General features: G+C 36.3%; 2 protein-coding genes across 4 annotated transcripts; one reads left to right on the top strand and one right to left on the bottom strand.

The window, feature by feature from the left end:
- Positions 1-31,189: 31,189 nt before the first annotated feature.
- On the bottom strand, positions 31,190-115,382 carry agtpbp1 (ATP/GTP binding carboxypeptidase 1). Its single transcript, XM_088911273.1, has 26 exons — positions 115,307-115,382; positions 112,700-112,763; positions 97,722-97,852; positions 89,251-89,318; positions 87,213-87,276; positions 86,319-86,465; positions 85,219-85,350; positions 85,002-85,095; positions 84,797-84,834; positions 83,868-84,076; positions 80,025-80,202; positions 79,285-79,385; positions 77,571-77,687; positions 75,443-76,158; positions 74,981-75,064; positions 73,501-73,587; positions 69,171-69,319; positions 68,065-68,152; positions 63,223-63,367; positions 62,710-62,860; positions 60,609-60,789; positions 59,072-59,201; positions 56,253-56,384; positions 53,836-54,012; positions 50,262-50,422; positions 31,190-32,448 (listed from the first exon to the last, which is right to left on the bottom strand). Exons 2-26 carry the CDS (start codon positions 112,729-112,731, stop codon positions 32,268-32,270), a joined length of 3,693 nt encoding a protein of 1,230 aa, XP_088767399.1. The 5' UTR covers positions 112,732-112,763; positions 115,307-115,382; the 3' UTR covers positions 31,190-32,267.
- A 213-nt stretch (positions 115,383-115,595) lies between these two features.
- naa35 (N-alpha-acetyltransferase 35, NatC auxiliary subunit) lies at positions 115,596-142,535 on the top strand. Of its 3 annotated transcripts, none has more exons than XM_088910277.1 (23): positions 115,596-115,688; positions 119,052-119,180; positions 119,673-119,706; positions 120,455-120,569; positions 123,462-123,536; positions 124,917-125,084; positions 126,362-126,428; positions 126,700-126,743; positions 127,416-127,466; positions 128,924-129,007; positions 129,458-129,572; positions 129,819-129,997; positions 130,838-130,897; positions 131,881-131,987; positions 132,073-132,139; positions 132,903-133,001; positions 134,665-134,843; positions 135,367-135,503; positions 138,617-138,684; positions 139,258-139,398; positions 139,776-139,898; positions 140,668-140,748; positions 141,947-142,535. In XM_088910277.1, the coding sequence occupies exons 2-23, from the start codon at positions 119,060-119,062 to the stop codon at positions 142,004-142,006; spliced, it is 2,175 nt and encodes a 724-aa protein (XP_088766403.1). In that variant the 5' UTR covers positions 115,596-115,688; positions 119,052-119,059; the 3' UTR covers positions 142,007-142,535. The 3 variants fall into 3 exon arrangements, with proteins under 3 accessions (XP_088766403.1, XP_088766404.1, XP_088766405.1); XM_088910278.1 differs by lacking the exon at positions 115,596-115,688 and adding an exon at positions 117,932-118,038; XM_088910279.1 differs by lacking the exons at positions 115,596-115,688; positions 119,052-119,180; positions 119,673-119,706; positions 120,455-120,569 and adding an exon at positions 122,900-123,017.
- The last annotated feature ends 1,644 nt before the right edge of the window (positions 142,536-144,179 follow it).

The following is a 144,179-nucleotide window of genomic DNA, read 5'->3' as shown; positions in this document are numbered from 1 at the left end:
AAACAGAATCATGGGCACCATGTCAAGACATGGACTATACCTTTTGTGAGAGCAGGAGGTACAGTTTTGAGTGCTTAACACCAAGGGGATGTATGATAAACAGGCTTTTATCTCACCATTTCTACTCTTCTTATCTGTGACCCTTACACTGGTTTTCTCTAATGAACAATAAGAGGTGCGTCAGCATTGAGCTGTCTGACCTTACAACTGAATAATAATCTGAAGTCTTTTTGTCTCCGCAGCAACTGTTCATGTAGACAGGTCAGGCAGCCCTTGTTGTGTATGGAGGGCAATATATGATAAATCAATAAAGTGCACGGGAAAATGTTTTTCTAGGTCAGTGGTCAAATCTGTGGAAGCCGTTTTTAAACAAAAGACAGGAGTAGGTGCTGCCTTGAGAGCCTGGCTCACGTTTAAAGTGATAAAAATGCAGCTGACAAGCTGTACAGCTAATTTTGATGGATCTGGAAATGAACCGTCCGTCTGTTTCTTTTGGCGCCTTACAATCTTTGCCAAACTTGGAGCAGCATTTATTTCTTTTAAGTGGGACCTGACACATTGACAGTTCCTGTCAACTAACAGGGGTGAATGCTTGTGCAAGAAAATCTTTACAAAATAACTTTATTTTTCTTTTTTTCCCCACTTTAGGTTGAGAGTTTACATTTGTGCAAAGCCCATAATCCCCTAGATGAAGCTTAAACAGGAAAACCAAAAATACCCTATATCTTTTAAGAGGTGAATAATTAGAAAGAGCAGAGTCTGCCTAAGGAATTTCCTGAGAGTGTAGGCATTCTGTGGTCAGTCATAAATGCAAACAAATATTGCTGTGACTTGTAATGGAAATTTATGGAAATCTGAAACTGAACAATAACAGTAAAAAGAAATTCTAAAATTGTAAATGTACTATGTCCATATTGTCTCTAGATTGAAGTTAGTTTTTATTTCTTTCAGTATTGCAAAAGTTAGATGGATTTATAAATGATTTTGATTATCCAAAAAATTGTGTGTGCATAATGCAAACAAGAATGAATGGGAGCATTCCTGAAAATGTCAAACCAGTTTAATTATAAATGCTGTACATGCAAGCAGTGTGTTTAGAATGGGTGCTGTTGCTTTAATATCATGAAACCTAGTAATAAAATAACTGATTAAATTGAAATGCTCTTTTTCTGGTTAAGTTAATAAGTTGTTTACTACTGATACATCCCAAGGCTATCATGGTTCTACAGACCATGAAATCCAAGGTTTTCTTCTCTGGTAATCAGTAAAGAAATGTCCATATTAAAGCTACAGGTATGGTCACATTTTAAGAAGATTATATCAAGGCTTCTGGATAGTCTTACCGGAACTTTTAATTTTGAGAAATTGTCCATTTCAGATTCTACTAATTGCTTTTGCCAAAAAATAGATGGGGAGATTAATGATTTTTTAGATCTACTACAGTATAAAAAATGCAATTTCAGCACAGTTCAAAGTTCACCATAAAACACATCCATGATTTATTTGTCTCTTCTGAGGTATGTCTTAGTACCTACAGTAATTGAATATACTGTATATAGCACAAAGAACACCTCAGCAGTTCTTTAGATCCATTGACTTCTAGAAATAAAAAAAATGTTTATTTCAAGTTTTGGACATAATACCTTTACCAAATATTGATATGAGCTCCCTGTCAGTTGAGGAATAGTTTTCTTGTGTCTGTTGCTTAGTTTAGATGATCTGGAAATTCTTAGCTACACAGACAGCCAGTCTGTCCTAGAACCAGATAATCTATGCTTGATCCCCACTCACTCACCTCAATATAAAGCTAGATGTGTTTATGTTTCTTTCCAGTGTCTTTTAACGGATCAATGCCCTAACAAGTAGGATTCAACATGTCTTTGGAATGGCTGAAAGATCTTTAACTCAGTATCTAAAAAAAATCGGTGATAAAAATATTTCATTTGTTGGCTGTGATTGAATGTATTGTACACTATGTAACATTAAAAAAGAAAGTAATTGTTACATTATATGTTTTGCTGATACAAATAGGAAAACCCAGCTTTTCTGCCTTTAGAGATCTAAAGTAGGGTCTGCATCCCTGTAAATCGACTGCATGCATATTCTCAGTGATGATCAGTATAGTTCAAAAACTTTTGGTCAAGTCTTTTCTTTCCACTAATCCTCACCAATAGCTAGACTTCTGTTGTGAGTCTACACAGGTTAAAGATAACATCTGACCTCCCACTCATACAATTCCCTGTTGACATTGCCTGTTGGCTGGCTTGTTCTATGTTTTTCTTCTTGCACACTTTTAAGTAATGTTAGGTCAATTGTTGCATTCCTCCCTCTGGGGTATCTTTTCCAAAGACATGCATTATTTTCTGTCAAACAGTCTATGTAGCATGATACTCTTAATGCACCACTAAGTTTACCAGTGACATGAAGTCCCTAAGAGAGACGTTTTTTACAAGCACACACAGACTTTAACTTTTTTAGAATCTGACAAACACAAACTCTGCTACTGTAAAACAAAATTATTATAAAGTGTGATTTTTTTCCCAACAAAAGCTCAGCAAATGCTTCAACTAAAAAATCTGAATCTAACATGAAATGACTCATACTTTCTTATTTTCTGCTCTCTACTCCCTCCTGCGGATAGAAAACCTTATGTAAGAAAGTAGGTGAATACAGGTATGTTTGGGGAGGAGGCTCTAGTTGAATTGATTTCACTGTTTTTTCTAATGATTCTAAAGACACACTTCATTTCCTAAAATACGAGCTAAACTTTCATCTCTTTTCTGATTCCACAGAATCGGAAAGGACCATTGCAATGATGGGCTAATTGCTCCAAATAAAACAAAAACAGAACATTCAGGCCATACTGTATAACTCAAGTATATAAATTATGAACATTATAATACAATTTGGGAAATTGATAACACTCTGTATGTAATACACATTTTTAGGAGGGAGGCTCATTCAATAATTGTTACAGATACATGATAGAAGCAGACTGAATTCCAAGAACTTTTTTTCAATGGCTTTGATTGTTTTAGACTCATATTTGTTTGGTTTGAAGAACAGTTTCAAATATGATCATTGGAGGGCTTCAGACACACGTTATAAAATTGCTCTGTTGACACCCCAGCTAGGGTTAGGGTTAGCATTCCCATTCTGTGCCGCATTTTAGTTCCCAAGTGAACTGAAGGACAAGTGGTAGTTTGCTCCTATCTTCAACTTTGTTTTCAAAGACTTTTGGCTGCTTATATTGTATATTGCACCATTCAGTAGTTGCATTCCAAAACTGAGTCAGATGAAAAGGCGGTTGAAAACCTGTTGTACTGGGTAAAACCTTTTAATTTTGCCATTTTGCATGCATCTAGATGTTCAACAGGAGTCAACATGTAATGTTTCTTCCTACACAGGCCTTGAATGCATGCTCATGTAAATATCATTTTTTCAGTATTTTTCAGCAGTTTGAAATGTTTTCTTAAGAAGATACATGATAGAAGCAGATACAATTCCAAGAGGTTTTGTCAATGGTTTTGATGGTTTTAGACTCATATTTTTAGTTTGAGGAGCATTTTCAAATCTTACAGTAGGACTGGAGGGCTTCAGAGACACATTGCATAATTGACACCGCAGCTAGGGTTCGGGTTAGCATTCCCACATTACTTAGACACTTTTTACACTCAGTGCTGGATTTTTGGTCCCCAGTTATCTTTAGGATGAGTGATAATTTGCTCCTATCTGCGCTTTTCATTTTCGGACTGTTTTGGCCACCTTTTTGGATATTGCCCCATTCATTGATTTTATCCCAAAACTGAGCCACATGAAAAGTGTGAAGAATACCTGTTCTAATGGTTAAACTCTCTTCATTTTGTCATTTAAAGTGCAGCTAGAACTGTAACTGCGGGCAAAATTCTATGGCTCTTGTAACCCTAACCCTAGCCAGGCATTAAAAGCATGCCAATTTATTTACCATTTGACAGCATTTTTCACCTGAATGAAAATTTGCCTAAAGAAGATGGATTATTAAAGAAGATACATTTCCAAGATGTTTTAAAAAACGTTTTGATTGTTTGAGACTCATATTTTTTTGGTTTGAGGAAAAAAATCAAATCTGATGATTGGAGATGATTGAGACACCCTGCAGGACTGCACATTTGAAACCCTAGCTAGGGTTAGGGTTAGCATTCCCACATTACTTAGACACTTTTTACATTCTGTGTCGCATTTTAGTTCCCAACTGAACTTTAGGACAAGTGGTAGTTTGCCATCTTCAACTTTTTTTCCCCAAGGACTTTGGCTGTTTACATTGTATATTGCAACGTTCAGTAGTTATATTCCAACACTGAGTCATAAGGAAAGTTGGAAGAAAACCTGTATTTGTGTAATAATTTTTGTGTCTAACCAGCTGCAATCACTGTGCAGGGAGGCAGTTTAGTTGCCAGTTTCCCCAGTCAGACAGCCAAAAATACAGGTAGCAGCTAGGAACAAGATTAATGTACTGAAAGACATGACTGTACCTTTTGAAATCCATTCCTTACTGTATATTGTGATATGTTTTGAAACTTGTTAAAATGTTATAAAATCTGATAGCAGTGTAAAGCATGATGTAATTCAAAGCGAAATGTTAATGTATTTAATGGTTTTAAGTGACTCCCTTAGCCTAAAACATCTCTGTGCTTGACTCATTAAAAATAAAGAATGAATTTCAGCTCTGCTGTGGATCAGCCCCCCCACATTATGTATGAAGGAGCATCAGTACTTTTATAGAGCAAAGCATTATCAGGATTCTACCAGATACAGTAAACGAGTGAAGAAACGGCATTAAGACAGAAGTGGGGGGTTGTAGCGAAGCTGCGGTTGGGAGCACAGGTGAGTCATCAAGTGGCAGAGTCAGTTTTATCAGGAGAGCCACATTCTTCGGTTTCTCACAGGGAAATCATGGAATTGGCTGCACCTGGTAACTTTAGCTTCCTATATAAGTGGTTCCTGAGGCAGTCAAGGTTGCCTTTCTTCAGAGCCTTTCTGCAACCCCTCAAGGTTATGAATCACTGAGCATAGCGGAATAATATTGATAGCAGCCTCGGTTGTTTTCCTGGTTGGGACGCCGGTAAGTAAGAAGATGGTTAATGGCTGTACCTGGCCAACCGGAATCGACAGGGAGAGGTTATTGCCACTGCTAAGAAATGGTTACCGGTTATGGAAAGATAAGGTTGCGGTTCATGTGGTGACCCCTGGTCACGCTACTCAATAAAAGGGGGCTCTTCCACGGGGTTGTTCAATTGAAAAACTGAACAACCTGATAAATGACTTGCTATAAATAGAGGGTTTCAGAGAATGTTCTGACAAAATGAAGATCAATTTCTGAATGCTATAGAGGAGTAAACCACTACCCTCAGTCACCTGACCAGTTGAAACAAAACAATTGTTTCAGGAAAAAATTCAAAAAACAATAAGCAGAGCCTTCTTGGGTAGGTTTAATCTGCTTGTTTGGGACAGAGGGCACATTCTATGTGGAAAAGAGGCCATTAAGCATCTTAGCTGCCGATTAACATTGATATTAAGAGACTTTGGAATGAAGTCAGTAGCAGTTAGTAGCTCAATTAATATCTTGGGCTTTTCTTTTGAATTATTTTCACTGCACTGTAAATAAGTACTAGTTTGGATATAATGGCTGCATTTGTGTCTTTTATCCTGGTCTTGTCAATTTCAAACTTCCCATTTTAGCAGACTATCCTTCAGATTTCCAGTGTCACAGTGTCTATGTTAAAGTGATACTCAAATTAACACTTCTAGTCTCCAATTATTGTTTAATTTAAAGAAAAAAATAAATTTAGTGCAAAAGTTCTTGCTAAAGTAAGAAGGATAACAATATCCTCCAAATAAAGTCAATACAGTATAATCAAAAGCTACAGGTAATTCAATTGTGAAATATAATTATAAAGACAGTAACCTACAGTAATGGCAAAATCCCAAATCACTGTATTAAAGTTGATGTTAGATAAAGTACAGTACAAAATCTAAATATATAAAGTAGCATTTTAATTAGGCACACAACTAATTAAATCACATTTGCCACATTTTCAAAAGAAAGTATGCAGTTATGACAAAATGTTTGCAAAGCCCCTTAGTTTGTTCTGTATCCTTGTATATTTTAGTCCACAAAACCATAAACAGATCTTCATGAAAATCTTGATTAAAAAATGAAGGCAACGCAATATAAACATATTCTATGAAACTATTTATCAGTCTCTTGTCTCTTGCATTATTTTGTTTAAGTACTTCCTTTACAGAACTGCTCCTGTACCTAAAGCCCCTCTCACTAGAATTTCCCACTGCAAAACCTAAATAGAATTTCATTAAACAAGCATCAGCATTTCATTTTAACAATATGAAATAAGTATTGTTTATATTACAAAATATTAATTAAGATTCATATATTATACATATACATTTAAAAATAAATATTAACGTTTAGTTGTATAAATATATAAACTATAAATATTAACTAAACACAACCTCAACAGCATGTTCTTCGCAGTTCATAGAGACCTACGGGTGCAGCAGCCCAAAAAGCGCTTTGAGAAGCCACCTTTAAAGGTGCTATATAAAATAAAGTTTATTATTATTAAAAACACAGGCAACAGGCTAAGCCAGCCCTTGTTGTTATGTGATGGTTTGAGTCTTTCTACCAATACGAAAGAAAGACATAATCGCACAAGTACTTACAACAAAATGCTCAGAATAGACCGGTAATATTAATAAATTGAAATATTTAAGCCAATCCTTTGTTGTGTCACTTTTCTTGCCAAATGGAGTTTATTATAAATTAGTTGAAGTAGGTAGCTCCGTCAGCATTCATAGGCTGCAAAGGAACAAGTATAGGTTTATTCCATACTGGAAGGAGAAGAAAGGAACACAACACTTTGTGTCTCCTTTCTTCCCTTTTCAGCATGAAATAAACCTGTACTTGTTCCTTTATTATAAATTGTCTTAGGAAAATTGGTTTTTCACTTTTAGATTACCAGAAGTTAACCTATTATCTGAAATTCAGAGGAAAGCCTGCCCCCACTTGCAGGGCCTTACACATCCTTAAATACAAATATAATGTGTTAGGGCAGCTACAGTTAAAATTATAGATTGTAAATTTAATGACTGCATACAAAATTTTATAGACTACAATATTTCGGTGCTGGAACAGAACCAAACTGTCAATTTTACCTTTTTAGATTTTATTATATGAATTTAAAGTCTTCACTCTGCTCTATCTAGTTAGAATGATTAATGAACCTATTATTAGTACATTCTTGTAAAACATCATGATACTTATATTTATGTGATTGCCATTGTAATACTCAGCCATGTGTTTAAAAACCCCATAGTTCCACAAAAATCCCTGGCTGTGTAGCAACCTCTTATGTCAATTTCAGCTGTGTATTTTTAATAATTAAAAGGCTTGAGAGGTGGCATGAGTGTTGAGCCTTTGCAGCCTTGCACTGCTGGGGCCGGGGCTTCAGTTCCAGACATGGGGACCTGTCTGTGTGGACTTTGTATGTTCTCCCTGTGTTTGTGTGGGTTTCCTCTAGGCGTTACATTTCCTCCCACACTCCAAAAACATATTAGTAGGTTAATTGGCTTCCGGGGAAATTGGACCTAGGTGTGAGTGTGTGCTTCTCTCTTTGTGTCTGGGTTGCGCTGGACTGGCGTCCCGTCCAGGGTGTACCCTGCTTTTTGTCCACTGCTTGACAAGACAGACTCCGGTTCCCTAGTGCCCCTGAATGACCTTGTTCAGAAATGAATGGATGAAAAAATAAAGTTTTGTTCCGACACAGATTTTATGCAACTGTAGTCTTCCACAATACATACAGTAACAGTATGTGTTTTTTTCCCCACAGGTGTTTCTTAGAGCCTGGTAAATTTAATTATATTTACTGTACAGTTGCCCTTGCAGTAACTAACTGCACTTGCATTTGAGGTTACATGGACACTTAGATTGCAGATCACAGAGAAGTGACCTTTTTAGGGCTCACCATCTCTTCCTCTGGGCTCAAAATGAATCCGGAGATTGGTCAGAGATTGGCCACCCCCTGCCTCCTTGAAACGAACGCAATGCTTTCTTGGGTTTGCAAGTTACTATAGAAGATTTATCTGCAACTTCAGCATCCTAGTTGCCCCTATTACCAACTCACAAAGAAAGGTTCTAGTGGATCCCGGGGGCACAGCGGGCTTTTAAGGAGCTAAAGAGATGGTTCATTTCAGCACTCATTCTACATCATCCAGATCTGTCCTTGCCATTCAAGGTTGAGATTGATGCATCTGATGTGGGGGAGCTATTTCATCCCAAAGGTCAAGTAATCCTCCTAAATTGTTACGAAGCATTTTTTAGGACCCTATGCGGACAGCACAATCCGGAAGGCTGTGAACAGACACAGGGAGGAGACGAGGAACTGGGCTGGTAGACGAACAGGGGGGCGTGACGAAGGTGCGCAGGTGCTCGAGGGGGCGTGGTCCAGGCAAACAGTCCAAGGGGAGTCTTAAGGGAAATCCAGAGCAGGCAAAAGTCCAGAGCCGGGTGATCCAATCCAAGAGACATGACAAAGTTAAAAACCAGAGCGGGATCCGGCAAAGGGTCAGAGAGATAAAAGGGGTGACGGGACCAGGCACTCCAGGTCCCGGACTCGGGTGGTTCAGGACGCCGACAGGAATCCTATGCCCTCGAGCCGCGGACATAGGGTGACTCAGTGGTAGGCGGGCCTCCAGGCATCCGTGTTCCAGTGCAGAGCCAGGAACAGAGTGAGCGTCTGGCTTTTAAGGTGGGCTGGAACAGGGAGCAGTTGCACAAAATCAACTTAAATGTGAAAGAGCTGGAGAGCCCTTAAGGGGGAGGGACTACAATTGTGACATAAACTGTATCTATGTGCCTTTTTCTCCTGTAAACATTCTCCCGCAGAACATAATTACAATGCATTGGATAGGGAAATACTAGTGGTCAACATAGCTCTCGAAGAGTAGAGACATCTCCTGGAGGGAGACTCACAGCCCTTCCTGGTGTTCATTGCAACAGAAGAAGGGAAGTGTAATGACAATGAATTTTTTGTTAAAGAAATTGACTAATTATTTTAGGACTGCAGTGGTAATAAAGTTTAATGAATTTCTGATGGCAAAAATAGTGTAACTGAAAATTACGAAAAGCAACAGCACCTCCTGTTAAGGTACTGTACATGAATATAGTTTGGACTTGACCTTGGGGGGTTCCTGTAATATTATCTTCAAACCTTGAAGAGTATGATAGTTTGAGACATATTCCTTCATTGATTAAGTTGGAGGATAAAAGGGTTTTACATTTTATAATGTTTAGCCCATATGTTTTCAGATGTACTGTATAGAGCCCTGGCATGTACTGTAAAAACGTGTTTGTGGGAAATGTAAAGGGTTAAGCCATTTGGACTGTAGGAAGAAGAGTAATTTTTAGGGAAAGTCTTCTCGTTTGTTTACACTATACAGTCTTTTGCCAACTGTCTACAAGCTAGTGGTAGGGTTGTCCTAGGGGACAACAGAGGGGGTATAGAGATAAAAAACTTCAGGGAAATGATTCTGTGGCAGTTCAAGACACAGTTGTGTCTTATGATATGGGTGTGGAGTTGTCCTATTCACATTTCCCTCCAATTGAACTGGTTAGGTCTGAATGAAGTGATTGGTGCTCTGAAACCCCCAAGCAAGCTAGGGGGAGTTACCTCAAGGGGATGAGGCACAAGTTAAGTGATCTGAGGAGTTAACGGATTACAGCTCTGCTCATGGATCTAGTGAAATGAGACTTCAATTTCTCTTGTTGGAGGAGAGAATGTTGCATGTCTAACCATTGAGAGAAGAATAAGAAAAGTGAAGCAAAAAAGTGAAGGTCTGTGAATCTTACCTAAGTCATTAGCTCCACCTGCTTTGATTTCTCCCTTTGGTTCAAAGGAGTCTTGGGAGTTTCTCCAATCAGACTCAATGAGATTGAGTATTTGCCTGAGCCTTTAATTCTTGAGAACGAAAGGGATAAGAGGGTAATATGGGTTTAAGTTAATGGATTCTTTCAGCTTCCTTTCATTAGTAAAAAATGCACTTTCCTTCATCTCCAGATCCCCATTTCCATGCACATGGTTGTGTACTATTTTGGCTTTTTTGAAGGAAACCTTTTAGAAGTCACAAAATGTGTTTGATTTTAAGGAAGAGTTTTATCATTTACACAGATACTCCACATGCTATGAGGAATGTTAAAAAACTAAGTTCACAGAGACTGTTTGAGGGCAGGTCTCAAAGGTGTGAAGATTGGAAGGCTGGTCTAGTGAGTTTTGTGGTTTTGAGCTTTGATGGGGACATGCTGTCCTCCGAGACAGTAGTGAGATCTGTTTCTAAGAGGGATATACTGTATGTCAGTATTTAGATGACTACTGCAGATCTCACAATAAGATGTTCTAGCTGTTTATGTTGTGACTGAAGGGCACTCACTGGGCTTTACTATCTGAAAAGGCTGTGCCTAACTGAAGATTTGAATAAAAGTAAGGTTATAAATGAGAGGCCATTTTCAGCTCTTTGAGTCAGAAGAGCTTATTAAAGGACAGAATGGTGGCACTGTGGCTAGAGATCTGCGCTTGTGGCTAGAAGGTTGCCGGTTCAAATCCCATGGCAGCAGAATCCTACTCTGTTGGGCCCCTGAGCAAGGCCCTTAACCCCAGCTACTCCAGGGGTGCCATATAAATGACTGACCCTGTGCTCTGACCTCAAGCTTCTCTCATGGAGAACAAGCTGGGGTAAGCAAAAAGATAAATTCCTAATGCAAAAAATTGTATATGGCTAACAAAGTGATCTTATCTTAATATTTTATCTGCACCTTTATCTGCACCTTTAAAAAAAACACACTAAGGCCTTCAGTCCAGGGGTTTTTCATAAACCTTTAAAAACAAAAAAATAAGGAAAACTAATACCACTTCTGAATTTATAAGAATAAAATAATAAATCATTTGTTTTTAGGTTATTTGGATGTCTCATTCTCCTTATATATTTTTTTAAAATGAACATCAAGTAACCAAGAGTGAGTAGTCAACAAATGTGGAATTCTTCAAATGTTTAAGCTTAGGATCTATTGTAAACAGAAAATAAAAGAATTGATAAAAAGATATCAAAGATAAAAGACAAATATAAAACTCAGAAGTAGAGTCAAAGCTGTGCAAGGTGGCAAGGGATATAAAAAATGTTTGTAACTTATATAGCTGGATTTACTGTACCTCATTTCTGGTTGAAGAAATCTTGTCATAAAAAGTATTTAAACTACCTCTTCCAACACAGGGTTATGAGGTGTAAATCATGTGCTTGTTGCTTCTTGAAAGAAAACAAAGCAAAAGTGTTAGGTAGTGATAATGAAAGATCCAAAATAGAAAACAAAATTACTGATCTCTGTTGGCAGCCTCCTTAATAACAGCAGCCTGCCACTTTTACGCAAAGCAGCAAAAATAGACCTGCCTACTTGCTTTCTTGCTTTAGCTCCAACGTCAACTGTGTCATGACAACGAATGGTAAAAATGCTCTAATATAGGCTTTCACTACCATTAAACTATCATTAAATGACATTAAAGAGAATACTTATTTAGTGATGCATATTCAATATGTTTTGTCCACATTTGTTTTAAAGACTTATACGACAGACAAAACAATGTTTTTATATCATACACAAGGTTTAAATTATTGAAAAAAATCATGTTTTAGTATGTTTCAGACCAAAGTTCGTCTTCTGCTCTTAAGAAAAAGATTGACTAAAATGTATTAGTCATTAAAATTCCGTTTCATATTAATTTAAGATTCCCCCAAAATATTCTTTCTAAATAGCTGAAGCCAGATTTTTGTCTGAAATAGTGTGAAACAGATTATTTCTTAATCTTTTAAACCTTGTGTACGGCATTAAAAACTTTGACCTATTCATAGTTTATGCTTTAATCCACTCGTATTTCATTTTGTATTTTTTAATTAAAATATTCAAAATATATTATTTTAATTTCCTTTTCTCTCTTTCTGTCAATCTCTTCTGCCCTGTTTTAAATAGCAAAATTTCCCTGGCCTTTAGAAAATAATAGCCTGTAAGTTACCATGGTAACATGTACTAGAAGTCAGTACTGTACCTTCCACGTAATTGTGAGAGATTTGTTGAAAACAGGTTTTATTTTATTTTGTGCTTGTGGGTAGAAGACCCTCTACTTTAAAGACTATTATTAATGGCCATCTGTTGAAAAGGGAGTGCAGCTGTAGTAAGAGGGTGTTTATTTTTCCTTTTTTCCCTGAAAGCTGTGCGGATATGTTCAGAATGTTAATAAGTGTTTATCAATTGAAGCACACTAGTGGAACACCTACTTTTCTGAACCAATGACATGTTGCCATTAGGGAGAATTTGAAAGAAGGCAGTGTTCTCTGTTTTCAGGAATGTGAAGTCCAAAATCTTGGTAAGAGTCTCATAGTAACTTTTAAAAGATATTCTGTGGTGTTTTTTCCACCAGAAACACATTTGATCATGACCTCTAAGCCTAGGACCTCTTGTAAAGATAAGATAAAATAATGAACAGAAAAAAGACAGTCCCAGCCTATATATTACTTCAGATGTGTGAGATTTACTTGGGATGTAGAGTTGTAGTGACCAATGGTTCATGGTTCTAATTTAATGAGCAACTGGACTTTTTCAAGGACAATTGGGCAAGATCAAAAGCTAGAGAGTGAAAACAGAATGTTTCTGACCTCCTTCGTCTTCCACATACTTTTGTTTTCATCTAAGTGTACATTTGTCACTTTCTAGGACATTAAGAAAAAACTGACATTGCTAGAAGCATCATTCTTTGAATTGGAACACCTTCTAAATGTTGTTGTTTTTTTATTGGGCACATAGTCCCAGTCTACTAGTCTTTTTGTGGAAGAGTAGGAAATTGAACAGTCTTTAAGCACAACTCCCTCCGTCTTAAAATATAATTTGTAATAGTTCTCTACTCTGTGTAAAAGTACTCATATAAGTTGGATCAGTGAAAAAACTGTCTTCCTTTTGTACCTTTTGAAACAATTGTCATAAAATTACAAGATCCCCCAAACATTTTTAGTTCATTATTTTAACATAATTTAAATTTCGTGCCTTTGGCACTGTTCAGCCATGTCTTTAGACATCCCCACATTAACATCACATTTGCAAAGTAGTTTAAGATGAAAAGGTGAGTTATAAAATAATGAATGATTTCTGTATTGAGTCATTTAAATATGATTTGTATTCAAATGTTTATACAAGGCATGAAATGAAAGGAATTAAACATTGTCTATAATAATTAACAGCTCAAAGGCAGACATTGGCAGGTCTTTAAACTATCTTGCCATTACATGTTCCATGTTCCACAGGCAACAGGGTCAAAAGGTAAGGGCATTTTTTCTTAAATAGCAAAGCCATAATAGATTTAATGTTCATGACATGAATATTGCTGAACTTATGTCCCTGTTTCATATACCACAAACCTCTTTTTTAGTATGGGGTAATGGTTTACGTTTCAATGACTCACATGGTACAGATGCCAGGAATATTAAGCTAAGTCAAATGAATTAGCTTAACTACGAGACAAGGGAATGTTTTCAAATACAGAATAATTTTGTTAAAGCTCATCGTGGTCTTCTGGGTGGAAGTATTTTTAAGAGCAGCCTTCATAAATTTTAGGATGTGAAGTGCATGCCTGTTTTTCTGCTGGGTTAAAGGGGACCTGCTAGTCTTCTTAATGCATGTTTCAAATGGTGAATGACTGCAAAACATTTCTTGCCAGTTGTTATTCTGTAGTCACATATTTCTTTCCTTATGAACCTAATCTAAAAATGCATTTGGAAAGTTGATATCTGCAATTTTTCAGTTGATCATTTCCTCTCTAAAATTCCAAGTTAAAAAAGTAGATTTAGTTCTACATAATACACAAAATGGCTATCAACAAACTTGCTTATAGAAATTCTCTTGCACACAAATAGTGCCCAGGTCTCATTTTATATTGTATATTGTTTAGAAATTCCTACTATGACTTCTTATTGCTAAGCTCAGACAAGTACTATACAAACAATGAGTATTGAAATAAATAAAACTAATGGAAAGAATCTCATCTCTCATATAAAGATGTAATAAATCTAATACAATTATGTGTTGATGTACAGTCGAGTACCGTGATAAGCTTGCAAGCAGCTTCCACACATGCAGAAGGATTCTAAAGTATAGATGGTCATGCCTTCAATGCTGATACTGATGCTTCTTTAAAGAGGCTCACTGAATGAGGACCTCCAATAAATTAACAGCAAATTAATCAAATGAGTAAAATGAGCTGAATGACCTCCAATCATTTTTAACCTTACTCAAGGTGCTGGGTTCCCAGCCAGATATTCTCCCATCTGGACCAGTCAAGAGCCATAATCTCCCAGGAGGTAATATAAATGTTGCATTTTTTCCATAGTTGCTTTTTAATGGTCCTTCTGACCTCCTCTGATGCAACTGCCTTGGGGAAGATAACCTTGGAGTCTAGAGTGAAAATGACCAAATGATTTTGCAAGTCTGGTCCATTCATTTTTTTTAATATAATTCAGACAGAAGTACCTTTACCTTATTCAATTTTAAAATTATAGATATTTTTTGTGAATATAAAACAATATCATAAATATAATTTATTACAGGTTTAGAAAAATGAAAAATACCAATAATCTAACATCAACTCATATAATGGGCCATGGTACGTTGCAAAGAAATGAGTGACATGTGTTGATATGCAAGTAGAGTGAATACAGAAATGTACTGCATGACAATGCTTAAAGAGCAAAGTGATGGATGAATGGCCAGACTGTTAACTGACTGTGAGCCGAGGTTTCTCAGAATTAAATGCTTGTATTTGCCAAACAGAAAGAGCGGACTAGTAAATGTCCATCATGTTTGCAGGTACTGTGCCTTGGTTTACTGATGACTATGTAAAGTTGAAATCCAAGAACAAAGGTCACTAGCAGAGTACAGCAGGGTTTTTCCACCTGACCTGATGTTTTTGTATCAGAATGTGGTCTGTTTTGGGGACATTTGTAGCTAGCACCACTAGTTACTAACCCACTGTATGTACAGTAGCATGTTTTTTTGTATTCGTACAAAACGTGTATCTCAGTCCCCAAAAGCTAAGATTTGATAACAAAGGTTAATTTGGAAGAGACTGGATCTATACATTTAATCTTACGTAGCACAAGAATATTCACCACAGAGCCTACACCTATCCAGTCCATGATAGAAATCTGGCCCAAATAGCACCTTAATTATTTGATTGCCGTTTTGCAGTATGGAAGGGGACTGCATTACAGCAGATTGGACCACAAGACCACATCTTGAATAGTCCTGATGTAGCATATTCATGTATTAACAAGTAGTTAAGTGATTCATTCCTGTGCAACTATAGTTGATGAGTAAGAGGAACAATAATCCAGCATCTGTCTCCTTATTAAGATTTTGGACAATTTGTAACCCTAACAAATAGTAAATCCACATTATACAGTATTTATCAACTAGTGTTATGATTTACTGATAACTCTTCTAATGAAGGTTCTCAATCCTCTGCTCCCATTTAAAGGGTAATTGCCTCAGTTAATTATCAGTTCCCGGATACTTAAACCCTACCCTGCCTACAGTCAGCTGCTCTGTCATTGAGCTTACTACTTGTGAATGAAAGTGCTTCTCGCACTAACCAGCCTGCCAGTACAGCTCAGTTCCTTGCCTGAATCAGTGTGACACCTGTCTGCCTGCTAGCTGCACCCTGCATACCCTGTTCTGTCCTGTCTTGTCCGGCTGTGTTGTGCAGCCACCCTGTTCAGTTCTGCCTAACTGCACCGTCCGCCTCCGGTCTGCCTGCCCAGCTCATCCCCTTCGCTGCTAGTCATCCTAGCACATCTCTCGCTCTTGCCTGCCAGCCTGCCTTCACCGGAACTAGCAAGAGGATTCCTTAGCCTGTCAAACTTGCATGGCTTTCTCCAATAAAAAAATCCAAGAAAATCTTTATTTTAGTTTCAAAAAGAAGCCGTCAGTCATACACACTAAGAAGGAAACACACCTTGAATTTTACATGAATCCTTAAGTAAAAATATATACTGTAGCTACAGTATTCCAATTTTGATTGCATGAGGTCATTTAAACTGAATATATATAAATACATAAATATGGTATACAATTCAGGGCTTAGCATCCCTGTGTTTTTTTATATAGTGACACCTTGTGGGTTGAATGTAGACCAAGTTTCATTATATGACTGGGTATTCTTATTTAAACATATGAACATGCTATTGTTCAAATGTATGTTTTTTTTAAACATTACCCAATGGTAATGTGGTTGTTAGCGTTGCTACCTACGTTTTTTTGTCAGGTTGGAACATTAGAAAATAGATATACAGTAGACTCGCGTTTTACACAACTATTTTTTCACACAACAAATAAATTAATGAAAAATAATGCGGAAAAGTTCACAGATTCAGATATGGCGCGGCAAGCACCTAAACTACGTTTCGGGAACTCGTGTAATCTTACGCACTGCATTATTGTTGTTTTATTGTAGTTACGTTTACGTTAAAAAAAAAACGTCCTTGTTTGCTGATAGGTCACACTAAATAATGTGACAAGGAAAAAGGGTGATACCAGGAAGAGAGAGGAGAACGAGGCAGTTGGAAATGCGACTGTTAAAATACGTTTTAAGAGATAAGAGAATATCAGTCTCCATCCCAGATACTGTATCCCAACTTTGAAAAACTGAGTTCAGCGGAGGGGAGGGATGTCGTCCCTCCCGCGAAAAGTTGCGGACCGGAGGGGGGGTTGGTCCTCCTTGAAAAACAATCACAGCTATATAATTTAATTATTCGCTGATATATATGCAAACACTATAAATACTATAACTCACCTGTCCAGCTGAATAATCGCACTTTCTTTGCAAACTTTCATTGTGCAGAGATGCGGCTTGTTTAGCAGATTTGGGAAAATTTGAGAGCGGGAGGCAATTTCCGGGAGATTATGGATCACCTGCGGGAGTCAGGGAGGAGACGCTTATTTCCGGGAGACCTGGAATGACTGCCATCCCATTTTTAACCTTGAGAATGTTTAACCACCCCTTCACAAACCCTACAGTTACACTAGTTACAGAGCCTAAGTACTAAAAGGAAAGGAACAAGTACAAATGGGAAAAGCAAGTCCAGAACAACCTGATTTGGAGGTAAAAATCGAAATTTTGAGCAAGTTAGTAGGTAGGATGACGGTGACCACTTGGTTTACATGTTTCTGCCGACTAAAATATCCCTCCTGAAATTGGAACTTTGATTCAGTGATTATAATATGAAGAAACTATTTCCTCAATCTAAAAATAGAGCACAGTCTCTTGGCTAACAAGAACATACCAAAGGTTACAAAGCTGCAAGGCCACTCAGCCTGTCTTAACCAATAGTTTGCTCATACTGTAGCTAATTGATTTGAAGATCTCATCCAGTCGTTTCTTGAAAGAAGACAGACTGCTTCAACAGTATTGCAAGGCACCTTGTTCCAGACCTTGTTTTAAAATACAGCAACTCATAAATAATTTTTAATTCCTTTAGTATTGTTGTATCTTTTTTTGTATTACACTACTCAGTTGGGGGAATTCACAAAGCACAATCAGTGTGATGTAATGGAAGGCTATAAAACTGTGACAACTGGACATCTGTCACCCCTCCACATTATCATTAGAATAAAAACCTGTTCCTAGTAAGTCAGTTCTTTTAGAGCAATTTGAAATAGAAAGTAATTTTAAATGCAAAGCTTTCAGACTTCAATGAAGAATTGATGGACCAGTCATGATTAGATTTTTTTGTATGTTGTACTTGTGTTTTTAAGAATTTGTTTTGAAAAATCATGATCAATTTCATTATAGATCAGTGTATGAAGTGTATTTTAATGTTCTCTGTACATTTGCTTTCACTGGATTCAGAAATGAATGTTATTAAAAAAATTATCAGTATAGCCTTTTGTGTTTCAATTGAAAGTCTAAAAAAAAGTGAAAGTGAAATGTCTTTAAATTGCTATCAATCAATAATCCAATCAATAAATAACAGGGAGTAATTCGATTTCTGTATCTGCAGCTTATTGTATCGTCATATGTCTGGAAATCGCCCACTTTTGAGTTTCAGCCATTTATTTACTGAAATCCATTTTCACGTTTTGTAAAGAATAACAGCATATACAGTACAATGCTATATACAGTATAGTGATGCTTTTTTATTCTTTTCACACCAAAATGAATATTGTAAGAACAGAAACAGCTATCATGTTCTTGTGTTTTCATTATTTTTCTCTCTAGGATCAATTGAATATACATTTCCCCCTTAAAATCTTATATCTATAAAAACATGTATTATCCTTATGCTTTAGGTTTCTGTGTTCATTCTTTTGAAAGAGTCCTAAAAAGCAAGCAAGAATGTTGTAATATTACAGTATTGTATCTAAACTTTAATAATTCAGATATTACAGCCATTGTTGTTTTTTCAGCATTATAATTATTATTTGTGTTGGTTCCTGTCACAGGGTTTGGTGGGTATGCTTTGAAGAATATATAGCAAATCTGGATATACCGCACATTTTACAGCTTTAATCTCAATTGTCAAGCAGAGGTTAAGTTTGCTGATTATTATTAAGGGGTGACCTGGCAATTAAGAGAACATTTAAACACATTTCCTTTTCTTATAGACTCGGATATTGAGGTCTGAGGAAGAAGAAGTGGTCAGAAATGTCCTTGTCTGATGAACTTGCCGAGCAATGGAACGGAAGAGCTCAAAGGAAACCAGGTCGCTGCTGTACGTGGTGCAGATGGACCACTAGGTGGCACTGTCTCAGGAACAGAATTTCCAAGTCACTGCCTCAGGGGACACCGTTCTGTTGGAGATGCTGTCCTCCTTGGGATTAGTTGTTAATATGAGGTCCTGACTACTTGGCCTTTAAAGACTGTGTTGCACTGTTTGTAAGAGTAGGGGTGCTAATCTGTCCTGGCTAAATTCGGCTCACAGTTTATGTCATCCAGGTTTGTCCTGTACTTCCTTGGTAGATGAAATGGGTTCCCTCTTGTACAGCATGTAAAGTACTTTGGGACCCTTTGGGATAATGGTACTACGTAATTGTATTTAAGTATTAACTATTATTTTTTAATGGATTTATTAAACAAAGATTTATAGGAGCCATCATCCTACCATTCACCTGTTTAATAGAAGTCAGACTTTCTTAGCTGTAATGACTGCTCAAAGAGCTGCTGCCTAGACTGCTCTTGAATGCTCTCTACCTGCCTTGCTTTCTCTCTTTCTGATCCTGCTTCTTATCCTGTTCTCTGTTCTTTGATCTACTGTTGGTCCATTTTGCCATCCTTTTTCAGTAGCCCTGTCGCTTTGTTGAAAATTGTTCTCCACCACAGATGTCTCTGATCTTAGATCCAGCAGACCTCATGATTAATGCTACTACTGTATGCTTGAGATTGGAGCTCTTCTTCGTAGTGGGACTGCTATCAGGTAATACACGTTACGAAAAGCAGAAGCATTTAATTATTTGAAGTAAAAAAAAATCCGTACCCCTCATCCACAGTTTGGTAATTGGGTAATTGGGATTATATACGGCTATTTAAAAGTATTTACACGCAATGACCTAATAACCTTGTGTACCTCATCAATAATGTCTGATAAATCATTCTGATAGCACAGCTGTATACATCAGGTATTCAATGAAAGATGATAATGACATGCTGAAATCAAATCAATTTCAAATAAAATAATTTCATTTAAACCGGAATCACACAACCTTTCACCAAAAAAGCCCACAAAGATCATATAAATATACAGTAATTGCTTATAGCATTTTATTCACCCAAATCATCTGACCCTAATTTAGCCTTTTTCATAATCATAATATTTCTGTGTCAATCGTATCATAATATTTTTGTGTTTAATGCTAATCTCAATCCAGGTGTAAACTTCAGCTTTACTGAAGGATGTGAATGTCATTTTGCCATTCAAATGGAAGTCTGGGTGATCTCCAAAGGCTCAGAAATGCCATATACAGTGGACTCTGGGATTATTGGCACCCCTTGATAAATATGAAGAAAAAATAAGTATAAAACAAATAATACATTCATTAAGCACTGAAATTTATTTCCAACATAAGAAATTAATTATCTTGAATTAATGATAAAAGGGAATCAACCAAGACAAAAAACTGTTACATTATAAATTATTTTCACCAAAATTTAAGAAACACAACTATTGACACCCCTGTTTTTAGTATTTGGAGGAGCCTCCCTTGGCAAGGATAATGGCAGTAAGTCTTTTCCTGTAATACTTTATCAGGTTGGTGAACACACGGACCATTTCTCCAAGCAGAACCTTTCCAGATCCTTGAGGTTTTGTACTGTAGGTGTGCGTTTATGGACAGCCCTCTTCAGCTCAGGCCACAGGTTTTCAACAGGGCTCAAGTCAGGGGACTGAGATGGCCATGGCAAAACACTGATTTTCTTTTCTGTCAACCAATTCTTTTTTTATTTTGAAGTGTGTTTTGGATCATTGTCACGTTGAAAGATCCATCTTCGGCCAAGACGCAGCCTCCTGGCAGAGGCAACCAGGTTTGTGGCCAAAATCCTGGTACTTTTGAGAATTCATGAAGCCATCGATCTTAACAAGGGCTCCAGAACCACTGGCAGCAAATTAGTCCCAGAGCATCAAGGATCCCCCACCATATTTGACAGTAGGTATGATACTCTTTTCGCTATATGTATCCCTCTCCTTACGCCAAACATACCTGTGATGTTTGTGGCCAAAAGGTTCACTCCCAGTCCAAGTGCCAATAGCGTTGGGCACACTCCAGGTGCTTCAGTTTGTTCCTCCACAACAGCAGGGGCTTTCTTCTGGCAACCTTTGTTGAGGTGCCAGAAGAATAGCTTGTTGGCATGGAGGTGTCAATCTAATAGTCATTTTTGAGACGAGATGTCCCCACGATGAAACCAGTCCTTGTATTTCTTTAACTGAACCCTTTGGATTTTTCTTTGCCACCCTCACCATCCTTCTCACTGTGCCTGGGGACAAGATAGGCTTGCTTCCCCTTCCTGGCTTTGTTGTTCCAGTGGTGTTGAATTTTGTAATTATAGCTCTGTCGATATTCGTATTTTTAAGGCTTTACTTTTTTTTGTACCCCTTTGCTTTGTGAAGATCAGCAATGATTTGCTTCATTTCTGTTGTTAGTTCTTTGACCTTTCCCCAAGCTGATGGATGACAAAATATTTTTCTGTGCATGTTTTGTCATTGTAATACCCTAGGGAAACAGGAAGTCACTAAAGTACACACATTAGTTCCTTAAGACAAAATTGAACTCAAACAAGATAAATATATTATTTTTTCAGATGTGTTTGATTGTATTTGAAGGGATCTTGAAGGGTGCCTATAATTTTGGTTTTCAGGTAATACAGCATTACGTGTTTACAGTTAAACCTTGAAATGAAAAAAAATGTTTTAGAAAAAAAGGACAAGTATTCACATAACATCATAATTAAAAATCTGTCATTACCTACAGTATGTAGTTTGTTTTATTATTACTTTTTTCTTCATGTTTATCAAGAGGTACCAATAATTCCAGAGACCACTGAATCTGGAGTACTTGAAATAACACGTATTTATGCAGGAATCGTGATAAAAGGGCATGTGCTGTCCTACTAGGATGTTGTTTTGTAGTCTTTCCTTTGATCAGAAATTCCTGAGACCTGGCTTGTCTACTTTTACAAGATGTAGTGATTAGCACTGAAAAAACAAAGCAGACTGCAGAAAGAGCCAAGAGTATCAGTGACCCACAATCATGAAGCCCTCACTCTTGAATAATTTCCTGTTGACTCCACAGATGCATGGTTAAAAACTTTGAAGGGATGAACTTCTCAGGAGCAGCTTCACAAAAGAAAGCTGAATACAGCTGCGGGTTATTTAAGCAATCAACACCAAATACAACTAACAGAAACATTTTACACATGGCTTAACATGCACAGAGGGTTAGGTAATCATGGTTAATTCGTCAGTCTAATAAGTCAATCACTTTCTGCCCAGTTTCATATAAACTGAAATAAGGAAACAAAGATAATAGTTGTATCAAAAGGTCTACAGTATATGGAGTAAACATTCCTTTGCAGCACAATGGATATAAAAGCCTTTGCAATAGAAAAAAAAATACAATTATGCATACTTTATATAAAGCATCTTACAAAAGTATTCAGACCCTTCCTATGATTTCCCATTTTGTGAAATTACAAAATGATGCATAGACATATTTTTAAATGTAGTATTTTTTTAAACCCGAGTGCTTACACTGAAGACTTCCAAGTGTAAGATATGGTACAGTAAATGTTTGCAAAAACTAAAGAAAAAAATGTTAATTGTATATAAGCATGGAAGGTTTCAGACCTGTGAAGTTTCTCCCAACTTTCTGCACTGGCTAGGTGCACGTTTTACTTTTTCTTCTTGGCAGATTTTCTCGAGCTTCCTCAAGTTGCTTGGAGGTTTCAAGTTTTCTCATAGATTCTCAGTAGGATTGAGAACCTTGAGGACTGAAGACTTTGAATGGGCCACTCAAGGACATTCACTTTCCTTCTGAAGCTACTCCTCTGTGGTTCTGGCCTTGTGCTTTGGACAACTGTCCTGCTGGAAGGTGAGCTTTTGTCCCAGTTTTAGGTCTGAAGCAGGTTTTCTTTAGTCTTAAAAGTTTTACAATTTTAAACACTTTGCAACACTGGGATGCTGCCACCATCATGCTTGACATTAGGATGGTTTTGACTGAGTGAGGTATTATATTGGGGTTGTGTCAGGTGTACTGTAAGACTTTGTATTTAGACCACAAATGTCCAATTGCTTGTCATGACTGCAAGCTTTAAAGCTATAAAATATGAAAACTGTGCAAGGGTCTGATACTCTTCTAAGGCATCGCATGCAGTATATCCCTGCATACATACAGTAAATCATTAATGTATCTAAAAAAATTAGACATTTTAATTTACCAGATTATCAAGATGGGTCAGATGTCCTCTTCTTGTTTATACCCCTTCTTATGTTGTTTTTAAAAACATTGTTAATTCAACTATAAACTATGTATTAATTTTCAAATTATTTTTAAATGTAAGCTATTCATTCATTTAAACCGGGGGTCTCAAACACGTGGTCTGCAACGACTCACATGGACTAACAAAAAGTAAAAATAAACTTTGGTCGTTTTGGTCATTCGATACATTTTTTGTTCTATAGATTCATTTTCTCTTTCAATAATCGCCATGGAAATATTGTAGCGCCCCCGCCGGGTGATGAAGCAGAGACGCACCCGGCTGATGCATGCGCTGCGGTGCAGGCTGGGAACTGTAGCCAGGAGATGGTCTGAGGGTCCACAGAGTGACCACTAGGCCACCCTGCCTATGTAAATAGCGACTATAAAACCTAATGTAAATAGCAGTTAATTGTTTACTCCCGTTTTGTCTTGTAACCACCCTAAACCTGCATATGTGTCCTATTCACAGCCCTTGTGAGTGTGTTAACCCAGAGAGTTGGTGTATACAGTATGTTTCTGTCGCCTGATTGCTGGTTGATAGAATGCTGTCAATAAAGAAAGTAGACAGAAAGAAGTAGAAAAAAAGTTTTTCAGGTTAGTCTCTAGAATCATTGCAATGTTTGGCAGTACGTACATATGTGAACAGTTTTTTCATTGATGAAAAGTCAAGACTCACCGATGAACGTTTACAAGTACCATTGCGATTGGCTACTTCACGTTATATCAGGCCTAATGTTGAGGTTCTGGTCTCTGCAAAACGCTGTCACAAAGCAGCCAGAATGAAGAACTTCAGAAATAACCTCACATGATGTGGAGTACATTGAGTAAACTTAACCAACATATCTCAAATAAAAATTTCAGTTTCAATTAATTTTTTAATATTTGATGCAATTTGTACAGTATGTGTATGAATGTGGCATACCAATTTGAGCATTTTATCTAATGCAGCCCCCATATTCATATGAGACCCCTGATTTATACTATAAATTGTAACATTTTTACTAGTATAGTATATTGTAAAAAGGTTCAAGTCCTACTTTCTTATTATTTATATAAAAGAAAATTAAAAATGTTGACCTACGGCTTTACTGTGACACATATGTCACCCATAGAAGCTTGTACACAGAAGAAGAGGAAGACACAATGTACTGTATATGTACAATGTATGCTGTAAAAAACAAGAAACAATATACTCTACCCTATAGCGCAAATGCTACCATGCTACTTGATGCAAACCCAGTTCCCATTATTTCTGTTTTGTATATATGTTTCAGTGTTTTATGTCTTCATGTACTGTTAATGTACTGTTGATTGTGTGACTGTGTAACATTGATTGGGATCTATTGTTGTGTTCTGTATCTGATTTGTTTATTTGTTGCTTTGGGTACTTTCATAATGACATGTGGGAAGAGTGCTATTAAGAGAGGAAATGGATGATATTAAGAGGGGTTGGATGTCTTTGACTGGAATAACTGTGGTGAAGTTTATTTGTAATGTTAAAGCTGTTGTGACAACAATGTTTACACCAACAATTATGAATTATGACATTGGCTTTCTTAATGCATGCACATGTGCACAAACACATACTGTACACAGGCATATGCTGTATAACAGGCATTTTAACAGACTCAAGAATTGCAAAAAATGTAATAATGCTCTCACTTAATTTGTAACTTGGAATATTTGTGGCATTGGTATGCAAGCAATTTTCAATCACTTAATTAAATTACAGACTGACATATCACTTAGCAAAATCAGAGCATCAGAAATTAATAACCTTTCATTCAATCAAACAATTTTAGTGACTATTCTAAGAAAAGAGGTGTCTCCATTTTGATCAATAAAAGAATACCACTAAGCCATAAAATTTCCATTGTAGACCCTAATGGGCGGTGTGTGTGTGGGGGGGGAGGCATATTATAATTAGTGATGCCATTAACAACAATAACCTTATCATTGTAAACAATGATGACCATTCTTTTTCACACATTTTTCTTATCATTACCCAAATTTGCAAATTCAACAATTATAATAGGTGACACATTTAATTCTGTTATCAACCCAGCACTGGACAGAAAAAGAGATATTGGTTGGTGATCGAAGAACACTTCATCAAGGAAATATTCTTAATTTTTACCCCTTTATTAGTCATTTTCCTATATCGATTTCTTTCTCACTAGTAACTCAGTTGTTACCATACCAGCATCCTGCCACCAGAGGGCACCCAAACCGATAGTACGTACCTCATCCACTCTGGGGAAGCGTAGGTTAATCAGGCCTCGTTAACCCATCATCATGCGTCCCCTTCCAGGTTTCAGTCTCACTCAGTATTAGGTTTTCATCTTGAGAGCTACATATCCTGTTTTCCACGAGATAATCTCTGCTTTCCCTTTTTGGCCCACGGACTTTTACCTTGTGTTTTGACCATGATTTCTGGATTCTCCCTCGGATACTTATTGCTCCAAGACCTTTTGGCTTTATGACCTTCTGTTTGTTTGGACTTTGACCTTGGATCTCCCTGTTTATTCTGTTCACAGCTCTTCGAGTTCCCTGTAACCACATAGGGTTCATCCCTTACCATCAGCTACTCTCAGCGTAACATCAGTTAGATCTGACATCTCAGATAACAAATTACTGATTGTGCCCCTGTTTCCTTCAATTTAAATAGTGAACAATTTAAACAACCCACTTCCAAATGGTTTTTACATTGCTGCTTGAAAATGGGGACTTCAACGCGTTTTTCAGCAATAAAGGGCATCTTTCATGGAAACAAGTGATTCTCCAGAAAAAAAAAGTGTAACAGATTTTGACCACTATCTAAACACTTTTATAATATTTAAAGACCCGGTCCAGAAGTATGACTTGGGGAGAGCAGAATTTCTTCCATACCATTAGTTAAAATGGTGATTAAATTCACAATTAATATAATGTACAATATAATTTTAATAATATAACTTAACTTGGAAAAGTAGATTTTTGGTTCTAATAAGGGGTTCATGAAATGCAACCAAACCATAGTGTCCCTCTGTGAAGTTCTTGACAGACTGTACTTGTTGAAACTGCTTGCTCACGCCTTAGATTGACATTTGCAGTCAAGTGATTCAGAGTTGCTCATCTGTCTTGCTTTGCTTCTCTAATTAATGCACAGACATTACAGTCAAGGAGTGTGCCCTTTTGTCCACAGTTTCCCCTAGTTGATGTCTTTCCCTCAGACTTCCATGCAAACATCACTTTCGCCCATTCCTCATTAAAAAATCATCAGCAAGCTGAGCAGTCTTCATCACTGAAGCTCCTGCCAAACGAGCCCCAACAATCACCCGTCTCTCAAAGTCACTGAGATCTCTTCTTCTAACCATGGTAGCCAAAATAATGGGCAAGTGGGCATGCCCAACTTTTTATACATGACCCTGAGCATGATAATTGCTTAATCAAGTCAGGAACCATAACTGTGTGGAAGTACAGTATTTCAGTATTTCAAAATACTGTAGTTTACTCATTTACTCAAGTATTTCCTTTATTTTGGCACCTGTACATACACATACTTGCAAAGCATGTAACATGCATCACTACCATGTCTCACATTCCCCTTTTTTTAAAGGGCTGTTATGATTTATGTCTTCTAGTTAGATTTATTAACAATCCTTCTCACTTTTGTTGTGGTGATAATTGTTCCACTTGTTTATGTAATAAGTAAACTGTACTGAATTTAGCAATAAAGTTTCTCTTTTAAGTCTCACACCTATGCCCTGTCCTGTCTCCTGGAGTTTTTTACATTGCCATTGAATTTGCATTATGAAAACAGTTTTTTTAAAAAGAAAATATTACAAATAAAAAAATAAAACAATGCATTCTAAGCCTATTATGCCAAACGATACAATAAGTAGAGTCGACACCTTCAACCCCCTTTAACCCCCCTTTCCTATTTACAAGAAACAGCTGTACTGCTTGGATTCAGTAAAAGGAATGACTTTAAAATCCTCCAATTTATGTCAAGTCATATCCCCCCAAATGAATGACTTGACATAAATGATGTTTCAGTTTCCTTCTATGCTGTCTTCTCTCTCTCTATTTCCTATTCCAGTTCATTAGCTGATTACCTGCCACACAGACTGTGGTCAATGACTGTTAACGTTGTTTAGTAAAAAAAAACAACAAAATTCTATAAGCAGAGTTGAGAAAAAGGCCATGGCTACACTTCCTCTTGGATTAAGACTGACCTTACTTGAACCTGTCTTATCTGAACTTGTGAAGCATGAATCTTTCTCTTTAAGCCCTTTGCTATACCAGCTGAAACACCAGTTTTCAAGAATTGCATATTTACTGTTGTATGTATACGATTCAAGTTAATTGAAAAAATATTTACTTCAGCATAATTGTAAAACAGAACAGAGCTTTCTCTACGGGCAGTCAGGAAACACATGGGGGGTTTCTAAAAGAAACCCTTAAAGAAAGATATGGCAAGATTTCTTGTATGTTCTTCCCAGGTTCTCAAGTTTTCTCCAACATGGCTTCATTGTTTGGCTTCCAAGATTTATGACCAATAATTATATAACCAGTACCTTTCTGGGAAGTGAAAACATAACCCTGTGTCTCTCCTTTGTATCTTAACCTTTAACCAATAATACTTCAACCTGTTACCAATAGTAAACTGAAAAACAGGACTGAGTGTTAGTTGTTTTTTCTAATGGTTAATAACTTGTAAAATGGTCCGAAATCATATTTTCAGGACTATTTCAGCTGCAAGAGATGTTTTCTTAAGGATCAAATACAGTATGTACTGTAAGAAAGATTACAAATCAACTGGAGAAAAACAAGCATATAGAAACGTCACTACCAAAGAAATACTGGAAATTCCATAGCTTGGAAGATACTGCCACTGCACAAGAATTAGTGGGATCAAATGTCCAGCAAATGTTTTGGCCCTTTTAATGTGACAGTTTTAAAGACATGCTTGCCAAGCTTAAAAACACAAAGAACAAACAAAAGGATTAGTATAATCCCCCCTGACACATCAGAGCTACAGGCTCTGTTAGAAGCTGAAATAGAACACCACCTCCTATATCACTATATACCACACTGCCTACATCTAAAACCTCCTGCATCACTAAGTAACTCTCTGTATACTCCTCAAACCATCTATATTGCCACAAACCACTATGTGAACAATTCATCCATCATGTTCAGGATGTACAGATGTAAATGTTTCCATTGAATTTCAGAATATGGTTCTAGTGTACTGTCTGAATTGATGTTCAAGAAAAAGTCATAGAGGTTTTAAAAGTGTTTAATGGTGCAATAAAGAAAATGCACATGGGCAGAAAGTAAAAAAAACTATCATTTTGTAGTCTAGAGTGTGATTTCGAGTAAGAATGGTCTAACCATGCTTAAACATTTAACTGTGACTCTCAGCTATGTTTAACAACATTAAGTAAAACACCTATTATACTCTGTTTTTTGGGGGAATGCTGACTTCATAGAAAATCTTGTAGGGTTTAGTGCATTTTTAGGGCACATCTCTTGCACTGTATATCACACCATGATTTCTGCTATTGTAACTAATGTTTAATCTTCCAGACTTGTATACAAGAAAACATTAGTTGTAGACACTTCTACTCATTTCCATTTCTATAGCAGTCTTTTTATTTTAATGTATATTCTGCATCAAAATAAATCTATCACTTACATCTGCAACCTTCATTGAATTCAAATTATCAGAACAATAAAATATTTTTTGTATCTTTGCACTGAAATTTAATGAACAGATAGGGCATAGGTAAATTCATAATGCTGCTAAATATGGTTAATTTGTCATCAGAACAAATCATCCGTGCTTAGCACTAGTTTAATACTGTACATAATGTGGGTTACCATGCTAGGACACGCATCTGCCTATTCACAGGTCTCTGAATCCTAGATAACACAAGTAGTCTCAAGATTATCCCACATATGTCCAATAGGACCCAAGTCTGGCAAGCAAGTTGTCTGCAGTATACTGTTCCTGTCACATTCTAATCTTGTAAGCCACTTTTACATGAGCAGCAAAAGGGTCTGTGCTGTCCTGCTGGAATGTTGTCATGTTAAGTCCTAATGAATGAAAGTCTGAGTACCTACTGAGAAATTTAAAATTACCTAAAGAATCTTCAGGGTTGCAGATCCCAAGAAACAGGAATATCACTGATTCACATCTTTCTTGTTTGCATTAAACATTGGTAATTAAGTACTAAGATATTATTCAAATAAATCATTCACAGATCTCTGTTGATTATATGAAATGGGTAAATAAATATATGTTAACCCACACCTTAGTGCAGGGCTGCTAGAGCACTGCTGTCTCACATCGCTACTGGTCCTGGGTTCGATTCTGACAGAGGCAACTGTGTGGAGTTTGCATGCTCTCCCCTAGTCCATATGTGCTATCTCTGGGTTTTGCTTTCTACAGTCCAAAGGGGAACTCTGTCCAGGTTAACTAGTATCTCTACATTTGCCCTACATACTGTATGCATGGGATTGAGACTGACTGGTGTCCTATCCAGGCTGTATCACTGCCAATTGCCCTGTTTCTTTCAGGATGCTCTCTGGTTTGTTACAACTTACGAGTCTCGAAGAGTAAAAAAAAAAAGGTCAAAAGGAATAGACAGATACCTCAGAATATTTTTAGAAAATCAAATTCAATTAATGTTTGTTTTAGAAAATGGTATTTTTATACTGCAAAATAAACTTATTTTAAATTAGATTTTACTCATGTATTTTTCTCAATTCTAACCGACATATAATGTACGTGGGTCTTCTGCTGCCATTTTTCCGAATCAAAAAAAAGAAAAGACAATTGAATTTGTAAACACAGAAATACATAGTTTTTAATTGTACTGCTACAGACCGATCTTAAGTCTATTTAACCATTTGGATTTTATCTTGACTTTTTTTTGGCTTCTTTCTGTAGAAGTTTTTCTAGAAAGAAAATTAGATGCAAGTAGCTTATCTGTATGCTTTTCAAATAAACACAGAGATGTATGGGAGGAAAATTAAAATGAAGTGAGGTACAACAAGCACTACCAATATGTAGTCTGATTTCATCAGTGCTCAGATTTTGAGCAAGGCTGGACCTGGTCAGTAATGGGGTGGGAGACCTCCAAGGTAAATAAGGTTGCTGTTGTAAGCAATATTAGAGAACCTGTTGGTGACATTCTCCCCTCTGCACCAGTGTTTCCAAGTATGGTGACCGAGGATGCTGTATTATAGGAGGTGCTGTCCTATAAGATGTCAAACTGATGTACTAATGATTAATAGTCATTAAAAAGATACCATGACACTGTTAAAAAACTCTGGTCTTAAACAATCTCATCTACCTAAAGATCCTCCTTAATTAATTGGTGCAGTGAAGTGATTTTTCACTTCTCCACCTGATACACTGTGTTGTACTGTACTTCAGTGGTAGATGGCAAACTCTAAATGAGATATGTGATTTATTATACAATTCCTTAACTTCATCCTGTACTTGTCCCTAAACAAAGGAATCATGATTTCTTTGGAGTTACTTTATTTAGATGGGACACATTTGCACAAAGAATTCTTACTTGCATCTCTTGTTAAAGTGCATATTTTGAAATCAATGAAGTGACTGATTGTATAAATATTCCTCATAACTATGCACAAACACTGGCCTCTTTATTCTAAGACATAAGGGAAGAAATTATATATATATATATTTAAGCATAGGTGAACTAAAACAACGAGGGCTAATGGCTAAATATTAAACATTTATTGGGGGTAAATTAATATACATATATGATTATTGTCATATACTGTAATAAGTACAGTAGTAGCTAGGTTACCAAGTGATCTCCCATATACTGTACATCATGATCATCCTACTGTAACTGTCACTGCTGACCCTTTAAGCCCTCTTAAAAGCTGCATGAGCTTCTCTTCTAATTTCCCTTTTTTCTCAGGTATAGAACTTCCTTGACTTCTGATTTTTTAAACTCGGGATTTGTTCAACTGTAATGAAAAAACACTTCAAATGTAACATGAAAGTTAATTTGGTCATTTGTCATCATACAGATCAAAGCATGCAAACTGAGGCATTTTAAATTTATTTTTCATGATTTCATAGCAAGCATCCCACTATTCTCATCTCAATCAAGTTTAACATTTTACCTTTTCAAGATCTGCAAACAGAATTCAATACTACAGCAAAACGCTGTGAAGATCAGACCTGTGTTTTCACAATACACACACAGCACGACATGGAGATAACCACACAGATTTCTTTAAAACAACACATAGTAGACAAATAAAAATAAATTAAAACTTTGACTTAACTCATGCAATATATGCACAAAAAGAAACAAAATTTTATACAGCGCCTACAGTTAACCATACAGGTAGTTTACTGGTTCTTTTGTTAGCCAATTAGCCTTAATATGGAAAATGTAAGATTTAAGTACAAGTTAGAATCCAGTTACTAATGAATCCAGTTGTACATTAAGTTCTTGGTACAGATGCCCTTCTTGATGTGATCAAAGTCACTACATTAAGATACATGTTTTAGTGATATATAGTTCAGTGATAAATATATGCAATAGTGGTGGCTAACGTACAGCATACACTGTAATAGCTACATGTGGCTCTTGAAGAAATAAAAATGTTCCACCAAGGAATTATGTTGACAAATGTTAAATAGATCTTTTTTTCATAAAAGTTTATCCTTATGACGGTTTAATCTTACTGAAAATGAACTTTTATGGTTCTATTATTTCTTAATTCTGTAGTTGGTCCTCTACAGTTTCTAGGTTGCTAACCAGTGATCTGCAGGAAGGAGAAAACATACAGTACCAAGGCAAAAAAAAGTGAAAATAGATGTAGGTTACATTCTTTGCTCTTAGACTCTATTTTCTTCCTACAAACCCAGGTTTTAGTTTGTACCATGTATTTAATATCTTGCTGCCTAAGTCCTCTAAAATAAAGAAAAGTGTTCTCCGAGTCTGCCAGTCACAAGCCCACTTGATACGCCAGGAATGAGGCCCTGAGTTACAAATGGATTCATATCTTTTTAAATAAAAACTATGGTTCTAATTTCCCAATTGTCTATTAAATATTTTGTGTTCATAACCTTGAAATATTTTTCGGCTCATTCCAGGTTATTAGTGTACTGTAATCAGTTAAAGGAGTATCTCCTGGTTTTCTCTGAATCTGAGAGACCCTCTTCAGGGGGGCAGGGGTCCAGGTCTCCAGTACACTCATTCAGGTCGGGCTCATTCTCCTCGTTGCTGTCTGCACTGTAGTCCACTTCCTCCAGGAAACGCGGCTCATCCTCATCAAGCACATAGGTGGTAGTGCTGCACAGAAAAAAAAACGTTTCACATGATGTATCACTATCACAGAAAAAAGTATTTAAGACAGACCTTCCCTAGGAATAAGTGGAAAATAACCATTTGTTCAGCAGTGTTTATTCATCAGAACAAAATAATATATTCAGTGGACACTATATGTTTTAACTTGTCTGGCATGTTTTCCTAGTGTCAATACCATCACACAAAAGTTTAAAAAATATCCATTCATAGCAACAGGAAACAGCCGCCAAAGCTAAGCAGTCCCTGTGTGCAATAATAAAAATCTTGTTGTTATATGGTAACAATGGTTTACCTGAATCAAACCACAATACAATTTATAACAACATTTTAAGCAAGAATTTGCTTTCAGCCACAAATATGCAGAACACAAAATAAGAAAGACAATAGCCGTGGCTTGAAGTAATGTTACTACCATACAGCATTACCCCTGATACATAAAATGATACATTGCATCTCAGTAATGATATAATAGCGCTGCAAATTCAGAAACATAATCTTGGCAGCTTCACGGAGGGCACTGACATCTAATGACTGGAGCTCCTGAAGAGAAGACCTCCACTTCTTCCAGAGAACAAACTCAATTTTCCTCAGGGCATCAGGTAATTTCAGTTATGTGTAATGACCATGAGACGCATCTAATTGGTTTCTTTGGTAATGTGTTAAAATACTTCTTCGAAAGAGCTAAAGCGATTATCGGCCATTAGAGGAAAATGTGAGAGGTTGTAAACAAGAGTTGTCAAGCCTCTCTGGAGCCCTGAAGGAATGGTAAGGGAGAGGAGGGGGAGGAGAGTAAGTAACACATACTCAGTTTCATTAGTCTCCCAGGGGAATAGATAAAGATATTTGCTCAGAAGCTCTAAGTGCTTCTTAATATTTCATTAGATAAGTACTTCAAAATTCAGATGAGGTCCCCCTTTAGGGTCTGTAACCTTTTTTTTATTTTTAAATCAAATTTTCCAGTCTCCCATTCATTAAAAATACAAAATCCTTTGAATTGGGTGTGGAGGGAATGTATATTGGATGCAAAGGTAAAGAAGACAGATTCAAGGGTAAATCCTGCTTAATGCTATCGGAGTTTAACAGACCAAAACACACTTACTCAACTCAGTTTAAGAAAATAAATGTATTTTGTTCTTTAACCTTGTAAATTTAGCTTAGCAACAAAAAACAACAAAACAAATCTCTTTAAAAATAACATGGCAAAATCAGAAACTGTAACAAAGACATTTCTTCTCCATATCTGAACTATCACTAAAAACCCTGAATCAGCTCATTCTTTCAGTTTTGGCAGCAAATATCATGAATTTGTTTCTTGTATTCACTGTGATAGATTGCTCTGTATAATGAAATTATCAGACATCTGTTTTTTGGGGTCAGAACATGTACATCCTTATTAAACTGAAGTCAAGGTACAGGGGATTAATACAGTATATTGCTTGAACCTTTTGCAATGTCTGGTTGTACAATACTGTTTTATGAACAGCTTGGAATTGATTCAGTCTAGGTCAAGCAGTTAATTCATCTCCTACTCCACTGAGCCCATTCAGAGCGAATATTTAACAAAGGCGTGGATCAGAATTATCAAAATGATTACAAAATACAGTAAATACTGTATATAATATGGTGCCCTTAGAGCATCAGGGTACAGAAAAAAATATATGTCCAGTCACAGAACCTAACGTCTTTTAACTAATATCTTACACAATAAAACTTATGTTATTATTGGATTTGTTCCCAGATACTTGGAGAATGTTTATTTTAAAACAGCTATGGGACAGGATTATTTTACCCTGCAAGACTGACATTCCCTAGAACCTAATGCTAATGATGCTATAGCTGTTCAGGCCCTTCCTTCACTTTTGGTAACCTGGCAAGGTCAGCTTGGTATCCCTTAAAAAAATCAATACAATTTATAACAACATTTTTAAGCAAGAATTTGCTTTCAGCCACAAATATGCAGAACACAAAATAAGAAATACAATAACCACGACTTGAAGTAATGTCACTACCATACAGAATTACCCCTGGTACACAAACATTCCCCTATGCCTAAGCATTCTTTTCTATTGTTAATAGCTCTTCACTGTTTAATCAAGTTACTATTCAATCTGTTATGACAAGAGGACAATGGCCAACTGCTTCATCTCCAAATCACCTGCCTGGAAGCAAAAGCAAAAAGTATTTTCAAACTTTTTTTCCCACAGCTTCTTCACAGATGGATGCTACAGAACCCAGGTGTTGCAGGCCCACTATTGTGATCAAACTGGAATAAAAGCCCACAGCCACACTGCAAAACAGGAGCAAGCCCCATAAGCTCTAATGGAGGCAATGCCAAATATTAAAGGATAACTTATTACTTTTTTATTGAGCCAATAAATACATTAAAGATGAAAAGGATATCGCCACTTGTTTGTTTGTTCATTATTGATAGATTTTATTAAGTTTAATAAATTAGGATTTTTGATGATAAAATGCCAGAAGTCTGTGGAGAGATGTCTGAAGATGGAAGAACATAGTGAAACAACTGTGATTTCTAAAAATATAATATGTATTAGCTGTACAAATGGTTGAGGATCTCAATTTCACAGTGTTGCTGTAATTACCAAATGTTTACATGTAATATATACTTAAATGTATTAGAAACTGAACAACTATGTACCGGCCCCAATAGCATTTCTTTCATTGTAATGCTCTCTTGGTATACTATTTACAATTTTTACATAATCAGGTAAATATTTGACAGAACAAAATTAATCTTTCAACTTCTGCAAAATTGAATAGAAACCAGAATAATCACAATAGAAAAGCTTTTTCCAAAATAGGGGTCACGGCAACCTGGAGCCCATCTGGCTAAGTATGCCTACATCCTGGATGGCCAGGATGTGATAGGACAATACGTGAAGACACAGAGACTCCAATGAGGCAGCAAGCTTGTGGAAAGTGTGAGAAAGCCAGAGCACCCAGATAAAATCCATGCAAACATGAGGGAGAGCATTCAAAGCATTTGGTGGGGGTCTGGAACAAATTACTAAGCCATTAATATTAGCAATATACCGGTATCTAAATAGTTTGACAAGCACAAAGGTAATAATATCATTAATGGAATAGGCTGACACTCCCCAAGCACAGCCTGAGCTCTATCACTCAGGGTTCAAGCCTGGAGCATGATGCTAACCAACTGTGAATGGGATTTTCCCCTATTTGCTTGTGTGCCATTGATGGTGGGGTGGGAGAAGTCAGCCAAGGATCTCTCGCCTCTAGATTCACTCTTCACTCTTCTGGATTTCACTCTTTACTTAATATTGAACGTTTTGTGTTTCAAAGTTTTGTACCTCGGGATCAGAGTAATGGTGGATGACTTTTCAATTTTATTTGCATTTGAAATAACTTTAATTCAAATGGGAACAACAGATTTTTGACGAACACAACAATGAAAAATGATATGAATCAAATGTACAGGGGCTACATATAGCACAGAACCACTTTTGCAGTTTGCAAGAATAGCAAGGCAACAAAGATATTTGGCAAACGCATCAGAAATGAATGCTGAGAGCTCTTGCATGGGGTGAAATCTCCACCAACGCAGTAATGGAAATACTGAGAAACCTGACACTCCCTTGGGGACAAAGAGCATTGGTTCTGATCCAAAGAACCACTGAAGACAAAGGATTGGATTACTTGAAGGGCAAGTAATTCAGATGAATCCCAGCAAGACTCTACACGTCGTCCACAATTTGAAACACTTATTCAACACGTATTCTCTGCCTCTCCCCAAAAAACCTCTTGCTTTTTTGTAGAATTTTTTAGCAAACATTGCAACTAACATATTCCAACAGTAAAGGTGATGTGAGACTGATAAACTCTTACATGACTGTTTACTTCAAATTATTGCTGCTAAACGTGGTTCTACATGTTACTGAATTATGGGGTGCACTATTTAATCATAAGAGAGTGTACTTTCTTTTTCAAATCAAAACCAGTCTGATGGATGTGCTATTAAATTAAATATCAAAATCTTTTAAATTTTATATCTACTGTATATTAGATACATTTTGCCATATTTTGTCTTTGTTTTTCTTAATTACATCTTTCACAGGCTGCTACGCACCATTCATTGAGGAGATTGAACTTGTTCATGAACAAGAACAATTTTTACTGAACTATCAATAAATATTGTCCTTGGATAGTAAAAATTCAATTTATTTGTTTTTACCACTTTTTGTTTCTGGATACAAGCGGCATTCCATGTAGTAAATACTTTTAGTTTCTATTGCCCAATATCATTCACTGATAAGGTTTAATTCCTTGACTATTAATTGTAAAGAAAAAAGTAAGTGACATTCGCCTGTCACGGGCATTTTACATGTTGGTATGTTATTTAATACACTGCATATAATCATCAAGTACTTGGGCAATTAAAAAAAGGAAACAGAAAACATGAAAACACAAGGGAGGTGTTTCTTTAATGTCTAATCGACAACTGGTAGTTTTCAATTGCACGTCAAAGAAGAGTAAAGTATTTTGGTTATTCAAACACTTTCGTCTAAATATGGAATTCATTCTTAAAATCTTACAATAGAGCACAGGGATCACGAGTGTTAGTTTCTCCAGACTGCAGAGGCATAAAGAAATACTTAACATTCCTCACAAGGTTGTTAGAGAACCTATCTGATTTCTCTCTATAAAAGACAGAAACTGTCCAGTGCACTTTGGGAGTCTCCACAAGACAAAGAAATGGCATTATGATGCAAGACTGAACAAGACTCAAAAGTCACATACAGGCAGGTTACACATAGATTACACAATAGTGAAATATTGTAATTTCCGACAGTTGCTGTGTCAGGGGCAACATGATGTATGTCCTTGACCAAACAGGATCAGCCAGTTAATAAAGAGTTTAACATGTGGGAAAGTGAAACAGGGTTAAGGACCAAACCAAGAAGGAAAGGTTTGAACAACATGGCTGTTTGTTATTAAGCAGAATCTCCATGCCTTTTATATTACAATAGCACAAATAAGACAACCATGTCTTCGTTTTTAACTAACTGAATATATATATGCATGCAACAGTAAATGTATTTTATGCAGGAACAGAAGTTGTAAGAATCAGACTATAGTTTTATTAAAAGCACAAATGCAAAAATGTTGAAATGCACATGTTCACAAGATTTTTTCAGTATACTAACAAAGCATGAATATATATACGAAGGCATGCAAACTAAATAAAAAAATAGAAAAGTCTGCTCATTCCACAAAGGAAATATAAGTCTCCATTTAGCTATATCATTTAACAATTAAGAAATGATGAATACTCTTCCCCTGCATCAATCTTTCTGCAATGTGACATTCAGGTCAATTAATCCGTTTTCTCCTGACCTCTTACCCCAAATGCTTTTTGCCGAGTTCATTTGTCTTAAGTGTTTGAATGTGACACACAAACTAATATGTTATCTGCCTAAGGTGTTTTTAATTCTTTTTGAGAAATTCATTTTTTTTATTTGACTGCCATTTTAAGCTTTTTATCTTATAGAAATTAGAGAGTAAATCAGAGAGGTTGTATGCTTTCAATTTAGGTATAACTTAGCTAAAACAAGACTCATTCTACAGAGCACAATGAAGTGAAACAAACCCTAGGGGCATCCATTAATCTTTTTAAAATACAATTTGGTTGGAATTAGTGTACTATCTTTTATTAGAAATGGAATCCATTATTTAAACTGGTGATTTGCTCCAGATGATGGAGGTCAGGAATATGAATGGTTTGCATCTTGGTGATAAGATACACTACATGTCAAAATTAATGTCATTTGACATTCTAGCGTCTACATTTACAGACAGTATACCGAACACTAAAACCTCAACAGTAACTGCTGGAGCAGCCGAAGAAAGTTAAAAACAGTGAAGTGTAACTGTATCCTCTGAGACTTACTTCTTCAACCACTTGCCATAAGGCTCCGTGTTGCTTGGAGGGCATACAAAGTTTCAACTGATAAATGCCACAAACGTGGTATGGGATTTCTGACAGGTCCACTGACTAGTCCACTCCATCTTAAACAGCCCAAAGATTCCTCAACCAATCCTGTCCCAAGCATGACCAACGTCTCGTACATTTCTGACTCACGTCTTGCACACAAATTGTATTGATTTTAATTTTGAATTAAAAAAGGCAAAATTGCACACATGTACGGGAATGTGGTAAAAGTAGAACAAAAAAACAAAACCTAATTAAATGTGTTTCAATTCCAATTGTTCTGATTGGCTAAACAGAAAATAAGAGTAAAGAGAAGACAGAAAATCAATTAGCAAAGTACACAAAAAACGAATATGTTTAAAAAATTACGTCCTGATTGAATAAACTGAAAAAAGAACATAATATTGATCAGCATTACGTCTTATAATTGTGATTCCTTGCTCTAATGTCAGCAGTTTTACACTTAGTGAAGCTTTTTATTCTATATCTCATTTCTTTACAACCAATGAACAGCCACTGGATAGTTCTTGAAAATGAGCTGAACCCTGGCCTGTTGGGTTAAAGGGCAGTGACTAATGTGTATCCCAGTCCAGATGCCCCTATTCTTCTCTAAGTGTAAATGATTTGTAATGAGAATTTCCACATAAACATTGTTGATAACAGGGTTTTACTAACAGGAAAATTCAAAGTAATGAAAATGCCATTGCCCTTAGGTGTGCATATGATCAGTATCACCTGAAGTGTCTTGCCAAATTATTTACTACTATGGTGTCCTATTTTTATTGATACATATGCTTTGTTTTGAAACTTAATGTTTTATTGAAAACATGAAAGACTCAAACTGAAGATTTCTTAGTGTGATATAAGATACAGTAAATGTCAATAAAAACTAGAGAGAAAATACAAAAATATGTTGATTGGGTAAGTATTCTGACAAAGTGAAGCACCTTTGGCAGAAATAAGAGATACAAGTCTTTCTGGACAGGCTTTGCACACCTGTGTGGTGCAATTTTTGCCCACTGATTTTCGATTCAGATTTGCTCAAGCTCTCTCTAGTTGTATAGAGAGCTGGATTTCAGCATTAATTACTCATACAAATGTCTGATCTTCAACTAAGTCACAATAACAGAAACACAATCTACAGTACTTAAACTAATAACACACAAACAATTGTACATCTTCTTGACAATATTGAACACATCATTTAAACATTCGCAGCTTAAGTTGGAAAAGGTACGTGAACCCTTGTATTTAGTAACTGGTAGAACCTCCTTTAGCAGCAATAACCTCAAACTAAAACTTTTAAGTCTTAAACATGTTTTCTCTAAGATGTGCAAAGTACACTGATACATCTAATTCCCCATCACTCTAGTCCCTGCTTATGAGAAGCAGAACTATAACATAATTCTGCCACCACCATGCTTGAGAATAGGATGGTTCCGACTGAGTGAAGCTCTATGTTGTTTTTGTACCTTATATTTTGCCTCTAAATTTGTTTTAGTTTCAGATTAGATATAGTTTTTTTAGGTTTCATACATGCTTCCTTTGTGGAATGACATGGATATTAGCGACCCATGGACACTGTATCCGATCTCAGCCCCTGAACTCTGTTACTCTTTCAGTTGCAATTGGACTCAAGGTGGCACCCCTAACCAGTTACTTCTTTGCTGGACACTCAGTATGGAGGACAGCCTGTCTAGGACGTATGTGGGTCAATTACAATTCTTAACATCACCATGCTCAAAGAGATACTGTCTTTAGAACCCTTCTCCTGATGAGTGCCTTATTCATCTCTATCCCTGTATAGCTTCGATAGTTCTTGATATTCACTACCTGACTGAAGGACCTGACTGACTGACTGACTGAATGAAGATACAGATGCAGCCATTCAAAGTGCGCGTTACAGACACGTACCGCAGGTGGCGTCGCTCAGTGTGACGCAAGATGACGCGTGGCACCGTAGTACGTGATTGGTTGACCAACAGGGGCACTCGTGGTCCGTTGGTCTGTCGTAGAAAGACTTACAGTACAGTAAACGTCTTTGCTGTGCCCGTTGTAGATATTGAATTTTACCACTGAAGGGAAATCTTAGTAGCTGAGCATAAAAAGAATAGGAGCATACTGTAACGCGTGTGAAGGCCATAAACGATATTAATTTTGGAACATAAACATACAGTATATAGCTGGTCTTGGTACTTTAAAGAAAAAAATACACACCAGTATTCCATTTCTCCCTAACGATTTTAAGCATCGAAGTATTTAACTAGCATGTGAAATAGCGTGTGAAAAAGTGGTAGTTTTAAGCTTTTCTGCTAATATAATATGGAATCGCGTATCTAAAGAATTTAATAACGGTATTCGTGTGCTGCGACAGGGCTGTGTAGGGCTGTTTCACCTGCCTGTTCATGCGAGCTGTCTTATAGCCGACTGGTCTAGGTGCGTGACTACCAGCTGGTAGGTTGTGTGTTCGAATCCAGCTGGTGCTAGACTTTTCTTTTAACAAACATTTCTTCGAAAAAATAAAATAGCGATATTATGGACAATCAATTGACTTTTATATTTCAAAATATCGCAACATGATCGATATTTGCGATATTTTGAACATATCTTCCCTTCTGACAGCGGTTCCTGCTTCTATTGTGTGTGTGTGTGCAACAGAGTAAATTTTTATAGAGAAATGGAGGCTGGACAGTATGCGTTACAATATAAACATTTATATTGATTTAAATCGTGTTCTGATTTAAATCGCAAACGCGTGTTTAATTATATGTGTTTTTTAATCATAATCAGGCTAATGCAACATAAATTGATACAGTATCTTTGTCTTCTAAGTATCTTAATAAACTTTCAGCATAGCTTTCTAGCCGTCAAGATTTATATTTCTTGGGATTTTGGGATCAAATGTGGAAGGATTAGATTATAATCGTTTTTATTTGTCAAATACGTGATTGTATTTCTGAATGTTATGTGACACCTACAGTAGTTCACTGCTTTAAATACATCGAATTAAGAAAGTTATGTGTAGCACTTTAGAACTTTTTTCGGAACCAGGGAAAATCTGATCATGTTTCTCTATAACAATAATAAAAAACTTTATTTTACATATCGCCTTTAAAAGTGGCATCTCAAAGCAATACAGTAGATCGAAAAACAGTTAAAAGGGACCAAATTAAATACCAGACAATCGCAAACGCGTTTTCAATAAAATTATTTTATTCATTCAGCAGTTTGTGAGAGGGACATCCAGCAGGGAGAGACACACACACCGGTTTTCATTGACAAAATTGTTTTTTTTCAATTCCTCTTGTCTAACAGGAATGTTTTGTTTGTGGACAGACTGTTAGACAAGAGGAAAAGACCGCCTCCTCCTACGAAGCATTAATCGCGTATCTAAGGAAAATTGCAGTATACCTTTGTTCATGCACATCATTATACAGTACAGTATCTCAATTTGTATTTCGATTAAAAAAAATCGTTTGCCCAGCCACTACTGTTGTTATTGTTTTTATCCTGTAAAGCGTTTCCTTTTTCTGCGTTTTCCATTTCCTTTTTCTGATCACTCGCTTTCTGGATACACATCTCACCTGTCCTGGTCTTTGTTTTCCTGGTTTGCTGATTATGCCTGCTGCGGTCCACTCCTACCCTCACACCTAAAGAATACTATTTTAAATTTCTTGGCGCAGTTCATTAACCCTTGTATGTGCTGTCCGCGCCGAAAATGCAATTAAAAAAAAGTCAAAAAACGCGCTCAAAATACAATTTATAGCTTAATAAGATACACTCCACAGGCAAATTTAATTGTGTGTTAGTTTCCTGACTCCCATTATTTAAACTGCGACACTGATCATTCATCTCTAAATAAACTTTATTTTATATAGCGTTTTAAGCGAATAGGTAATTAGATTGCTCATAAACCTAATCGCTTTTTCTACATAAACACAGCGTGATTGCTCTCTGAAAATGCTTTTCCTTTATTTTTAAAGTAGGCTCAGATTTCAACTATAGATCGTATTATTATAAACTTTCTTGGAAAAATGTATTTTATGTAAACCATGTTTGCTATTAATTCATTTAGGGCTAAAATACGTTCATTGTCTTCCAATCGAGTCGAGTTGACATTGGAAGCCTGCCACACCCGGACTGTTAAACCAACGCATTAGCACGTCAAAGCCCGTATTGGTATTGAGCCAGTATTGTCTTTAGTATTCCCCCCCTCTCCCCTCAATTCAATTCAATTCAAGGTGTTTTATTTGCATGACAGATGGGTACAAGCAGTGTTGGGTATGTATATTGTAATGCTTACGGCAGACAGGCACTGTGTAAGAGCCGGCGCACCAGAGCAGCGCACCGAGGGAGCGTCTGCATTTATAACTTAGTTTTTAAAATTAGTCAAGCAATATGAAGCATCTCCTTTTACGTTTAAGTCCCTTAAATACATTGAGCACAGCTTTCTCACCACTTAAGATTGCTTTTGATACCATCCTTACACAAAGCAGAAGGGAGATCTTAGTGCCTGAGCATAAAAAGAATAGGAGCATACTGCAACGCGTGTGAAGTCCATAAACGATATTAATCTATCGATCTATTGTGACATCTACTGTAAATTACAGAAATGTTAAAAGTAAACAAAATAAAGTAACTAAAATGTGGTCTGAAATCACCCCTTTAGACACCCCTTTTACTTCACTGGTGTCAGATATGAAAGGCAATAGTCTCCCGTTCTGTCTGCTGTGTGTTGCAGCAGAGGGACTCCCTGCAGCTGAAAGGGGCAGAGTAACTTGCATGCCCTCTAGTACAGTTTACACATGCACGACTTTAAAAGCTAGCAAGACAGGTTTCGATTCACATTAGCTGGCGAGCCTTGTTAAAAAACGAATGATAATGTAACATGCCACTGTTCATGAACAAAGTTATACTGAGATTTCCTAAGATACGCGATTAAAAAATAAATAAATAAAAATTTGAATCTCCTGCGGAACACATTCCATAAGAATCAGCGGTTTTACAGTATATATCGCCTTTAAAGGTGGCTTCTCAAAACGCTTTACGGGATAAAAACAACCAGAACAGCAGCAACAACAATATTGTATTTCGTTGCATTTTGAAAACCAAGTAATAACTTAACTATACAGTACGTGCAAACGTTTCGTATGTTGCTGTCGTGAATGCCTGCGTACCCATAAGTATTTTATTTGCCTTGAGTCTGTCTACAGTATCTCTGTCCCACTACCCCCCTCTCTCCCTCAATTCAATTCAATTCAAGGTGTTTTATTTGCATGACAGATGGGTACAATTCTTGTTGGGAATGTATACTTTGATATTTACACCCGGCACGGCACCGAGGGAGCGTCTGCATTTATAACTTGGTTTTTAAAATTAGTCAAGCAATATGAAGCATCTCCTTTAACTTTTAAGTCCCTTAAATACATTGAGCACAGCTTTCTCACCATCCTTACACAAAGCAGAAACTGTCCGATGACTCACAGTACAAGTGGAAAGATTACAGATTTTAATCGTCTTTAATTTTGTCTTTAATTTTGCCTGTGGAGTGTATCTTATTAAGCTATAAATTGTATTTTGAGCGCGTTTTTTGACTTTTTTTTAATTGCATTTTCGGCGCGGACAGCACATACAAGGGTTAATGAACTGCGCCAAGAAATTTAAAATAGTATTCTTTAGGTGTGAGGGTAGGAGTGGACCGCAGCAGGCATAATCAGCAAACCAGGAAAACAAAGAACGGGACAGGTGAGATGTGTATCCAGAAAGCGAGTGATCAGAAAAAGGAAATGGAAAACGCAGAAAAAGGAAACGCTTTACAGGATAAAAACAATAACAACAGTAGTGGCTGGGCAAACGATTTTTTTTAATCGAAATACAAATTGAGATACTGTACTGTATAATGATGTGCATGAACAAAGGTATACTGCAATTTTCCTTAGATACGCGATTAATGCTTCGTAGGAGGAGGCGGTCTTTTCCTCTTGTCTAACAGTCTGTCCACAAACAAAACATTCCTGTTAGACAAGAGGAATTGAAAAAAAACAATTTTGTCAGTGAAAACCGGTGTGTGTGTCTCTCCCTGCTGGATGTCCCTCTCACAAACTGCTGAATGAATAAAATAATTTTATTGAAAACGCGTTTGCGATTGTCTGGTATTTAATTTGGTCCCTTTTAACTGTTTTTCGATCTACTGTATTGCTTTGAGATGCCACTTTTAAAGGCGATATGTAAAATAAAGTTTTTTATTATTGTTATAGAGAAACATGATCAGATTTTCCCTGGTTCCGAAAAAAGTTCTAAAGTGCTACACATAACTTTCTTAATTCGATGTATTTAAAGCAGTGAACTACTGTAGGTGTCACATAACATTCAGAAATACAATCACGTATTTGACAAATAAAAACGATTATAATCTAATCCTTCCACATTTGATCCCAAAATCCCAAGAAATATAAATCTTGACGGCTAGAAAGCTATGCTGAAAGTTTATTAAGATACTTAGAAGACAAAGATACTGTATCAATTTATGTTGCATTAGCCTGATTATGATTAAAAAACACATATAATTAAACACGCGTTTGCGATTTAAATCAGAACACGATTTAAATCAATATAAATGTTTATATTGTAACGCATACTGTCCAGCCTCCATTTCTCTATAAAAATTTACTCTGTTGCACACACACACACACAATAGAAGCAGGAACCACTGTCAGAAGGGAAGATATGTTCAAAATATCGCAAATATCGATCATGTTGCGATATTTTGAAATATAAAAGTCAATTGATTGTCCATAATATCGCTATTCTATTTTTTCGAAGAAATGTTTGTTAAAAGAAAAGTCTAGCACCAGCTGGATTCGAACACACAACCTGCCAGCTGGTAGTCACGCACCTAGACCAGTCGGCTACAAGACAGCTCGCATGAACAGGCAGGCGAAACAGCCCTACACAGCCCTGTCGCAGCACACGAATACCGTTATTAAATTCTTTAGATACGCGATTCCATATTATATTAGCAGAAAGGCTTAAAACTACCACTTTTTCACACGCTATTTCACATGCTAGTTAAATACTTCGATGCTTAAAATCGTTAGGGAGAAATGGAATACTGGTGTGTATTTTTCCTTTAAAGTGCCGATTCCTGGAATCTGACTGGCTGACACCCCTCTGAAGTGGTTCCATAAAATCTGGTATACGGAAAAGAAAGCGTTGATAAATACAAGTGTCTTTTAATACACTCTTTGCTGTGCTCTTGAGGATCCTTGTGATATTTTAAGCTCTAGTTGAATGATAGGTGTCGCATTTTAAATCATTTTCGTAGTTAGAAATTATGAAACGCCCTGTTAAAAGCAAGGAAGTTTTTATGCCCGTTGAAGTAAAACAAAATGCCTGACAAAGTATGGCTTGGACAGATTCCAAGTGCTTGTACAAATGTGCTAAAGAAATTATACTTTGAGTATACAGCTTGTCCAAAGTCATCCATTATTAATACTATTAGTAATATCTTCAGTAAAGGCTTTGATGCATAAATATTTCTGATAAAGGTAGGTTGTGTACTTTTGTCCAACTGAGCAATCTTGCTTTCATAAAATATACCAACATTTTAATGACTGATGATTAACATGCTGTAATACACAGTTCAAAATTAAAGGCTCAAATGCTGTACATGAGAGGTTAAGCTCCCCCTGGCGGTTTTACAAGGCGACGCCGGATAGTTAACCACGTGACACCACGTTAACTGCGTCATGCCGCGTGATACTGCGACACGCCCACCGGGGTATGCCGCGAAATACCTCACTCATTTTGAATGGCTGCATCTGTAGCTGTATATATTCTGAAATCCTGTACTGTAAAGCAGTATTATCAGCTAATTGTGTGTTTCATTATATAATTACCTGTAAATGCAAAAAAAAATCATTTAGGTTTGCCACAGCAAAGGATTTGAATATTTAAGCGATCATGGCTTTCCATTTTTCTTTCATATTATCCGTTCAGCTTGGTGCTGCGGTGATTAGCATTGCTGAGGCCTTGGGCTCAATTCTGGACCTGGGCTGCTGTCTGTGTGGAATTTGTATGTCCTTCCCACGTTCCTGTGGGTTTCCTCCAGGTGCCCCGGTTTCCTCCCACATTCCAAAAACTGGTACTGTAAGTTAATTGGCTTCCAGAAAAATTGGACCTGGGTGTGAGTGTGTGTGTGCGTGTCTACAATATGTTTGTGTCTGTCCTGTCATGGACTGGCGTCCCATCCAGGGTGCACTCTGCCTTGTGCCCAGTGCTTGCATTTTGGTCGGGAGATCTAATTAGCCACACCGTTTCCTCCTTCCTGTGGAAGAGAAAACTGCTTACACCAATGAATACTTCTTATTCATTGATGTTCAAATGGCCCACGCCATCTCAGACTTTACTGGATTGTACAAGGTATGCGAGTTTTAGGCTAGTGTGGATCTCACACCGGCCTCATAAAACAGTCTGCAAACAATACTCGAAGAACCTCTAACCCCTCTTAAAAATTTAAATGAATTTTTCAGTTGAGTAGCATTCAACAACATCTCAATGCCTTAATTTGAATACAATGACTACAAATAGATCATGAATGTTTTTCAATTCCACGAAGCTCAGAAACTGCTAGAGAGGTCAATACTAGCCTATAAAGTGCGTCTCAGAATATTGCTGGATATTCAGTAAATCCTTACACAAGTACAGACAATAAACCCTTGAATAACATATACCATGTATTTACACACATAAGCATTATGAAAGCATTATTGTGGCACATAGTGCAAATTAATGAACATTTTGAGGAGAATGGGGAGCAACGAAGTGAGTCAATATTAATAGTTCACAACTATGTTGTTAACAACTTTTTTAGGATTATAAAGCAAAATGGCACAATAGTTCAACAAATGGCATGATTTAAAGTTCAGCAACAGGTGAGCAGAATGTATTTACAAATTGAAATTGTTAGTTTGTGAATGCTAGATAAGATCCATGCATTATTTATAAAGGAGATACTGTATCTACAGCATTTCTTGTTTCCTCCCATTATGAGTGCTGGTTAGTACTGAAGCTCCCAAACTAAATTTAAAGAAGATGTTCTGTGAGTAAGTTAATTGCATAAAAAATAAAAATGTCAAAATTCCAATCTCTTATCAGATGAACAAAAATAATAAATGAGACAAACAATTATTTGTTAATTTGTTATTAATGCAGAAACAGAAACCATCTATAATTTCAAAGAAAATTCTTAAACATGGGTAAACTTTTAATTTTCAAGTTTTTCTACCGTGTTTAATCGATTTAGTCTCAGATGAAAGTTTCAGCTATATAGCCTATGTGTAGATAAGAGAAGAGAGGAAGTTCAGAATAATGAACTCACCCACTGCTACAGTCACATTTCCACAAATACCACTTGCATAAAATTATTTGCTTTACTTCAGCACGGTACTGTACATTTTGTATTGTGAAAATGCAACACAATATGCCAGAAAATGTAAGAGCATCAAATGCATAAGAAAAGAAATGGATGTTTACTCATTTAAAAGCCACTCGAGACTGTGTGGGACAATGAGCTAATCTTTTCACAAGGTTTACAACTTTGAAATGTTCTTGACACAAATTGGTTATTTCTATGTTGAATTACAGAATCTTAAGACTAATTGTAACATTTTCTTTTTGGAAACATGCCTTATTTTAACACAATAACAAACAAGAACAGTCTAAGTCAGATCCTTGGTAAAAATTACATACTGTATAACATATGGCTAGGTGTTTCTGCTGACATGATCCCTTGCCTGTTGTTCAATGAGCATATCCAATTCTCACTCTTAAATACAAAGACAGACTAGCAATGTTTTAAAAGCTGTGATCCACAGTTTATTATGTGCTACGTTTTGTATTTCTGTAGTCTAAATTATGAACATTTCAAAAGATCTCTTGACACATTAAAAAACTAAGTTAGGTCTATTTGAAACTTCAACATTTATCCAGATTAATTCAATGTCACAAAATGTTTGGCATCATAAGCATAACAATAAAATAATTCTGTGATGAATGTTTTCAGTACATTCTATATGGTAATTAAATGCTGAAACAATTGCAGATAGTGTGATATAGGGTATATAAGAGTATTTAGAAAGAATGGCAGTATAACCATTTGTGTTTTTCTCAATATAACACATGCTATGAAAACATTGTATCCCCCACACAGCTGAGATGCACGTTGCAATCCCGTCCTTTAAACTGTATTACTGTCAAATAAGAATGACTAGTTGACAGGATAGAATTAATATTCAATGAACTACATAAGAATAAAAAGCAAATGTAAACATATGGCAAATGGCGTTATTTTGCTTATACTTAACTTAATAAAGGTCATTACAATTACAGATATTAGCTTTTTCCGATGTTAATTTTAATGTTGAATTTGACTGGATTTATGAGAAAAAATTAATACCAATTTAGCGGCAACTGTGACAAAGATTTTTCATGTTCCCAGAGCAGTATTTGTTGAGTGTTGCTTCACAGGTTGTGGATGAAATTTTCTGAGGTAGACATGTATTTCTTTGTAATGAAAACCCCTTCAGCTGAAAGTATTATTCCATCTTAAATCCAATGATGTGGTGTAAATAACATATTCTGAACCATTATGACTTAAACATTGATAATACTTTTATTATTCCAGAACATTACCTTTTGCTAATTCTATTCAGCTGGCTTAATCTAAACTCTCTGTATTCAGTCTCACATTGCTATTGTTATTGGATGATATTACCGCTTTTGTTTAAGTACCTTTAGCTAAATTTTAGAAATGTAAATTGAATGCAGCACTTTCATGCCATCTCCTTTTTTTCATCATTATTCAATTAGTTCAACTAAGTGGTACTTTTAAACACTTTTTCACATAAGAGGAATGAAAAGTAAAAGATGAAAACACAGATGCAGGCAGACAATTTGGAATTTATATATTTTTTTACTCCCAGTATTAATTGGCCATACAGTACAGTATGTTCATCCACTTTGCTTAGAGCTATAACCCTTATAGCAGCACAAAAGAAATGAAAACAATGCCTGCTTTCCTCTGAAGCGAACACTAAGTCCTGTTATTTTCTTAACGTGAGCTCCACACAGCTCGCCGAAGAAGTGCCAGCATGTCACAGAGACAGCTGATGCGATGGCAAACCGGGGATATTCAGGCTGATTCAAGCAGACCTAGACATAGGATATCCTAGTCATAGTGCTTGACCTCTGCTCCAAATGAGTGCCTTTACTTCAGCCATGTGTATTGGCCATTTGCATTGGTCAATATTAAATTATATACTCCTAATCATAACGGATGTGTTTCAAGCAGATACTATAGCAGCAAGGACCTTCTTGTACATATGGCCAAAAGACAATCTTCCTCATTCTGGACAGCAAATATTAAAATCCGAGAACATGTGGAGTTACCTGGACATTTTACTTGTCATCATTCTGCATGAACAATTAATTGTTGCAAAAGATGCTTGGATTGACTAAATAAGCTTTCCTCCACATACGTTAGTTTTAGACAAATTACACATAGTGTACAGAAAAATTATAAGAAATAGCAAAAAATAGTGTATGTCTTCATAGAATAAACCTATTACAGTGAGCTTTAGCAGAGGGCTAAAGGGAAGAAAGATGTTCTTCCGTGATCTGGTGAAACAAGAAGCAAAACCAAGTGCTTTTAAATAGGTGTTCATGATGTGTTATACAGCTTAACACTTAATTTGTGTGGAAACTAGCCATATTGGGCTGTGTTTTGATTCTGTTTTAAAGAAAATGAAGGAAGCAAAACTTGACACACCTTGTGACTTTACAGCTGGAATCAATCAAATCATTCTCCATATCCAGGAAGTGGGAAGGATTCCGGTACTCCAGTGGAGAGGTCAGTCTTTTTAAGCGGAGCAGTCCGACACAGAACTTGGCTCCCATCTCTTCCAGTTCCTTTGTCCCAATCTGAAGACCCTGCAGAGGAAACAAACAAAAGCATCTTAATCCCCCAAAAAATCTGAAATGATGAAGGGGTCAGAAGTTGTTCTTTTCTGTTATAGCACCAGACTCACAGTACAGTACATTGAAGTCATTACTTCTAATCATCTTTTGTACTTTTGCACTTTTGCACTGTAGTTTTTTTTTAAACAAGAGAAAGTGTTTTTTTTTCAGATCTTTAAGTGAATTGAGACAAACTGTAGACAGTTTATTTAAAATAATAAAATAAGTGATACTGCATAATTAACCAAGGGATCATAAGACATCTCTCTTCTATTTTGTTTTTCAAATGGGATTTTCTCCTAATTATTTTAATCATTTTAAGGTCTTCTATGCAAACTGCTCTGTGAAATGTTTATCAAGGCATAATGGTGACAATAAAAAAAGATAGCAAAAATCAAGATTAAGAGCTATACTGTAAAACAATAAATAAACCAGTAATGGTTAAGCAAAAATGTCAATCCTACTTGCTAGTTTAGATGCTAAAGACTGACATTCAAAGGGTTATTGTACATCTGTGCAAACATTCTTCAAACTACCTATGCTAGTGGGAAGTTGGACAGCATGTGGCTATTTCCAAAAGAAAGCGCTGGAAAGAACACATAGTTTTCCATTATAGAAGCTAATGTACTGTACAACAGCACTGTGCCAAAAAAACTATTTATTTTGGCAAATAATAGATCTGAGAGACATACTTGCAGGCATTATTAATGGATATCATAGAAAAATAACTTAACACCTCACAAGGACACATGTGCCAGTATTTACAGATTTAGTTCTTTTTTATTGCAAAACTTCAACAAGGCTGAATATTTATAATTTTCCAGAAATAGCAAAGTTTTGGCACATCCGAAATGTTTCTGTACAACAATTTTTAAGCATTATATTTATCTGATATTTCTTAAACGTCATTAGGATGGAAATGTCACAGTGGCTTAGATGACATCTGTGCAAACATACTTTGTGCCATCTCTGGCTGCAAGGTTTCCGCCAGTAAGTAAGTAACTATCCATCCATCCATTTTCTAGCTGCCTCATCCAAATCAGGGTCATGGGGGAGCCTGAGACTATCCCAGCAAGCAATGGATACATCCTGCATGAGACTCCAGTCCATCAAATTTCAACAGCAACTGCTAAGCGAAACAAGTTTAGTTTGTATTTTATGTCAGTCATGTCACACTTTCTGGACAACAATGTCTTTACTGATATGTTGAATCTATTGGGAAACCTGGGGCTTTTGAAATGAGATTCAGCTTTCCTGAAGAAACATGTGGGACCACCATTTTAGTCATTTTTTTGGTAAAAAAAAAAAGATTGTGAAAAATTGGCAGAAACCAACATTTACACATTTGTGCAACACCTTTTTATTTAAATGATGATAGGATGGAACTATCAGAGAAAAGCAGTGCGTGAAGAATGCCAGAGTACAGATGAGGAATCTTACAGCCATACATATATTCCATTCCAGCATGTTATCCTTAAACAAATAAAGTTTTTACTTTTAGTAAAGCAAAAGCAAACAACAGGAACTGTTTTACATACAGAACCTGCCAACTGAATCTACTTTACCATTCATGAAAACCAAAAGTAATCAGAGACACAAATTAAGCTACTTCAAACTAAGTCATACTCCAACAATTTCCCATTGTCAGCTGTCTGTATTGAGGCTGCTCATAAGGGTCTAGGTCTGACTGGCTGTGTACATCTGTCTCAGTATTCCCTTTCACAGCCAGGAGCACGACATCTACACTCAAACCCCAGGGAATCTCCCACTTTCATAAGGCCATCATGTGCTGTTTATTTACCGAGGTTAAGATTTTTTTTTAGTGTCTTTCTTAAATGTATTCTTAAAATGTAAAGGTATTATTGATTTTATTTTAACATTACACAAAAGCCTTAAATCAGACAGCTGAGGCGATACCTTTGTCTGCCCAATTGAATTTCCATTTTCAGGGAAATTACACAACTTTTTAAACAAAACTGCTGATTGATGGGTGATTGTTCAGTCATGAGGATGTGTAAGAAGGTGTAAGAACACCTGGCTGAGGTTAATCAGAATACAGCATCAAAGGTGTTGATTAACATTCATTTATAATTATCACCCATACAGGTATATCAATTCAATGTGCTATCTTGCTTTCAAACACAAAATCTACAGCACAATATCAAGAGTGCACCTGTCCAGAAGATGATAGACTAAGAACCTAAAAAAAATTAAAGTCGCAAATTTTAAAACATTCCTTTATTAGACTTTATACAGTACAGAACGTGATCTATGTAAATACACTGTTTTACCAGAAAGAATGTTATCAATGTCTAGTTCAGTTCAACCTTAGATTCAGGCATGGCACTAATGACATGTTTTTAAAATAAACTGTCAAAACTATTGTGTCGCAGATATACATTGTTGCACAGCTTAATTGTTTAAAAGCATTTGTAATTCTGAAAAGGGATGTACTTGTAACACTCAGACAAATTAAGGAAACCAAAACAAGATATGGATAACTGTATTGGCTTTATTTGGGTGTATGGTATTCACAAAAAAGTGGAGAATTTTTAAAGGGAGAAATTAAAAAGTACAGTAAGCAAGATATAAGATCTGAATGACAAATTATTTTTTTCAATCAAATGGGTGGTGTTAAGCTTTAAGAAGTAATTTACTGTACAAGGTTGAAGTCCAGAACTAAATCTCAATTCAAGTGCCTAAATCCACAGGGTCTCATCAATTATTATGAGATGTTCTAATAATTGGAAGCTGTAGAGCATTTGGGACAGTAAATGGGGAACAGTAGTTCTTTACAAAGATAATTACAAAGATTTGGAGACTTTTCATGAAAATTTGGAAAGTCTGTGGGATCCCTTAAGTAATTTAATGGATTGGTGGTCCTACTTCTTAGCTTGGACCAAATGACATCTTGTTGCTTATAATCTTGCTTACATCTTTAATACTGGTGACAAAAAATGCTTCCAACATTTTAGACTGTAAACTGTGGAGACGTATCAAGTATGGCACACAAGTGTATTAAAGTAGTTTTGCAATCTAAATTTCCACTTGCTTTGAATGGAAAAAAAAAATAAAGACAGCTGAATTAATTTGCTGTGAAGAGGAAAGTAACAAAGATTATAAATGAGAGGAGACCATATAGCTTTCATTGCTCATTCAATGGCAAATCGCTTATTCAGCCTCCCTTTCCCGATAAGATTCTGCAGAATCTGCATTCCATAGTGCAGCTTGGTAATTTATTACACACAGTTCTGTGTAAACAAGTTCCTCCAATTCACTCATCTTAAATCTTACTTGTAACTCAGAACGTCCGAGATTTGTAATGACTTCTTGGGCCCTTATTCAGTCAAGTAATCAATTGTTCCAAACCCCTTTAATAACCTTACCTTGTATTTCCCTTGGTCACAGCCACAGAGAGTGCTTTCCATAGTGTAGCTCTTCTGTACCCCTATTTCACGCCACACCACCACTCGAGCTGTGGACTCTTTGGACTTTTCAACCACAAAACTGCAGCTACTCATGCAGAATGCAGGGGCTATTTGGCTTAAGATCTTTGGCAAAGTCTGGAAAAAAAAACCCAATAGAAATCAATGTAATGGTTCAAAGTATATTTTAACTAGAAATGAAAATATTTAACATACTTTTTAAAGCTCCTGACCCTACAAAGAAAAAGGAAATTTGACTATACAATGAGTCAGTCTTATCTGCTGTAGACAACAGCACCATCTTGAGGAAACATTTCCACCCTACACAAAACAATCAGCTATTCCACTACCTGCTGAATAAATATTACATTGTTACAATTAATGAGATTAATTAGATAACCAATTCTTTTAGTACCAAAGCAGTAACCTATACTGAAGAGTCATATAGTCTGAGGATAATTACTGTAAATACCCTACAGAGGGCTTTATCTTGTTGATACAACAGGGTCCTTTTCCTGCTGTTTATAGAATAGCGTACAGCTCGGTTTTATTGAATAGAACTTAAGAAAACAAACGTAAATTAAATTAGTAATAAAAATGTTACGACAATGAAGTGAAACACAAGAAACATAATTAAAAAAGAGACATCTGAATGGCTGGCTTTTCGCCAAAGTACACTTAAAATATACATTCCAGAAAAAAAAGGTTTATGAACCTCCCATATAATTATAGGAATTACAATTTCTTACCATGATAAGCTTGTTTAATCGAAACAGGTCTTTTCTTAAGTAATCAAAACAGTTTGTATTGACCAATTCAATCTTTTTGGGAGACACAACAGTGTAAGAGATAGAAAAAATAATAAAGAATCAGTGTATGTTATATAATAAGTGAAGACTGCTGGGAACATACCACTGTTCTCTAAAAGAACATTGCTGCACCAAACAGCACCTGAACAATCCACAAAAGTACTAATCTCTGGACAGATAAGTCACAAAATGAACTTTTTGACCACAATGATACTGTATATGTTTTGTATGACAGTAAATTGCTATTTACTGTCTTGCAACAGAAGAACCTTATCCCGACAGCCAAGTATAAAGGTGTGGGGCTTATTTGTTGACTGAACTGTATTCTTTAACACAATCATGAAGTTGGTGTTTTATCAGCAAATTCCGGAGAAGAATTTCAGACCAGCCATTCCTTAGCTGAAGGTGAGCCAAAAATGGGCCATGAAGCATCCTAAACAAACAAGCAGACCTACAGAATACCTGAAGATGACACTTCACATTTTGGATTGGCCGAATCAAAGTGATGCGAGAGTCTAATAAACAGCTATTGGAAACATCTAGTTTAATTCACTGCTGCTTAAGAAGGTGCCACCAGTTACTGAATCTAAGGGCTCTCACATTTGAGAATATTTAATGCTGAATTACTACATTACTTTCAATAACCATTCTTATCCAATTCAGGGATACACGATCCCTGATTTTTGTCTCAAGAGGCATTGGACGCAAGGCAGGATACCCCCAGGATGGGACGCAAGTCTGTCGCAGGGCAAACAAAGACAGACATGCATACACTCACACCACGGCCGATTTTACAGAAGCCAATCAACCTACCAGCATCTTTGGACTGTGGGAGAAAACAGGAGCATCTAGAGGAAACCCCTGTGAACACTTAGAGAACATACAAACTCCAGGGAGATAGCACCCCAGGAATTAAACTCCCCAGTGCGGCAAGGCAGCAATGTTAACCACTGTGCCACCCAATGCTGAATTATTCCATGAATTAACTCATCCAATGATATCTGTAATGCCACTGTTTTTGTACTCTTAAACGGATTACCTTCAACTTTTACTTAGGTTTTTGTGAAGATTTAATTACTATTTAGGTCTAAAATATAGAAGAATGTGGACCCACATAGGAGGTTCACAAACATTTATGCTTAAGACAAAATATTTTAAAAAGTACTCAGACAAAAAGAGGCACACAAATAAGAAGTCAATAAGAAGAATAAGGGTTTTTCTACTGCCAATTGAGAAATATCTTAACCAGAATTCTTGTCTTTTTTTAGCAAGTTGTTTGATCTGTTGATGTCAGATATACAAAGGTGATAGAACTCTTGTAAGCATTAGGATTGAGATGCTCAAAGCAATATTGTTAGTAAATATTTTTTTACAAGTAGAGTGCATTGACAATATTTATCTTAGGTCAAAATTTTCATTTTAGGAAATAAAAAAACTGACATTGAAATATTTTTGTTGCAGTTATTTTTTAATGAGTTTGTACTCTTGGGGTATTTTGTAAAGGTATGGTGACAATATTAAATACTCAGCAATGGAACAAACAGTAGCCTAAAAATTTAACCTCCTTACCCTGTACCCAAGGTCTTCCTGCAGCTCACAAGATGATGCACTCACATTAGTCTGCCATACTGTTTCCTTGATACTACAGCCATACATAAAGACATTCTTTTTGCGAGAGTGTCCATGATAATCACAATACACCTGAAAGTTAGAAAGAAAGGGTTTTACTGGCATTTACTGTATTGCATAACAAAACCCATATAAAGATATTACTTTCCTTAATCATTGCAGATCAGGGAATTCTTGGGAGGGATAAGCCAGGGTTACAATAATGTTTTCTTTTAGATTATTCATTCTGATTTAGGTTTTCTCAACATTTTTTGTAATTATCATTGTAAATAAATAAGCCTTCATCTAAGCAGACTGATCTGATTACTGTTGTTTACTACTAATAGATTTATAGTCAAAACTCTCATTAGTATAGTTTTATAATCCATTAAGACATTCAAAAGTAATGCTAAATAAACAGATATACTGTAGTGTATATGTTATATTATAACATAAAGGATATTCGATGAATGCCTGTAAAAACAATGCAATCTGTATAATTATCTGCAATACAAATAAAAAAGCAGAGGGACACGGTCTACCACATTATTAAACAGAAAGTTCTTAAAAGTGACTACTTTTAATGAATGAATGGATAAAAGCTTACTTGTACAGCACTGTTTTAGAGAAGGGAGAAAAGAGTGCAAAACAAGGACAGTGCAGGGCAGTCTGCATTCAAAACTGCTTCCATTAAGAGAAAAATTACAGTCCAAAGCTAACAAGTCCTTTGAAGGAGTTGAAAAGGAATCAGGGTTTTAAGACTATCTTCCTAGTAAAGAAGAAGAAGCACTTCACAGCTGAACACTAGAGAGAAAGGTAGTGAGAAAAGCTGGATAAAATAACACACTGCAGGTTTCACAAGAGGTCCAGATATTCCCTGGTCAAATAATCCTAAACCTACCACCAGTGGTGCTCTGCAGCCACAATTTGCACTGCCATTTGGGTAATCCTGGATCACAGCTAGTTAGTGACATGACTTGTATCATATGGGCCAGACACTGTATGGTTACAAAGAGTGTATTGTTTGGCCCACTTAGGAGCACCCTAAAATACTAGGTCTTCCATATTTAAGAGAATCTTATTTGGTCAAATTCTCTGGACGAAATTCAAGTTTGTTTGTAACCATTTTTGTAAAGGTTACTTGCTTTGTAGCCTGTGTTTATTGGATCTCTTCACATGACATCAGAGTATTAGAGCAGAGGTTATTCAAGATTCCATGGTACTGTTCATTACAGTAGGAGTTAACCTGGATATCCTGGCTAAATCCCACTTTGGGCTTGCCCTGCCTGGGCCACCCAAATGCCTTCCTTAATTCAACTGGTGAAGCAGCTTCTCCATCTGATCTCCTGTGCAGTGAAACTGCTGATGCTATTCACCTTGGTGGGTTCTGCACTTCAGTGGAGAATAATAATAATAATAATAATAATAATAATAATAATAATTGTTTACACTTATATAGCGCTTTTCTGGACACTCCACTCAAAGCGCTTTACAGGTAATGGGGTCTCCCCTCTACCACCACCAATGTGCAGCATCCACCTGGATGATGCGACGACAGCCACAGTGCGCCAGAACGCTCACCACACATCAGCTATCAGTGAAGAGGAGAGCGGAGTGATGAAGCCAATTCATAGATGGGAATTATTAGGAGGCCATGATTGATGAGGGCCAATGGGAAATTTGGCCAGGACACCGGGGTGACGTGGGTCCTTCCTATATTTAAATAGATCTTCTTTAATAAGAATAGGACTTCTTATTAAATATCTGTAACTACTTTGGCAAAAGCTCTTTTTTGTGAACGCTAAGGATGTAATACTGAGAGACTAAGCAAGATGAGATGGCATAATTGATCAGGCCCATTTGTTGTTCCACCTGTGTTTGGTGATTTTCCTGAAAGCTCTAGGGGATAAGCTGCTGCTCTCAGTCACCTGACCAGTTGCTAGTAGACAATTGGTCAAGTGACAGTTTAAAAATCAGGAATTACAGTCTCCTGTCGATTTGCTGTCTGGGGAAAACATTATATATTATACTATTACCCATAAGATTTATCACTGGCAATCCCATCACTCTGTTTATTCTGATCTTTATACTTTAGATTAATCACTGCATACTGAACAAATCTTTACATACAAATCTTTAATTGGGAAAATAAGTTCTTGTCTTCATAATTTATTGTAGTTCTCTGTGCCACATTACAATTTAAGACATAGATTGATTCTTCCAAGAGCTACAACTGACTTTGGGCACAAGTCATTTCAATTTGTTAATGCTCATAACAACCTGCAGTGTAAGCTGAAAACATCCAGCTTTGTAACTGAGGACATTTTCATGTGTAGGATTAGATCGTCTCACACCCATACTTTCGCTTGTTAACTCTGCAACGTCCACCTATTTTATGCCATTTACATTTCTTTGATTGTTGTTTTCTTTCTCTCTTTCAGCGCTTTGTCTCCTATCAACTAATTGTGTAAGCCTGGCCACTAAAACTGACTTACCTGGTTTAATGAAGGATTACCACTCTCTGGCCATAGCCAACAAGAAATGAGATCTAGTCTCTACAGAAACCTTTACCTGTTTTGTGGAGCTGAGGCCACAGAAGATATGCAGGCAACATGCTTTTGGGTATGAGAGATTCATTTTTTAATCTGAGTTTTACTTAAGTCTTTCAAAATAGTCATAAATTGCATTACTTCACAATATTTTGTGCATCCTATGAGGAACAGGAAAAGAATTGGAATAAGCTTTTAATATAATTGCTACAGCAATAGTTATAGTCTTACCAGTGGGGTCCTCTGTAATGCAGCTAGATACTGCAGTAGGCTCTTCGTGTGATAAATTGTAGGGTGAAGATCAGGGCTTGGGGTTTGCCACTGACGATTGAGATCCTCACCACTGAGGGAACATCGGTGGCTTTCAGAAAGAAGAACAAGGAAAAAAGGTTTACTGTAATCAGTTGAAGAGAAACACACTTCTGAAATGTAAAACATTAATCTTGTTCCTTAATGCCATTATGAAAAAAAACCAGGAACTAACCCATTGTGAAAATCATTATAGGCTCCAATTAAGAATACTTTTGCAATAAAACCATAATTTAAGTGAAGGATACACCTCACATATATTCTTTAATAGTTCACTGATAAGGAAATCCAACATTAACAGGGTGGAAATGTTGTCAGAGAAAAATGAAAATGAAATCTTTTTTAATTGACTGTAATTTTTCAGAATGGGATTAACAAAGACATTAGAAATGATATGATATACAAAGGAAATGTTACACATTAAAGCAGAAAATGATTTATTAGTATTTGGTACTTCCTGCACAAGCACCATGTTATTATGTAACCCAATTAAGCGTGAAAGCAGCAAGTTTTTAAATTACAGCCTTGTCCTCTTTTTGCTATAGCTGTGAGAGTTTCTTATTCAAGGTATTTCCATGTGTTCACTATGGCAGTGTTTGCAAAGGCCATGTAAAATAGAAGACTATTTACATCCCATGTTTTCGATCCACTTAGTACATAATTGTTTAACAATTTCCACTATTTCGTGACACATAATATACCCATACCCATACCTGTATATCCTAGTTTATTTTAAAACACAGGACTATCATTTGCATGCTGCAGAACAAATGTTGCATGCATTAGAAATGTGCTGGTTAGAAACAAATCTAGCACTCTAGTGCCTCTGCAGGAGTGAAGTTAGAAAGCATTGCTACTGTATATTTCAGACTGAAAGTCCATTATTGCATTATTTTAAAGATGTTATAGGAATATGTTTGTCAGTGGAGCCAGTGCTGCAAAGCCACTTTCACTTAATACGTGTGTATCAGAAACTGCCATCAAAAGCCCAAGCTATTGTCTACTTGCGACTTATTAAAATTAGCTTCCATTACAACAAAAAAGTCAAATGTAAGCCGTGTTAAAAAAAACACAGGTCTTGAAGTATAACTTCTTACGAGAAAAGCATAACAATGTGAAATTTACAAGTTACAAAAATTAACTTAATTTCTGTAACAAATTCTGCAGAAATTTCTAATTCCAGAATCAGTTAAAAAATAAAAGGCCTTAAGATTTATAACTGGCAAAAAGCATACACAATGCAATTCCAGTAAAACAGCTCTAGAGCTCTGAAGAAATCTTGGAAGTAATCCAGTGGATTTAATATTTTGCTACATTTTATGTTTGATGCTTTGTACTGCATAATCAGACTTCTAAAGATTTCAATGAAAACAACAAAGAAGTAATTTTCTGGATCTAGGACTTCATGTTAAACAATTTACACAAACTACACATGTGAAGCCACACTGTAGAGACTCACTTTCCATTGATAACTCCATCTGGGTTCAACATGGGAATAATTTTGAAAATGTAGGATTCTCGCAGGCTTTGGGCCATTGGACTATTGTTCATTAAAAACTCCAGAGTTCCTTTCATTACCCAGCTTGCATTAGTTTCTCCAGGATGCACACGGGCAGTGAGAAAAATGTAGGGACGATTTCCTGGAAAGTAACACAAGCCATGTTAGCAAGGCCAACAACATAAACCATGGCACACATACAGCGTGCTGATCTCCAACCTCATGCGTGCACCAGTAATGTCAACCAAGAACATGCTTTACTCCTATGGCAAGGGAGGTTAAAAGTATTAGGGCACCATACTGGACAGACGGTGCCTGTACTGCCCTTTGCATTGTCCGCTGCACGACTTTCCAGGTTCTCTAGTTTCCTCCAACAGTCTAGACAGTAGATTAGTCTCTGGACTAGTCCATGTTGGTAAATTGTCCCCTGTATGCTTGAGTGTGTGGTCTGGTTTCCTGTCAAGGCCATAACCTGCCTTGCTCTAGATGACTGCTGATTTAGGCTAGAGCTTACTATGACCTCCAAGCGCAGTTCCTGCACTGACTTCCTGATGAATTTTATACAGACTCTTTTAAGGTCTTGAATGGGAATCTACAAATCTACATTTTCTTTTTAATCTAGTCCTAAAACATACTTGTTTAAACTGGAATGCTTGTAGATTTCATGATGTTGCTATTGTTTATTGACAAATTATCATCACATCACCTTCGATAAATTCAGATCCAATTTAGGGTCATGGTGGCCTAGAGCCTATCTCAGGAAGCACTTTGCACAAGGAGGGGTACATCCTGGAAGACATGTAGGCACTCGCACCAGGGCCAATTTTACAGAAGCTTATTTTCCTACCAGCATGTCTCTGGATTGTGGGAAGAAACCAGATCACCCGAAGGAAACCCACATGCATACAGGCGTATCACACAATCTCCATACAGACAGCACCCCAGGAAATGAACCCAGGGCCACCATGCCTCCCATGACATATTATGTGCAACTCTTTTATTTATCAAAGGGAAATTTCTGAATTTATTGTACAGTGACATTAGAATGTTTTATGAAAGACGCTTCATAAAATTAATAGTATTATCACCATAAATTTGAAGTTGTAAAATGATCAAAACCCCATATGAGGTTTAAACATCACAGATCACATAATTTATAGCCCTCTATTTGAGAATTAATACAGGAATAAAATATAATGTTAAGAAATAGTAATCAAAACAACTATTAATATTACTTCTATTTTGCAGATCCTCTTCTGGCATAGATTAGATCAGCAAGATGCTTCCTGTAGTATGCTACAAGGCTCTCCTGATGCGCTATTTATGACCAATCCTCCAGGCAGAATTGTTCTAGATCATTAAGACACTGTCGATCCTATTTGGAAGGCACAACGGCTCCAACTAGAAAACAACCACTGCTCTAATTTATATCAATGGTTTAAATTCCTTTAGAGTAAAATCGTCAAGTTTTCAGATGATACCAAAATAGGAGTCTACTGTAGAAGCAGGAAATTAAATTTGAAAAATTGAAAATAAGATTAATTTGTTAAGATTTGGCAAACACCTGACTAAAGAATACAAGGAAACCTGATTCAAGTATTCAATATCCTAAGAGACGCTGGCAGTGGAGCTGTTCTGAATAACAGTGAAACCCTCAAGTGGAAGGTACATTTAAATGCCTTTAAAACCAAGAATGGGAGGTGCTTCTTGACAAAACGGACTGTGGGATTATGGAGCAAGCTACCCAGAGTGCCGTTAAGAAACAGCTGGAGGATATCCTTTGATCAAAGGCTGAACGCCCTTCTCTCATCTGTAACCTTTCTTATGTATCCACCTCAGACTGCTCCAGTACGTGCCCTGCTGCATAAACCAGCCTCTCCTTTGGCATTGTAAATAAAAATTTGTTCTCAGCTGACTGACTGGTAAAATTAAAATCATGTTGCTTATTTTATGTTAACTCTCAGTGGTTCTGCTTCGAAATTAAAATTAACGTGAAGGCTGTTGAAAAACCATTAAGCATGATCTTATAAATGAATCAGACCAATTAAAAAAATTTACTTACTGAACTGACAGATCTCTTCGTAGTGCTCTGACTCTGGCATTGCGGTGATAGTTAAGACAGGGCAGCTGTTCCCACCCAGTGTTTCACAGAGCACATCTTTGCGGAAGTATATCTGTGGAGTGCACATTGATTCCAGCTTCTGAAGGTGCATCTTCAAAGATAAGAACATAATAGGTGTGCATTTTTGTATTGGAATTTAGGAACAAAACAATTAAACTACTACTAGATATGCCATATCAAATAGTTACAGTTACTGTACATGCACGATTAATAAATAATGGGGACCTGAGAATTTATGCTACCAATATCCTAATAAAATGTCTCGCTCTCAAAAGCTGCAGACAAGCAACTATCAAAACAAATAAATGCCTTATTTTCTGTCAATTGAATTCTTCAAAAACAGCCAACTCTATGGCAGGCATATGCTGTAAGAGGCTTGCTAATAAAAAACAAACCAACTTGTTTTATCCATTACTTTCATATCAAAAGCTGAAATGATAATGATTTCTTTACCTGTAAAGTAGAATAGGTGTAGGGATAGTGATATGCAAAATAGCAAACATCATCTTTGTGATGGAAGGTCACTGTGAAGGTCATTGTGTAGTATGATTTCCCTTTCTGACCCCCTGCTGCGATGGAACTTCGAGAGAAGTGGTTTCTGTGCAATGGAAACAAAAGAAAGCGCCAAAATTACTAACACACAGTTTTCAATGTATACAATGAAAAATAAGCACATAACTGAGGACAACCTACTGTACAGTACATTTTATATTTCTATTTGACCATAAAGGTGATAGGAGTCAGAAAAACATTGGAAAAGTGAAAATACTGTGAAAGGTTCAGCTTTCGATTGAACCTCAGCTTCAGAAATGAGCCTTTTTTGGCAATAATATATTGAGCAATGTCATTGATTTTGCTGGTACAGCACTTGAAGACTGTATTCATATTTTTAGTTTGCAAGGCTTGTGTTAGGATCTTGAACTCTGAGTCCTCCGAGTCTACTTTGCACAATCAATCTTAAGTGAAATTACACTGCTTTATCACTCATTGGTCAATTTAGACTTAACATTAGTTAAATGAGAGCATTAATCTCATTGTAATTGTTTTAATTTTAGAGTGTCTGCAGAACTTCAGTCTGTGTTTTCCTATCTAACTGTCACTTTAAATTAGTGACAGGATAGTATATACAAAACAGATGAATATTTAGAGTAGTTTTACAGTAACTTAGAAACAAAGATCTCTTCAAATACAAGATGTTTACCTCAGAGAGACAAATATTCAATTACATGTAATTTTATTGTGGTTATAATTATAAAACTTCTCATTTATCTTAACCACTTTTAAACAAAGAGTTATACCCAGAACACTGAGTAAATGTGTACTGCTCTCTCCATACAATTCAACTGTACAGCACACTGCAGAGAAGATGAATTACATTTAATAAACTTACAAGCTTCTCAAATTCAAACAAAGTGAAATTTATTTAAAGGTGTAGAACAAGCTTTTGCTGACTGCCTGTTACCAAGCTACGAAAAAGCTACTTCAATTAAGCCTGAAACCTAAGATTCACACCTTCAGGAAGACCAATCATATTTGACTGACAGGCTACTGGCTTTTCAAGAGGAAATTTACAGAATTAGAAATTGACATAAATAATATCTAGTCTCAATGAATGATAAAAGTTACATCACCCATGACGCTAGTAATAAACCATCCTCTTTTCAAAAGTAATTTTATTACTACAATAATAAAATTATAACTACACTTATAGGGTCTGCCATTTTACAATGAGCGCATACAGATAAAGTACAACTTCCAACAACTCTTGTATGGTATACTTACAGGATCAATGTGAGCTTTCTGCTTACAGGAGTATGTGTGAGGCCACGTTATCAGATACTGCAGTACTTGTATCTGCTCCAATTGTATATGTGGTGTTGGATTCCATATATCTTAGTGCAACATCTTTTTCATGCGATGCACAATCTAACATTGCCCCATGCTCTTCACCAGGACCATTTCTCACATCCAGAATAATTCAACTGAATTCTGTTGGACAACTCAACATCATATCCAGGAAGAATGAGACTATTTCTCACTCTACAGTACATGGATGGGAAACATACTAATCAAGAGAAAATTCAGGAGAAACTGATACTGGTAATGCAACACACAATAATATGGCTTTTAGGCAATTTGGTAGTTCAAGCTAGTGCTGAGCTTTGCATTCTCAGGCAGGATTTCCCCACCCTCGCGTCAGGGCTAAGTAAAATCTTCCTGCTATTGATGACGCACTGAATATACAATTGCATCAGGTCAAATAAAAGAAAGATCTACCACAGAAGTTTAAATCCGTTATGTCTTTCCCTTTGCGTGTGGTATCAGGGTTAACAATGGGTATGCAGTGGAGTCGTTATTATGTAAAACGTTCTTGCTCTGCCTTCTAAAGGGAAGCAGAGTACTTGTGATTGACAGTTTTGTGCTTGTCAAGAAGCAATGCCATTGTGGATATTAACGTGATACTCTCGTGAATTCATATGAAGCAGAGATGAAAAACATTACCCTTGAAGGGAGGGAGTGAACTGTCTTTCCTCCTCTCCGCTCTTCAATTTGGCCTGTATCTCTTGGCAATATTTTGTTTATTTTTCTCAGAGTTATATTTTTATTGTCATGATGGGGGAAGAAAGGCTGTATTTTATATTGATGCTATGCCTTACTTTTCTGAAGTCTAAGTGGGCTGGGGGGTAGGATGCGATATCCCTTGGGGATGGAGTGCACTGTCCACTTTCTAAGGGATGTGTATTCTGGATTCTTAAGGAGGGTAGTGAAAAAGTGGGCTGTGATCAAGCTCTGAATGGCAACATGTGATACAGAATTGCTGAGCACCTTAATTGCAATTGCACTGGAGGTTTGTTGTATTTTTATCACACAATAGTTTCTTTCTTTAGGCATTTTTCAAGACCAGAATATTGTACTTACAAATCTCCCATCCTTGCACTTTTTTAAGCATGGATATTTACAATAGTTATACAGTACATTAGTCTGTATACTTATACCTTATAATGAATAATAATAATAATAACAATAATAATAATAGTTTTCACTTATATACTGTAGCACTTTTCTGGACACTCCACTCAAAGCGCTTTACAGGTAATGGGAACTTCCCTCCACCACCTCCAGTGTGCAGCCCCACCTGGATGATGCGACAGCAGCCATAGTGCACCAGAACACTCACCACACACAGCTATCAGTGGGGAGGAGAGCAGAGTAATGAAGCCAATTCATAAATGGGGAATATTAGGAGGCCATGAATGGTAAAGGCCAATGGAATTTTGGCCAGTTATACCCCTACTCTTTTCAAGGAACGCCCTGGGATTTTTAATGGCCACAGAGAGTCAGGGTCTCGTTTTCATAGGTCATCCAAGGATGGTGCCTTTTTTACAGTATAGTGTCCTTTCAAATTATTATGTACTTATTGGCACTGGCTTGAATACAAGCAATTTCAAAATCATGGGAAACTCACAAAATACGGCAACCTCTGGCCTGTATAAATGTAATGTACATTTCACTTTGGATTATTCAACACTTTAAAAATGAAGAACTGGAATCCTAATTAGCACTCATTACGCAAAGACTGAATAGCACTTCATCTAAAACTTCTGTGCTCTAACTAGATATTACTAGATAAAACAACAATCAATAAAATAGTGCAGCTTATTTTCCTGGTAAAAGACAGTCTCCCTTTAGTTTGAGGATCCCAGAAAATGAAAAACTGGTAAATATTCCTATTGAAAGTTTAAAATTGCATAGCACTCTGTGTATATTTAATTTGTATAGCAGTTTTTTTTAGTTTAATTTGTATAGCACTGATAAGTCATAAATCAGTGGCAAACAGTTTCAAGATGGCCTCCAGATACTATACCTACAGTAGGCTCTTTGAATCCCCTGCATTGTGTGATTGATCCATTGGATCATTGCAGAACCTCCGAGTTTTTTTACAGCTTGTCACAATGCAAACAACTATAAAGAGGAGGTTCTTTAGTAAAGATATTAATACTGCTATTACCCATTTTACAAAAAAATAAAGCAGCCCATATTTCTGCTAGGTATCAATGCTTGTTCCTAATAAATTCAAATATTAATATTAATAAGTAAACATAAGAACCCATACTGAAAAACTGTTTCATGGTAATATACTGCAAGAACATACAGTATAATTTTGAAATAGTTGTAGAGACTCATGATTCTGTGAATGAATCAGTGTTTTTTTTTGTATGTGAATACAAGAAAACAATGCAAATAGCTTGCAATCACAATTTCCTATGAAAAATCAAGCATTAGGGTTTTTCACCCTATTAAGACAGAAAAAAACAGGATTTCCTCGCAGATGAATCATCAGGGCTTAGAGAAATACTGTGTCCCTTTATTGTTTACCATTTAATTTTCAAAGTGAAAAAAGACTTGCTGCCTAAATGACTGTAAAATAATCAACAGTGCCTCAACAACAAAAAGAACACAATAATGACTCGATGCAGACTGAAATTAACAAATAGCAATGTGTTTCAAGTACAAAGCTCTTCCTCCAGTACCATCATGGGTAGACTATATCCTTGATGAATCTTACATAATCAACTAGTAGTTGTAGTCAAATAGTGTCTTGTTTAGCTACAGTAGGAGAGTTAGTTTATATGCTAGTACAGTAATCTAGTTGTTAGACAGCTAGGTGGGGAGAGGAAGATTACGTCCCAGAGATTGAATGATGATACTTTTCTAGGTTTGTCTCTTTGTCTGTGGGGCCTGCTAGCATGAGAACAATTGCCCTTGACACTGACTGGGTGCTGACTGATTCAATTTTCACATCCACTGGACCAAAGAGGGAACTACTGTATGTGGACCAGGGAAACTGTAGTGGACTCCATGTTAGCACCTTTGGACTCTTGGATTCACCTTCATGTTTGACATTTGTGTTGACAACTAAGGTCCTTTTTGGAATGGGGTGAGTGAAGGCTGCCACCTGGTAGGCACATGGGGTTGTGGAAAGGTGAGACTGGGGAAAAATGGGAATGCTGTTGTGTGTTGCACTGTATTATTGTGTTCCTCATTATCCAAATTATACAGTAAGTGAAAAATCTCAAAAAGGCCAGGTCATTTTAAAATGACAATCAATAGCAATACCTACACTGTATGGTCCTCTCACATTAAACTCAAGGTTACCATAAAAGGTAAAAGTTACATATCAAATTTTCATCTGCCTATTTTATATTATTCTAGAGTTTAAAAAAATGGAACTCAGTAAAATAAAAAAGGCAAAAAAGTTAGAATAATGTTTCTGTAACAATTTAGGATACATACTTGTAGTAACAGATATCTGTTCCTGTGCGGACCCATCGTGGTCGACCACTTAGTGCCTCCTGGACTGAGTACATTAACACTTGCATTCCTACAGAGGGAAGAAGAGGAGAGAAATATTGAAAAGCTGAAATCCAAACTTTAACCAGGGAAATAAAACATTGGCTTTTAAATATTACTAAAACACAAACCATGTACCATATATAAAAAATAAATAATTGATACAGTACTTATCTTAAACCTGAATAGAATACCTATTACAACCAGAATAATATCATTATTTTCTATTGATTATTCCCATCTTACCTATGATTCAAAATGTTCAGTTCACTTTTTCATTGTTGGAAAACATAGTCCTGCTTTTTGTTGCTCACAATCTAACTCTTCAGTATTTTGAGGATGGTATGGTGAGCAGTGAGGGCCACCCACCTGGGGGATGCTGGGATGTAAAAGTATAGTGAAATGTAAGGAGATCCCACCCCCACCCCCCCCAGAAAAACAAACTTTAAGTGTCAGGTTTTCCTTGTTTGTTTTTTTAATATAACATGGAATCCTGCAATAATGCAATGGAGAAAATACTAATACTCTGTAAACAAAGTAACATGCAACATTTAAATCCCATACTGAGGCATTTTTTTAAATTTTTTTAAAAAAGTTTTTTAGTTATCTAAATCACAAGAGTGCGTTTGGCAAACACCATGGGCGTTGAATGCCTGCCAAGTGAGTGTTGTTTCACATTAAGAAACAAGTGGAAATTAAGTTTAATTATTCTTCCGGCTGTCATGGATACATTGTCACAGACTAAAAGCACGTCTATCACTCGTTTCATTTGCAGAACTGGATGTTAGCATACAATATCATCCAAAATCCAAAAATATAATCTACTTTATAGATGAGGCACAATTTTTTTAATCAAATTGGGTAACTACAAGAATACCAATTTCCACCATCAGATTAAAAGGCCCCTTAGTAAAAGAAATTGTTTTACTAATCAGAACCAGTTAGTTTTGCATTGCTGGTTTTTGAAGAGTATGCACTAATAACATGCTTAGATAATGGGAATAAGAATTCCTCAAACTGCAGCAGCTGTGATTGCAATATGAGCCTACCATAGTTGAACTGGCTGTTGGACTTCTCGCAGTTGATGATGTTGAAACGGTAGGGAACACCACTCCTCATTCCACTAACCTCAAAGTAAAACCACTGATGGTAATGGTTGCTGTTTATATCAGAGTTCAGAACAAGGTCATATTCAAACCTAAAAGACAAAAGCAGTTTTGTTGTAAGAACTGTATGGCAACGCTAAAGTAAAAAGTAAAGTTATATTCCAAGCTGAAAAGAGAAGAAAGGAAACACAGCATTTCGGCTGCGGAGCCTTCTTCGGGTGTGTGACTTTCTTCTCTTTCCAGCATGGAATAAACCTTTACTTGTTCCTTTGCAGCAGTGTTAAGGTATTCTTACTCTTCAAAAATCCTGTGTCATGTCACATTGCAAACTGTGACTGGGATATCTCAAGGGGTGGCAAACAACTGACCGAGTACTGCTAGAGTAGGGCTGAGATTAGTTAGTCAATGTTGTCTTGGCTATTTAGCAGACAAATAGGGCTGATTTGTCCGGCACCAGCATGCTTGCAGGCCTGTCATCAAGAGAAGTGTCCTCCTATCGGAACTGCCCTCCTGTCAGGCCTCTGCACTTTGGAACATATTAAGTGGCAAATGCTTCTACAGGGGAATATCGATAACACTTATTCTCTCCCAATCAGGTTTCTTTGTTGCAGAATCAAGTCTTTAACCAAATGGGTAAGACATATCTGCTCTTTAAACACTCGCGATAACAGATACGCAATTGTGATAAAGAAATTATCCTTGAAATACAATATCCCTTAGCAGTGTATTCTTCTTAAAAGAAACATTTAACATTTGAAATAAAGGTAAAACAAAGGCTAAATTAAATTACTACAGAGAGAAACAGAAGATTTATGTCGAGATTCTAAGTCACTGGATGAGATTACAGACACAAGTAACTCCATATGTTTCTACTCTGTTCCAATAATTGAACACATTTGTAAAGTATAATAGAGCCTGACCTTGTGTTACAATCATACAATTTTCAATCCGATCACAAAATGACTCTTTGGGGAACAGACATAAAACATATGCATTTTTTGTCCAAAGATTTTTAGCAGTTAGCAGAATGCTGTCATGTTTTAAATACTTTCAGTTCCTCTTTCAAAGGGCGTCATCTATGGTTTTGAACCCCTGCAATTAACTTTTTTAGCCCTGAAAAAACCTGAATAGGCAACCTGAATATTTACAAAATGATGTCAGATCTAACTTAAAAGAATCACTGATAAATGAAACAAATTATGGAGGGGTTTGAGCATCTCTCTTAGATGAGATATTTTGACCTTATACACACCAAGAAAAAAAGGAAATTGTTACCAAATTATGAAGAATAACATTTGGCTTCTGAGCAGGGAAAACATAGCTGGGTTACATCCATGCTGACCACTGTAATGAACAGCTACAGCCGCATATGGTGAAGAGGAGTTTGCATCTTGTGTCTCTGCTCAAGCTTACCGAAAGCTAGAGAGAATATCTGAGGGGTGTTGTGGTGTATTTGAATCCCAGGTATTGTAAATTTTAAAGGAACAAGTAATAGGTTTATTCCATGCTGAAAAAAAAGAAGAAAGAGAACACAACGTTTCGGCCGTGGAGCCTTCTTCGGGTGTGAGAGAGACAGGGCAGTAGGCAAAGGTAAAGTAGCGGGAGAACAAAGGTTGGGAGGGAGGAGGAGTGAGAGGCGGGAGCAGGGGACAGAAAGAGAGGCCAATCAAGAGGTGTGAAGTCAGAATGGGTGCAGAGAGGTGTGAAATGAAACTTCCAATGAATGGAGAAAATTTAAAAGAACAGTAGTCTGTCGTTAAGGGAAGGGAGAAGGTGTGATCCTAGCTGCAGAATAATTTTAGTTTCGGTGGTCTTTCTGATGTATGAGTTCGGAAAACCGTCTTTGAGAACACAGACGGAGAGATTAGAGTGGTCGTGGCCGTCAGAGATGAAATGAGAAACAATGGGCTTGGAGAGATCTTTAACCTTTACAGCCCTGACGTGTTCTCTGAAACGGTCTCCGAGTCTCCTTCCTGTTTCTCCAATGTAGATGGCTGGGCATTTACTGCAAGAGATACAGTAAATAAGGTTGCTGGAGGTACAAGATGCTGTCTGGGTGATCCGGAATTGTCCTGAGGGGCCTTGAATGAGTGTGGTGGTGGCTGTGTATTTGCAGGTGATACAGCGAGCTCTGTTGCAGGGGAAAGTGCCTGGTGTGGATGGTTGTTGAGGGCGGTCAAGGGAGCTGTGAACAAGGAGGTTACGCAGATTAGGTGGCCGGCGATATGAGATGATAGGGCGATCAGAAAAGAGGGCCCCAATGGAGGGATCATCCTGTAGGATGGAAAAGTTGTGGTTAATGGTCCTGGGGATAGGAAGTGTGTTAGGGTGGTAAGGAAGCACCAAAGGAATGCGGTTTGGTGCTTCCTTACCACCCTAACACACTTCCTATCCCCAGGACCATTAACCACAACTTTTCCATCCTACAGGATGATCCCTCCATTGGGGCCCTCTTTTCTGATCGCCCTATCATCTCATATCGCCGACCACCTAATCTGCGTAACCTCCTTGTTCACAGCTCCCTTGACCGCCCTCAACAACCATCCACACCAGGCACTTTCCCTTGCAACAGAGCTCGCTGTATCACCTGCAAATACACATCCACCACCACACTCATTCAAGGCCCCTCAGGACAATTCCGGATCACCCAGACAGCATCTTGTACCTCCAGCAACCTTATTTACTGTATCTCTTGCAGTAAATGCCCAGCCATCTACATTGGAGAAACAGGAAGGAGACTTGGAGACCGTTTCAGAGAACACGTCAGGGCTGTAAAGATTAAAGATCTCTCCAAGCCCATTGTTTCTCATTTCACCTCTGACGGCCACGACCACTCTAATCTCTCCGTCTGTGTTCTCAAAGACGGTTTTCCGAACTCATACATCAGAAAGACCACCGAAACTAAAATTATTCTGCAGCTAGGATCACACCTTCTCCCTTCCCTTAACGACAAACTACTGTTCTTTTAAATTTTCTCCATTCATTGGAAGTTTCATTTCACACCTCTCTGCACCCATTCTGACTTCACACCTCTTGATTGGCCTCTCTTTCTGTCCCCTGCTCCCGCCTCTCACTCCTCCTCCCTCCCAACCTTTGTTCTCCCGCTACTTTACCTTTGCCTACTGCCCTGTCTCTCTCACACCTGAAGAAGGCTCCACGGCCGAAACGTTGTGTTCTCTTTCTTCTTTTTTTTCAGCATGGAATAAACCTATTACTTGTTCCTTTGCAGCCTACGCATGCTGACGCAGCTACCCACCTGAACTACTACATTGTAAATTTTAGTCTTATAATATATAAGATATATATTATAATATATAATGTACTGTACAAATAATTTCTCATTTTAAGAAAGGAATATGTTCCTTATTTGTCAAAGCAAAAAGTAATTGTACAAAAATAAATGTCCCATTAATTTAAAGGTCATAATTGGAGACACACGGGAAAGAATGGTAAATACAGTACTGTAAGTGTATTTTTTATAATTAACAGTAATTAGACATGAACAGTACTAATTAAAACAAACATACAGAACAAAACAAAAAACGAAAGAAGAAAACAAAGTAAAAGTATGTGATATCAACAATGCTGAATAGTATGTCTACAAAGTATTTACCTTTTTTCATTACTTTGCACAATGTCTAATTTGAAAAGGATTTTGAAAAAATAATTTGAAAATAATAAGGGATAGTCCTTATTCACTGCAACTTACATAATAACTTAATGAAATGTATAATATTATTCAGAATAATAATTGCTGCTATAAAAAGCAGTCACAATAAGGTACATTTGTTTTGTGATGCACGTCAATCTTACATTCAGGCAACAGCTGTAAAAAGTAGCCCTTAGTTCTGTAAGCTCTGAGAAACACTAATTTAATTGATCCAACCATCTCTATAACAAAGTGTGCATTTTAATACTTGATTTTTGCATTTCTGAAGAAAATTTCTCTACAACGAAGGTGCTTCAATCATTGTCTAATAAAAAACTCCACCCTCGTGGCATGACCTCAAACAACAGCTTCTCACCACACAGCTCCTCAACTGTAAATTTATTTGAATTTGAATTTTTACACTTTATTTATCTCACCTATTTAACTTGTTCAGCACTACACTAGAGTAAAATTGTATTGTAATTGTAACAGACAAGCTATAGTGTTCATACTTTTATTTTTTCAGTTTCTTATATGGTACTAATATGAAATAAAATGTACAACAATCAACATATTGTTGAGATTGCTCTTCAAGGTGACATAAATAACATAAAAGAATCTTACTTTCTAACTTGAATAGCTTTCCGTAAGTTTCCAGATTCAAACTGGGAGTTAAATTTCAAAGCTTCTCTGTCTTCAATCACTGGACAGCTGAAACAAAGCCAAACATTTTAAGAATAGTTATGATCTTTAATAACATAAAATACGTTAGACATAACCGAAGTAGGCCCAACAGTTAAACTGTGAGAAACAAATCCAAATAAATAAAATGAAAGACTTGTAAAACCTAGGTTGTAAATTTACAACATTTTTACATGAGAGTAAGAGAGAAAAAAAGGCATGTCTTCTGTTTTCCGACCTGAACTAACTTTTTTTACACTGTACTCAAATACAGTACATGAATAAGATTGGCTGTTTGCCTGCAGCTGTGAAATCCTAACTAAAAAAAACACTAACAACTAAATATATATACATCCAGTACATTATTACTACTTAAATAATTTTATGCAAAGTTGTACACATGCAAAGTGTACTGTGTATGCAAACAATTGTTTATATGTAGACAATTACACTGAGTTTGCCTACACTTTAAGAACAGTGATCAATGAAATCATTCATCATCCGCTTTCAATTGGGGCAAAAGGTTAAAGCATTTACAATAAACTAACATCAACATATCACAGGCTATTGAGTAAGTGCCAAAGCATAAACAAACTCTAATGCCATCCAGTAAATCACAGTTCAGGAAGTCTAATCTCACTTAGAAGATGTATTTTTACTGTGCTGCATTCTGATTAGTCAATCAAGGTGGCAGCCATGTGAATATCCACAGAACTGCTTAGATAAGCTGATACTAAGTGGCTTTTTGTAGAAAATATGAAATGCTACAGTTGTCTCTTGTCAAGAGAACACTCCACAGCACCGATAAAACTCAAACATCTCAATGCACTCTAATATCTCTTATACAGCAACAGAAATAATTTAATAATTGTTCCATTAGAAACAACATTCAAATGAATGTGTAAACTAACACTTTAGGTATACATACGTCTGTCATCATTTCAAGTAAAAAACAAAATACATTTATACAAGAATCAGAGTTTAAATTTACATTAGTTAACTAATGTATGCTATAGTTTCTGACATTTACTAATAAAGTTTTTGAAAATGAATTAAGCAAGATAAATGCTTTTAAATATTATGTTATGTTCAGAGTGATTTTTTTGTTAGACATTTACTACTAAAGTTAATCTTGAAAATTATAGTCTTTTTCTTTGTTAATATACTATACTGCATATCTACAGTCTAAGTGTGGAGGCTGCATATTCTTTCTATTGTGTGAGTTTTTTTTTACCTGGAGATACAAGTTTCTCTCACTTTCTAATGAAATGCTGGATATACACTAAATGTCTCTAGATTAGTTCACTTGAGAATGTTTGTGTGTGCCCAGCAATGGGCTGTGACTCCTTGGTTGTTTGCTGGTTACATCATGAAGTGTCTGAAGTAATTTTGAAAAACAAAGTATAGAGCTAGAGCAACTTACTTTGGCAAATCTAAATCATAGACAACTTGGTCAACAATATCATTAGAATGGATCAACCTTTCAATATCCTGGAATATTTTTGTCCTGAAAGAAAAATAGACACGTAAAAAGAAAAGTTGGGCACAGTTATGCTAGGAGGGCAAAAACGATTACGGTATACATATACTGTATGTGATATCAATTTTAACAAAAAAGTACAGCAATGGTACTATTCTACTATTACTAGTAGAAACACTACTAAACAGCAGTTAACAACTGGCTGCTCTTTGGTAGTGCTGATGGTACTTAGTATTATTTAGTAATGATAATAAAGATCTTCATTTTATTTTTGGTGCATTGCCCTCTCTATAATAAATTCACCAAGAGGGGTAGTTTAATTAACAGTTTTCCCACAGCATAAGCCAGGCTTTATTCTTATACTTTATCTATGAAGTGTTTCTGAAATCAATTACTTACACTTACCTCTGAACACCGTAAGCTCTTTCTGAGATGTGCTCCTTAAATGTAGGAGCAATATGACCGAAATAATCGGGATAAGCCACCTCTGCATATCCAGGGACAGATTTGGTGTTTTTCACAGTCTCAATGTAGAGTTCAGGGTCATGTAAAGGAAGTAAGGCAGCTGTGTCTGGCACCTCTAAGACTCCCTGCTCCCCAGAAGAAAGGGAGCTACAGTCGTCGTCATGGTCAACTTCGCCCCTGAGGCTGCAGGAAAGAGATAAGTGGTCTTCTAAAGACCCACCATTTCTTGAGAGCTCCCGGCAGCTTTTATTACAGGTTGTGGAGCTCAATTCCATTTTATTTTTCTGTCCATTTACACAAGGTGAATTACAGCACTTGTTTGAAGAAGTCTCCCCATCTAGGGACAACCGCTCCATTTCCCTGACTAACTCATGCTTCAGGCACTGGGTAAGCAAGAGATTATTTGCACCAGAATTATTTGCATCTTCTTTTACGATTTCAATGTTTTCCAAATCCACAAGTCCTGGAGACATTTCAGGACCTCCTGCATGAGTAACAGTATTTACAAGCTGTTGTTTTTTTTGCTCTCCCTTGGTAAACTTCGTTTCCTTTTTGGTGGAGCTGAGGTCTATGGAAGACTCTTCCCCCGCTGTGGGAACAACAATTGGGCCAGATGACTTTGGTTCCAGCACTGTTGGGTTTGCAAAGCTGAATCCCTACAATACAGAAGGGCAGTGTGACTATCCACTTTCAGATCACAGCTCTTCAGAAAAATACAGCAGGTTAGGTGCTCTTTCTTCTACCATAATATCAATTGCATGAGATGATTTTCAACAAAATACACACAGAACAACTTCTTTAAAATGCCAAAGAATTACTCGTGCACATCAAAATAAGGAATATGCAGTTCCTGCACCCTTAGTGTCTTCTTCACACTGGAATTTGAATGAATATCTTCTACATTTAGAAACACCTCATTCACTTTGATTGTGACACACGTTGGCACACACAGTTACAGTACAGTTTCTTTTAATTCTAACAATTAAAACAATACATGTGGCTTGAATATGCTGTCTATGCAGGTTTTGCGTTTCAAATCGCATACAATTTCTCCTAAAATACTAAACACGTCAGGACACTGGCCATACTGTATTATACCTCAGCTCTGCTCTTTCCACGTGTGTCAAGTGGAAAACCTTCTTAATCTTCTTGTTCTATTCAGATATGTTACCTCAAAATTTTCCTTTGCTACAAGCTTATTAATTTTATCCCCACATAAAGGTCTTTTCTAATTTAGATTATTTTTATTATTATTTCTTATTTCTATTTTGTCAATATTGATCATCAATAAATATATCTTCTTGTACATGTGCAGCATAAGAGGGAGCTGTGTAGCACAGTGGGTAAGTCTCTGGACACATGACTGATGGATTGTGGATTCATGTCCCTGTAGCAGACACTGCTGTTACAGGTAAGCTCTGCATTGGACTGCATCTAGATAGGAGAGTCACGTGTTCGCCATTCGCTTATACCATGCAAATAGGGAAACCATGGAAATCAGGATAAACTTTGGACTGATGGGCCACTGTGGCCCGAATACACACCTACCTACATTTCTAAGAGTAATTTCACTTCTGAAATGCATTTTTACTGGTTTGTTAACTTGATTAGATTTGTAATTATTGTTATGAATGCCTTATAATAGCAGGATATATTGCACAGGATACTAACAGAATGGTTCCGTTTATATTTTCACCAGTTAATTAGCAGGTATTTGGATGACACAATATCCTGTATGCATTCTAAAAACTCTGGCATATCACTCCAAGCAACACTAGGCCATCAACACTAAGCTAGCTGCCAGCTGCTCATGGAATTTCCAGTCCTTTAATCATTAAAATCTCTTAAGGTTTTAAAGACAGTTCTGGTTCTTGACCCTGGTTCTAAGCCAATGCACAACATGTCAAAGCAAAAAAAATATAGTACTGACATCTTGTGGAATTTACTGTATGATGCATTAAAACTTGTAATTTAGGTAAGATTAAATTTAAAAATACATACTATAAAATAAGATCATAGCTACACAACAGGTAAACAATTCAGTTGTAGTATTAAGAGCAATACATACTTGAAAGTCTTCAGTGAGTTCTGGAAAAAAGCGCTCATACATTTTTAGCTCTTCAAGTGGTCGACTAAGGTCCTGCTTTGGACACAATTTATTGATATCAGTTTCAATATCATCATTCTAGGGAGAGAGGAAAGAACATATATGGTTTGTAATGACCAAAACAAAAATTCTCAACTTGAGCAAATCAGGAAACTAACAGAAGATGAATTTGAAAATAGCCCACAAAAAGTTCAAAATTGAAAATATTAAAAATGCTGAAGATTCTTAGAATGGTAGTACCTAGCACGACTTTTGCTCTTAGTTAAGACCAATCAAATTCAAAACATAAATAATGCATCAAAAAGTGAATTACTGCTTTTTCTGCAAGGGTAGCTTCTTCCAGCATTAATTAAAAATGTGAGTTTTAGACTGTATTCACATGCATTGGTTTTGAAAATAGTAACATCGCATTTTAAGATTTAAAAAGGAATTTTGTTTTTTCACTACCGAGCTTGTACATTCTCTATGTTACCTTTCTTTGTTGTGTCCTTTTTTGCCATTTCATTTCTGGTAAAATCGATTCATGAAATACAACATTAGTTGTGAAAGTGGATGTAACGACCAATTAAATACATCTAAAGGTTTATGCTATTTTGTTTTTCGTTTTAATAGCTAATGCCTATCAGTAAAAGCTTTTCTGTATATAGGACATGCAGATGACCTGTGTACCATGTAATAAAGGTTAAAACAATAAAAGAAGCAGATGTTATTAGGAGTACTCAGAATGGATGATGTGCTTTGAAAATAGAAACAGTAAAGCTGTGACTCAGAATCAAACCAGTGATTGAAAAGGCAATAACAAAACATGACAAATGAGAAGAGAGCAGGTGCATTTCATATTTCTTAAAATAACCTCACAGTACATATGTCACATGTCTGACAATAAATTTCCCATGAATAAATCAAAACTTTCAGATAAGCAACACTGCATGTATAAACTCATGGGCACTACCAGACGCAAGGAGAATCAATGGCATTCAACATGTAGTATGAACAGTGGAACTTTTGAAATACACAAAATAATACTAATAACAATAACTAACAAATATAATAATGGAGGTTTGCTCTGTCTAATATGAGACCTGTTGGGCTTAATTTTTTTGTGAGTGTAATTAATACCTATTTCTGATTTGAACTCTTGCCCTCCTCTTGTATTTTATTATACTTAATTTCATGGTTTAACAAGTAAACTCAAAATAACACCAATCTGCATGAGCTGACTGCATTGGTGCCTGAAAAAGTATTATACATGGAAATAATGGGCAGCACAGTGGTGAGCATTTCTGCCTCGTGGCGCTGGGGTCCCAGGTGGAGTTCCTGGGGTGGTGTCTGTGTGGAGTTTGCATGTTTTCTCCGTGTTCATGTGGGGTTTCTCCCACAGTCCAAAGACAGGCTGGTATGTAAACTGGCTTCAGTACAATTGGCCCTGGTGTGAATGTGTGAGTGTTTGTGTCTGTCTGTGCCCTGTGATGGATCCTGCCCAGGGTATATGCTGCTTTGCGCCCCAATGCTTCCTGGGCTTCTCCGGGCTACCGTGACCCTGCATTGTATAACTGCTTACTGAAAGAGATGTGTGACATGAAAGATAAACCATGAAAATGCAGATTATCGTTGAAGTCCTGTGATTGGCAAATTATATGATTGATTTTCCTGTCTATTCACATGCTCACTGCACCTGCAAATTTTGGTCCTTTTCATCATCTTCGTTCTCAGTATCATTTTCATTGTCAGCTTCTGTTTCATCATTATCATCGCTTTCGTCCACTACATCATCCACTATCAATAGAACACACCAACGTTATCATCTGTATTCTCTGGTAAGGAAGTCAGTGCTGTTTAGTCACATGTATGGAGAATGCACGAGATCAGCCTTTTTTGTAATTTACTGTTGGGTCAGAAAAGCAAGTGTTCTTTTGCAGTTTAAACATAAGTTTAATGAACTACATGATAGCTCATACCTTTAGTTTAAAAGAAATCAGATTAAAAAGACATTGCTAAGTATCTATCAAATGTAAAACAGATCTCAGCTAATTCTCTGTGTACTGACACTATATGCCTCACTCATACATACAAAACTCTTTGTTGATTGAAAACTGCAGGCCATTTTGCTAACGGCACTTCAAGAAACAGTCTATCGTCACTTTACAAAAAGAATTACAGACGTCTAGCAAACAGCCTGTCTGTGAAGAATAAAATAACTTAAAAGGAACCTAGAACACAGTATATCTCATTTGCAGAATTAAACACCAGGTTTGACTGAACATGAGCTGCAACTTGTCAGAGAGGTGCCTGTGCAGTAGAAAACAGAAACGGCATAGAAAACTGCTAAAAGTAAAGAAAGAAGGCATTCAAATGTTATATTCTAAGTCAAAAGGGAAATTCTGTCATTTAAGTCCTGACAATCACTTTTCCTACCCTCTGGAGGTAAACTGTAGAGCTGTGCCACAGGGCCACTGGCTGGAATCATGGGGAGTTGGAAGTTGAACACACTCTTTATTGTTGGAACTGGAAGTCGGTTCTTGGGGAAACACTTTCTCATAATAAGGCTTGACGTGTTAGTCAGCGGGTCCAGTGTCCTCACTGGAAGGCACTCCTAATTGATAACAACAACATCATCAACAATACTAATAATCCAATAATGGCAGCGCGATGCATAAAAATCAAAAGCACAATATATTCTCTGAGTCTCATAGATAAGTATAAAGTACATACAAAAGCCTAAACTAAACTTAACTTCAGTAATAATAACTAAACATTGTTAAAGGTTCTTTTTTTTAATTCTTTTCCTTTTGAACGTGACAGTAATCCACTATACTTTGTCCAAGCTTTTAGTCACATTACTTTTTTGTCTCATGAAAAATGATTTTTCCTTTGAGGTGTGAAGAAAGGATTGTCTTTTGGCAGGATTTCAGAAACACTGGAAACTCCTTTTTGATAAAATAAAAACTTGAAGGTAAAAGCAGTTCTTAAAGGCTGAATGGCTTCTATACTGTTTACAAAACGTGCAAAGGAAATGTGAATAATCCGAAAAGGAGAGTAAAGGACAAGAATTCATTTCATTAACATTCACTAAACTCATCAGTACACTGTAATCCTGCTTCTGAACTGTTTTTTTGTTTGATGCCAAAAGTATTTTTTTTCAAATCCAATCTCATAATTTGAGGATGAAACTTATTATGCACTTCAATAAGGCTGTTATTGTTTTTCTGAAAACACAACACTGACACTTAAAAAAGCCATTTCATGTCATTTTTGACTCTGAGAAAGGGTATGCACTAGAGACCACATTGAGGATTTTCAGAAAAACACAAAAAGGACAAACTCAGAAATACAATAAAGGAACACAAGAGTGTTCCTTTATTGTATTCCTGTATTACCATCTGACAATATTTTTGCTCTTGATTGCGACAGTCTTTCCAATGAATGACATTGTAATAGAATATCAATAAACTGTGAAGGATAATACTCAAATCACTGATGAAATTAATGTTGAGTGCTCTGTAAAAGAATTGGAAGAATAGGGTAGGGATCATGCAAATAAGGACTTCCTGGTAATTAAATCAGATGCACTAAAAACAATGACACCTGAAACACATATAATTATAGAAGAAAAATAACACCTTAAATGCACTGTCCCTTCTGCAATGAAAAAAGCCAAACCATAACACAGGAAAACAAAGATACAAGCATGGTGCCTAAAAACAATGAGTGCAATTCAATTAAAAGGAGAGGAAAGAGTGAATGGTTATTTTGTTTCCACCTCCCTTTCTTTCATTTAAATGAAGAGGGAATAACATACTAGTAAATATCTAGTAGAATACCTCATATAATTAAAAGCATAAGGTGATATTAAATTAAAATTAAGTGGGTAAACTGAATATGCTATGATTTGTCAAGAATGATGATGTCCAAGAAATAAAGTAATTCATTTGTGGAAATGAACAATGAAAATACTATTTAATATATGACCACATATTACTTTAACTGAAACAAAAAAGGTTAATTTGACTATAAATCCACTTTCTAATATCCCATTGAACCACATTGTTACAACTTTAGCTGACTAGGAAGCGTCTCTTAGATTTTAGATAAGGTTTGTGACACTTGGCAGAGTAAACACTTCTAGCTTCATACAGTAGCAGAGAGGATGTTTGTTGAGAAGTGGGGGGTCCCTTGATCAGAAATCATTGTAAAGTATACAGTACCTCGGAATATCTAGTTCAGTTGTGGGGTAATTGTCAATGAACAGTACAGAAGTACAAAATATAAAATCACATTAAGAGCACATCGAGAAAACAAAAAAGGAAATGACAAGAAGCAGGGGAGACATGTTGGAACATGAAGCTTGCGCCAGACATAAGCCCCTACTTTAAGATCATCCAAACAAAACCCGACTGGAGCTAAGCATTTGATCGTTGCTAGAGAGAGCCTGCTATTCCATGCATGTCATTCCTGCTGAGAGTGCATTTTTAGAATAGGGAGATAGGCTCCCATTTATTTTGTGGCATCTAAGCTGCAGAGAAAGAGACTTAACTGCAGGCTGTACTGTATTTATTTAGAAAGGCAGCTTATCTCTTATTTTGCCTCTGTAGCCATTAAGAGTTTAATACTTAGAAGTTTGGGGGGAGGGGGGGTTTGGGGAGTAATTAGGATGTTATGCCTCTGAAATGCCTAGTTTGCAGATAGTGTAAACACAGTAACTTGTTTGTAGTCTGTGTCTTGTCATTTTAACAAATATTTGTTTAACCAAGTACAACAGCCGCTATATTCTGGAGAAATCACGTGTTTGGGGTTATGAGAAATTATTTCCCTTATCGATTGAACCACTCAGGTCATATCCTAATTTTCACCATTTTCATAACCCCCCCATCTGTAACAATATTTTAGACTTTCCAAGTTCTTCTGTGTTTTGTGGAATAGATCACAGATTTAAAAATGTATATAAAAAATTCAGAATTGGTATTTTACAAAAAATATCTAAGATGCAATAAATGCTTTTTAATGAACATACTGACAAGAGCATCTCAAATATCACAGCAAAAGCTATGAAGCAGAAGATGAGATACCATTATATCTATATAATCTTTAACACAACGCCATACATAACATACAGTATAATGTAATATTTAAATACATATGAAGTATATAAGAATATGGTACTTTATGTCATTAAGAATAAATTTTCATTTTTGGTTCAGAATAAACTCACAAAAGACAATTATTAGTAGTGGGTATTTTTAATTAACTCCAACAAAATGGCTTTTGGAGACTGGAGTATTTAATTGCACAACTGATTTTTTTTACAAAATAACACCATGCATGAATCACTGATGGTCAGTGTGTGCACTCCAGAGGTACTTCCCTAGCTAACTGCAAGTTCTGATTACAGTGTCTGCTCATATTGTATGAATTTCTGCCTACAAACTCCTTTTTTGGTCGACATTTTGGTTCATCTTGCTGCTAAAGGATATTTGGTGAACACTCTGGTGATGGACAGAAAGCATGAGCATCACCCAATTTCTGTGCTTCTATAGCATGCAGCTCAACTTTGTGCAGACAGAACTTTTTATCAAACATCAGATGTCAATATGCTAAAGAGTTGGTGTCCTAATTTACAGCAACTAATTTTGTGCAACAGTGCTTATATTAATGTATAAGGACTAAAGTGAATTTACACTATAATAACTTACAAATAATTCATTATTCACCAATAATTTAATACCAGACATAGCTAAAATTTTCCTGTTGGCGATAATGGACCTGGAAAGGACCACATTTCTAAAAAAGTTTCCTTATTTGTTATCTTACATGCAATGCAAAATTACAGTACTTTTTTTAGTTCATACGGGGGCATAAAAAAAGTACCCGACAGCATACAGTACGACTACAGCATTGAATGGTGTTTGTGAACTACAGTGTGCAGAACACCCCCATTCCAATACTTTAAGTGTAACAATATAAACTGTTACATCATTTACTGATTTAACTATTTTCTGGCAGCCTGACCCTAATGCAACACCAGGTGCGTTCCCAGCTTCACATTTACATAGTTCACAGTGGGGAGTAAAGGATAGCAAAGGAATCACCCTTTAGATAACAATCAGGATGACATACCTGCAGCCAGTACCTTGGTGTAACACAATAATTGTAATAACAAAGTCCTTAGTCACATACATTTGCCTTAATGTCACAAATACATTACTTAAGGCTATCCAAAAAAAAGATTGACCCCAATATTTAAATACGTAGTTAACTCACTGTAGACGTGCTGTACAAAATCCTCATGCCATCTGCATCAATGAATGCCTTCCTACCCAGCTTGATGTTCGTGATGTTTTTGATGCAGCCCAAAATGCCCTTCCGGATGAGCATGTGCCTGTGTCGGGTGTCATGTCTGTGCCAGTCCTGGTAAATTGCCAGCAGCGAAGGGACATACCCCTTGTCTACTGCCCTTCGTGCATTCGTTTCTGGAACGCAAGACACACACACACACAAAGCACAACAATGATACATTCTCCGTAAAAAGTAATAAGATTATCAATACAAATAATTCTTAGACAAATCAAAGATTTCACTCCAACAATGCAAGTTGCAGTGACTTATGCTAACAATAAGCTTGCTTATATTAATCAATTTACTATCAATGGGACACGAGCATTATTATAAAATAACATCTATTTCTTTTTTATATTGTGAAGTGATGTAAGCAGAAAATACAAATGAGCTAGCGTCCATATTATCTCTAAAATATTTCTAGAATAACTGATTAAGTCAAATGCATAGTGTGACGAGCAAGCAGATTGGCTCTCTTAAATATCACACGAGAAAGGCAAGAACTATTGGCTGAAATAATTTAAAAAATAGAATTCATGTCTTTTTGTTTTAATCAGCAGACAATTTACTGCTAAAGTTTATAACATTAACTCACCCTTTCTGTTGTTGCCAAACACAAAACCTAGGCTTTTTAGTCATGTTGTGCAATCTTTAAAGCATGAGAAATTACTATGCATTCATGCTCCAGTTTTTGTTGTGTCTGTGCTTGTCTTGCACATTGAGCAAGGCAAATTTTCTGTGTCATGCTCAAGATTTTGCTGAACATATGTAAACATAGCCAATCTTGCAGATTATTGAGAGGCACATCTTTTCATTGACAAAACTCTGAAGAAAATGGAACCTAAGATACTCACTTGACTTCAACAAAGCTGCTAATGTATCCAGGGTAACTCTGTTAAAACAAACATTGGCATTTAAAAAGTTAAAAGCTTTTTTACATAGAAAATAAATGTTAATACATTTCACTGGATGCATACAGACATTTGTTCACTGAGACAGCATGAAACTCTTTTCACTTTTTAATTATCATACACTGTAGCATGGGAATCTAATACGTACTTCAAAAGGCTTGTATTCTTTTTGCTGAAGGGACCAATTATTTTAAACATCAGCTCCACAACGCCATTCTTGCCCAATGATACTGCATTCACAGCTGAATTAAAAAAGAAAACAATACTGTTTTGACCGAACTCTGTAATATTGTGAAAAAATTGTAGATTTTTTAATATCTAAACACTGACATACAGTACTTACAAATTTGACATACAGTACTTACAGTTGCTTGAATATACTCTCAAAACCTGCAGGCATGGCAAAATGAGCTTGTAGTTCTGCAAATTGTGCTTCAGAAGGTTTAATGTTATATTTAGTGCTCCGTTTATTCTGGCCTTGATGCCAAATTTTTTATCTGTACAAAAGACAAGAAACAGAATGCAGTAACAAACAAAAACAATGTCAAGTTAGATAATTATTATATCATAATCCCTTCATATTGCTAGAGTCTCAGGTCAAAAAACTAATTCAGAATATTTTTAAAAGCTACCTTATGTTTATTTTGAGGACAAATGACATACCCATGCATGGGACTTAATATTCTTAACCCACAAGAAACCAAAAAAAGCAAGATGTGCTGAACAGCATACTCTTGTACAGAATCAGCCCATTAAATACAGATGATCAGGAGAAGCTTTTTTAGCTGACTGCAATGTTACAAGATATCCACTAGAGTTCACTGTAACACTTCATTTGGATGAACACTTTAGGCCTCAAGAAAACTAAACGGGATCTTCTTTCAAACAGTGCAAGAGTTTCTGAAGATAAAACATTAGGGTTCGAGTTGCTACAGTAGGAATGGAATTCTTCATCCTTTTAATATTTCAAATTCCCCAACCAAAAAGGAAATGTACATTTTAATAGTAAATCAATTGCTTGCGATTGAAGAAGGTAAGGTAAAAGGTTACTTAATATTGCAACTCAGCTGCAATATTTACCATAGTGGTAACGGTGAACTGAAAATATCTGATTTCAATATAAATGTCAACTGTGCATAATGAAACTTACACTGAAACCTGAAGATCACGCATTAATCAAGGAACATATAAGTACTATGTTATTTAGCCTGAAGTCCAACTAAACCCATACAGATACAGAGCTACTTCTGCTGCTGCTGCTTCAGCCCTGTCATTTCGTAACCATTTTGAGCTTTCATCAGTATTTTCAGTTCTAAGTCTGTGACCTGTTATACTGCTGTACTTAAGCTCACACTTGGTCCACACTCACTCATACAGTGCAATTACTGTGTCATACAGTATCGTTATTTCCAGGGCTTCTGCGCATGATCTATGAATGCTTTTCCTAAAGCTAATTTTCCATTACCTTTTAGTCCCACTTTGGCCAGGATGGAGTGCAGCTGCACCATGAGCTCCTCGCTGGGGGGGGACTCTTTGCTGGCACTGAGCAGCAGCTGCAGGAGGACGTTGGTTCCTCCCTTCGACACCAGTACTCCAACTCTCCTGCCACTACCTGTCAAAGACACAGCTGCCATCACACCACCAGTAGGTCTGAAAGCTTTCCCAGAAATTGCCCGCAGATAAAGAAATCACACAAGCAAACAATAAAGCAAGGCAGGTCAAGGGACAAGCATATCACTCAAACTGAGAATGCAAGCTCTAGCAATCTGTGGGATACATCTGCGAGGTACTATTACTTTTTCTGTTTTAAAAATAAAGAAAAACATACAGTTCGGGACAGGTAGTTGTACACCATAGCCATGAAGGCTATCTAAATACCATCTATTCTGTTTTAGTTCACATTTTTGAATGCCAAGCAATACTTTTGGAAAAAGAAACATTAGGTCAAACTGAGCAGATGCATTTTGGAAAAATTAAAATCACGTCTGCAGTACACTAAGTTAACTAAATAGCCTTCAAGTGAGACCTGCCTCAGATTCTGGTACCAAGTGCACTTCAAATATTAAGACTTTTTTAATTAGACTGAAATACATTTAAAAGGGAATACTGTATAAGAGGCCTGGCATTGATACCATGCAAAATAATTAAAATATTGCATATTATACAAACCCACTTTTTCCAGTGTTTCAGTAACTATTTCAAACACTGCACTGTACTGCACAGTGTTTTGCAAACAAAGATTCTTTTGATTTTCTTTTTTGCAAATGTCTATACACACAAGATTAGAAAGCTCAATAAGTGATCAAATAACCAGCTGATTTTTGTAAAAGCTGGTTTGCATTGTATGTACGGTACTTACCTAATGAGACCAATTCATTTAGAATGCAGAGAACATTCAGTACAGTCTGATGGTCCCGAGTACTCTATCAAAGACAAAAAGCATGCCTGTGTATTAGATTTCCCCCAAACACTAAGAAACATACTATGCTGTCAAATTAAACTGGCAATGTACAGAAACCACATTTCAGTACCTACGGTACATGATGTGATTTATACGTCATAAAAATAATGTATGTCATTTTGCAAAGCACCAAAAGCCAGGGGTGGGTGGGCACCAGGAGGTGTGGCATGCCATGACACCACACTATAGGCCTTTGCATGTCCTTCCTTACTGGGTTGGAAGTTTTAAAACGAACAAATTGCAAATGTGCATACTTTATCTTAATCTAGCCATGCATGCATTAACCATGACTGGAAAATCAACTGCTGTCTGTGAAAACTTTTTTATAGGTATTGTACATTATATGTCGATACAAGTGTCTGAGCTGTGTATGTTGGGAACATATCTCATACTAATTACACCATCCCTTATGGACATCAATTCCCCTTTATCAATCATTTTTACTTAGGAACATATCCTGAACATACTGTATAATGGTGACTGTCAATATACTGTATACCGAAGAGTGCTAACTGCTTAGCACTGTGTAACATTCTAACATTTAATTAACACTGTGCTTACTTTTTCTGTGGTTTTATTGTTGTTTAATGCGACTGTTTAAAGTGCCGTTTGCATTTTAAGCAGATGTAATTGTAAGGCTCTTTGGTCAAAACCGTGTGCCTATTGAATAAATGAAAAATGTACTGAATAAATATAAATGAGAAAATATTTTGAAGGTTGAATGATTAAAGTGAGTAGAATCTAAAAATGTTCTGGATCTCATAAAAAGAGACATTTTATCCATTGCAGTGAGTATTTTCCATTAAAGGAATTATAATAATTTTAAAAGTTTTAAAACAAAAAAGTAAAGTCAGTTTATTTAATGTTATCCTGAGTCCTGTGCAGATCACTGACAAGGATTTTTCAGTGAAACGTACACATTAGACACCACTTAACATGCTGCAACGCATCACGTATCAATATAGACTTTACACAAAATTAACATAATAAATGCATGTTGTTACACAAAATTATAACATTATTGAAATATATTTCAATATATTAATAATAATAATGAACATGTTACATATACGAACAAATGTTATATATATAAGTATTATATAATTTAAATATATTAGTAAATATATACTTAATTCTAAGGCATCTCAATGTAAACACAAGATGAAACAACTTACTACAAATAAGAATCCGAGTGCATTTTATTCACAACACTAACACAAATGCGGCTGCCTTGCTCAGTCTTTACACACAGGACTGGGGGTGCTGTCTTCTTGTGTTTCGATTCACTTAAGTTCTACACTAAGAGTATGTTTGTTCTATTTGTTTTCTCCTCATGGAGGAAAAAAAAACCCAAAATGTCACATTGCAGACAAAGAAACATAACTGGATGATGGTGTGACACCATACTCAGATTATGTTCTTATACTGTGACAACTGTAATAATTGGACCACAGTTAAAGAGAAATCAACTTCACAGGTAGGCTATTTCATAACATCAATAAATGAAAAGCTATTGCATGTGAATGGAAAGAATATCATAAAAGATCAATAACAGCTATACCATTCAATACCTCGATATTTCACTCTAACAGAAGTGTTTTAGTCATATGGTAGTCTTTGTTTTAAGTTGGCAAGCCTTTTTCTCTACAGCTTTGCAAAGCTATGGGCCAGTTCAGCAGTGCTTTTTCACAGAATGTTGATCCCTACAGTGTTCCTGCATCTCAACACATAAAACGGGGTCAAAAACCCTGGCCCTGGCCTCTGTGGAAACATATGCAAAATGTTTTAGATGATGAAACAATTAATGATGAAACAATTCATACACTATTGGTAGATCTAATGAGTGAAGACATTTAAAAGGTTCTAATATTTTAATCTTCAAAGGGAAATGAAGGTCAAACATTCACATTACAATGATCTAATTTGAGGAAATTACCTCTAATGTTGACAAGATCACTTCCATTCCACTGGAACCCTTGGCCATTACTTCTTTTCTTGTTTTCTCTAAAAGGCAATTTAATAAAAAGAGTACAGATAAGCAATAGGGTCTTAGAGCAATATATTAAAACTGGATATTTGCTATTCTAGGAAAACACTAGGCTTCATCAAACCACTGCCACAAATATCATGGTACTATGATGACGGGCGCAACACTGCTATCAGGTTATTAGTCCAGTATACAGGGTTATGCAATACAATTCTGAATATCTCAGAATAACATCTTCCATTTAAAAACTACATGGTACAGTGCTATGACTAACTTTATTAAACATTTTCATACATCTCACATTTTGTGAGATATTACAGAATGTACTCATATACTGTAACTTAAATAAATTATCCAAGGATTGCACAAGAATACTAAAGCCATCTGTTCAATAGCACCACAGTGACTTTTATTAGAGATTTTACTAGAAACCATTTCGTACTTTTATAAAAAAAAAATGTTTTTCTTTGCCTAAAAAGACCCAAAAAAAAGTCCACAAAAAATGATTCTGAGCAAATTCTGGGATCAAAAGTCAACAGTAAGAACAACTTAAACTCTGGGTTCCAGCTAAAACTCAGGATTGTATAAACTAAAAAAATCATTATTTAGTTTTTCAAAGGATTAGACCAAAATTCTCTCTTTACGCATACTAATTCAAGTAATATATTTCAGATCAAATGCAAGTTAGGTAGAATTTGAAAGAAATGATCATAAATAACAAGACATTTCATGTCTTCTGACAAATACGATCACTTCCAATGTTGACATGGTACTGGTATCATGGTAACCCATGGTCTTAATTAAACCACTGTAAATTTACATCACTCTTCATGCTTTCAGAATCTCCACAAAATTCAATACAAAACCCATTTATCACAAGGTTTCATGAAGAATGAATTTTGGACACTATGTTCATCCATTTTCTGTCTACTAGTCCTGGTAAGGGTTTCACACTATGCCATTCATTACAAATATTGTATGCTGAGAAAAGCACTGTGATGCAGGCTGCTAACAAAGAATAAACCCTCATTTAAAAAGCAGCTCTGTAAACTTGCAGGTGTTCATTATGTGCCTGAGTGTGAACCACTAGACACTTTACTTAAGCTCTCCAGGCGCTGTCCAGTGAGTTTCAAATAGAAGAGTTCAGGTGTATACCATGGAGAGGAACTCTTGAAAGAAACTAAGTGAGTTTTAAGGGTAGAGAGTTTATCCAAATTACAAGTCAACACAGTGTTAAATTACTGACTAGGTCAGCTGACAAAGATGAACAAGGAGGGAATTAAGGATAGCATTAGAGAAATCAGTGTGGTTCACAGATTTCAGATTTCTAAAACAAATTGTGTGTACATCTCGCTAAAGAAAAGGGAACACAGACATCAAATAACACTCCCTTTTGATCACCAATCTGGCCAGAAGCACAGACCAGATCAAGGGTGCGACCACAGATGTGGGTGGGACAGTTTACCAGTCGAGTGAGATCAAGGCAGTCCGAAGTGGATAAAATAAAAAATCAGAAGCAAAGGTGCAGGCCAGCGAGTCAACAAGAATACTAAAATCACCAAGTATAAATACTGGGCAGCTCATAGTGTTGTCAACAGTTCAGATAGTTCAGATAAAAACACAGGACAGGAGGCCAATAAACAAGTAAAATAAACAATGGAGTGCAGCCACACAGCTTAAGAGCTAGGTATTTAAAGGATATCAAAGGATAAAAAAAAGTCACATATTTAACATAAGATCTTGTTACCGACATTAAGGCTCTACATAATCCGACTCCATCATGCATCTCCGAACTCCCTCAAATTTACACTTCCTCCCTCCATTCAGTTAAAGCTGGTCCCTTGCTCATTGTACCTAGGACAAAATCTTGGGGACTGTGCTTCTTTTGTGCTGCGCCATCGTTATGGAATTCCCTTCTTTAGGCTCTTTGACAGACAAAATCTTCTTTTCCTAGGCCCTTTTACAGTTCATTCTGTATGTTCTTGTTTCATGTGTCTTTACTTTTTATTGCATTTTTTATCTTTTTCTTCTTCAACACTCTGTACAGTGTCCTTGAGTTTTGAATGGTTATTATTATTATATAACCCTTTATGTACAGCGAGTGGAAGGTCTTGAATGACTCAGGCTTCACTGTAATTTGAGAACTATACTTAAACTGCAATCTTCATTATTATTGCTAATATGATTAAACTAGCAGTAAACATCTGATGTTATCCTGTGAAATAAATTGGCACGGTCAGCCTTGTGGTTTTTATTCTCCTTTCCAAACAATTAGAAATTACAAACCTAACTTCCCCCAGAAAGCACATAAATTGTACCTGTCTTTCACTTGCAAACTAAATCTCTGTTCAGGTCTGTGTACAAAATTACACCACAAAGAAGAATAAGAAAGTCGATGACAAACTAAAAGACTTAAGAAAACTGGGGAAAAAAAAGATATCTAAAATATTTATTCACTTGGGATTTAAATCTCCACTACCATTAAATCTCCATTTTGTTGCTTCTGGCCTCTGCCCCAAACTCTCATAATTACTCTCATGAAAGTAACATAATTCTTTGCCCCCTTCTGAATCATCCATTTAGACCAAGACATCAGAAATGAAGTGCTTGGCTTCACAGTGAACAGCTGCGCACAGAAAAATATGTCCTTCAGTGAATGGAATGAAGTCAGCTACAGTAGGTGTTCTTGAGGTTACAATGACCTGACCTCTTCAAGTTACAAGGTTACTGCAAGCACCAGTCCTTATTAAAGGTGATGTCTACTCCCTGACTGATATTAAAGCACTGTCTTAATCCTAGACTTCCACTGTGAAAAGAAGTGTCTGGTTTGATGATCCATGTCAGAGAATGTACAGTATGTGTGCAACAAAAAAGAAAAGTTTCAGCTCCCCAGACCAGCTCAATATAATAATAATAATAAAATAATAATAATAATAATAATAATAATAACAACAACAATTGCTTACACTTATATAGCGCTTTTCTGGACACTCCACTCAAAACGCTTTAGGTAATGGGGACTCCCCTCCACCACCATCAATGTGCAGCCTCCACCTGGATGATGCGACGGCAGCCATAGTGCGCCAGAACGCTCACCACACATCAGCTATCAGTGGGGAGGAGAGCAGAGTAATGAAGCCAATTCGTAGATTGGGATTATTAGGAGGCCATGATTGGTAAGGGCCAATGGGAAATTTGGCCAGGACACCGGGGTTACACCCCTACTCTTTTCGAGAAACACCCTGGGATTTTTAATGACCAAAGAGAGTCAGGACCTCGGTTTTACATCTCATCCGAAGGACGGGCGCCTGTTTACAGTAGAGTGTCCCTGTCACTATACGGGGCATTAGGACCAACATGGACCGCAGGGTGAGCGCCCCGTTTTTGGCCCCACTAACATCTCTTCCAGCAGCAACCTTAGTTTTTCTCAGGAGGTCTCTTATCCAGGTACTGACCAGACTCACACCTCCTGATCTTCAGTGGGTTATCTAATATATATGGGTTAAAAATATATAACAACTGTGTTATTTGAATGTATCTGGTTTTTCCAGGGAAATGCAAGAACCCACTCTCAGTACATGGATGTTGCTCTGCCTTTTCTAAGTATACGTATAATCAGTTATAACAATAAAATAAATGTTAAATGTGGTAAAAGCACAACTCCAAGTCATTTTCCTAATTTTACTGATATATAATGTACAGTATACACTAAAACTACATGATGGATAATATCATGACTTGGTGTTGATTACATTTATTTATATCTACTGTATATAAATATAAACAGATATATAGTTTCAGATATACTGTATAGTTATTGATAGTATATCTAATCTGCAAAACAAAATATACAAGTAGTTCATTTGCTGGCATAATACAAATAATTTCCATAATTCACTGGAAATTTAAACATACATAATAAGATTTTGTTCTAATTATTGAAATAATTTAAAAATGCAAACAACAATAACCCTTAAAGATAAAAACAATATTGTATAATACAGTATAATAATAGTATTATTATAGGATAAGCTAAAGTACTTCACTGTAACTATACATTCATACAAAACAAACATTCTTTACATTCTTTAGTAATATTTTTTCAAATTTTAATTGTTAAAACACAATTCTAAACTCATGAATACCTGGACAAGTTCAAAATAAAACACATTCCCTGATGCTCACTGCCGCAAATCAAGCCGTCATTGGTGCTGTACTTTTGATATTGGATGAGTCTTCACTTCCCGTACAGAATTTTCAAGCCAATCAGTATTGATCTGCATGTGTGGTCTGACTGTACGTAGAAATGGGATGTATCTTAATTTATCTTGCTAAAGGTACATCTTTTATTGTTCAAACATTAAAAGAATGCACAGGTATGCATACTAGAATTGTTTTCACAAAAAACATTTAGATGCTGCTTCATGCAAGATAAAAAAGCAGATATTTTGAGGTTTCTGCTGGCAAATACAACCATATTAACTCCTAAATGCAGCATATTAAGGTTAATGTTAATGTTAACGTCTAGTTATACTGATATTCCAAGGAAGAGAAACAAAATACACCTCTCGGGCCTTTACTCTATGTGTAAATAATTTCTACAGTTCACAGCAAGTATGCACTGATTGGAATGCGGTAACAAATCACCAACCTTTACTAATTACTTTTGTTTCTCATTTACTGCTGTCCTTACCATGTTTCTTTTGCTCTCCTAGTGTCTGGTATCTGGAAGAACTTAATGCTCGATTTGACAAGTAGTCCATTTCTGAAAGCAATGAAGGCTGACTGTGTCAGGATAACTTTAACATCAGTCCACAGTACAGTAAAGCTGTAGATGTCAGCACCATTAAGAACTGACCCCTCCTTTTTGAAAATGGGAAAGTCGTACACCCACACTGAATTGCAGGAGTGCAAAAACACAGAGTGCTAGGCAAGCTGAAACCTGGCAGCTGATGTTTGTATGTGTAAAGGCAACTGGAAACCTAAAGCAACCAAATACAGAAGTGTTTCATATAATCAATGCTCCACTCTTTCGAGCTATGTATTTAGAAACATAGATGGATACATAAATAGTAAGATATGCATCTGTGCTTGCATTTTGTGGCACGGCAGGAGGTAGAGATGCCTCAGAGTAACCAGAAAAGGCAAGGATAAAGTATAGCTCCCAAAACGCTTAGTGATCACCTGACAGGGTAATAGTGTAAAGCAGGAAGAACAATAAGTACCCAGATACTTCAGACTGGCAGAAGAGCACTACCAGGTTCGCACTGACTGTCGGGAAGATGAAGGTGAGAGGCAAAAGAAACAGAGAAAAAACAGTGAGACAGAAAGATCCTTGGGTGAAGAAAAGCGGTCACTAGCCACAGGGTTTTGAGAGGAAGTCAAGAGAGACTGAAGGGACAGAAAAAAATGAAAAAAAGCATGTTGGCAAAAAAATGTATTTATTACTTTGTTGTGTTGAAAGCATGTTATTTTCCATACAGCTGTATTTATACTGAACTGAACTAAAGCAATGAGCCAGTGCTCTAAATAGACAGACAGGCTTTTGTACAGATTTATTTTAATCAAATAAAAATACCACTGTGCCCACTTGAAACTCAGTCTTTGAGATGCAGCTTTCACCTCTTCAATTCTTAAAGAGTCTCTTTGGTTTGACCAGCACCCCGGCAGCAGGCTTTCAAATGTCTGTGCATAACAGAACTGGATTGAGCTAGAAAAATGAAGGAGTATCTGAGGACCTTTAAACAAGGTATTGAAGCTTTGCAATGGCCTTACTGCAGGAAGGTAGTTGGTGACCGAGACAGGAGCCAAAACCTTCAGACAAGGAACTGAAAAGGGAGAAACTGTCTTTACCATAATCCAAGAGAATAGAAGCAAAAGAAGAAAGACAATTTCAGAGGCTGGCTGCAGCACAACAGGCAGGGAAGCAGCTGAAGTCAAAGCTGTATTTCCCAGAAGGGAAGACCTGCAATTCCTACCACATGAAAAAAAGGAACAAGAGTCAAGGTTTTTGTTTGAACCACAGAGAGAGGAAGAGAGGCCACTGCCACTATGACCATGATTCAAACCAGACTGGGAGAAGGTCCCACTGAGACTAAATTTGGCCAGAGAGGAATAATGTTGTGTTGCCCCAGAGACCCCTGAAATAGGGAAAGAGAACAAACATTTTCCTGAATTCCCCAAAGTAGGAATCGAAAAGACACGGAAACCCACATAGTATACTGTGTTACAGTTACCGTAGTTAACTTGAGAATACACTACCAAGAGAGTGTCTGAAAAAGTGTAGATACTGTACCAAATCCATCAGCTAAGAGGCATATCCTGAACGGTGCACAGCTGTAAAGACCAGACTGATGTACGGACCCCCTTTTGCCCTTCTCTTTGGCACTTTACTCTACGGGTAAAGGTAGCACAGATGACTCCTCCTTAGAACCATTCTTACTGTGCGGGCCAGTCCACTTGACAAAAAACCTGTGGATTTTTTCAAAACAACTCACTATCTCTACATATAATAGAGATGGACTAATCAACTACATATAATGGTTCATAAAGGTATTATAAACTTGGCTTGAAACAAAGGTTATTTACTTTAACTATATTGCTAGAAGGTAAAATAACTAAATAAATGTAGGAAATACATGGTTCTATGTCTTGAATTTTCCTTTGTTTGCCTAATTAATCAACTTGGATTAATCAACTACATACAGTATAATGGTTCATAAAGGTATTATAAACTTTGCCTTGAAACAAAGGTTATTTACTTTAACTATATTGCTAGAAGGTAAAAAAATTCCACCTATTTCTAGCATTCTAGCTTCCTTAGGGCTCAAAACATCACTGCAGTACTAAGATGAAACACCAACACCAAGTTATCAAACAATCTGACCACAGGCAGTTTTCAAAATTACCCCAAGTCTTAAATTACCCCAAGTAAATAATAAAAACATTCATCCTTCATCTACAATATGTTAGCACAGTTGGTACATCTCCCCCCCACCTTTCCCATCCCCCATGTGGATGATGACTTCACTGTGATGCAAACGGATTCAAAATTGATGGCTTATGTTTCACATCATGAGCTTTCATTTTTACAGCCTGCACATAGAAGCAATAGATCACATAGCACAGAGCTCATACACCGTTCACACATACCAGTAAAATAATTTTAAAGCATTTCCTTTTATAATTCATTTTAACCCCTGATTCCTTTCTAGATTTGCTGTCAATAAAAAGATCAGTTTGGAAGCCAGCCCTGCAGAGCCTGACATCCAATTGGGATGTATCTAGACTGAGCCGCACTAACACAAGGCACTAGCTCTTCCTTCTGCTTGGCTGGGAGTGATTCTAACACCAGCTAATAAAAGACCTAGTGAAAGAAGTTATCATCAGGTGCTGAATTAGCTAGCAAGCACAGCACATGTGAAAGCTGCCATGGAGAGGACAAAGTGGCAAAAAATAGCAAGAGGGCAGGCAGAAGCAGGGTCAGTGCAGAGGTCATGAATTGGCAAGGAAGGTTCAGATATCATTCCCCACAGGGCAGTAAACTGAGCAGACTGCACGGCAAGCATCAGTCAGGGGATCCTATTTCACCACATGCGACAGCAGTCAAAACGTTTCCATCACCTCCCGCCAAACTACACAGACATGCCACTTGAGAGCAGCTTCCTTCACAGACTGGAAACAGTCATTTTTACAACCTTGGAACTGTACCCATGTGAAAATCGGTATGGATATCATCTAAAAGACATTTTTTTCATATGTAACCTTCTTCTATTTAAGTGTTTCCCTGTGAAGTTGAAACAGCAGCCACCCCAAAGGCACATTATAAAGCAAGAACGTCTTGAGGTTTTTTCCCCACATTCTCTTTTATGTGCTGTTTTAAATGCAGCAGGGTTGCACAGCATATGCAGCAGTTTATTTTTGTGATTTTATTGGCTACTAGAAATGGACTCAAGCAGTCCTCCGCATCAACTGTGTGCAGTACAATACACCTGCCTCCAAAGATTAGAGCTAAGTGTAACAGGGACCCCTGCTGGCCAAAGGTCTACATGCCTACATGCTTTCCAGCATGAAGACCAAGTCAACAAACCCACTAATGGGGAACTTCCTCCTTACTAGAAGCAGTGCGTCTCAAATTGATATATTGATCCTGGACGTCAAATAATTGGAATCCTGAAACATTAATGCACAATGCATGCATCCCAAAAATGTAGCTCACAACATGGATGTATTCCAGTATAACACTCTTTCCTAGGATGTAATATAGGGACTAATTGTGGTCTGACAGACACGGTATTGCAGTTCAAAGATGAGCTTTCTCTTAACAGGACAGACCACTACAAACCAGAAAGGTGAACCACAGGAAAAGTATACCCAGTTCAGGGTGGAAACAACTGGGATCTTCTCACTCATTACTTTACCTTGCGTTTGGATGAGATGAAGGATCTTGGATGTGATATGTCTTGCATTTTCCACATCCAGTGCCACCGGCTCTGCATTTATTTTCTCAAGCTGGGCAAGGAGAGTAAGTACCCTGGAGTTACTGGGGACTCTGGAATAAAGCACACAAAGCGTCACATTGTTTTTGAAGCAATATGATTCAAAAAACCTTATTGGCAGCAACCAGCTTTGAAAATAAAGCAGATTTTTTTTAAAAATTTGAAACATTTTGAACCTAACATTTTCTCACGAATCCATTAAAAATATATTTTTTTAGGCATCATTATAACTTGTAGTGAGTTTGATGCCGTATTTCGAGTAAATAATGAACAGGTACAGTGTAAAGGTGTATCCTGCCTTGTGCCAGAATATGCATGAAAATAAATAAATGTAGGAAATGCATGGGTCTATATCTTGAATGTTCCTTTATTTGCCTAATCAACTTGGACAAAAACGTTTTTAACATCTTCACAGTGAAACAGTCTGCTTAGTTAATTGCATGCTATTGCATGGAAATAGGGGCAACTGTATCAAGGTTGTAGTATAACTTAACTTTCTTGAAAATCAGACGCAACTTGGTACACAAGCTACTTAAATTATGTAGCCAGCGGGTTTTTTTTCTTGAAAGGACAGATGTCTCTGTATGAAAATGATTTTTAACACTTCATAAGCCCAGAGTGATCAGAATGCAGTTGGCAGTTATTTTGAACACTAAGCACATGCATACTGCAATTTCCTTCACGGGATCAATAAAGTATCTATCTATCTACTGAGAACTGGAAAGGTGACCAGAAATATGATAAATGCAGCAAATTATTTTGCTTTTATTAGAGTGCACTGAAAAATACGGCTTAAATAGCCAGGTTAAATCACAGCTAAAATCCATGCTTCTGTGTAGTTAAATTGTATACCAGACCCCTAAGGATTCACTCAGCAAAGAGGATATACTGTAGGTAATTTCAGACAAGTTAATTCTACAAAGGTTTAGACCTAGCCTGAAACATAACTTATCTTGTCAGAAGCATCAACACAGAAAGCTTCAGCGGAAACTGTTGTAACACATTAGCCTGTATAAATCTTAGTGTAAGCTAACACGTTACAGTCACCATAATGTAATTCAACACAATGCCTGATATTCAGAATGAGAAAATAACTAGCACTGAAGAGATTAAAATGTCTTTATTTTTCTAAAGATAGGACTCCATTAAACAAAAAAGCTTTCTGAGGATTGTACCCTTTTATGCTTTGTAACATGACTGGAAATTTTCCACAAAGAAACACTGCCAAATATGTTTGTAAATTTCTTACAGGTGTTTAAAAAGCCTGTTTGAATCACAGTGATTCAACTGGGATAGCGGTAAACACAGTAAATTCGCACAGCATTAATACAGGCCAAAGATCGTACTTATGCAACAGAGATTTTATAAAACTGCATAGAAATTAGTGGAAACAAATTAAAATCAATTATATACTAAAGTAAAATGGAACAAAATTCTGAAGCACGTCCATATTTTTGACTAACGTCTAAGAGCCTTAGGCATAGTGCCTACAATGTGCTTAGCGGCAACAGTCACAATCAACATCTTTTCTGTCATTAATTTTGCTCACAGTTCTGCCTCTGAAGAATGCTTTCTGTATATTCACATCACTTCTTAGTATGACACAAGAGAATTAAGTTAATCGCGTTGAAGGAGAATATTAAAAGGTATGTGGGGAAAATGTAGCTACATTGAGCTTCTAATTTCCTACGTTTGCATTAGTTTTAAAATCAATTTAATTTCTGACTTGCACAGTCAAATGTAGACATTAGAATGAAATTCTGCTAAGCTGTCATCCCTACAGAGAAAGGCTCCATTTCTAAAACAACATAAATGAAACACAAGGACTGTGTTAAGCAAGTTTTTGTTTGTGTCACGGACGTCCAAAGGGACTAACCGTGGGGAGCAGGAGAACGGAAAAAGACCCATATGCGTAGCGGCGAGACGGGAAAAAGGCCCGAGCTCATAGTGCAAAGAGTTCAGGAATGTCGTATAGAAACCTATGCCCTCAGGGAGCGGACGTGGGGCGCCCTGGTGCTAGGCGGGTCTCAGGACATCCGAACGTCAATGCTGAGCGAGGACAGAGTGCAAGACCCGGAAATATATAGCCCAAGGGAAAGAGAGGGACAGGAAGGACAGCAGACCGGAAACTAGGGACAGGACAGAGAAGGAGCGCCCTCTGGCTGCAGAGGGCGTGACAGTTTGCTAGTAAAAAATAGTTTGTTATGTTATTTGTTCAGCAACCTGATACTCATCTTAATCTGACTACAAATTATCAGGAAATAATAGATCTGACTAGGATCTAAATCTACAAATTAAAGTGCCCATGTATATAAGGCTCTTTAAAAGGAACACTTAATAAGATGTATGAATAAATGTCTACACATTTTTCTTTCACAAGAAAAACTCAGGCTCTTGACAGTAAGCTCCAAATATAACCATTAAAGTAAACAACAGAACCAAAACAAAAATTCTTGCAGAAAGCGCTTGCATTTAAATTTATTATTAAGATTTACCATAACATTTCAATAAAATAATTATTTTGAAAATAAAAGGACCTTTTTGATATTCCCTAATAACATAAAGATATTCTCAGTGTTAAGAACAGTAAACATTCAAAGTTTGTCCTTATTTTGGTTTGTCAAGGGATAAGGTTTTGTCCCATATCTTATCCTGTATTTTAAGTCCCCTTATTTTTGTTATACACTACATACAAAAACTTAGTATATGGTATGATAATTTATGTATAACATTATAAGCAATAACAGAGCTTCAAGAAAGCTCCCCAAATTATACCGCACACTGGTCTGATCTAGCATTTCCAATCACACTAGAGGGCAGTATTACAAATGCATGATGATTGATTCAATTTTTATAATGAAAGGGGGCTTTTGAATTTACATTTACTTTCCTAACTCACGTGGGTGAGGCCATGACCAGTCTGTATTGTGAATATGAGTGTCAGATTCCAAATGCTGCACTACTGTACGTGAACATCTTACCTTTTCTACACTATTAGATTGGGTGTATTAAAAAGTATACACTTTAATTTATTGAATGTGAACCTTTCATTTGTTTAAATTTAGGTAAGCTCATCTGCTTCAGAACATAGCCTGTTGATATGTAAAGCAAAATATGTATATTTTGATAAAAAACAAAGGAGCCGACTGTGGATTGTTATAAATAGCCTAATGAACTTAAAGTAACAGACAGGGGAGAAGGTTTGCTCCTAACCATAGGGATGGTGTAGTCAGTCAGTTTAGCCAGCAGGAGAAAGTGGCTACTAAATCACAGTTTTTGGAACAAATGTTTGTTACAGGCTATAAAAAAGGACCTGCCAGAGAAACTGGCAGAATTTTCTTGATCATGCGTGCTGCTGCTGCGCCTCAACTTCAGTACTTAAATAAAGGCCTGATGATTGCTTCAGCTCTGTACCCTGGACCTTCTTTTCCCCAGTCTCCTGAAGAGGGTTAACCACACCTGTCTGCCTTCAAGCTGGTGTCAGCAGTGGGATTCTCAACAAGGTAAGGCATATTAATTTAGTTTTAAGGGTACCCCTGAGGAGACTGTCAGTCTGCCTTGCTGAGGATCAAGGGAGACAGGGTAGAACGAAGGAGACCCATAGTGACTATAAGAGGACTGTGAATATAGGCACTGGAAGAACCAGCAAGCCATTTGGAGAGTACTGGCCGTGACAGAGGGACCAAGTGGTAACTTACCTGCGTAGGTTTCTCGGTGGTGGGTTCAAGTACTGGATGTGACAGAGGTTTTCCTGGCAGCGAGTTAAGTGAATAGGGCATTGATGCTAAGACTGAGTAGTTCTATTGGATTGAAAAATTGCAAAAGGGATGGAAGTGAAGGGATAATTACTTTTTCTTTTATGTTTTCTTTCCTGTTTTGCTCAAGCAAGACTCCTGAAACCTTGGGTTGTGTCCAAAAAAAGTGTTTCTTATGAAAGTCTTTGAAAGCGTATGTGAAAATAACAAGATATGAATGGTGTGTATGTGAGTTGTATAGGCAAAAGTATCACACTGTGAGATGGCGAGAGACCCGTAGCTCAAGCAAAAGATTTGTAGAACAGTGGAAATTAAGTGAGGAGAAAATTATGAGTGTCCTGCTTCATGTAGTAGTCATGATAGCTGAGTTTTGGACATGGTATTACCAGTTTAAAATGTAGCTCAGGCAGGAATAGGCAGTGTTATGTGCACATGGTCAGCAGCTCAGGGAATAACACAGGAGTGTAGGTAATACATTTGTTTAATAGATATGGGTGACTGACTTTTGATAAATGACCTAGATTTCCCTACTAAACAAGAAACTATTTGAATTAAATGGAACAGCTACTGAAGCAAAAGCAACATAGTTACTACTTTACCATTGCAGTTTATCGAAGATGGTCTATTTGTTGCTTTTGGAGTAGCCCTAATTCAGAACACACAATATCAGGTGTTGACATTCTAGAAAAAAATATGTATTTTAAAGAAAAAGAGTTAGAGGTAGGGGGAGAATTAATGCCACCATGGAATCCTAGAATGAGTAATTTAATTCACTGCGAAATTCATACTTTAAAAAAAATAGTAAAAAATTGGTAAACAGAGCGGGTGTAGGGATTTACATGTTACCAATATCCTGATGTTAGGGCCATAACACCTTTAGTTATTCCAAGATCATCTCACCCTCTCACAAGCAGTATCATATTTCAACTGAAGTACAAGATGCTGTGGAGAAAATAGTAAATGATTTAGCACAGGAGGGCATAGTCAGATTAACTAGATCACACCCAATTCTCTGGTGTGGCCAGTAAGGAAGGCTGATGGATTGTAGTGTTTTATTATTGATTACACCTGCATGAACATGCCTAAACTTCACTCCATTGTAGCTAATTCTGTAACAATTTTCGGATATTGGAGGAGATATGACAATTTGTACTGCACTGGACATATCTAATGGCTTCTGGTCTCTGCCACTAGGAGGGGAATCACAAAATAAGTTTGCATTACATTCAGGGGGAGACAGTACACTTGGACTCACATACTAAAAGGTTTTCACAACTCTCCAACATTATTTCACAGAGCACTGGAGAATTGTTTAAGAATTAACAAATGCTCACCCTGCCATGAGCCAATCTGTTTTGCTGCAATGTATAGCAGATGACTTGCTTTTAGCCATCCCTGATTGAAAAGAACTTGCTAAAGAACTACTAGTTTCACAACACCATAGATCTGGAAATTATTAGCTAATCTAGCTAAAGGACAAGTGGGATGCATAGAAGTAATTTATTAGGACAGATTATTTCAGCAGAGGATGCAGAACAACAGCAGATCATAAAAAGGCATTTTTGTAAATGGCGGAGCCCTTTACTGTCTGAGGTTTGAGAAGCGCTCTTGGATTGTTAAACCACTGTCGACAGTTTATCCCAGATTATGCAGAGAAAACCCAGCCACTGTATCATCTGATCATTGGAGGGGCAACCTGGACCTGGTGTCCTTGAATGGACTGAGGAACCACAAGAATCTTTTACAGAGCATAAAGAGAGACTGACTAGTGCTCCAGCACAGAGACTTTCTGATCTGTGAGATCCTTTCCACCTGTGGAGCTGGGAGGGAGGGAGACCAGACGTACACTGCCAAAAAGGTGGGGAACTGTTATAAGCCCATACAGTATGTTACTGTTAAGTGCTTTATTTAAATCTTATCACTATTTTAGAAGCTTACAATAGTACTAAACATAGCATAAGAAATACAAAGACATACAGGTGATTAGAAGACAGACTGGGAAATTGTTGTAACCCAATAGCTAGGTTGCTCAGCACTCTTAGGCAGGGCCTGAAAAGGGGGAATCTTCACTGGAACTTGGTTAATATGGGTAACATGAGGATAATGTGTACTAATTTCTTACTGCACATGCCGAGTTAAAGCCACACCGAAGGAGATGACCAGGATGGCAGCATAAGGACAACATGAGCGGGAGGAGTAACAAACCCAGCACACTGCACAAGGCAGCTGGGAGCAGGTGCATCTGTCATCCTCCAAGTCCCGGGAACGGGTGGACTTCCTCATCTGATGGGGTAGACACCAGGTGAAGAAGGGTTGCATCTGCACTCACGCTGAGTTTGCAGAGGGTGAAAGGGGGGACTGAAGGATTGGATTTTATGTTTTGTATAACATAACAGTTACATGGGCACTGTTACATTGGGAACTACAAAAACAAAATGCTTATATCTAGCATGTTTTGTGAAAAACATGTTTTTTGTGACATTTGTTAAAAACAAAATGCAGACAGCTGACAGGGATAAATTGTCTAATCAATACGCTATGTATCATTTGATAAAAACAGAGGAGCACTATAGATTGCTATTAGCCTAATGAACTTTAACAGGCAGAAGAGAAGATTTGGTCCTAACCAATGCTTGGGTATAATTTGTCAGTTTAGCCAGCAGGAGGAAGTGGCTATTAAGTTGCAGTTTTTGGAAGTTTATGGAACATGTGGAACACAAGCTATAAAAAAGACCTGTCAGAGAAACTGGCAGAGCTCTCTTGTTCTCGCGAGCTGCTACTGCTGTGCCTTGACTTCAGTACTGAAATAAAGGTCTGACGATTATTCACTTCTGTAGCCTGGACTCTATTTCTTTTTCCCATTCTCCTGAAGAGGATTGACTTCACCTGTCTGCCTTCACTATATTCTGAAAATGCTTTTAAACACATATAAAACTAATGAGGTGTAATGTGTACAGTAGCTTTTAAAGAACATCTAGACAGGAAACAGGAACAAAGGTCTTAAAGGTAAAATCTAAGAGTGTTAAAAATGTTTTACTAGGAACTCAGATCCTAATATGCGCTTTATATTACATCCTTATTTGCCACATATTGAACGGAATTCCATAAGTAAATACTTTTTATTTAATCATCTTGCCATAAATTATGTTAATTCCAGACCTTCTAAATCTAACAACTGGAGTTATTGACAACAATTAGAAACAGGCAATATGTTAAGGAATGTATTGCAGTGTTATTCAGTTTTTTTAATTGTAACTTCATACAGCAGACCTTTCTTGTCATCCACGGCACAAAGCTGGTCATCACTTTATCACTTAAAACTTCTGCTGGATGTAATAGTACTTACATAGAAGGCATAAAAGAATTTCATGTACTAGAAACACGCCAGATTATCAGATCTCCAGGGTTTGATGGTTATCCGATTAATAGGATACCTGTCGAGTACTAATACTGTATGTACCTTCATAATTAAAATTGTAATAACTGTTATTTTTACCATTATGTTAATTTGTTCTTATTAAAAAAACAATTTCTTGTAACAACCTTGAAGAAACTGTTCCTTGAATGAATGTGACAAACCTGGGAACCCCTGGTTACTTGCTCCGCACACTGTGGAGGTTGATCCTTTTTTTCAACATTTTCATCATTTTATGGATCGGTCATGTACTGTAGCTCCATCTTGAAAATGTTTTTCGAATGAACAGTGAAGGTCACCCTGTGTGTAGTGTTGCACTCCAGAGCTTGTTTCTATGGAATCAAAGCATCTTTCAGTTACCTGTCTTTCCCTAGCTCTTGCGGTGTCAGAAGTGTTTTTGCTCTGCACTGCATTTCTCCTGCATGTGCAGAGGGTGTTAGCAGAAATGAAAGGAGACTCCCATGCATGGTAAGAGCCACTTTGCTACTGCACCTCATTTCTGTTCAGGAGTAGGCAACTGCATATTGCTAGACAGGAGTAGTGTCCCATTCATTTTGTGTTACATGCTCAGAGGTATTCATCCTCATTCTTTGCACTTACTTGAAACTGTGTATTGCTACAACAACAGTAAAAACAACAAACAACAAAAACTGCTGCTTTGTCACTTTGTCCACTGCATGTTTATGCTCCTAGTGAACAAGAAACAGCATACTGTAGTATCTTAAAAATCATTATATAAGCGCAAGTTTTATTAATCACTTGAAACATAGGCTGTGCAACGTATTTCTCAAATGTAATACAACACATTTAGCATGTAATACAGCACATACAGCACATTAAACTCATCCAACTTCCAAGGCTCCAATGCTTCTTAAGAATGTGAGCCTATTTTAGACAATTAAAATATTATTTTAAAGTTCAGGCGGTTGAAAGCAATATGCATCTGAAACATATAAAGCAAGCTAACTACACCACTATTAAGACTATTAAGCCTAACATTTAACTAAATGGCACATAAATATTTGATCAAGATGAAATTGTATTTTAAAAAGTGAGCCTTTGTAAAATGTATCTAAAATGGTCTATGGATGTTGTTGTTTTTTGGTTTATCTTGTATTAAGGTTTCAATCTTGTCTATTCTGAATCATGCAGAAATATACAAGCCTATCTGTCTGAAAAATGTGACTGCACAACTGCAGACTCAGGCATGGAACTGCTCAACTACTAAGGCACATAGAATAAAAAAACAAAACTTGTTTCAGACTAGCCAGCAATTTGTGGTAATTATGTCAGGTTGAATGTTCTAATGGCCATTTTTCTTCTGCTGGATGTACAAGTAATAGTTGTAATATAATTTCATGTACTAGAAACACACCTGATTATCAGATCTCCAGGGTTTGATGTTATCCTATTAATAATAAGCAATTATACTCCAATCATTTCTTGAAATTCACTACCTGACTGAGGGACCTTGCAGAGACAAGTGTGTTTGTTCTGAAATGATGTGAACCCATATTTTTAAACCCAACTAACTGTGGAACTTGGCACCTGAAATAATTTAGGTTTGCCATATAAAATACACAATTACATAATGTATTTTTTTATTTTTCTTATATTATATGCCTTTCACCAATAAAAGTATTCAGTTTAAAATGTCTACGGTATATATCATTTTAATTCAACAACATGAGCAATAATAATAATAATAATAATAATAACATTGATTTTTTACAGTGCCTTTAAAAGTGGTACTTTACAGTAAGAAAAAAGCACACAATGGGAGGAGTTAACAAAATCACACAATTACAAAAAAGATTTGGAATACAGTGGGACACAAGTGGGCAGGCACAGAATCAGTCTTGATTTGAAAGGGCTCAGGGAAGGTGACTCTTCATTATCATTAAGGATAGAATTCCAGAGCTTTGGGGCATACCAAGAGACGGCCCTGTCCCCCAAACTATACAGACATGCTTGGGGGACAGGCAGGAGGCTAAAATTTGAAGGTGACGAGGTGGGTAGTACAACAATAGAGAGGCAGAGAAGTACTAAAGTGCCAAGCCTTACACCAGTTGCTATCAAAATTATTCACCCCCCTTGGAATTTTTTTTTTTTTACATTTTATTGTGTTTCAATATGGAATCATAATGTATTTAACTGGGACTTTTTGCCATTTATTAACAGGAAACACTCTATCAAGTGTCAAAGTAAACCAATTCTACAGAACCGCCTAAATTCATTATAAATTTAAAATGGGAAATAGCTGATTGCATACGTATTCACACACTTTGAGTCAATATTTGGAAGAGGCACATTTTACAGCCACAAGTCTTCGTGGATACGTTTCTACCAGCTTTGCACATTTGGACACTACAATTCTTGCCCATTCTTCTTTGCAAAATTGCTCTAGTTACTGTCAATATCTGCTATTCTCAGGATCTTCAAAGCAAGAAAGGAACTAGGTGTTTACTAAGTTATACTGGGTCTGTGATGCATGATTTCCAGTATAGAGAATCCCTAGGTTAAAAATGGCCTCTCCTGGCTTCCAATAGGGAGATAGGTTTCCTATTCACTTTGTAGCATTCAGATTTACTGACTGAGAGATTTAACTGTTTGTCATATTCTGTTTAGTTGAGAAGGCAGGTTCATCTCTTTTGTTGAATACTTTGAAGCAGTCTGGAATCCTTTGTGGTTGGTCTGGTTGGTCAGGACATGGACCTCGGCAACACCTTGTTTGTAAATAGATTAACTTGTATGTTTCATTTTATGTTGTGTGTTCTTAGTGGGTCTATATGCCATTATTATTACATATTAATAAATTAATACATTTGTTTAACTCAGTATGTCTGATTTCATATTCTCTATGTGAACAAAGAAATCAAGTGCCTATAAGCAAAAAACAAATTATAGGTACAAAATTTGAAACACTGAGTTTGAAGAGGCTACTTAGTAATAGACTTACTGTACTGTAGGTGCTAAATGTTGATGCATCTTTTACATCTTATGGACAATGTGGAGAAACAGTATAAAACAGTAAAAAGCAAAGGAAAAGTGTACAATGCACTAGTAAAACCACATAACGAATATTATGTATAATTTAAAATTTGCTTTGGAATGAGTTCACAGACTAGCAAACAAGCACATGGGCTTAAACAATATACAACACTAACACACTAAAAGAAATGAACCATAGAGGACTACAAGGTGTACATGGTAAAAGTATTCAAAATCTTCGAAGGCACTAAACAAAGTCAGCTTGGTGAGTTTATTCAAGTTCAACAATGAAACACAGAAGAGGGCACAAGAGGAAGCTGTGCAAAAGTGCATTTAGATCCTTAATCAGGAGGCAGCAGACTTCACAAAAGAATGTGTGAGAATGGCATACATAAGCTACAGCACAATGTTGTTGAAGCCGATACCCCGGCTTCCTTCAAGATACGGCTAAATGATATCTTTGGATCAATTATTTACAAATAATCCGGCTAGATGGCTCAAATGCCATCTTCTCATTTGTAACCCTTCTTATTCTCTCATTAATGTCAGCACATTCCAAAAAAGAAAAGCAGATGAGACATCCGAGATGTAAGTAATGGGATTTAAATTCTGAGGGGTTGTTATCATGATCCATGAAACCATATGGTAATGTAACTTAATTAAAAGCATCTTATTCATAACATAGAAAAATGCGTACTGAAAAAGCAGGCAACAATTTTACACTGATGGAGTACCAAACTACCATTCATCTGGAACACTGTTTGAGTTATACGATTAGTATCCTCAACTGCTATAGAAACTCCAAAATCCTTTTAAATAAAGGTAGCATAACACAGATCCATTCGTAAGCCAAGACTGCCTGTCACCATCTTCATGTTCATAATATTATTTTTTGTTAGCATATCAAAAAGCCCTGATAAGTACAGAATTATCTTAGTGCTACTGCACATATGAATGAGTGGAACACTTAAGTTTCCACTGAAAATGCATTAAGCCTGCCCTAGGTCATAACCAAGGAAGGCCTTAAAGTGTTTCTGTTTGAATAAATGGTGCCAGGTATAAACACACTCTACACTGACAATAACCACAGCATACAGAGCAATAAAAAACAAACCTGCTGTAAGTGGGTTACAAGGCCAAATCTTGTCCTGCTTTTGTAGTTTTAAACCGAGAGCACAAAACTCACCCTGGCTAGAATATACCCCATGACAGGCCAACACTCCAACAAATACTAGCAAATGAGCGGAGCTGTGGCACTGCAGCTAAGGATCTGCGCCTGTGGCTGGGAGGTTGCCGGTTCAAATCCCACGACTGGCAGAGGAATCCTACTCCATTGGGCCCCTGAGCAAGGCCCTTAACCCCAACTGCTCCAGGGGTGCTGTACAATTGCTGACTCTGCGCTCTGATCCCAAGCTTCTATGCCTGTCTATGTCTCATGGAGAGCAAGCTGGGGTACAGTATGCGAAAAAGATGAATTCCTAATGCACGAAATTGTATAGGGCTAATAAAGTGATCTTCTGCAATTTCCCTCACAGGATCAATAAAGTATCTATCTATCTAAATACAGAAATGATCAATTTAAAGAAATATGAATTGTGGTCATATCTATTCTCTATTACAAAAATCTAAATAAAAACATCAACTATTACCTTACAGTCTGCATATCGTAATGTACAGTGTTGTACAAAAGCATTCACCTCTTCCAGTTAAGTCTCACTTTGTCAAATTACAAAGAATAAATTACTATACATTGTCTATAATTTTACTTGGTAATTAGCTATTCTTTCCACACAGCACTAAGGTTTTATGATGATGGTGGAATTATTCATGTATTGTATATGCTAAACTTATTCTGTTCCTAAGTGAATCAATGTAATCAAATGTGCTTCGTGGCTTTCAAGGTTTAACATACCTAAAATCAGTTTTTGTACCACTTGTCTAAAGGACAATTCCCAAAGTGGTGTTTGAATTACAAAAAGTTATGCAACCTGATAAACTATGAAGTAGATACAATAGAAACTGAGCCATATTCATTAAAGTTTTACATCACATTTTACTACCTTATTCAGAAAATGAGAAATAAGCTCAATATCAAAATATAAAGAGGCATTTTAACTTATTTTTTTTAACTTTTAGCATCCTTAGAATATGTGATGGTAAAACTACTTTGGGTTGCTTTCTCACTAGGAAAGAAAAAGATAGTAACTGTTATGAAAATTACTCGGCAAATAACTTGCAACCCTGCCAATGACAAACGAAAAACAATTTTGGTAAGCTGTTAAAAGAAATTAGAGAGAAATAAAACAGGCATAGGTATAAAATTAACATAATCTAACAAGCTAACTGTATTTATTTTTCACCTAACAGCCAGGGCTTTCCAGGTGGGTGAAAGTTATCTCTGTAAAATTTCTTTCTACAATGAAACCACAAACTATTTCAAATTGTTTTTTTCCACCAGGCAAATCAAATCCGAGTAAACTTTCATTTGCAATGAAGACCTGTAGACCCCTTTATACAGTAGGACAATCACTGGAGCAATTCTGAACAAACCTATGACTTGACCCCCTCAGTCTTGAGTCCAAACCCCTAACCATTACTTTACATTTGTGCATTAAGTACTGTATAAAATCTCCATAGCTAACGCCACCATTCTCCTTCATCTTCAGGACACGCAGTGAGCATTTGAGTCTTCTCAAAAAGCATAAACAGTGCCCAGTGGAAACATAAATACAGGCCATGTTTCATTTGGCTCAATCTCTCTCAGATAAAATTAAAATGCGCATGGAAAGTTTACCATGGAAATTTCCCTAATTTTTAACAAAAAATAACTCTCAGAGTAGGCTCATGCAAAATTTTCAAAAATCAGTTTCTAACTTATTAGCCTGGGATTACTCTATAGCACGAATAAGGTTCTCGAAACAGAATCACAAACTATGTTATCCTCTTTCAGCTCTTTTAACCGATACTAACATGCTGTCCTCTTCTACGAATTATCAGGAAATCAAGACCTACACATACAAAATGCCATTTACAATTAATTTTTTTCTTATTTGTCAGACAAAAAGTGTTCATGGATTATGATAATTTCCTCATCAAGATCAATTATTGGCTGTCATTGCATGGAAAGATTTCTGTTTGTGCCTGTTTCATGACAACATCTAGACACTGGTTAACTTGAAAACAGTCATCTCAAAGATCACAAGTAGGAAAAAAAATCAGTTTAGTCTCAAATTCCAAATCTTGACTTTAAAAGATTAATAATAATAAAACACAAATGTTAAGAAATAGTACTGAAGCACTAGGTGAACAATATTAATTTCTAATCTTAATGATATTTGATAGTTCAACATTTTTCACTTTTTCATGAGTTTTTTTTTTTAGAGAATAAACCTTGTAATTGGACAAATAAGCTTTTTATGAAGTGACAGGAGCTTGAGAACATTTTTGTTTAATAAATAACAAAAACAAAGACTGCACAACAAAATCTATGGAATGCACATCATATTTTTATGATTACAGGAGCTTCAAAACTATCAGCATTATAGTCAAAATTACTGTTTATCCATTTGATACACCACATCCTACACAACATGGCCCAAGTTATAATTATGTCAAGATTTAAAGCAATAATTACAAACAAACAGTAATCACCTAAACCACAATAGCTTTACTTGCATATGCATTGATAGACAAACATCTTTCATTATTATGAAGCTATTTGCTTCTTAAATTTAGGATCGTAGAAGATACAAATGCATGTTACAACTAAATTGCAGCATGTGCGGCATTAAGACACATAGCTAGGTAACAACCTAAAACATCACATAGCCTGGTCACACTATTAAAAAGACACTATGCCTGGTCTTGTTTGCAATTCCCAGCAAAATGATTTGAGGAGAAGAGAAGCGGGCATGATCCCACTACAATACATGTTGCTCGATATACTGGAGTTCACATTTCTATTGTTTGCCACATATCTATTGATGACTCACCAACAACAAACAAAAAGTGTAGCAGACCATCACAAAAGTGTTCATTAATATGTGACATAGCACGAGGCAAAATGGTAAACACTGTCCTTTCATATATAGGACCCTTTCCTGCCAATCACTATTACAGGCCAACAGACCACTGACACACAATAGAGAACATAACCATGTACAGTATCTTCAAGGCCTGTTTTAATACATTACCACTGTGTTGGGACATATTTAACCCAACACTATCAAAAGGCTAAATTTCAGCGGGTGACACTCCACCACATTTAGTATCACATACAATGGAAGAACGCTGTTGTCTCTGTTTTGCATATTTTTGTGCAGACAAGGTTGACAGCTATGCAAGAGTACAGTATGTATATAGAAGTTGGAGTGGTTGAATGATTCCTGTGTTGTGTTTCTATAGACACAAAGACTGCTGCAGAAAGCTGATTAACTCATTTGCTCGTCAATGTTGTCTTCTTTATAATAACAAGCTTTATATACTGTCTTAGAAAAGCAATCACCTCAAAGCAATTGTTCCGGCAAGAAAAATCCAGACCACATACTGTAAGGCTCAACCAAGCATTCCTGTACAGAGAAACATTCAATCACTGACCTGGTTAAAAAGAAATATTTGATCCACACCTCTGTCACCTAAATCTTTTTTTTTCAGAAAACATAACTATGTTTTTTTTATTTTCACTAATGTTTTTTATCTCTAACAATCACTCCTATAATGAAAGAGTAATCACAACTTACCCTTTATCGGTTGTCATTTTTGGCTTATTCATTTTGCTCTTTTCACTTCATCATTTTAAAGGCCCTGCAAATCAATAATAATGAAAAATAGTATATTACTGGGCAGTAGTATAATGGACAGTGCTGATAAAGTCATTTTTCTAACTTCCTAACTCAAAAGCAGGTATGTGTATTTTTTATTTGGGATTATACTGCCATGCTGGAGAAACAATCAAAATACAAAAAAATCTGTGAAGATACAAGAAATGTTTGAATCTTACAGCATCTTTGCAAAAAGCATAAAAGGTTTAGATCATTGCTGAGGTCAACTGACTGCTGAGTACTTGCTCAACTACTATGCTGAGCAAATTTGCAGGTACATTTACAGTACAAACACTTGCTCAAAAGCAAATAATTTTGACTTAATTAGGATTAAGTTCTTCCAACTTTGTGGATACCTTGAACGTTCTGTGTTGTCTGAGTTAAAAACCAAAACTTGAGTGGCCAGAAATCACAATAGAAGAACAGATAATACCAAAATAACCCTTAAATGGGCAGCAACCATTCATTACTGTATGTCTTTCCATTCATTTTCTTACTGCTTTATCCAATACAGGGTCATACGTGATCCAGCAAACAACAGGCATAAGGCAGGATACACCCTGGACTGGGCGCTGGTCCAATCGCAGGGCACACACAGACCCAAACAAACATGCACACACTCATACAAGGGCCGCTTTTCCCAGAAACCAATTAACCTTACAATGTCTTTGGACTATGGGATTGAAAGTAGAGCACTACATGAACTCAAGGACTACATACAAGCTCCATGCCAATGGCACCTCAGGTCTGGAACTGAACCCAGGGCCCCAGAGCTGAAAGGCAGCAATCTTAACCACTACACTCTGCTGCCCCAACATGTATCAAATAATAAAAAAGGCAATATTATAAATAATACCACCATAAAGATTTGCTTTTAAAGCCCTCTTTCAAAGTACTGTGTATGGTTAAAAAAGTTATATGTTAGCCTAATGCACAGGACAGTAACTCTCCAGGGGATCTGAAAAGTGTCAGGCTATTGTAACAACTGCACTTGAAATTTGTGCTGTGCACTTCTATTTCTGAACCTCCTCTTCTACAAATATATTGAAGGCTGGTGCTTGATAAAACAAGCTGTGAGGAATCTGCAGTTGATGTGTTCAACACATACTGTAGCTATTTAACTGACCTTGAATCACCAGGGCTCTTTCTTTTACCAAGTTGCAGTACATTGACAATAATAAGAGATAACGAATAAAAAGCATGAAAGAACACGCTTTAGTTTGAAATCAAAATACTAAGTAACAGCTGAACTGGAGATTTAGAAATTTAATAAAGTTCTCAATGTTGGGTACATCCATAAATCCTGTATTATAACTGGCTGAAACTCTATTCACAACCTACTGATTAAAATACAATTAAAAGAAAATGGAGAAAGACGTTATGGATGCATTCAAAGCTTTTCTCAGCAACATGGAGCTTTTTCTTACTAATTTTCAGCGTGAAACTAACCTCATACGTACAAATATACAGTATGTGGATGTTACATACAGTAAATGCATTTTTATTTGGTGGAGGTTACAACTGTCTTTAAGATTTAACAGAAGTTCGCCGAAATCTCTGATGTTAACTAGTAATACATTGTCAATGCCAAAGTTATTTAAATTAAGAAAAAACGAAGTTCCAAATTTCAAAAACATCCTGAATAGCAAATGCAATCATCTTCAGCGAGTCATATCAAAAGAACACTTAACAAAGTGGCGATAATTTAATAAATACCAATCTGATCAACGCCATTGTTCAAGTTCACGAAACATTATGAATTTGGATCTGTGTTCTACATTAAAATTTAAAACGCAAAGAAGGAAAGTCTTACAGTTATGAAGCAGATTAGTTTACCTTATGGAGATTCCCACACTTATATAAGAATGATAAATCCTTTTATGGAATTTTGGTGTTTATTAGCTTGAATTTAAACATAATCGTGGTTATATCACACGCCTTTCTTAATTGCCCACATTTATCGCATTAACACAATGTTCCCATTATTGCAAACTTGAAAATTAAGCGACTCATTTAGCAGTCTAAAATGGAAGAAAAATAACAATATCTCATACGACAGGTGTCATGGAAGCTACGAAAGCCAATATAAAACAAATACGTCGAACAATCAATAAATCGTCCATATATAGGAAATAGCTCTTCAACGTCCGTAATTTTTCTTACAATACATGATTGCACAAAATGAAATATATAATACACGTGTTATGCATTTACAGTACATGTGGCAGACGTGACCTGACATGCCATGTAATTAGTGAGCAACAGTCTGTGGCATGCTATATATGTTCACCCCGTAACTATAACAACTTGCAGCGAGTTAATGCAACATCATGCTGTGTGCAGCTTGCCTGCAAGCGGGCCTGACACCTGCAATGACTGTCAGCCTTCTGCTAGTGCTGTAGTGTTTGAGACAAAACTGGAATAGCACACATTCCTATGCACCTGCTGAATGCCAATATGCTTTTTCAAAATAGCTTGCACTCCAGAGACAAATTCATATTTTAAGGGCATTTAAACAATACAAACCGATCGCTGAAGCAAGCGATGTCCCATACGGGGAAGTCAGCTCTTCAGTGCGAGCTAAGAGACGCCCAAATGTTTTGATACAAACAGCATCCGATTCCCAGAACCATTGCTGTCAATACTTGTTAAATCTCGCGAGAAGGCAGAGGACTGAGGGGTTTGTAGTTTTTAACGATTTTATGGCGAGGAAAAATGACGTTACAGAGTACGTGCTTATGGGGACTGAAGTTTATAATCAGCACCTATTAGCTGTTGTTATTCATTTGGGATTGGTACGGGTACAACATTTCCCAGAATGCAACTCGGTGTTTCATGCCAAGGAAACAGTTTGTATGGCCTTTTATTTGAATTCTTTCAGACAACGTTTTAATCAGCTTTTAATCAGGTATGATAGAACTGGAGGCGTTAGTGCATTTGTAATTACGTAATGCAGTTTGCTTCGCTTTGTAATGTTTTTTATGTATCAGTACGGACTTAAAAAATGCTTCAGTATAGAATTAAAACTATTAAAATTATGTCAGGCCTTACTGTAACAGAAATCGTGCTTCTGTTTGAATATGATGTGTTAAAATATATTACAAAGTTGCGATTTAAAATATAATTAAAATGAATGTTTTACTTAAGGTTCACGTTTTGGCTTGGTTTAGTGTGATTTTGTGGATGTATTTTATTTCGTCAGTAATATATTGTACCTAAAGCTTAAGTATGTTGTTGCAGACACCTGTGCAAATTAGATATGAAAGAAATTAATGAACGAACTTTTTAAGTGGCCAACCTTTTTCTGATGTACTTTGATTTTTGTACGTACATATGCAAGCCATTTTCGATTTTGTTCACATAAGAGCAAAAATGCACGATGTGTTCTTATAAACTCCTTGTCATAATACGTGTCCTTTGTGTTTTATGAGGGCATATTAACAGACATTACGACTTTGATAGTTTAGATAGTGTTTTAGAGACAAGATTACCTATACAAGCAAAAAATATTCACTATTGAAATGTTTTGTTGCGTTTGACTGAAGTCAGACAGGTACAGAAGCGCAATGGTTAATATTGACTGGAAACATCCAGAAATACGTATGGCACCTTGTAGCTGAGACGTTTTACTGAAAATACTATTTTTGACAATTATATTTTTCTGTGTTTGCTGACCGCTTGTTACTTCTAGCAAGTGATCTTACTGATGTGTGATGAAGATGCCAGTCATTATACTTTCACCTCTGTAGTCAGCTACGTTGTATGTTATTCTAAACTGAAAACTGCATTTGTACTATTAGCCAGCCGTACTGTGTTCTGTTATGCGCTGTATCAAAATGTACAGGTGATGTGTTAGGGCCTATTCGTTTTCAAGGGATTCAGGAAATAAATCTGTTGCAGAGTAAGTTTCCATTGTCATTCCCTAATGCTGTAAAAACGGAGATTTAATTTAATTGCCCTAAGAATAAAGCAAAATACAGTATATCTGGTCAGGAGAACTGAAAAATAAATTCCCTTTGTGCTAGAGAGTACATTGAATCACCTTTCTGTGATTGCTTGAGTTGTGTATTCTGCATGAAGGCCTTACTAAGTACTATATATTTTGTCAATTGAAAGCTCTGACATACACAGCTTAAGAGATAGATTTTCTTTCTTTTTGATTTTTTTTCCCCAAATCTATAATAATTTACTTTTTCAACAATTATTAAATGCAAAAATGAAGTGATGTATTTATCACACCACATGCTGAATTCTTGGCACAATCTGGTAATTATCTGAAAACTGTTAAGTCTCTTAGAGTCTCAAGAAAGGAAACTGTTGGCTTTCTGCATGGCTTAGCCACTAAAGGTGTTTGCCCTAGTGGAGGTTAAGATCTGCTATTCAGGTGTTGTGGGTTCACACCTGAGTCACCAAGAGGTGGTTACTAAATTCTGTTCAAGTTTTCTCACAAATTTGTGTGACTTGGTTAAGTGGATTCCCTAAATAGCCGATATGTGCAAGGGTGGTACGTGTGCAAGCTCCGGGTTACTCTGACCCTTAGCAGAAGCAAATTGGAGCACAAGCAGCTTTCTGTTGACGCATGAAATCTGAAGCCATTCAGATGTTTCCTCACCTTTAGGGAGAGATTTTCATTGTATTCAAAGACATTTAGGCCTTTTTAGTCTTCACTGCTGGCTCATCTACAGTATGTCTAAAACCCATGCCATCTAATGTACACAGTTAATCTAATGAGGCCTTATTTGCAGTTTCAGTCCTCTGTTGACATTTTTGTTGATCAAATATGTCACAAATGTTTTTTTACCTATTTTTTTCCTTAATATCCATATTCATACAACTCATTAAGTCTTTTTATTGTAGAAATGGTTTTCTACATTCAGCGGCTCTGTACTTTTTCTAAACAGCATTGTACTGGTTATTTTTTGCAGTGTATGTTTATTGCATCTCTCCCATTTTTGTGTCAAATTGTCTCTGTAATAAAATTGTATAGACAGAAATTAATATCTAGGTTAGGTACTCTATCCTTTACCTGAGATTTGTCAGAGTAATGTTCTTTCCTTTGTGGATAACTGCAAGTGAATAACAGTTGAAATTCTGACACTTTGTGTAAAAGTTTTAAAGTAAGGCTATCACTAACTTTATGCTGGTTTATCACAGCTTCACATTACAAAATGATTTCCTGTTTGGCAACAGCAGAATGGAAATTCATTTTGTGGAAAATTGAGGCTGGGGACCTGTTTGCAAAACTACAGTATATGCAAGTATGTGCATACAGTATGTCATTAATGGTACCATAATGACAGTGTACATTAGTGTACAAACAGGTAGCTATGTCAGTATGTGTAGGCTGCAAAGGAACAGATGAAAGTTTATTTCATGCTGAAAAGAAAAGAGAGCATTTCGGCTGTGGAGCCTTCTTCAGGTGTCACCTTTACCTGTTTCTTAGTGTACATGTTTATCTACATAGTGGCATACAACCTCCATCTGGGTGCAACCACCTACACAAGTTATCCATTAGACCAGGTACTGGAGCAATAAGTAGGCTACAGGATAATGTCAAATGTGTATGTATAGTATATGGATTATTAGTTCTGGTGGGTAGCTGCATCAGCATGAGTAGGCTGCAAAGGAACAATGTTTTGGCTGTGTTTTCTTTCTTCTTTTTTTCAGCATGGAATAAACCTGTTACTTGTATATGGATTATTACTTTTTCATAAAGTTGTTTCCTTTATAGGTAAATAATGCAGATAGAGATTAACAGAGATTCTGAACCTACACATTTAGATATACATACACTACATTGAATCACTTTTCTTGCATAAGTTAAAAAAGTAATCTTTTTCTAAGTAACATTTAAATAGATACCCTCTATTGTCAGACAATTTAACTGATGATTTAACTTTTTTGTTCCAGAATTCTTTTGTTCAACGTTCTGGGGAAAAAAAAAGGTTTTAAATATCATACTGCTGCTGGTTGTATGTATTAATATTTGGGATCAGGGTGTTCCTTTTACACCCCCACAGTGCTTTCAATTCGTATTTTATCTCCGACAGTTCTTTTCATGTTCATCTACTGAAAGGATTTTTTTTTTGTTCTTCCTGGTAATTCATTCAAAATAAGACAAAAATACTTCTTGGCTCTGGTTTACTATACAGTACATTTATGAATTAGCCAGCCTGTCTTTCCTATTATTTAAAAAAAAAAAGGTGAAGCTGTGTTAGAGCTTGTTGGAGCAAATCCCAATTAAGGCATCTGTTTGTTAATCTGTCTGAAGCTGTTGTCATGGTAATGAAGTCATCTGTTGAGGATGATGATGCTGGCTGGGGGCTTGGAATTCCAGAGAAGATGAAGAATAACGCAAACTGGGTGGATATCACCCTGGACTTCAAAGGGGCTTGTAAAGGTAAAGCATAACTGCGGCCTAAATTTTTTAAAAATATATTATCAATTGCATGATCAGTAAAAAAAAATGTATATAAAGTAGTTTTTTATTACAGTGTTGTGTGTTTCTTTCCTGGAGCCACCTGTTCCCCCCTCCCCTCATCCTTGCAAGTTTGCTTATATTACAGTATCTTATAGTGAAGCTAAAATAGATTTGCCAGTTCAAAATCTGACTTGTTCTATATGCTGTATGTTGCATGTCATGTTTTACCATAGCAAATTGTAGGGAATCTTGATGTACAACATCGTATTTAGGGTAAATCATTTTTCTTGAAAAGGCATAGACTTCATTGTGTTTTCCCATTTTTACAACCAGATTTTAAAACTGCCTTGATTTTAATTAAAATCAAGTTATTTGTTGTGTGGCAGAAAGTCCAGTTGTTTCTGAGTAGGGAGGTCAAGAAGTATGAATCCTGAGATCCTTTCACATTTGCGTATGTTTTTTGTTATGCAGAACTGAAGCTTGGAGAACTGCTCCATGACAAACTGTGAGTACAAGGAACTGACCTGCATGGCTTCTTGTGCACCTGGTTTATCACATCCCTTGTTCTGGCAGATGTTTGAATGTTGAATGTACATCTAATTTTCCAAAAATACAGAATTTGAAGAGTAATTACTTTCCAGCAATATGTTATGTTTTTTCCATACTGAGGGCTGAGTTGCAGGATTGAGCTTTGAGGTTCTATCAGTATGCATTTCCTTTTTTCAGGTGCATACTGTTAACTGAGTAATAACAGAGTTAATAGAGAAATGTGTTGCTATGCTGATGGCTGCTGGTTTGACATTCTTTTCTTTCTCTTTTTGGTCATTTAAATGAATTAATTCTGAAATGTGTGTTTTGGTATGTTTGTCACCTTTTGTGTTCCAGTGTTTTTCAATCTAGTAATACCACAGATGGCTCCAATTCTCAAAGCTTCTTCTTCCACCTTCATTACGGTTCCTGCGCAAAATGGAATATAATTAATGACAATCAAGCTATAAGACCATTTTAAAGAACATTTATTAAATCAAAAGAAAAGAAGAAAACAAGATTAAAAAACGGGAGAATGGCTCAGTTTAGCTATTACTGTGTCTTTGGTTTTTCTAATATCTGTAATACATTTTTTTAATCTTCATACACGAAGGGCACTACAAAAAGCTAATAAATCAGTCTTATAGAGCTAATACTTTGAGTTTTACACTGAGATTCAACCTTTTTTTCTTTTACATTTAAATGTGTTCCTTTGGTCTTCTCAGTTTTGGCCTGTTTGAAGCCATGTCTGCCATTGAAATGATGGATCCCAAGATGGATGCTGGCATGATTGGCAATCAAGTGAACAGGAAGGTCCTCAACTTCGAGCAGGCAGTCAAGGTTTTGTATCTTATGTTTTTTTTTCACACTTAAAGCCAAAATATACTGTAAGATTTGAAATACTGTATAAAATTTAGAATTAGTAAGTTTATGAAGGTTCTATCCAGGGGATACAGGGTACATTCAAAACATAAGGTAAAGGAATTGATTATTAGGAATGAACTAGAGAATCACCTATATAAAATAATATCCTAAGAAACAGTCAGCATGGATTTGGAAAAGCTAGCTCTTGCTTAACCAACTTGTTAGTGTTCAATAACTATAATGGATGCACACAAGATATATGATATGGTTTACTCAGATTTTCAGAAAGTTCCTCATAAAGTTCTCCAAAAAATTAATTATTTAATTGCAAGTGGAAGACATCCCGGGCAACACAAATCTGTATTGAGAATTGACTATTAAATTGAAAACAAAGGATACAATTAAGGGGTTAAAACTCAATATGGGGGTGATGTAATTAGTGAAGTACCTAAGGAAGCGGTACTAGGACCAGTGCTCTTCTTAATTTATATCAATGATCTAGATTCCAAATAGTAAACTAGTTAGTTTTGCAGATGATTAGGATGATTAGCAAACACTGTCGAAACAGCAAATAAAATTCATATTAATGAGATAAAATGTCTGGGGAAAAAACTGGCAAAGGACATTTAATTTAGACATAGCACATGTAGTAAAAAAAAAATATAAATACAAAATGGGAAACAGTAAGCTAGAACACTACTTCTACTACATGTGAAAAATAGGTGTTGACATGTCATTTAGATGTTCTAGACAATGTGGAAAAGGGATTAAAAAACAGCAAAGTTCTAGGATATAGTTAGAATTTAAATCAACATGTGTTAAGTTAATATTGTATAACACTATTAAGGCCTTAAGAATATTTGATATATTTTTGGTCAACACGTAATAGAAAACATACCTGATCTGGAGTGAGTCCAGAGAAAAGCAACTAGATACATTCCAGAGTTTAAAGGAATTATCTCTTATACTGACAGGTTGAAGGAACTGAATTAACTATATTTTGAAACAGAAAAAAGTCTTGAACACCAAAGAGGGAACCTGATACATGTATTCAAAATCTTCAAAGACACTGACAGAGTCGCTGTCAGTCCAGCGGATGTCTTCAGAATGTTCAGTGAAACATGAACCAGAGAGCACAAGTGGAACCTATGTTTAAGTGTGGTTTAAGACCGAGTTTAGGAGGCACTTCTTTCCCAAAACGGTTTTGGGAGTAAGGAAAAAACAGCCATGTTGCTGAAGCCAGTACCCTGGTTTCTTTCAAGAAACATCTCGTTAAGATCCTTGGATCAATTAACTACTAACTAGCAAATGGGCCTGAATGGCTTCCTGTTATTTCTAAATTTTCTTATGTTCTTAAGATATGTGGATTATGAATGGTTAAGTTCTGCTTTTACATGTAATGCTGTTTTCTGGTACTTGGAAGGAAAAGCTACTGCAGACATTTTCTTGAACTTAAAAACAACCTTCATGCCTAAAACAATTTTCAACTGAAAAATCTTTAAAGCAGTGTCCTTTCTTAAGAGAGTCAATTAGAGATTAGTTTAGTCTGATAGTTTTAACTCTGTGGTCCTGACATGACCAGTTAGAGTTTGCACAGTAGTAGTTGGCCCCTGGCCATGACTTGCCGAACACCAAAGTTCATTTGGCTTATAGCTGTGGAGGGGCTTCTGAATAGTCAGCCATTGATTTAGCACACTAAACAGACCTCTTTTCTGGGTGCCTGTAAACCTGCAGTGTTGTCAGCGACAGCTGTGTCATTCCTTTAGTGTGATCTGTCCTATGGTACTATAGTCACTATAGTATTTGAATAAGAAATGGATGGTTATGGCAGTCCTTGGTTCTCATCTGTACTGTGCTGGTAAAAACTGTAATTGTCAACTGAGTTGATTAGCAATTAATCATGGTAAATGGAGAGTATTCAAAAATATACAATTTTTTAAAGAAAAAATGATCTTACGATACTTCCACAACAGCCAGAGAGATACAGTGTGACCAATGTTGCCAAATGTCAGCCCAACCGTGCTTGACTCGGATACAGTACAGCAATCCTTTTTCTAACCACTTCATAATAGTTCACTAATTCAGGGTCTGGGAAAGCTGGAGCATCTCCCAGCAAGCAAAAGGCATAAGGCAGGGTACACCCTGGATGGGACACCAGTCCACCACAGGGCACATACAGACACTCACGCCGGGGCCAACTTTCCCAGAGACCAGTTCATTTACAATACTAATATGTCTTTGGCCTGTGGGATGAAACTGGAGGACCTGGAGGAAACCCACATGAACACAGGGAGAACAAGAAAAACTCCACTCGGATAACACCCCAGGTCTGGAATTGAACCCAGGGTCCCAGCTGTGCAAGGCAGTAATGTTAACCACTGTGCCACGGTACTGCTCAGATAATCTAAAACCCAAAATAAACAGGTATATTTTTGGATTCCTATATGATACATCCGATTAGATTTGTTTTTCACAGGAGTACTGCTCCATTCTGTAAATGTCTCAGTGTTCTTCTATAATATATTACATTTCTTTTATTACAGTCTTGCAGAAAGAGTTGTCATTTACAGTACATTAACAGATTAGGAAGAAAACTTGCTGCCATTTCAGGGAGCATGTCGAAACAGTGAAGTTGTTCTCCAGTCTCTCCAATCTGATAGTTCCCCATTTTAACTCTTCTGGCTATGATTACAGTGACCTATCTTTGGGTAATCTTTCACTTGAAATCAAGAACTCCAACTCCAGAAAGATACGATTAGCCTTTTTTTTTTACAATTGTCACCACAACTCTTAATAATATACCAGTTTCCTTATAAATCTGTTAATTTTTTTATTTTGTTGTTTATAATTTCTTGTGCCTCTCATAAGGATGGAGCTATTAAAATCAAGGATTTGACCTTGCCTGAGCTGATTGGTATAATGGACACATGTTTTTGCTGCTTGGTAAGTTTATCACTAATCTGTTGTATCGCAATATAAAAACAGTTTCCTGATTTGGGTGTTTGGCTGTATTTTGTCACCTTTTTATTTCTACCATTTTCCTGTCCTATTAGAAGAGCTAGATCTCTGTAATGCACCCACCATCGCACTGGTCGTATTGTCATGGCCATGCTTTTTTTCAATAGAACTTGCTTAATGGTGTGTTTGTAACATGTAAAATGCAAATCACGGTATAAAAGCCAGTGAGACGACTATTTTTCAAAGCTCTGACATGTTTTTACATAACAGTCTAACCAAAATCAAACATGTGTTCCATTATTACATCTGACTGGCAAACATAAACATCTAACTACTAAAAACACTTACTGCCAATGGAGGGATCGAAAACAAATGCTGCTCTTTGTGCTGTCTTTTAATGTTCATTATTAACACTTTAAAGGCTGAAGTAGAAACGCAGTAGAGTCACTGACATCTCACCTGTGAATGCCTTCTACTTTGCTTTCATGATGTATTAGTGTTGCTTTTCCCTGCACCTTCTAAAAACTGAAAGGCAGCTTCACTCTACCATCAATGTAGAAGAACAGTGGCAACCAATCCATCTTCCGTGATGCATACAATACAATATATACTGACTTTTACTGTTCAATCCTGCTGAATTACATCCATCCTTTCTCTAGCAGCTTCATCCAGTTCAGGGTTTTGGGGGAGCCAGAGACCATCCCGTCAAGTAGGCCAAAGCACAAGGGAGAGTGCACCCTGGATGGGATATCAGTCCGTCACAGGACACACAAGGACAGAGACACAAACATAGAAAGACTCACACCAGGGCCAGTTTTCCCAGAAGCCATTTAACCTACCAGTATGTTTTTGGACTGTGGGAGGAAACCGAAGTACCCAAAGGAACCCAGGCAAACACAGGGAAACATACATACTCCACACAGATAGCACCCCTGGTCCGTAATTGGACCCGGGACCCCAGCACTTTAAGGCAACTGTGCTAACCACTGTGCCACCGTGTTGCCCCCTGTACTGAATTCCTTAATTTAAATTGGAGCTATTGGGGCAAATGTGTTAGTAAGACCACAGTAATGACTTGCTGTTAGAATAAGAATTTTAAGTAATGTATGATTGCTTTTATTTTGTTTGTGGATGTCAGTGCATATGCTGTAAGAGTGAGTTTGATTTGAAGAAGCCATGAACCCAGCAATGATTGCCTTGTATTTTGAGAAGATTATTGAGACCTCATAGATAATGTGATTTCCTGTATTGACAGTGCTTCTTGAAATTAACCTTCATTTCTTTGATTTACCTTTGCTTCTCTTTTCATTATTTCAGTATCTCAGGAATAATAATATGCTGTGCATCTGCCCATCTTCATTCCAGATCACGTGGCTTGAAGGTCATTCCTTAGCCCAGACAGTTTTCACTTGCCTGTATGTCCATAACCCTGACCTAATAGAAGACTCTGCCATGAAGGCATTTGCTCTTGGCATTCTGAAAATTTGTGATATTGCCCGGGAGAAAGTCAATAAAGCAGCTGTTTTTGAAGAGGTGAGCTCGAGATTAATCAAAAGTCCATATGATCTCATCCAGCTTGAGTACATTGAGCACATTTCCTTCTAAGGTTCAGCCTTGTGCTGTTGTTTCCATTCCCTTGGGATCTTTTGACAGCAATATATGATTTAGGAGGTGTTGTTTGTTTTGTTGAACAAGTCTGGTTAGGCTCACGTAGACTCATATGTAGACCCTTTTTATATGGAATACCTTTATATACTAATATGGGTGGTCAACATTTTTAGAAATAATGTTATAGAAAATGTGATCACTGTTGCTCAAAGGTATTGCCTGCTCAAAAATAATTAATAGGTAGCAATTAAGTTATTTTAAAAATACTTTTTCAAAATTCGCAAAACCTTGACCTCTTTGTCTTTGAAGCTCTTACATATTTTATTCATAATGGTAAAATCCACCATGTAAGTTATGTGTGACCTTTGCAGTGCAACTCTTATAGTGCTTTTCAATGCCCTATATGGTTTAGTTTCTCACTAGGAGTGTGATATAGTATTCCCAGGAATTCTGTCTGGAGAGGAATAATCCAGCAGCAGCTCTGTGGGTAGTCAGAACAGTGTTACAGTTTTAAAGTGAACTGAAACAAAGCAGACTCTATAAATTAAGTCTGAGCCAAAATCTAAATCTGGAGAATCGCAAATGATATATAATGCAGCAGTAAGAAACTTTTTGGAAAGGCTGTTTATACTTAAGTAAACACAAATGCACAATAATGTTTATTTGTACGAACAGCCTGTGTATAGTATGCAAAGTTGGAGATTATTCTTTATGAAGGCAACTGTTTTTAAAAGCTTTTCCTTCTCATGTGCTCTTAAACCTGAAATAAGAGATGCCTTCAAATATCTAAACTGATTAACAACTGATTTCCCTTAGGAGGTTAAGGATAGGAAAAGGGAAACATTCTTAAGTGGAAGACTGTAAATATTCAACTTTCAAGATTCAATTATTCAAGAATAATTGACATATTCAGCTTGTTTGATAAGCTTTCCTTTAAGTATGTTGTTGAATTCAGTATCCATGGAAACTATATTCTTCCATTTGATTTAAGGCTCACTGGGTTTTCATTAACATTGTTAATGAACAGTTTCTAAACGTCAAAAGTCATGGACTGCAAAGGAAATTTTTTACAGGATCTTACCTTTAAAGTTTTAGAAGCTTTTCATTTTTGAAGCAGGTATATAATTTTAAATCATGTCACTTTAGTGCAAAAGTGTGCACCAGTTGTTTCTAACATTTTCAAATATTTGCTTTGTTCTTAGGAAGATTTCCAGGCAATGACCTATGGTTTCAAAATGGCTAACAACGTGACAGATTTAAGAGTTACAGGTAATTTGGTGTTTATTTTTAAGATTAATTATAAGTTAATTATAATTAACTTGAGGTATATTAATTATATACCTCATTATAAGAGATCTAACAGCTAATAAATATGTTTGCTTTATTCATTATCAGTGACATTTTGTACAGTACATGTAGAAACCTGTTTTTAGTAACTACTGTTTTAATATTATAATTGGAATTGATATAAACATCAGGGTGTGCTATACTATTATAAAAGTTATGCAATTTAATTTAATTATTTTTTTTCTTCTTAAAGGCATGTTGAAGGATGTAGAGGACGATTTACAAAGGAGGGTGAAGGTATTTGCAATGCTTAAAGACTGAGATCTATGAAAAAATGTTTCTGAGATGTAATATTTTCACCTAGAATTATTTTTTATATGTGCCATGTTTCATATTGCATGTTGTGTAGACCGTATCCTCCTTTGCCTACATTCCCTTCATAGGCTGGGCTCCAGCTCACCTCAACTCTATATTGGAGAAAGAGGATATTGAAAATGGGTGGTTTATTCCGTGCATTGCATATTTTTTTCTGGGATCAATATATAATTAAATACTGCATTTTTTAAAATTAACTAGTCGCTTAATCTCTTAATTCTTATAATTTCACTATCGTACTATGAGTGTTGTTTGTGATAGTGTTATTTTGCCACATTTTCCCTCCCAGCAAGGCCATCTACCAAAAGAGTTTATAAGAAGGCTTAATTAGAAGAAATATACGTTAAATATATGCTGGCTGTTCAGGTGTCAGTGCACAGTTCATATACTCAGTTAATTAATGCTCGGTTAAATTAAGGTTCTTATTAAAATAAACTTTCAGTTTTCTTTTTTTAAAGGTTTTCTGAGAAAATGTCATTATCATAGACACCTTTTTAATGGGAAATGTAATGAACAATCTAATATAAGCTTCAGTGGTCTGGTTCTGCTTAGAGCTATGGACCTTGAACTTGTTTAGTTACCCTTGTTTTGCAGAGCACAAGGAGTCGACAGGGTGAAGAGAGGGACCCAGAAGTGGAACTTGAAGTAAGAAGGTTTTATTCCTCTAGCAAAATCCTTCTTTGGAATCTCTAGTGGAAGGAAAGATGGGTAGAACGGCCCTGGAATTTCAAGTTCTTTGGGAAAATGCAAAAATAGAATAGAATGTTCTGATGTTGCCAAAATGAGTTCTCTCAAGGGGAAAATCATACTTAAGGCATTCAGTATTTCTGTTTTTCTGAGCTGTGGCTTGGTGCTAATTTAAAACCATGTTTTCATAATGTTTCTAGCTCTTTCAGGTGGGTATATAGTTATTTATACTTCCAATAAAAGCTGATATCTAAAATAATTGTGATTAGATGCTTATGTATTCATGAAATAATTCATGGTTTGGTAACAGTTGTATGCACTCTATGAGATCTGTGTGTAAGGATTGCAATATCCTTATACTGGTAATACTCAGATAGACTAGGTACTTTTTAGCATTGAAACATCAACTGTTGCTGTTTATCTGTTTTGAACTAATATTTAAACGTAATCTCAGTACCTCTTGGCTTAGTAAGAGATACCTTAGTGGTTTCAAATAAATTCCACAAACTTAAAGACTATTATTGACCTGTCCTGTTATGGGTGTTCTTCTTGATATTGTTTTTTTTTTTGCCTTTCTAACTATCCTTGCAAAAATGCTTCAACAAAAGATTCCATTAGAAGGTTTAAGTAGAATGAATGCTTTGTACAGTATGTGTTCTCCTCAGTCCTTAAGTGCAATTTGCAATGCAGGTTTTCCAACTTTGCTATCTGTAGTGAGCTTTTACATCTATTCATAGACTTTTCTACAGGACTTGTGTGTTAATTTGTATGGCAAAGTTACCACTCACCAGCAGGCATGGGTCTGTCTGCCCTCACTAGCTTAATTGTTCTCCCTGCAACTCGTGGTGGGACTCTGACTGCCCTTAAAAATTCCCTCCATTTAACTAGCATTCTTCCTTTGTCCTCTGTCAGAATTAGTGACATTAGTGCCATGCTCTGCAGCCTCTTTTGTATCGGCCTCTTTTGAAGTTCTTTCCTTTTCAAGACTGCTTCTTCTTCTGAGCAGCAGCTTCATATACTAGAAAAAGTCACTCCTGAGTGCTTATTAATTTTATATTCTCACATGAAGTGCCTTGGTGCTAACTGAGCCTCCGGCTCCTCAGGGAGTGTGTGTCCTCCCCATGTTGCTCCCAGCTGGCACATGGGCCATCAGCCTGCGATGGCACATATTACATGTGTTTAATGAATTCATGATTGGAATTCAGAAAGGTTGATCAGATATGTGAAAAAAAATTAATCAGTCATTATTTAGTAAGTTTGGAATTATTTGAAGATTTCTAGACATAGTATTGAAAAGTTACCCTTGAGTTCAAATTGGTTTTCAGAATCAATGTATGTATTTTAATTTATACTGTACATGTTACATGACAAATGTTAGGTAGAACAATCATTACGAATCTCATCTTTCTTTGCAGCATCAACAATGCCTGGCCCTTTTTAGCAGAATTAAGTTTACCCGTTTGCTGCTGACAGCTTTGATCGCTTTTACAAAAAAAGAGGTAAGATTTATTTTTTTCCGTTTTTAAATGCTGTCTGATTTACAGAGCTCTTTTCATAGCATAAGCTTTCAGTTACAAGTCACCTGGTATGATGCCCCTCGCTGGATCATTTGGATTTCTGCATTCTTATCTGTTTCACACTTGAATGAGAAATTCAAATACAGTGCCATTTTGCTTTCTTTGTACCTAAAGAGCATAAAAACCGCAGTGGAATACCGGAATTCTGAGTGCAGTGGCATTTCATCTTATCATATATAAAATAAACATGGAGACTACATGATCAAACTGAAATACCAGAATAACACATGGTGATGGATATATGCCTATGCTTCCAGACAGGTGAAAGCGGGCACATAAACTAAACTCATTTAAATAAACCAAGATTTGTTAATTTTGAATTTTGTTAAGTGGGGTTGAATAAATTGATCTTCTCTTTCCTGTGTGTGCTAGACAAGCTCAGTGTCGGAAGCTCAGAAACTGATGACACAAGCTGCAGATCTCCTTTCTGCTATCCACACTTCCATCCATCACGGTATACAAGCACAAAATGATACTACAAAAGGAGGTATGCAGTATTTTGGAGTATCTTTATCACAGATGAACATGTATTGTTACATGTATACAAATATAGTATATCTACTACATTTCTATAGAGTTTGACTTTGTGGTATAGTAGTTTTCCATTGGAAGTCCAGTTCCAGTTCAAAATGCAAACTTTGTTCAAACAGCTGCTTTAAGTTAAACCTGTAGTTTATGCTTTTTGAAAACATTTTCTTATTAACATTTTAATTTTTTCATTCTTATAATTTAGATCACCCCATAATGATGGGATTTGAACCCCTTGTTAACCAGAGGCTGCTACCCCCGACCTTTCCTCGCTATGCCAAAATCATTAAGAGAGAAGAAATGGTCAACTACTTCACCAAACTGATAGAGCGCATTAAAACAGTCTGTGAAGTTGTCAACACCACGAATCTGCACTCCATACTGGTACTTATTTATGAATTACAGTACTCCTAATGGGATTATTGTAATTCAAGTACATGTATTTGTGAATTATTTGCTCCTTCTAATACCCTGGTAATTCTGTACTATACTAATAATAATAATTCCTTACACTACACTTCTGGACACTCCACTCAAAGCGCTTTACAGGTAATGGGGGCTCCTCTCCACCACCACCAATGTGCAGCATCCACCTGGATGATGCGACAGCAGCCATAGTGTGCCAGAATGCTCACCACACACCAGCTGTCAGTGGGGAGGAGAGCAGAGTAATGAAGCCAATTCGTAGATGGGAATTATTAGGAGGCCATCATTGGTAAGGGTCAATGGGAAATTTGGCCAGGACGCCGGGGTAACACCCCTACTCTTTCCGAGAAACGCCCTGGGATTTTTAATGACCACAGTCAGGACCTCGGTTTTATGTCTCATCCGAAGGACGGCGCCTGTTTACAGTAAAGTATATAATGCCCCTGTCACTATACTGGGGCATTAAGACCACATGGACCGCAGGGTGAGCGCCCCCTGCTGGCCCCCCTAACACCTCTTCCAGCAACAACCTTAGTTTTTACCAGGAGATCTCCCATCCAGGTATTGACCAGGCTCACACCTGCTGAGCTTCAGTGGGTTGCCAGTTGTGAGTTGCAGAGTGATATGGCTGCTGGCCGCTGCTGGCTGCTATAAACAGCTATTATTTTTTATTGAACACCATACAACTGTATTCAAATTGATTTTTTACTTTTGTTCATGTTTTTAGTAGCATAGTCATTGTGAAGCATCTCTCATAAGTTTCACATTTTTTTAATTTGCATGTTGTTTTCTCCTAAGGACTTTTTCTGTGAATTCAGTGAGCAATCCCCCTGTGTTCTTTCCAGATCTTTGTTACAAGTAAGTACCCTTTTTTTAGGGGAGGGGGGCTGTAATTGATTTAGTTCATATTTAATTGTTGCCTATATGTAAACATTATCCACACCAACATATTATCAGCACATTTATATTTAACATTTTCCTGAAAGGAGATTATTTTTCTGCATAATTTATTTGATAGAAAGCTGGCCTTTGAAAATGCCACTAGTTCTGATTCTCCAGTGTCTCAACCAACAGTTTTGTTCATGATTCACTGAAAGGTATTTCATGGTCTACCTCACATCTGAACAACTGAGAATATTGATCACAGAACACCAGTACCAGCACAGTACATTCCAAAGCAAGTTCCTCACTCCTGCTCCAGGAGACCCACTGGGTCTTCAGGTTTTCATTCTGGACTCTTAATGATTTGATTGAATCAATTAATTTCTTAGATTTAGATACAATAATTTTCAAGTCTTTTGTCATTAAGTAGATTAAAGTACTATTTTTTCAAATTTGCAATTGTAACAATTGAAATTCTCAGATGCTATTGGAGTATTTTGCATGTGTGCTCTAATCGCTGAGAACTTCACCTGCTTGGGATTTGTAACTCACTTGCAACTTGCCCCAGTACTTCGTGTGATGATCAACTCCTTATTATTCTAATTTGTGGACACTGGATTTAGCTGTGATATCAAAGTTCTTTGTACTGATTTGCCTCTTTAAAACTAGATAAGATAAGTAGATCAGGGTATACATCTCCAGTCCTGGGGGGTCACACTATGCAGGTTTTTTCCCACCTACAGTTACTTTTTACATGCTACAGGTAGTAAAGAGACATAAAACTTGTGAAACCAGCATGTGCCATACTGGAGTTCTACACCCCTTTACTAGCTGTGTTTTTTTCCACTATGTTTTGTAGGACTGAAAAACTACATTTAATGTCATTACAATGTTCTCAATGTTTCTCTATTTATGAAAGTGAAGTCACTAATTCTATACAATATTTTATTATTTTACAGACAACTTTCTTGATTGATAATAAAAAGGTATTTGGAACTCATCTAATGCAAGACATGATAAAGGATGCTTTAAGGTATTTTGTGAGCCCCCCTGTACTATCTACAAAGTAAGTACAAAAATCATTGCTTTCCTTTTTTCACATTTACCTTGCTGTCGTTTAAAATATGAGAAAACTGAAATTTTCTTTCTAGATGCTGCTTATACAACAACCATCAGGCTAAGGATTACATTGACTCATTTGTCACACACTGTACTCGGGTAAGAATACCAAATATTTTTAAAATAGTCATACCACAGTATATATTTGTCTCTCTGTATGCATAAAATATGCACCCCAGAAATGCACTTATTAATGCTGATTCTTTCTAACCCTGAAATAAAAAACTACCAGGCAGTTCACCTTTAAATGCCCTAGGGCCCAGATCACTGGTAACTTCAGTCAGAAAATTGCACCATTTTTGCATGTTTTACTCATCCTTCCTATATTTGTATTCAACATTTCTCAGTGTAGCATTCATTACTTAAAACCTTTTGTGCTATAATGTATCTGCTCCATTATATTTTTGTGTAAGAAGTCTACTCATATTATTTGTTATGTAATTGTTTTTAATGTGCTGCTTCTTTATTTGAAAGTGAAATTCAAGAGAATTTGTGCAACTTTTGAAAGAATTTCTCCTCTTGTGCTCATTTGATTTGTAAACAAGTTCTACATCACATAGGCAAACATCATTGAATAAGCTGGGAATTCTTAAGTAATATTTTCATGTGCATAGCTGCTCCTTATAAATTCAGAAGAGTTGGATACATCATTATTTAACTGTTGGGTTCAAGACGGTCAGTAAAAGTCTGAACTACAATTAAGTAGTATCTATTTAGAACACTGGCTATATCCACAGTTACAGCATGTTTGCTTTATTGTAGTTTTGCATTATTTTTCATATTATGTTAATATTTCTTAATAATTGAATTGCTATTTGGTTGATGTTATTTTAAATGTCTGTCCTGTTTTTATTTCAAAAAGCCGTTCTGCAGTCTCATTCAAATCCATGGACACAACAGGGCCCGACAAAGAGATAAGTTGGGACACATTTTGGAGGAGTTTTCTGCACTGCAGGATGAAGTAAGACTGATCTAGAAAAACATCCATCACTAAAACATCACAAAAAATATAAAATGAGCATCAATATGATCCACCAAGTTAAAACACAGGATTCATTTTAAAAATAAGTAATTGGATTTCTAAACATACTCAGTTTGGATGTATGATTTTGAAGTTAATAAGGTCATGCTTGTAATATTTTCTTTAGAAATTCAAAAGCTAACAATGGCAATGGGGTCTAAATCCAAGAATCTTATCTTTTTTTTTTTAGGTTTACCTCTAGCAATCTAAAAAGCTTGCTTATTCCGGATACACACAACCATCTAAATTCACGCCCATTTAATTTGTACTTTTATTTTAAGTTCCTTTATAGTTAAGTTCCTTACTGAACTTAAAATAGCCAGTTAAATTCACTATCATTAAGTTTTAGGATTTAAGGTTCGTTACACGGATCCCCTAATCATATCCTCTTTCTTTGAATAGCCTGTGTAAAATATGGCCTTCTAAACTGGAATTTGTTCTTGCTGTAAAAGGCTTGTCCTTGGATATGTTTTTTTCTTGTATTCTGTGTACAGTATTCTTAATGTGGCATTGCTCACACAATGTTTCATTTTAGCATTATTTCTTTTGATTCTGAATTTCACCTTTTGTGACTTTTGGAAGAAGGAAGATGACATATTGAAAAACTTGAAAGTAAAATGTATTTCCACAGAAATTTAAATGGTGCTAAAATGCTTTATGACCAGCCAAGGTATTTTATAGATGGCTAGTTGATTGTAGTGCAGTTTCTGTTCCTATTATCATCGTCACCTAGACACCTGTGCATTCTTAAATAAATAAGCACATGCTTACAACTGTACATTGTAATTTTCTTTTAAGATGATGAGTGTGTAATGAATGGGGGTTCTTAATTTTAACTTTGTTCAAATCTAGGCAAAGTGTTTTTAGGAATGTCACTTTGTTAAAAAGAATATCAGACCCGGAAAAGGTGTGTTTATGAAAGGGAACATTCAGCAGTGTTACCACCTTCTGTCATGAAGTCGTTACCTTTTTTGGGATCTATGCAAGACTGAGCGTAGTCCGTATAAAGAGGACAGATGCCCAATGAAAACAAGGTTGCTGCTGTATGTGTTGTTTGTAGACCATTAGGTGGGACTCTTCCCTCTGAACCAGAATTTACGTGCTGTATTCACTTCAGTAAATATGGCGACAGGGAGACACTGTTCTGTAGGAGGTACACCCTTCAGATGGCACATTAAATGAAGGTCAGAACTTGAGAACTTTAGAACCTTGGAATTTACATTATCTGCCCTTCCTAATGTTGAGTTTTTACAACTGGTGAAGCATTTTCTCACTTCTCTGCTTGACCTGCTACTTTCTGGCTTGCTGGTGCATAATGGCTAACACGAGTATTTCAGGTGGGTGCTGTCCATCACTGGAGGGTGCCCCTTCTTATACATAAAGTCTTTGATATCCTTTAGGAAGAAAAATTTTCTATAATTTCTGTCTTCCAAAGACCTGTTTTTGGTATTTTTGTTACATGTGTTTGTTTTTAGAAACATCTGGGATTGATGAACCTCACACCTTTAAAATGTCCTTTTCCTTTAACTTCTAAATCACGTGTGTTTAAAGAGATTTCTCCTTTTTCACTATTTAATCAGAGGCCCTCTCTCCTTCTCTCCAGGCTGAAAAAGTGGATGCTGCTCTACACAGTATGCTAATGAAGCAAGAGCCACAAAGACAGCATTTGGCGTGCTTGGGAACATGGGTCCTTTATCACAACTTGAGAATCATGATCCAGTACCTCCTGAGTGGCTTTGAACTTGAGCTCTATAGCATGCATGAGTATTACTACATTTACTGGTATGTTTTAAATGAGAATCCCTATAATAATTATTCTGAATACATTTACATTAACATCATGGAAAGTAGGCAATGCACCTTGTATCAAACAATATGTACAATGATAACGGTAAGATTCATTGAGTGGACCAAAACAAGTAGTTGATAGTTATTTACATATGTTTTAAATAAGTATTGCAAATGAGTTTTAAATGACAAAGGTGAAATTCATGTCAAATCTTTAGTGCTAACACTTTTTAACAAAATATAAGTAATTTTTTGAGTTAATGAAAAAGAAAGAAGTACATTCCAAAACTGCTATTTTCTAAGAAAAGATACTACAGATTCTTGCAAGGATTTTTTCCATCATTTATAATATCAACTCTTTAAATTTGTCAGTGTTCCATTTGAAATATTGGAATATTAAATGTTAAATTTAATATTTGAATTACTGAAGAAGTAATTCTGTTTTAAGAATAAATGATTTTGTTAAAAACAATTCCTGTCTCTCGATGTGAGATGACTAACTGGACGTTGTGTTCAGGTATTTGTCAGAATTCCTGTATGCCTGGTTGATGTCCACACTGAGTCGAGCTGATAGCTCTCAGATGGCTGAGGAGAGGATCATGGAGGAGCAGCAGAAAGGACGCAGCAGCAAGAAATCCAAGAAGAAGAAAAAGGGTAAAGCTCTGCAATATATGGGGCATAAGGCAGAAAAATAATTTTAGGAGTTATACCTCTTTATCACTGAAATTTTTCTCATGTTAGGAGGTTCGTGTCCCTGTATAGTAATGCCTGAAGCTGCTTAAAGCAGCATATTAAGTGTTTTAACGCTTGAATGCTGTAATTCAATCCTGTATCCTCTGATTTTTGCTATAGCCAAGTTCATAACCGTAATATCTCTAATTATATTTTCTGGGTCTTTATAGTCAAATTACAATGCTATTCAACTTCCTGTGCTACCGTAAATGTCACGACAAGCAGAAAAACACAGATTTAACCACAGACTGTGAAGGGGCTTGCATAAATGGTGTAGGATTATAGCCAATTACTGAGTGCCCAATTCTCTAAGAATATCACAGATTCAATCTATTAGCTATTTTAGTCACAGTCCGTCAAACAGGTCTGCTACAGGAATTACTACAGCATCATTATTCTAATTAAGGCATATTTTAAATTAACTTTCAGTTGAACTGGATACGTAATTGTCAACTCTGTACTAATTAGTGAGTTTCATACCTGACCTCACTCAGACTTGTTGGCTGAATTGTGACCCATTGGACCAAACCAGAAGGCAAAAAAACACCCACTGTGGGAGTGTTTGGATGCATTATCATTCCCACCTGTCTGTTCATCTACTAAGAGTTTTTTAGTTAGATGTAAGGGACCAAATAATTAAGTTGAGTTCACACTGTATGTTACAGTTACAGGAATGAATCTGTTAAAGTGTTCTTTATCCATGAAATTTTAAACCAAGGCCAGAAAAAAAGTCTTAACAAGCAAGCAGATTAGTTGCAGTCAGCATTTAAAACTGGTGACTAAAGAAACAGTGGGAAAGAAAAATCATCAGAGACTGGTATCCTTCAGAACACAGATAAAGAAGTAGTGTTACAGCCTGATCCCCACAGAACTCAGAGCAAGGATGGGCCTGGTCAGTACTGGGATAGGAGATCTTGAAGGATCACTAGGCAGAGCTCCAGACTAAAAAATACTTGGGAACCACTGGCTCCTAAAGTGAAACATGTAGGAGCCAAATGACCTTTTTTAGCTGCCAAATTACAGAATCAAAAGAGTTCATATTAACGTAAAACGTAGTGTTTGTGCTTTAAGTTCATCTGCAATGCACCCAATAAACTCATATGTCTTTGATACATCACTTCTGTTCTTTTTTATCATCAAGATTTGGGAGGCATATTTTGTGAACGGTAGTTCCTCACGTGCGATCGCGTAGGCTGCATTAAATTTCATTTTCAGTATTTCCTTGGCTGCTTTTTCACAGGCGTGAGACCCAGCCCGGGCTGAAGCTGTCTTCCTTGGGGCACACTTCGCAATTACACAATCACGAGCATTTTTATACTTCTGACGCTCTCCATGTTTATTTAGAGACGTTTATTTTTTAAAATGATTCGTCCCTTTCAAAACCTCAGTTTTCCCTGCAACTTCCTGACTGGCTTTAGAACAAAAGTCGCAATATATCATTTGTTTAACCCCATTGTGCTGGCTAAAGGATACTCATGGGCATGCATAGTGTGGCCTCCATAAAAGCTTCCCCCAACTATAATATTAGTTAATGGAGTAAGTAATTTTTTGCTGATCTTCCTAATCTTTTCTGAAGTTAGACTGTTAGTCCATAGTAGAAATAGGAACATAATAAAGAAGGTGGAACGAGATATGAAATATACAGAGAATATTCAGACCCTCCATACTAGAGCTTAGAAGGGAAACAATGGCAGTGAACAATGAAGTGGTCTGTTTTCTCACTAACATGCAAATTTGATGTCCAGATATAGCTGAACTAGTGAAACTACAGTAGAAACTGAATGTTTTTAGAGTAATATTGTCTATAAATAGTCACCTTCCATGCTACAGAATTTTCAGTTTTGCGGTCATAAAACGTCTCAATAAAATGAGAGTTCTTCTGTTTCATATGTAAAATCAGGAGTATGAGAAATGGGATCATCAGGGCTCTTTAATGGTTTTTAATGACCACAAAGAGTCAGGACTTTGGTTTTATTTCTCATCCAAAGGACGGTGCCTTTTTACAGTATAGTGTCCCTGTCACTATACTAGGCCATTAAGTCTGAAGGTCTTTGAGACTTCCTGGATGATTTTCGTGGTCGCTCTTGGAGGGATCTTTGGCAGCACCACCAATCCTGGGTGGTATCAGAATGATTTTGCATATTTTCCACTTGTAGACTTGGTTGGATCCCCAAATATTTAGAAATGGTTTTGTAAACCCCTCCAGACTGATGGACAGAAACTATTCTTTTTCTAATGTCCTCTGTAATATTTTTTTTCATAGCATGATTGGTGTTCACCATACAACGTCCTCTCCATTATATAGAACCAGGCTTCCCAAACCTAGTTCTTGTTTACCTCTTATCCAATTATATATTTAATTGGGTAATTTAAATATCTTTTCTCCTTAATACTCTACTGCTTCTTGAAAAAAAAGCATTGAATTGGTTGGTTTTTTTACGCAAGGTTGTCATGTAAGAATTTGACATTCCCATAATTCTGTTGGCAATTATGCACTGTAACTCTATTGCAGAGTCTGTAACTGGGATTTCCTAAAAGAGTATTGAGCCTTTGTGACTTGTCTGTGAGCTTGCAGTTTCTGCATCCTTCCACCAGTCAGTGCTAACTCTGCTATAGGTAATGAGGGGCTCACAGCGTGAAAAGGGGCAGATGACCTTACTGACAACTGTACTGGTACAGGAGTCGTACAGTAGCTGTAACATATGTTAAAATTTGGCTTTCACAATATTTTATGTAGTTAATAAAGTAGTAGTATTAATCGGTAGAAGCAAATAATATGGCTTTGAATTCAGAGCCTATTTCAATATAAGCAAATGTTTTGGTATGAGCAATTTATGCATTATATTTTGAGTGCTTCAATGCATACATATATTGCACTTATTCAGGGAATTAAATTAATTACTACAAATTGCTTGACCAATAAACGAAAGGTAATTTTGTTGTTGTTGTACTTTGCTGTTTCAGTGCTTTTGAAGTGCACTTGCTATTGTTAAGAAAAGTAATTGGGTTTTGGGCCTTTTTATTATTTTCTACAGCACGGCCCCTAAGCAGAGAGATCACCATGAGTCAAGCCTACCAGAATATGTGCGCTGGCATGTACAAGGTAATTCTCTAACATGCTTTAAAATGCAAAATAAAAAAGTACGCAGTGGTCCAAGATGCAAGCAGAAAAGGTATTTTTATGATAAATATTTCTACCTGCAATTATAAGTTCTAAAATTGTTTTTCATAAACAGCCTTTCGTTTTGGAGATTTGATGTTTATATTATAAATTTGAAAAGGCGTTATGTTATTTCTGTTCTTTTTTTTATCATCCTCATTAAAATTAAATGTCAGTAACTAAGTTCTCAAGAAATGTTTTTTAACTGTCAATAAAATACATTTTGTAGTAACGATATTAAAAGACTAACATGTTCTCCCCTTTCCCATTATTGGTTGTTCATTATGGCATTATTATTATTCCATCAGTTTAAATTATTGGGCTAAAAAATAGGCTGAGCGATCTTCTACTTCATTTTACACAATTAACAGCAATCATGTGCTTTCTAAACATCTATTAATCTCCTTCAAAGTAAACACTTATGAACAAGGACACTGGAAATGTGAATAGAAAAGTGTACATTGTAGTGAAGAAATTCCACTGTGAGGTCTAATCAAAGAAAAAAATGTTTTTCAGACCATGATAGCATTCGACATGGACGGAAAAGTAAGAAAGCCAAAGTTTGAGCTGGACAGTGAGCAAGTCCGATATGAACATCGTTTTGCCCCTTTCAACAGTGTTGTTACCCCTCCTCCTGTGCATTACATCCAGTTTAAGGTATGATGAGAATAGTGCACTTCAGTTCATCTTTGTTATAGAAATGAAAGAAAAAATTGTTTTGTAGTTCCATGCTTCTTGTATGTTTCTAGTGACACCAGATTCTAGCTTTTAACTGATATTTATGGCTTCTAAATAATGCTGAGCTGTGAAATGTTTTGCTTTAAGCATTGTTAATGTGTCATGTTTACAGCTGAAGTAATAGACCGTCATTTTTACTGAAGTAAAAGCAAAAAAAAGCAAAGTTACTTAGGTCAAGCTGTGTGTCAAGAATCATATACATGTTTAGAATGAGCATGTCTCCTTTGAAGTATAAGATTTGTGAAATTGACAAGTGCACCTCTCCAGTACCAACCTGATGTCTGTGTGACCTCCAGGAAATGTCTGACCTGAATAAATATAGCCCTCCTCCTCAATCCTCGGATCTCTACATGGCATCCAGTAAGCATTTCCAGCAAGCCAAGATGATCCTGGAGAATGTCCCCAATCCAGATCCAGAGGTTGTTTGATTTTGATTGTTCTGTTTGGGGAATTTCATTGACAAAAAAAAAATGATATAAAGCTTGAGATTTTGAGGTACTCTGATATGTTTGTGGTCTTTTAGGTTTTAATGGATGTTTTTATATACAGCTAGTGAGAGGCAGGAACTGCATACATTTTCTTTGAACAGTGGTAATGAATTCTAAACCCCTGCTTTAAAAAACTGTTTGTTTTCTCAGTGCATAGATATCTAATCAAAATGTGCTTTGTTCATTTCTGGTACTGTAGAGTTTAGTGTAAACAGAGAATCTATTATGGGGTTATCTTTTTAAAACTGCAGTTACAGTTTCAAGACTTCAAGATCAGTACAGGTATCACAAATATAATGAACTCTAAGTCAAGATTAATGCTTTGATTTTTGTTTTGTTTTTTAATGTATTGAAATTGAAATTCTGAAACAAAGCAAGACAGTGCATTAGATCTTAAATTGTGTTCTTTCATTACATTCTTTCTTTATATCCCTGTTTCCTAGGTTTGGCTTATATTGGATTTCTTGTTCATTCCTTCATCTTTAGTCCAACTCCACTGTCAATTAAGCAACCACATAGAGCCTACTGAACACTGAACTGAAACATTGTTGTAGTTAATGATATTCTGTAACTGGCAAAGGCCAGCTGTATAGTTAATTGATTCTGTAATACAGTTCAGGAGATGAAAACTAGACATATTGTTACATTACTACATTAAGGACGGTACATCAGAATCTTCTCATTTTATTGTTTTGTGCAGGTGAATCGAATACTGAAAGTGGCCAAACCCAACATAGTGGTGATGAAGTTGCTTGCAGGAGGCCACAAAAAAGAGACTAAGGTAATACTCAGAGTTAGTGATGAGCTTTTACCCTGATTATCACACGCAGTGGCATAACCACATACAGCTCCTGTGGCCCTTATTAAAGAAATAGGTTTTGTCCAAGGAAGTGCTCTTCAAATGGATCAATAAGATTTTTAATGGAGATTAAAAGCTACAAGAGTCTTGTGCCGGAAATATCTGTCATTCTGCCAGAAGTCTCTCATTCTCAGCATATCCAGTCCATTAGTAAGAAATTCTCCTTCTATTTAAATACTCTTCATTGAAGCCATGCTAGATTGCTCAATTGTTTTAAATTGACAATTTGTTTTTAGAAATGTAAGGACTAAAACTCACTCTGCTAAACTAAAGCTACAGTATATATAATAACTTTATATCTAACAGAAAAATACCATCCATTCACGTATTTCTTAAACCATTCCAGATAATATATTTCTGAATGAATGAGATGCTCTGGGGTACAGAAGCTTTTTTATAATACAGAAGCTCTTGTTATTTTCATTTTACATAATATAAATTATTAAAACAATGACTTAAATACCAAGGCAAGTGAACTGGAGATATGGAGGTTAAAAAATGTAGTTGTATTTTTTTACATTATCTGTTGGTTAGCTTTGTTTGTGCCTTTTAATGCAATATAAGCAATGAAAACTGCAGTCTTTTTTATTAAGCACTAAGAGAATTCCTTGTATTAACACATGCCGTCTAGAACTGTATTTCACAATTTCGATATTTTTTTAGTTTCCTGTTATATAAATTAAGAATTTAAATTATATTTTAAATTTACAAACCGTATCATATAAGCTTGATGAAAGCTTCTTTTGTGGGAACCTTGATTATATTGTGGATCTTCTATAGTTGTAAGATTATTAATTTCATATTATTCACATTATTATTATCTGAATAAAAATAGTTTTCGTATAGACACTTTAAAGGGCCTGCATGTCAGAATTATAAGTACTTTTAAAACATATATTTTAGTTTGTATCGGATAACAAGGAGAATGCAGAATTTTAGTGGTGTAGGTGATTTTTTAAAATATAGGAAATTAAAAAAATTACCTACATTTATGGTAATTGTTGTGCAGCAGCTTTGTTAAAACAGACTTAATCATTTAAGCACAATGTTAGCATTCAAAGTTACTCTGCTTTCCACTGGCTGTGTCAGTTACCTGTCTTGTCCTCTTCTTTTAATTTAGGTTCTACCAGAGTTTGATTTCTCTGCGCATAAGTACTTCCCAGTGGTGAAGATAATTTAATAAGGAATTTTACAGTTAAAAAAACAATGGGATGGCATTTTGTGTCATGAAGTATCTGAGCAGTGTAAGTTGTACAGTAAATTAGTGACATATCAGATTCATCATGCAGCAATTGCAAAACCTAAGAAGAATGACTTCATTTACCCTATTGAACCTCTGTTTAGAGTGAAATTCCATCTTAGCTACATAAATGTTGTGAATTTGTCCATTTAACTTTTTGTTCTGTTCTTGAACTTCTGAAATCTAAAGAATAGTAAGGTTTTAGCTTGCTTTGGGTATGGCAGACTGAACTGTTTTTTTAACATTCTTTTTTCTTCTTTTAGAATAATAGAAACAAAATTGTAATTCTTACATTTGCTTTGATTTTGTTTACCAAGTACATAAAAATTGTACATTGACCAGACCTATTAAAATGTCAAAATGTTTGTTTTCACCTTGATTAATCTGAAGTATTTAAAATGTTTTAACATTATATGGAAGCCCCACATTTCAGAAGAAAATGCATAATAAACTGGTTTACTACATTAAACTGCTGTCCTGACAAGAGAAATTGTTTTTCTTTGGATTGTTAAGTAACAATATTTTGTTCCTATAAACTATAAACTGTCAGAATTCTAACTTCAGTAGTGAATACATTGATCATTGTGAACGTCCTCTACCACCATGTGTCCGAAACAAAATGTATTTTATGTCTGTCATACAGTACTGTCTTTAACTTTCATCAGACTTAGCTATACAGCAAGTCTGTATATCCCATTCATCTGAAAACTGGTAGTATCTATAAGTTAAGTAGAAATGCATTCATCAATGAATGATTTTGGTTTCATATTGTCAGCACATGATGTTCTAATACTGGGTTTTCACTGAACACAATACAGGAGCAGAATGTTTTGGTGAACAGAGCAGATGATTCTTCTGAAGGACATATAATGTATTTTTGCAAGTTACACAAAAGGCATGCTTAATCAGACACCTGTAATGTCCATTATGCATTGTGACTGCAATTAAGCATTTTTTCGAGTAGTTTTTTCTTTCCCCAGTACGCTCATTTAAAATAATTGGGACATGGGTAATGTTTCATATGGTCCCTTAGTAACAGGCATTTTTCCATGGATGAAAACTTTTTTTCTTGGCTCATTACATTTCCAATTATTTTGCCCTATTTTGGGGCATTCTCTAGATGAGGGTAGATACTTTACAAAAATAAGATCTGAATCCTTTTAATTATAAGAAAATGTGTGGTTATGAAAGAGAAGAGGCCATTAGATTCATCTACCTCATCTGGGTGTACTAGTTAATTTCTGTCATTCAGTTGCATCTTGAAAGTACTATAGGTAATGTGTCATCCTAGAAAACCTGAAGTGTAATAGTTGGCTGCTTCTATCATTTGTGGTTGGCTATTAATTTTTCTAATCATAATATCCTTTCTAGTGGACTGTGTATTTATTCAACTAGCACAGTAAAAAATTTGTAACATATGCAAAGAAGGACTGTTTTCAGATTTCAATCAGTAGTCCAAGAATAGCATCATTCAATTCTTTGAATACAGTTAACTGTATTATTAAGAAATTAATTGCTCCTAGTTTTTGGAACACTTTCCGTTTAATTAAATCAACAATTTAAGACTGAATGTTTTAAGACAGTCTCTTTTCCCTAATAAATGTCTGTGTGAATTATCTATTCCGTAATTTCATATAGCCTTTTCATTTTATGCAAATATAGATTATTGTCCAAAGACTTGATCCTTTATGGTTTCCATTCTTTTATAGTAAAGTACTATTTTTCCTTAAATGTAAATCCTTAAATTTCCTTAAAAGTCCTAATCTTTTATTTTCGGTTGTAGTACCCTACTACACTATAGTACATACAGCTATGCTGGTAGAGAAACATTGTTTGCAGTATAACTGCTGTTAATATTGGTTTCCTTTACCGAGAGTTATTCTGAGAATGAGTAATAGGCATCTCACTAAATGTGTTTTTAGAAAAATCAAGTTTTTGAATATTAATTAAATGTTTTTGACATGTTTAAGTGATCGTAGCTGACTGTGATTCAGGCGAGTGACATAAAAGTGAAAAACCACCTTGATCATAAACGAGATGGGCAGCTGGGCATCAACCTGTTAGGCCATGTTAGGCCTGATGAAAATAAAAACTCAAAAAGGAATCGATGGGT

Source organism: Atractosteus spatula, chromosome 3 (assembly GCF_055471065.1).
Source record: "Atractosteus spatula isolate fAtrSpa1 chromosome 3, fAtrSpa1.hap1, whole genome shotgun sequence".
NCBI classification, from domain to species: domain Eukaryota; kingdom Metazoa; phylum Chordata; class Actinopteri; order Semionotiformes; family Lepisosteidae; genus Atractosteus; species Atractosteus spatula.
This window is presented reverse-complemented; position numbering and strand designations above follow the sequence as displayed.

Coding starts and splice junctions, on each gene's coding strand:
- naa35 (XM_088910277.1), top strand. CDS start 119,060: ATGGTAATGAAGTCATCTGTTGAGGATGATGATGCTGGCTGGGGGCTT. Junction 120,570..123,461: donor ACTTCGAGCAGGCAGTCAAG/GTTTTGTATCTT, acceptor GCCTCTCATAAG/GATGGAGCTATTAAAATCAA. Junction 126,429..126,699: donor GACAGATTTAAGAGTTACAG/GTAATTTGGTGT, acceptor TTCTTCTTAAAG/GCATGTTGAAGGATGTAGAG.
- agtpbp1 (XM_088911273.1), bottom strand. CDS start 112,731: ATGAATAAGCCAAAAATGACAACCGATAAAGG. Junction 97,853..112,699: donor AAAATGACAACCGATAAAGG/GTAAGTTGTGAT, acceptor GCTTTATTCCAG/AGTCCCCAGTAACTCCAGGG. Junction 76,159..77,570: donor AACTCACTGAAGACTTTCAA/GTATGTATTGCT, acceptor TCTGTATTGTAG/GGATTCAGCTTTGCAAACCC.